Source organism: Tursiops truncatus, chromosome 19 (assembly GCF_011762595.2).
Source record: "Tursiops truncatus isolate mTurTru1 chromosome 19, mTurTru1.mat.Y, whole genome shotgun sequence".
Taxonomy (NCBI): domain Eukaryota; kingdom Metazoa; phylum Chordata; class Mammalia; order Artiodactyla; family Delphinidae; genus Tursiops; species Tursiops truncatus.
The window spans coordinates 46,370,101-46,494,500 of record NC_047052.1 but is presented as its reverse complement, the minus strand read 5'-3'; the positions used below and the strand labels follow the sequence as shown (position 1 = coordinate 46,494,500).

General features: G+C 53.5%; 4 protein-coding genes and 1 long non-coding RNA gene across 22 annotated transcripts; 1 reads left to right on the top strand and 4 right to left on the bottom strand.

Moving 5' to 3' along the window:
* Positions 1–8,657: 8,657 nt before the first annotated feature.
* LTBP4 (latent transforming growth factor beta binding protein 4) lies at positions 8,658–35,089 on the bottom strand. 9 transcript variants are annotated; one of them, XM_073795880.1, is made up of 33 exons: positions 34,926–35,089; positions 33,046–33,104; positions 32,775–32,913; positions 32,173–32,282; positions 27,174–27,365; positions 26,765–27,012; positions 26,586–26,688; positions 26,147–26,221; positions 25,935–26,057; positions 25,211–25,375; positions 24,229–24,378; positions 23,999–24,130; positions 23,262–23,393; positions 23,052–23,177; positions 22,164–22,289; positions 21,424–21,666; positions 20,821–20,946; positions 20,613–20,732; positions 19,747–19,875; positions 19,398–19,523; positions 18,984–19,106; positions 18,639–18,770; positions 17,448–17,579; positions 17,243–17,368; positions 15,718–15,864; positions 14,162–14,458; positions 13,800–13,871; positions 13,404–13,532; positions 13,050–13,196; positions 11,927–12,079; positions 10,681–11,061; positions 10,133–10,285; positions 8,658–9,060 (listed from the first exon to the last, which is right to left on the bottom strand). In XM_073795880.1, the coding sequence occupies exons 1-33, from the start codon at positions 35,072–35,074 to the stop codon at positions 8,906–8,908; spliced, it is 4,920 nt and encodes a 1,639-aa protein (XP_073651981.1). In that variant the 5' UTR covers positions 35,075–35,089; the 3' UTR covers positions 8,658–8,905. The 9 variants fall into 9 exon arrangements, with proteins under 9 accessions (XP_073651981.1, XP_033701038.1, XP_073651982.1 ...); XM_033845147.2 differs by having other exon boundaries at positions 14,162–14,425; XM_073795881.1 differs by lacking the exon at positions 17,243–17,368.
* A 3,546-nt stretch (positions 35,090–38,635) lies between these two features.
* SHKBP1 (SH3KBP1 binding protein 1) lies at positions 38,636–50,046 on the bottom strand. 4 transcript variants are annotated; one of them, XM_033845152.2, is made up of 18 exons: positions 49,893–50,046; positions 49,620–49,673; positions 49,455–49,500; positions 49,275–49,348; positions 48,916–48,974; positions 48,606–48,686; positions 47,476–47,637; positions 47,305–47,395; positions 47,024–47,214; positions 46,323–46,438; positions 45,415–45,502; positions 45,184–45,300; positions 42,551–42,721; positions 41,339–41,494; positions 40,822–40,918; positions 39,576–39,754; positions 39,175–39,289; positions 38,636–39,053 (listed from the first exon to the last, which is right to left on the bottom strand). In XM_033845152.2, the coding sequence occupies exons 1-18, from the start codon at positions 49,976–49,978 to the stop codon at positions 38,822–38,824; spliced, it is 2,115 nt and encodes a 704-aa protein (XP_033701043.1). In that variant the 5' UTR covers positions 49,979–50,046; the 3' UTR covers positions 38,636–38,821. The 4 variants fall into 4 exon arrangements, with proteins under 4 accessions (XP_033701043.1, XP_033701044.1, XP_073651986.1 ...); XM_033845153.2 differs by having other exon boundaries at positions 39,175–39,286; XM_073795885.1 differs by lacking the exon at positions 41,339–41,494.
* A 358-nt stretch (positions 50,047–50,404) lies between these two features.
* LOC101332340 (spectrin beta chain, non-erythrocytic 4) lies at positions 50,405–101,509 on the bottom strand. Of its 5 annotated transcripts, XM_033844025.2 has the most exons (26): positions 101,377–101,506; positions 100,390–100,692; positions 99,025–99,175; positions 94,899–95,829; positions 93,444–93,581; positions 90,098–90,848; positions 88,176–88,378; positions 84,793–84,883; positions 81,197–81,343; positions 79,549–79,812; positions 68,506–68,730; positions 67,577–67,666; positions 64,749–65,027; positions 64,526–64,656; positions 63,442–63,646; positions 62,663–63,043; positions 61,133–61,377; positions 58,255–58,393; positions 58,077–58,161; positions 57,522–57,718; positions 56,309–56,928; positions 55,152–55,221; positions 54,204–54,496; positions 52,858–53,031; positions 52,673–52,715; positions 50,405–51,446 (listed from the first exon to the last, which is right to left on the bottom strand). In XM_033844025.2, exons 1-26 carry the CDS (start codon positions 101,419–101,421, stop codon positions 51,288–51,290), a joined length of 6,360 nt encoding a protein of 2,119 aa, XP_033699916.2. In that variant the 5' UTR covers positions 101,422–101,506; the 3' UTR covers positions 50,405–51,287. The 5 variants fall into 5 exon arrangements, with proteins under 5 accessions (XP_033699916.2, XP_073651978.1, XP_073651979.1 ...); XM_073795876.1 differs by lacking the exons at positions 50,405–51,446; positions 52,673–52,715 and having other exon boundaries at positions 52,889–53,076; positions 101,377–101,509; XM_073795877.1 differs by lacking the exons at positions 90,098–90,848; positions 93,444–93,581; positions 94,899–95,829; ... (1 more) ...; positions 100,390–100,692; positions 101,377–101,506 and adding an exon at positions 88,855–90,017.
* LOC141277150 (uncharacterized) lies at positions 56,294–61,136 on the top strand. 3 transcript variants are annotated; one of them, XR_012327993.1, is made up of 3 exons: positions 56,294–56,419; positions 57,562–57,737; positions 60,720–61,136. It is a non-coding gene; the product is annotated as an uncharacterized lncRNA (long non-coding RNA). The 3 variants fall into 3 exon arrangements; XR_012327994.1 differs by lacking the exon at positions 56,294–56,419 and adding an exon at positions 56,787–56,887; XR_012327995.1 differs by lacking the exon at positions 56,294–56,419 and adding an exon at positions 57,307–57,334.
* Positions 101,475–111,531, bottom strand: LOC141277237 (spectrin beta chain, non-erythrocytic 4-like). The gene is made up of 10 exons (XM_073796824.1): positions 111,488–111,531; positions 109,539–109,719; positions 108,268–108,441; positions 107,031–107,122; positions 105,730–105,810; positions 104,444–104,559; positions 102,277–102,389; positions 101,993–102,180; positions 101,788–101,919; positions 101,475–101,535 (listed from the first exon to the last, which is right to left on the bottom strand). The coding sequence occupies exons 1-10, from the start codon at positions 111,529–111,531 to the stop codon at positions 101,475–101,477; spliced, it is 1,182 nt and encodes a 393-aa protein (XP_073652925.1).
* Positions 111,532–124,400: the final 12,869 nt, after the last annotated feature.

The window sequence follows — 124,400 nt, the reverse complement described above, 5'->3', positions numbered from 1 at the left end:
GTATAACCACCACCACAAGCAGGGTTCATAGCAGTTCTGTCACTCCAAACATTCCCTCAGGCTTTGTAATCAAGTGTGTTTGTGTTTCTGTATTTTTTCTTTTTTTCTACTGGGAGGAAAAAAGCAGTAATCACAGGTGGTTGAAGCCCTGAAGTTATCTAAGATTTCCAAGCAAGGGTTATGCTTTGGGGGTCTTCTGCTCCAGCCCTGCTCTCTGGCTTGGGGGTCTTCCTCTCTTGGAGAGGCAGTTTCCTCATCTGTAAGGTGGGTGCTGTGAGGACCCAGTGAGTAAGGAAGGGTGCCCAGGAAGCTCTCAGTGATAGCAGTGCTTAGTCTGACCTGCCCTTCCTTCTTTATTCACAGCCCCCCAGGCTGAGCCATCTCCTTGTCCGGGCACCAGGCCTGCACAGAGCAGCCATGCCCTCCTTACATCCTCTCCTCCCTCGCCCTCACAGCCAACATGACTCTACATTCTGTGGTGTCTACTTTCCGTGGGACTGGAATTCACCCGCTCCTCCAGCCCAGAGTCCACAGGGCCTGTCCCATCTGGGTGCTTGCCTGGCCTCCAGCCTTCCTTTGGGTCACCTGGGCCCCCTCAGCACCTTCCCCCAACCCCCAGCTTCCTAAATGTCACCACACCCTCTGGTGTGTCCCTGGATATCACAGAGACCTGCCAAGTGCCTCCATTCCCTATACAAGATTATTTCCGGGCTTCCCTGGTGGCGCAGTGGTTAAGAATCCCCCTGCCAATGCAAGGGACATGGGTTCGAGCCCTGGTCCGGGAAGATCCCACATGCCGCGGAGCAACTAAGCCCGTGCGCTACAACTACTGAGCCTGCGCTCTAGAGCCCGCAAACCACAACTACTGAGCCCTCGTGCCGCAACTACTGAAGCCTGTGCGCCTAGAGTCCGTGCTCCACAACGAGAAGCCACGACAATGAGAAGCCCGCGCACCGCAACCAAGAGTAGCCCCGCTCGCCACAACTAAAGAAAGCTTGTGCACAGCAGCAAAGACCCAACACAGCCAAAAATAAATAAATAAATTAATTAATTAATTATTTAAAAAAAAGATTATTTCCCATAATAATGAGGAAATGAAATAAACAACATTAATGGCCAGAAAAGAGATGCAAAGGCTGAACTGTTCTCAAACCTCATATATATATCAAATCATGCCAATAAAAAAGAATTTCAAAATAAATATTACAGTACAAAAAAGAAAAAGTAGCACTGCTATTTATTCAAAGTTTATTGAAAGATTCAAAGTTGGAACTTGGATCCTTTGGTTACAGTCTGATGTAATAAAACTTCATGTAAATAATTGTGAGTATTTTTCTTCTTGAGGAGAGAGAGAGATTGGGAGGGAGGAAGAGAGACAGGGAGGGAGAGAGAAAGAGACACAGAGAGAAACCAAGAGAGAGCGTGCGTGCAAGCAGGTTGCATTTCCAGTGGCTATTTTACAGGGAGTCTCAGCGCTGAGTCCCACCGTCCAGACATTGGGCCCTGAGCACTTGGGGGCCACGCTGCAAAGCGAGCCCCGCCCCACCCCGCCCGTCAGTACTAAGGGCAAGGGTATCACAGGAGCATTACTTCCCGCTGCCTGGATGGGATTCAGAAATCCCATCCCTCCTTCTCCCTTTACAAGACCCCCTCCGCGTTCACCCCCGCCCAGGCCCTGTGCCCTGGCCCCGGCCCGCTCGCTGCCTGAGTTCTGATGGGAAGATGCGCTTAGTAAGCTGAAGAAGGGAACTGAAGCGGCGGGGCAGGGTGTGCGGGTAGAAAAGCACATTGTGTTGGGAGAGAGGGGCCTGAGGGCCGGAAATGTCTTGTTTCTTAAGTTGGGTGGTGGGAACACGGAGGTTCATTCCATTTTGTTTTCGTTTGTTTTGTTTCTTGAAGCTGTTTATTGAAGTCGACGTGCATGCAAAACAGTACATACAGACCGTAAGTGTTCAGCAGGGTGAATTTCTGCCAGTTGAATGCACCTCGGTCACCAGCGCCCAGACCAAGAAACAGTCTGGCTCCTTTCAGCGCATCTGCCCTCCCATCAGGGTCACCCTCATTCTGACTTCTGACGGCATAGACTGTTTTTTCCTGTCCTGAATTTATCGTAAATAGAAGCAGAATATGTATTATCTCGAGTATCTGTTTTTTTCCACTCAGCGGCAGTGTGAGACTCATTCTTGTAATCGCGTGTAGTCATAGGTTGTTCTCATTGCGGATCCCGCTGTGTGGCTGTACCCAGTTTATTTATCCGGTCTCCACTGGTGGCGAGGGAGTGAGCCAAGTGGAAAGAGTCCCCCAGGCAGAGGGAACACCCAGTGCAAAGGTCCTGAGGTGAGAACATGTCTGGTGTTTCAGAGAAACAATAAGGAGATCCATGTGCCTGGAGAGGACTAAGCGGGGAGGAGAGGGCGGGGGACGAAACCAGAAGCAGATGGTGCAGAGTCGTATCGGCTGCAGAGGGGGCTCCAGCTTTTACTCTTGAGTGAGATGGAGCAGGGGAGGGACTGGATCTGACTTGGGTGTTCAGAGTCCCTCTAGCTGCTTGAGAAAGGGACTGGGGGGTGGGGCAGCGGTGGGAGCAGGAAGCCTGGGGAGGAGGGTGGGACACGGGTCGTCGGAAGTGTTTAGGCTCGGAATACAATTTTTCTCTGTGTGATTAGTGATATATTTTATTCGCTCCAACCATCATACTGTGTGATTTTATTGTCCCCATTTTTTTCTATGCTTCCCCCCCACCCTCATTAAGGCTTCTTTTTTTTTTTTTTTTTTTTTTTTTTTTGCGGTACGCGGGCCTCTCACTGTTGTGGCCTCTCCCGTTGCGGAGCACAGGCTCCGGACGCGCAGGCTCATCGGCCGTGGCTCACGGGCCCAGCCGCTCCGCTGCATGTGGGATCTTCCCGGACCGGGGCACGAACCCGTGTCCCCTGCATCGGCAGGCGGACTCTCAACCACTGCGCCACCAGGGAAGCCCCGGCTTCTTTGAAGTGACTGTGTTTTTTGTTTGTTTGTTTTGTCTTGTGTTTTTTCACTCTTCCTTTTCCCTCCACTAACTTGGAATCTAGGCACCATTTCTATTCTTTCAGGAGTAATCCTTGAAATTTTATCATGCACACTGTAAAAAATCAGATCTGAAGTTTAATTAAAAGTTTAATCTTCAGACCAAACACTACCTGGATCATAGAGCACTTTATCTCCCCAGTTCTACTTATATTGATATTGTTGTCCAGAATTTTAGATCTCAAAAAGTTTTTTTAACCTTTTTTTTTTATTTTTGGAGATAAATTCAAATTTACACAAATTTGCAAGACTAAGAATAGCGTAAAGAACATTCATATACTTCTACTCAGGTTCATTTCTTGTCAACATTTTTATCCTCTTTAACATTTGCTCTGGAGACTTCCTGGTGGTCCAGTGTTTAAGACTCCACACTCCCAGTGCAGGGGGCATGGGTTCAATCTCTGGTCAGGGAACTACATGCTGCAACTAAGACCCAGCGCAGCCAAATAAATAAATAAACAAGTATTTAAAAAAAAATTTGCTCTGTTATGTTTGTGGGGGTTGTATAATTTGAAGCTAAGTTACATACACATGGCCTTCTACTCCTAAATAGTTCAGTGTGCATTTTCTAAGAATATAGATATTCTCTTACATAACCACAATACAATGACTAAGTTCATAAATTTAACATTAACATGCAAGTTTCTTACTCTACTATTCCAGTTTTGTCATTCCAGTTTTGTCATCGACCCAATAATGTTCTAATTTATAGCATAACTTTTCCTCCGATACAGGACAAGAGGATATATTGTACAACACAGGGAATACAGCCTATATTTTATAATAACTATAAATGGAGTAGAGCCTTTTAAAATTGTGAATCACTATATTGTACCTCTGTAACATATAATATTGTACATAACTATACTTCGCTTAAAAAATACAGGACAGGACATCTTTTATAGGTAGAGTTGACAGAATTTGCTCATAGATTTGATGTAGGATGTAAAGTAAAATGTCAACTTCCTGAAGCATTTTGGGGATTCACTGGACCCAGAGGCACAGATGATATGTCAGGAACAGTCTCTCTGTTCATCTCGCAGCCCTGTTTTCCCATGTGTTGGCTTCACTTTCAGACTAGCTCTTCCCTCAGGGGAGCCCCCAGTGCTCCAGGCCTAAGCCCTTCCAGCACGGCAAGCCTACGAGGGCCCTCCCCAACAACCCCCGCAATGGTTCCAGGACTGACTCTCATTGGTCCGACTTCAGGGACACGCCCAATCCTGAACCAACTGCAAAGGCCAAGGGGAGGGATTCACTCATTGGCCAGGCCTGGAGTCTTCCGGTGGGATCAGCCGTGTGGACTCCGAGGGAAGAAGGCAGTACTCCCAAAGAGAGTGAATGAATGCTGGGCATACAAAGCAACACCCAGTAAGGACCTGCATTCCTCATTCCTGGGGGCAGTGGTTCTCAAATCCTGGCCCTCAGATTAGCAGCAGCTCTTGGGAATTTATTTGAAATACAAAGTCTAGGTCCCTACTCCAGACTTACTGGGAGTGCGGCCCAGCAATCTGCCGTTTAACAAGCCCTCCAGGTGATTCTGGTGCCCTTGTTTTAGGATAAAAGCTGAATCGCTACCACAAAGACACTTCAAAATGTGATGACTTAAGTAAAAAAGTTTATTCTCACGTAATACTCTCTCACATAATACCCACAGGTGAAATGATCCAGGCTGGCAACGTGGTGATCCAGGGACCCAGTTTCTTTCCACTCTAACACACAGCTGTTTGAAGCAATCCCAAACCGTCATATTACTTCACTTCATGATTATTTTTGAACTATTCAGAAAATGAACTCCGGAGACAAATTGCCTAGGTTCAATCCAGGCTCTGACACTTAGTAGTTGTGTGATCTTGGGTGAGTAGTTTCCTTACCTCTCCGTGCTTCAAATGAGGAAAATGCAAATGTAACAGAACCCATTTCATAGGGCTGATGTGAGACTTAAATGAGGTGATATGTATAAAGCAGCACAGTGCCTGGCACGTAGGATGCACTATTTATGTATTAGCTATGATGATGATGATGATGGTGGTGGTGGTGGTGGTGGTGATGATGATGATGATGATGGTGGTGGTGGTGGTGAAGAAGAAGAAGAAAATGACGTTAACGGTGAGGATGATGACTGCAGTCAGCAGACCAAAGGCTGGAACCGGAGGTCGGTGCTCGCTGATGACTGTATAAGCATCAGCCACTAGGGGGCGCGTGCGGCTTGGGACGCGCTTACTCCGTGACCGTCAGGGGGCGCTGCGGCGCTTGTCTGGCGAGCGTGGAGGCTGTATGGACTATTTCCCTCTGGACATTCCAGAGGAAAACGCGCTGGTCCCGGCACGTGCCAAGGACCCCACAGCGCCAGGGCTAGAGGTTAGTAAGGAGGATGTAGGCAGGAAAAAGCTAGCTCTTTGGCACACCCTCCAGTCCCGGCGCGGGGTGAGAGGGAAGTTTGGGGCTCTCAAAACCCCACCCCACACCCAGGATACTGAAATTTCAACTCAAAGTTTTCCAGCACTGTTGGCTATCCCAGTCCCCATTCCTGGGACATTTATACAGCAAGATGGTTGTGGAGGGTAATGGGATAACTACGGCAGCCCAGGCACAGGCGCTTGAGGGAATGGGAGTATTTGGGAATTGCCTACAATGTTCGTGTGCTTTTCTTCTGTGAATGTCCAGAGCTTTCAACAGATTCTCAAAGCGATCTTTGAACAGAGAGTGTTCAGAACTCTATCTCTTCCTCCAGGAAGCCTTCCCTGATGTTCTCTCAGACTGGCTCAGGTGCCTCCTCTGGAAGCCCACAGCCTCTGATCTTCCCTATCCCAGCCCCGACCCCTCTCCTGTGCCTCTCCCATCCCAGCACAAATGGTCATGTCTGGCAATGCATCTTTTTTTTTTTTTTGCGGTACGCGGGCCTCTCACTGTTGTGGCCTCTCCCGTTGCGGAGCACAGGCTCCGGACGCGCAGGCTCAGCAGCCATGGCTCATGGGCCCAGCCGCTCCGCGGCATGTGGGATCTTCCCGGACGGGGGCACGAACCCTCGTCCCCTGCATCGGCAGGCGGACTCTCAACCACTGCGCCACCAGGGAAGCCCTGGTAATGCATCTTTGTCCCTCACTGGAGCTCCATGAAGGCAGGGACCAGGGATTTCTTGGGCACTAAAAATGTCAGCAGCATCCAATACAAGGGCTGACATACAAAAGAAAGGGGAGGGGCATTTAAAGGATATCTGCCTTCCTTACCTGTAGGCCTTTGCTGATGCTGTTCCCTCCGCCTGGAACACCCTCCTCCACTGCTTCGTCTAGCTCATTTCCCCATATTGTTCAGGTCTCAGCTCAGACATCTTCTCCAAGAGCCCTCCCTAGCTCCTACCTTTTACGGCTGGGCTAAAGTTTGTGTTCTCAACACTCGCTTATTACAAAGCAGATATTATATAGAAAATATTTGTTGAATGAATGAATGACACGTCAGTGTTTGGGCCAGGGTCCCTGTATTAGCTGAAGGGTCACTTCTTGACTCCCTTTGTAGAGTTTCTTTTTAACCACTTCATTGAGCTACAATTCACCTACCATACAACTCACCCATTTATTACTATTTTTTTAAATTGGGGTATAGTTGTTTTACAATGTTGTGTTAGTTTCTACTGTACAGCAAAGTGGAGTTCCCTGTGCTGTACAGCAGGTTCTTATTAGTTATCTATTTTATACATATTAGTGTATACGCGTCAATCCCAGTCTCCCAATTCATCCCACCACCACCCCTCATTTCCCCCCTTGGTGTCCATACATTTGTTCTATACAACTCACCCATTTAAAGTGTACAATTCAGTGGGTTTTAGTACAAAGTTGTGCAACCATCTTCCCTTGGTGAAGCTTTGAGCCTCTCGCAGTCTGACACCCCTCCGTGCCAAGGTCCCTGTGCTAAGTGTTTCTCACTGTCCCATTGAAGGGGAAAAAGTCTGGCCCCCAGGTGAGGAAGATCAGGTGAAGAACAAGATCTAGCCATCTGCCCTCACCATCTGACCAACCACAGAGCTTGGCATTTCCAGGAAGCCCTCGGGTTATGATAACAATCACTGAGCACTTGTCAGATGCCAGGTGAAGTTCGAAGCACTTGACATACAGAATGATTCATGTAATCGCCACCAGCACTCCTGTAGGGTAGACACTATTGGTATGATCCTCCATGTGGCACCAGTGGGAAACTGACCCTTCCTGAAGCTCATGAGGGGTCAGGTCAAGAAGGAGCCCCTGTTCCCCATTTATACAACTTGAGCTGAACCTGGAAGACTAAAATTGATATCTCATGGACCAGACCCACAGGGTGGTTATAAAAAATATTGTTATTTAAAAATGGGGACATTTCCCTCTCTGTTCCATCCACTCCTTAAGGAGAATGTCCCTGGTTGCATATCCTCACCTTTGTACTTTGATTTTCTTATCCTGCACCTGCTTCCCTCTAGCATCACTCACCTGGTCCCTGAAGCATTTGAGTGTGAGAACCTAACACTAACAGGTGGGTGAAGAATGACTCAGGTACAGTCTTTTGTATTGTTTTTTTTTTCCAGTGCCAATGGGCTCCCCCATTCCTGACTGTCCCCTGTCCTCTGAGCCTATGCTCATCCAGGCTTTTTGTTCTTTTTGGGAGGAGGAGACCTTTGGACTCCCTGCATGGTCAGCAAGAGGGCAGCGGCCACTGGGGAGGAGGTCCGTGCTGGGCTCTTTACCGTCACACACACAGCTCATCCCCACCTCCACATGTCCTTCCACAGGCCACCCACCAGGACTGCCACTCCCTGCTCTGCCACAGCGAAATCCCAGCTGGAGGCCCAGGTTTAGATGCGCCCCTCCAGTGACTACTGCTCCCACCTCCTCCCCATGGCCCACTTGTACCAGACAAGCTCTAAACTTCTTTGGGTTTAGCCTACAGGTTAAGACTCTGTGCTCCCAATGCAGGGGGTCCAGGTTCGATCTCTGGTCAGCGAACTAGATCCCACATGCATGCCGCAGCTAAGAGTTTGCATGCCACAACCAAGGAGCCAGCGAGCTGCAATTAAGGAGCCCGCCTGCCTCAACTAAGACCCGATGCAACCAAATAAACAAATTAATTAACACTAATAAATAAATAAACTTCTTTGGGAAACAGAGGAAATCTGGGGTTCCCTGAGCAAAGAGGGAGCGCCCTGAGCAGGGGCTGAGGCTACCCCAACCCACCCCTTCCTGGGGCCTCATACAGGGGGAAGTGGGGGCTACAGACAGGATCTACTGAGAGGGTCAGGAGTATTAAAAATCCAGAGGTAAGACCTCTCTCGAGATCAGAGAGAGAATGAAACAGGGAGATAGCGAAAGAGAAAGACACAGCAACAGAGACCAAAAGACAAAGACACGGAGAATTAGGCAGAGAAAACAAGCAGAAAGGCAAGAGACAGAAGACAGAGACAAAGAAACAGACATAGGAGAAGAGCAAAGACCAAGGGAGGCAGAGATAGACCAAGTGACAGAGGCACGGGAATGAAGAAGTAGGGACGGCGAGAGGATGTAATTTAGTAGCTCAAAGAACAAACTCTAGAGCCAAAGTTTGAGAAACATTAGGAAGACAGAGACAGAAGATACAAAATAGGTGTTTTTTAATTGAACATTTTTATAAAAAGGAGCGGGAATATGAAGGGGACCATGGGCTAAGCCCGGGCCCGCGGCGTCTGTAGGAAGGGTACTCTTCCTCCCCGTCTGTCCCATCTACCATCCTCTCCTCCGGGTCCAGCATCCCTGTGCGCATGCGCGAAAGCAGGAGGGAAGGTGTGTGCAGCAAGGACTCCGCGTGCGCAGGCGCGGAGTGGGCGGTCCAGGGCTGCTGGGACTCAGGCCCGGGGCCTGGCGGGCGTGCAGTGGTGCGGCTCGTGCGAGGGTGCGAATCCTGGGCGGCAGATGCAGCGGAACGAGCCATCCGTGTTGACGCAGCGCGCGTTGACGCAGAGCTGGGCGGCCGCCTCGGCCTCGTCACACTCGTTGATGTCTGAGGGCGGGGGGGGGGGGCATACCAGGAGCGCTGTTCAGAGCTGGGGACCCAGGAGCCCACGTCCCTGGCCCCTGAGGCTCCTGGTGCAGAGGGGTGTGGATACTCCTGTTGGAGTGGAATCCAACCACTACCACCTGTTGGCTGTGTGAGCCTGAGCAGGTAACTTAACCTCTCTGTGCCTCAGCTTTGTGTTCTGTGAGATGAGTGTAGTGGCCCCTAGGACACTATGTTTTTGTTAGAAAAACAATACTAATGATGATATCAACAACAATAAGTGCTTACTCTGCCGGACATTGTTTTAAGTATATTACATGTATTAACTTTATCCTCCCAATAACCCTGTGAGGTAGGTACTGTGCAAACTGAGGCCTAGCGTGAGGAAGCCCCTTACCCCATGTCACACTAAAAGCCCACACTCTTCCCAGGGGGTTCGCAGACCAGCTCACAAAGACCCCGAGTGCCCAGCCCCCTGCCATTTCTTGGCTGTGAGACGTTGAGGAACTCAGTTCTCTTCTCTGAGCTTTACACATAGGCCTCACTGTCATTGTAAATCGATGTTCACGACTCTGTGAAATGGGTTCTACGACTATACTCGTTTTTCAGGTAAGAAAAACTGAGCGAGGGACAGTGACCTGTCCGGGGTCACACAGCAAGCTGCTGGACTGAGCCTGAGGTCTGTCCAGCTCCCCCAGAGTCCCTGATTGTAACCACTCTGCTTCACTACTGTCTGAACTAGGCAGACATAATTCCTATTCGATGGGAAGACTGAAAGCTCTTCAAAGAGGTGAAGCAAACTGCCCGAGGTAGCCCTGGGAGTTCTTAGAAATCACGCCTGCAGGATCCTATCCTTCCATCCTGCTTCACGCTCAGCCCCAGTGCTGTGGTCGAGCTCCACTTTCCTCCCAGCCTGACCTGTCCTTCAGGCAAGCCCCATCCCTGAGCGAAAATTACTTTCTGCTCGCCACCGGGGCTGGCCGGCCTCCTTGACGTCCCTGATTACCCACCCCTAGTAAAGGCTTCCACCCTCTCTTGTACCCCACCTCCATGCAGGCCCCGGCCCACCCCTTACCGACGCAGGCCATGCGGGTCATGTCCAGGCGGTAGCCGTCGAAGCAGTCGCAGGTGAAGCCCTCGGGGACACGCACACATCGGCCGTGGGCGCAGCCGTCCAGGATCCCGCACTCCTCCGCCTCCAGCCCTTCGTAGGGCCCAGCCTGGGCGCCTGCGGAGAGTGCGGGGACTCCGGGGTTCGGGTGGGGCCGCGCCCCAGGTTCGGTGGGTTCCCTTCTAAAACTGCCCATCCCGCTCCAGGACTCTGGGAGGCGCTGTGAGGCCAGGATGTTTACGTCACTCTGCTCCCTCTAGCTTTCCTTCTGTCCTCATCGCTTTCTAGGTAGGTCTACAGGGATGTCGCTGTGCCTCTTCATCCCTGCTCTCTGTCGCTCTCTCCGACAATATCTCCGTTTTCCCATCTCTCTGAGCCTGTCTCTCCCGCGGCGTCTCTTCATTTCTGTCTCTGTCTCTCCTCCTCCCCCTCCTTTCCTCCCTTCCCCATCTCCACCTCTCTGCACACCTGGCTTCTCATCTTTGTCCCATCACTCGGGCCGCAGTACTCACCAGCATAGCTTCCACCTTCAGGCGACTCCTCAGGCTCTGGGACGGAGCCACGGGTGTCGCGGGACCGATAGCGCCAGCGGGAGCCCGGGCCGGCAGCTGCAGGAGCCTCGGATTCACCGTAGGGGCCACCATCGTCCTCGAAGTCGGGCATGTCGAAGGGTGGCGTCCCGTAGGGGGCCTCCCGGCGCGCGAAGGGCCCAGGTGGCGGTGGGTAGGGGTCATAGGGTAGGACGGGTGGCAGGTACAACTCAGGCCCGTACGGAAGGCCCTGGTAAGGTGAACCTAGGTCTGGGCCATACTCGTAGGGGAGTCCAAAGCCACCTGGCCGCGGGGGTCCATAGGAGGGGGGGCGCAGCACGTTGCACAGGGCCTCAAAGTCATCTGCGAACAGGAGCCAAGCCTAACAATCAGCCCTTGCTTCCTCGGCACCCATCATTCACGTCCCCCCTCGGGGAAGAGAAGCCCGAAGGAGAGGGTGGGGAGGGCCGTGGGCTGAGGCATTAGAGGGGCTTCAAAGGAGGAGATGGGATTGCAGGCTTGGGGTCAGGGGTTCTGGAGCCAGGATTGAAAGTCTGAGGACTGAGATGGGGATTCCAAGGCACTGGGATCAGGAGTACTGAGGACTGCAGCTAGAAATCAGGGTCCACGTGCTGGAATTTGGGGGCCCATGAGACCTGGGGCTAGGGGCCTACAAAAATGGGATGGAGGTGTTTTAGGGACCAGGACTGGGAAGTACCAGGGGCCTGACGGGTCAGGATGCATGGGAGGGGATCTGAACCATGGGACCTGGAAGTCAGAGGAGCAAGGGCCTAGGATTGGCACTGGTTTCCCAAGGGCTGAGAATTGGGAGACTCAGGGGTTTTTAGAGCCAAGGCATGGAGATCTCTGGAGCTGTGTGTTGGCTTCTTAGGCACCTGGATGTGGGTATCCAAGCCACTGGGACTTGGAGGTTTGCGAGCTATGACCAGAGTCTGTGAGCCAGGATGGCAGGCTCTGAGCAACTGGTATTGGAGGTCTAAAGGTCCAGGATTTGGGGGAGGGGTCTCATGGGCTGTCTTGGGCTTCTAGAGACCAGGAGGTCTTTGGGTTATGACTTGGGGTCTAAGATTTAGGAAAGCACTGGGACATAGGGGTCTGAGGGACCAAGTTTGGGGAGACCTTGGGGTCTACGACTAGGAGTCTGAGGACCTGGATTTGGAGTCTGAGGGGCAGAGTCTCGGAGTGTGGCCCAGGCAGGTGGCAGTACCTGAGTCCTGTGCTGGGCAGAGGGCACAGTCCATGCCCCAGGCCTCGCCGTAGAGGCAGCAGCACTCTGTGTAGGTGGCCTGGCGATCCAGCCGAGGGCGACTGCACACGAGGTCAGCCCCCACTTCCTGCCAGCACACTCCCAGATTGTCGTCTGAGGGCAGAGACAGCATGCATCACGGCGGGAAGACACTCAAGCCCTCCCAAATGCTCGATCTCCTCCCTACTGGAGCAGCCCAGCCATCCTCTGCCTGTCACCACATCCGTCTCAGCAGCTGTGATCTGACTCCCAGAAGTCCTCTGAGTAGCTCCAGATGAGTACGGGGCTCGGTCTGGCACAAGGCTATCATATAGGAGGGTGATAGGGTCTGAGAGGAGGACTCTATCCAAGACTGGCCACTGCAGGGCTCTGTGACCCCAGGGCAGTTGCTTTCCCTCTCTGAGCATTGTTGAATAAAGTCTCAGGATGTGGGAGGACGTTGTAGGAAAAGGAATTGGGAGGAGAAGAGACTTTGGGTCAGTGGGCAAAAAGAGAGAGAGGACCCAAAGGAATAAACACAAACACATCGAAAGAGTCAGAGACTCAAAGAAACACGGAAAAGCAAAGATGCAGAGAGAAACAGAGCTAAAAGCAAAGACAGAGGCAGAGAGTGTCAGAAATTCAGAGAAAGGCCTAAAGACAGAAACCCACAGAGGGGTGCAAAGAGACAGAGACCCACAGGGAAATAATAGAAAGCACACTTTTAGCACTTAGTAAGACCAGGTCCCATTCTGTTCTTAAAAATAAAATTCCTCAGAGCCCCCTATAAAGTAGGGGCTATTGCCAATCCACCCACCCAATGTGCAGAAAGGAAGTTGGGGTCCAAGAGGCGATAAGGAACGTGCACGTGTACACAGGGCCAGTAAGTGGCAGGGAGGCTCCTCTACAACCTTCGCCTTTAACCAGGCCCGCTGGCCTCTTGTTCCGATAGTCAAACACCGAGACCAGAAGCTAAATGGGGCGTGAAGGGGCGTGGCCCGGGTGCGGGCGGGAGGCTGAGCGGGGGTAATGAGGGGCTGGACTGCTTGGGCGAGACCGGGGCGGGGCTAACCGGCGGGGCGGGGCGGGGCGGGGGAGGGGTTACCGAGGCTCTGGCTCTCGTTGGAGACGCAGCGGCGCCCCGAGCCGTCCAGCACAAGTGGGGGCTCGCACGTGCAATGATAAGAGCCTATGGTATTGACGCAGCGGCCGCCCTCACAGGCTGGCTCCTCGTCCGCGCATTCGTCGTTATCTAGGGAGGCATGGAGGAAGTGATCAAGAAGCAGACCTCTCCCCTTTCCCATTTCCCCGGTGCATTGACGGCGGGATAGATGGAGTCTAGACTCCAGGAGGGACTTCCTGCTGGTGGTGGCCACATTCCAGAGAGGAGCTGGAGTGGCCAAGGATTGGGGAGAGTCCCAGGCGAGGGTGTGAGTGCCGGTGGAGGTGGGGTTCCTACCGATGCACTCCAGGCGCTGGGCATGATAGTAGTAGCCATTGCTGCAATAACATGAGTAGCCTGGGGCCGTGTTCACGCACACGCCGCTCTTGCACACCTGGTCTCGGAAGAGCTGGCACTCGTCCACGTCTGCGGGAAGGATGGTCAGAGGCACACCCCCCATCAAGGGGGGGGGAGAGGGGGAGGAAGGCCAGGATGTGGGGTAGGCTGGATGGCGGGGTGGGGGGGTGGGTAGCTGCGGGGCATGATCAGGGAAGAGAAAGACAGAGATGGCAAGAGAGACCCAGAGGGAGAGATACAGAAGATAAGGGTGGGAGGGGGAGAGACAGAGATAAAGAAAACAGAGATAGGGTGAGACAGAGCTGGGCCTGGGGGCTGAGGGTGGGCGGGCCTTACCTCTCCGAAGGCTCAGGTCTCCGCTGGGCGCCAGGTAGCCCCGGCCGTGGGGGCACAATGACTGGTATTCAGCTGCACACAGAGACAAGGCTGAGCCCAGACACCCGTGCCCCAGCCCCTGCCTTGGGCCTGACTGTGCCCACTTGCCTCAGTGCCCACCCTTCACTGCCCAAGTCTACAGCCCCTGTGCCTGTTTGTATCCACCTCTCAGACTCGCGCCCACCTGGCTGGCAGCTCACTCTTGCCCGTGCAATACCAGCACCTCAGTCCCTTGTCCAAATGTGTCCCTTTGTCCCAGTTCCACGTCCACCTATTACTACCCAAACCCTCCGCCCTGTGTCCACCCAGCGGCCCATGCCCACCTGTCTCGGTGCTTGGGCACTGCTGGATGCGGCAGCCGCTGCCCCAGCCCTCACCCACAGTGCAGCAGCACTCCTGCCACGTCACGTTCCGAGCCAGGATGTTGTCACATGCATCCGGAGCCGCCGTGTCGAAGTAGCACTCCCGGTGCCCGCTGCCCACAGGGCCCTGCCTAGGTGGGCTGGGCCGGCGGGACGGGGGTGGTGGGAGCCTGGCTGGCAGACTGGGGCTGGCGGGTACGTGGGGCTGCGGGCCCGGGAACGTGCCTGAGGAGACAGTGTGGGCTGAGCCTCCAGCCCCTATGTTATGGATGGAGAAACTGAGGCCCCCATGTGGCAGAACCGACTCCGCACCTCTCAGCATCTGTCATCATCTCTCTCCCATTCCCACCTCCTCTAATTTCTGTACCTCTTGCCTCCCCATCTCACTCTCCCAAGCGTCCAGCCCATCATCCAGTTCGGGTAGGGGAAGAGGGGATTTCCCTGGCCTCCCGGAGGCCTCCCTGGGGCCTCACATCCAACGTGTCCCAATCTGGTCTCAGAATCTTCATACCCAAATCTAGACCTAGGCCTGGACACCTCTCCCTGACCCAGGCAGCCCCACAGCCCATCCACTTCGGCCTCTTGAGCCCCTCTCCCACCTGCCCTCTCCTCCCCTCCCATGGCCCTCGCCTTGGTCCAGCCCTGTCCTCTCTGCTCAGGTCCCAGCCCCACTCCAATCCACCTTCACATGGCAGCCAGAGGAAGTTCCAAAATCTGATCATACCCCTCTCCCGCTCAAAACCTTTCCACGGTGCCAGAGTGCCCTCAAGAAGAGTCCAACCTCCTGACCGCGGTAATAAGTCAGTGTGGCCTGGCGCCTGACTCTTTCTGCAGCCTCACTTCTCCCCACCCCTTCCCTTGCTCTGCAGAGCATGTCACCCTGAACTTATTTCAGTCCCTCAAACATGTCAGGTCCTCTCTTGCCTTGCCAGGCCTTTGCCCCTGCTGTATCCTCTGCCCAGAATGCCCTCCCTCATCCACTTCGCTTGGCTTATTTCTACTCATCCTACTACTCTCAGTTCAGACATCCCCTCCTACAGGAAGCCCTCCCTAACTCTCCTTCAAGGCTGGGGAGGCACCTCCTCTGGATTCCCACCACGCCCTAGCCTTTCCCATCATAGGCTTGTTTGCTCTGGCCTGTGCCTCGTCCATCCCAGTCCTGATTCCTCTGGGTTGTTACCATCAGGTTATATTGCTATCTGCCCCCACTGGATTGGGAGGCCCTTGAAGACAGGGTGGTCTCTCCTGGTCACTACTGTGTCCTCAGGGCCCAGAAAAGGGCCTAAGCTCAGTGAACGTCTGTTGAATGAAGGAATCTGGTAAAGTCAGAACCAGGATCTACTTCTCCTGACACTGAGTCCCACACCCAGGTTAACTCATGTGTTCTGAAGGCTTTTGTTGTTTAAAACAACAGCATCTAACTGACGGCAGCTGTCCACATCAGGAATGGTTAGATCCCATTATTCTTCTGCGGGGCCGGCAGCCGTCAGTTAAGTAGACATTGATCTCAGTCTCACCAGCAGACGTCCGAGGGGGAACACAGCGCCCAGTCATGGGGTCAAACTCCTCAGGGCTGTTGGGGCAGACACAGAGGAAGGAGCCTTCCACATTCTCACACAGGGCAGCTCCACACACACCCTGCAGCGTTTCACATTCATTCACATCTGTGAACAGGAGACAACAGGGAAGAGGGAGTCAATGGTTGTAAACTTCTGGAATTCCATAAGTCTAAAAGTCTGGGCTTTGAGTATGAGTATTTAATGGCCCAGATCCCAGCATCTGCTTATCTTTTGGTGACAAACCCTGAATTTCCCTTGGGAGCCCTCTGCTCCTCCAACCTATGTTTTGAGCAGGCCAAGAAGATTGCTGCGTTTCTCTGATTCAGAGACAGGCAGTGACCAAGCTGGGCCAATCAAAGCCAGTCCTGGGACTCGTTCTAGAAATATGGAGAAAGAGCCTCCCTCTGTAGCCAGGGATATCAAGCTAAGGATGTCAACCAGAGGTGCTAGGGCCGCTTTTGTCATTGTGAAAAGAGACTCTGCCTGGAAATAAATGCATTAGAGGATAGCAGAGCTGGGAGAACAGCTAGCCTTGTTACAGTTCCTGGATCCACGTATGCCTCAAGTTCAGATATTTCCCAGGACTTCAGTTTAATGCCCTTTAAACAAATGAAGCCTGTTGTGTTTGCATTTGTCAAAACTAAGTGAACGTATAATTAAGATTCATGCATTGCACTGTATGTAAATTGAACCTCAAATAAAAATATCTGTAAACGCAAATTGAACTCTGGTTAATGACATGCATTATGCACAGAAGAATTTAGGGGGAAGTATATCGAAGCTTGCCATTTAATTTTAAAATTCTATCCAAAAAATTTTGTGGATTCATGAAAAGATGTGTGAGGAAACAAGCATAACCAAGTGATAATAATAGAATATAGATCATGGGTATGCTGATGTTTCATTCTACAGGGCTTTTAGCTTTCTGTATGTTTAGAAAATTTCCTTGGAATTTCCCTGGCGGTCGGTGGGAAGTCCACAGCGCTTTCACTGCCGTGGCCCGGGTTCAGTCCCTGGTCGGGAACTAAGATCCCACAAGTTGCGGGGCACGGCCAAAAAAAAAAAAAAAAAAAAAAGATTCCTCGTAAAATGTTGGGGAAACAATAAAGGATGTTTATGTACACTTAAGATTAGTGCAGTTTTGGAACTTCCCTGGCAGTCCCGCGGTTAAGACTCTGCGCTTCCACCGCAGGGGGCGCGGGTTTGATCCCTGGTCGGGAACTAAGATCCCATACGCCGCGCAGTGTGGCCAAAAAAAAAAAAATGAGTGCACTTTTACTACTTTATGCATGCATTTTTAAAGCATGCCCCAAATAAAATCTGGATAAATAGGGGTTCCTGAGTGACATGAAGATGATCTTATATTCCAAGGTCTAAATTCCATACCCCTAAAGTTTACATGCATTCAGATCTATGGAGAGAAGCAGGGCCTGACAACCTCTTCCCCACCCTCTGGCCCCGCCCACCCCCTGGAGCCCCGTACCCACGCAGTGACGCCCGTCCCGCGCCCCCTCGTAGCCCTGGTCACAGAGGCACTGGAAGGAGCCAGGCAGGTTCTGGCACATGGCATGGTCCCCGCAGAAGGACCGGTTCCGGCATTCGTCCACATCTGCAACCACCAGACAGTCAGGCCATTGCTGGACCTTCTATCCCCTCCACATCTCACCCATTGCCCCAGGGACACCCACCCTGGCATCCGCCCCCTGGCGTGGGCTGGTAGCCAGGGTCACAGGCCGGTGTGCAGCGGTAGGAGCCAGGGGTATTCTCACAGCGCTGGGCTCCACAAATCCCTGGGCCATATTCCTGGCACTCATCCACGTCTGCAAAAGAGTAGGGAGGGGATGGGGGAAGGAGAGGGGAGTCACAGGCCTGGATTCACAGGTTCCTGGTGCTGCTTCCAGTTCCCATGACTGAGAAGTCTCTGAATCTGGTATTCTAGGAGTCTGAGCTTCTAAAAATCAACAAGCCTTGATACCTCTTAAGGCCTCGTTACCATTCTCGTTACTATTCTCCAAATAGCCTAAACATGGTCCCGCCTCAGGGCCTTTGCACTTGCTGTTCCCTCTGTCAGGAACACTCTTCCCTCAGCTATCTGCATGGCTCCCTCCCTTGCTCACTCAAGGGTCTAGGTCAAGCCCTCCTAGCACCCCTACCCCTACTGCCCTGTCATCTCTATCCATTTATCCTGCTTTACTTTCCTTCTTAAACTCCTTATATCCATGTAGTTATTGGTATGCTGACTGTCACCTCCCTAGAATGCAAACTCCACGTCGGCAGGGATTGTGCCTGTCTTGCTCCTCATTGTATCCCCAGGGTGTAGAACAGTGCCTGATACACAGTAGGTGTCCCCAAATTGTGTGCTGAATGAATCGAGTTCACATTTACATATTTCTCGTCTGTCTCTCCCCTAGAACATCAACTCCATGAGGACAGGGATTCTGTTTTACTCATTGCCTGTTCTACTGCTGGTGCTGCACACAGGAGGTGCTTAATGAATTCTTGTGGAATTAATGAATGAGGTCCCATGAAACTAGGTTTCCACGAATCGGGGGTCTGGCAACCCAAGAGCCCAAGGCAGTCCGCAGTTATTTCATCTGTTCCACAAAATGCTGACCCACACACCATCCCACCCCCCGCCCCCAAATCTGGGCTGCTTCTGGAAGCGAGGCTTGGCCTGTTTCCTGACAGGAGTGTCTTCCCCTATCCTCCTGCCTCCCCTCTACAAAAAAATATAAAGACACGCTGGTGGCTTGTTTCCACCACGATTAGGAGAGAGTTAAGTACATTGGTTGGGAGCCCTTTCCCTCCCCACCCCCCAAATCCGTGAGGCTTGGAGCCGGCTTCTGCCACTCTTCGTGGGGGTGGGGCAGTGGTCTCACCGTCACAGGTGCCCTCAGGGCCTGCGTGGTAGCCAGGGTCGCAGTCGCGGACACAGCGGTAGGAGCCGGGGGAGTTCTCACAACGCTGGGACCCGCACAAGGCCGGGCCCCGCTCCCGACATTCGTCCACGTCTGAGGAGGGGAGGCAGGGCAGTCAGATGGGAGAGGCAGGGAGGCAAAGGAAAAAAGGTGGAGGAGTCAAGGAGAGGAGACTCAGAAGAGGGAGGCGGGAGTCGCAGGAAAGGGGAAGGGAGAAAGCAGCAGAGGAGAGGCAGAGGGGGGAGACAAATGGGGGAGACCAGGAGGCAGAGGGGAGAGGGACCAGGCAGAGGCGAGGCCTCTCACCGAGGCAGGAGGCGAGGTCTGGGCCAGCGCGGTGTCCTGGAGGACAGACGCACTCGAAAGAGCCGTCGGTGTTGGTACAGATGCCGCTCTGGCAGAGGTCCTCCTCGCTGCATTCGTCCACGTCTGCGGGACAGTGTCGGAAACCGCAGGCGAATCTCCTTCTTTGCTTAACATTCCAAGCCACGCCCCTCCACCGCCCTTTCCCCGCCCCTCCAGCTCCAAGACCTTAACGCCTTCCCCACCTGCCTTAGGCTCCTCCCTTTCCTGCAAGCCCCATCTCTCCGACGGGTTTGGCTCCATCCTTTCCATTCACTGCCCAACTTATCCAGACTCCGCCCTTTCCCCTTTTGTCTCCCAACTCCGCCCCTCCCTTTCCCCACCCTTTCCCGATCCAGGCCCAGCCTGGGTACGGACCGAGGCAAGAGGCTCCGCGAGGTCCGGGCCGGTAACCGGGAGCACAAGTACAGGCAAAGGAGCCGTCGGTGTTGAGGCACTCGCCGTTGGGGAAGCAAAAGTCGCCCTCCAGGCACTCGTTCACGTCTAGGGTACCCAGAGATAGGGCTGCGGGGTTACCAGACCCGCCCCCGAGACCCAAGCCCCGCCTACAAAGGAGCAACCCTGTCCCCCCAAGCCACACCCCGATGGCCGGTTTCTAAATTCCACCTGCAGTCCCTTAGTCCAGCTCCCACCTCCCCACCAGGCTTTACCCAAGGAAGCCAAGTCCCGCTCCCAGGCTGTCCAACCTTTTCCCCGCCAAGCCCACCTGCGCAGGGCCCGGGCCGACCAGGTGGTGCCCGGTAGCCTGGCGCGCAGGTGCAGCGGAAGGAGCCTTCAGTGTTAGTGCAGTGGCCATGGGGGCCGCAGGAGGCGCCCGAACGGCATTCATCCACATCTGTGGGAATGGGGATTTCAGAAGGGGTTCTGTCTAGGAACACACTGATGGATCCCCTTGGGGGAGAGGGGTCTGAAGAAGGTGATGGGAAGTGTTTGGGGTTGGATATGAGGTGAAGGCTCCATGGCAGAAGTGGGTAGGGGAGACTGGGGTTGGGGGTCCTTGAGTCTGGGTTTCTGGGAACTCCCTGTGCCAGGATCCTGGGGTCAGGTGAAGGGACTCTGGACTGAGGCAGGGGTCAGACATTAATTAGGGTAAGGGGGTCAGGTATTATAAATAGGATAATTAGATGGCATTCTGGTGAATCAGGGGCCAGAGTCTCTAGTCAGGGGTCAGGGTCCAGCATCGTGAACACAGTCAGGCCCCAGGGAAGGTACCCTGAGAAGGGGCGGGGCCGTGAAAGAGGCAGGATCAAGCATCGCACAGAGTCACGGGCTGTAGTCAGGGTTGTGGTCAGTAGTTACGTTTAGGTCAAATGTCACAGTCAAGTTGAGGGTTCACTGGTCACAGAGTCAGAAGTCACACTCAGGGCCAAGGGTCATGGTCCCCAAATCAGGAACTGCAGTCTGATCAGGGGTTCATAGTCTAGGTCAAGAATTGCAGTCAGGCTCTGGGGGTTGTGGTCCAGGTAAGGGGATTGAGATCCAGGTTAGAAGGTTGTAGGCCAGGTCAGGGGTCATGATCTGGGTCAGGAGGCATGATGCAGGTTCAAGGTCACACCCAGGGCCTGATCTCACCAGTACATCGGCCATGGTGCAGGTGGTGACCAGCGGGACAGGCCCTGCACTGGAAGGAGCCAGGTGAGTTCACACACTCCTGCCCAGGACATGCCAGGTGCTTCTCACACTCATTCACATCTGGGGAGCAGAGGAGAGGGTGGCTTTGGAGGAGTGGCCCAACGCCCCCCTCACCCATCCACACTCCTCCCTCCCTCCCCGGCCTCACCCTCGCACTCAGAGCCGGTAGCACTGGGTTGGAAGCCCGTGGGGCAGACGCACTGGAAGCTGCCTTCTGTGTTCTCACACCGGCCATAGGTGCAGGGCGGGGGGCTACGGGCACACTCATCCACATCTGGGGCACAGGAGACCAGTGGGGCTGAGGAAGGGGCCTGGACCCATTGCCATCACCACCCACCCCAACATTCTACTCTGGAGGAAGCATCCTGGACTTTGTTCAGGCTGCTCCCTCCTCCCAGAAGGACAGACCCTTTTGTTGTTTCCCCATTAATGGTCTCTCCAGCTGCCAGGATGCGGCTAAGGCACCACCTCCTGCGTGTTGCCTTCCCTGACTCAGAGTTGTCCCTGCCTCAGGGTTCCCACAAGCACGAGGGTATCATCCAAAAAACAAGGAGGAATGGAGAGCACCCTCATATGTGGAGAAAGGGGAGAAGATGCTGGAGCCAGCCCCTCCCCAGCCCCTCAACACCCCCAGGCCTCTGTCCCTGTCCTCCTTCACTGATCCTCATCACTCTGCCTCTCTGTCTCCCAAACCTGTCTCCAGTCCCTACAGCAGATGGAGGTGAAGTGGCTTTGGGCTCAGCGCCCTCACCTTGGCAGGGGGCCCCCGGCCCATGGGAGCGGAAGCCAGCAGGGCAGGCACAGTGAAAGGAGCCTGCTGTGTTGTCACAACGGCCTGGCCCACAGGGTGGTGGCTCCTGGGCACACTCATCCACATCCTCTTCACACGCTGAGCCCCGGAAGCCAGCCGGGCACACACAGTGGAAAGAGCCGGGCAGGTTCTCACAGAGCCCTCGGCCGCACAGGCCTGGGCTCTGGATGCATTCATCCACATCTGCTCAGAGCAAGGGGCCAGGTCATACCTCCTCTAGGCCCCTTCTGCCCGCCCCCCCCATGCTCTATTCTACCTCCCTGACCTCCATCGCTCTGACCTTCCACCCTCCATCATTCTGCCACCTTATCCGTCATCATGCTAACTCTATCCTCCATCCCTCTACTTCCTCAGTCCCTGTTAAGCTGCTTGTCTGCTTCCTAGAACTCTTGTCTTTCTAGTCCATATCAGTGGGCCTCCTTAAACTCTGTCCTCCATAACTCTACCCCTTCCCCCATTAATGACGTCTCCATCCCCCATCCCTCTGCTTCTCCATCCTCCATGACTCAGCCTTTCTGTTTTCCAACACTTGGCCTCTCCATCCCCAACAGGCTGCATGTCTGGTTCTCAGAGCCTGGCCTCTTTCTCCCATCAATCAGCCTCCCTCTGCCTCATTGCTCGGTATCTCCATCCCTCACCACTGCCGCTCTACCCTTCCCCCTACATGCCCAATCCCTCACCCTGGCAGCTGGCTCCGTGGGGCGCAGCCTGGTACCCAGCGGGGCACACGCACAGGAAGCTGCCTGGCGTGTTCTCGCAGCGCCCACGGTCACAGGGTGGCGGCACGCGGTGGCACTCGTCCACGTCTGCGGGCACAAACCGCGTGGCTGGGACTGAGGCAGACACTCCGCCTCCTCGCCTCCCCCAGAAGGCCTGGGGAGGCGGGGAGGCAGCGAAGGCAGGGGCGGAGTCAAGCTTCGGCCAGGGCCAGGCCGAGGCAGGAGCCAGGGGCGGTAGAGGGGCTCGGAGGGGCTCGGTTTAAGGCTGAGGCGGAGCTTCAGCGGGGAGGACAGGACAAGAGTTGGGGACCCAGCTTGGGCAGAGGCAGAGAGGAGGACCGTGAGGGGGGCAATTTGGGGAGGGCAGGGCCTGGGGAGGGCAAGGGCGGGAAGAACAGCTTTGGGGACCGAACAAAGGGAAGGCAGGAGCGAGGGAAGGGGTGGTTCGGGGACGGGGCACTGGTGTGGCAGGGTGGAAAATCAGGAGTCATGGTGAGTAGATAGGTTGCAGCAGTTGTGGGACAGGGGAGGGGCCTAGGAGAGGGCAGGAGCTAGTCTGGAATATTGAAGGGGCGGGGCCAAGGGAGGGGCGGAGCCGGGACCCAGTCAAGGAGAGGGGCGGGACAGTAGTACGGCAGGGACTGGCCCCGACGGGAAGGGCCGGCTGGGCCGGAAAGAGGCAGTGGTGGGGCCGAAGTGAGAGCGGGAGCTGGTTTGGAGACGGGGCCAGGGGCCAGGCCAAGGCAGTAGTTGGGCTGAAGGGGCGTGGGGAAGAGTGCGAGGGCGGGAACTGCTCCAGAGGGAGAGCTGGAGCGAGACCCCAGCTGGGGTGGGGCCTGGATTTCTCACCCAGACACTCCGCACCCCGCGGGCCAGCTCGGAAGCCCGGCCCGCACACGCAACGGAAGCTGCCTGGCGTGTTTTCGCAGCGCCCGGGAGCACAAGGCGTGGGAATGCGGCGACATTCGTCCACGTCTGAGGGTACGGAGGGGTCTGGTCAGGAGGTGACAGGGTAGAGCCGCCCGCCCCGCCTCCGTCCTCCCCCTCGACCTGGCTCACCAATGCAGCGCATGCCCTGCGGGCTGAGCCGGAAACCGGAGTCGCACGCGCAGGTGTAGCCACTGGGCCGGGGAATGCAGCGTCCCGGGCCGCAGACCTGGGGATTACGTTGACACTCGCCTGCAGAGGGACCTGCGGGGGTCCAGTGAGCCAGGGTTCCCCCATCTATCAATCTTCTGTCCCTTTCATCCCAGTACAATTCCCTCAGATCCTCTGCCTAAAACATCCTCCCGGATGTCCCTCCTCAAGCCCAGTCTTCCCCCTCTGATGTCGCTCTCCTTTATCATGGGACATTCTCATCAGATCCTCTGCCTGAATCCTCCCATAATGCCACTCCAAAGTCTTCATTTTTTAATAACTTGCTCCCCAGTCTTCTGCCTGAGATATGTTCTTAGTGTCCTCCGTGAAAAATAATTATTTGTCTCACGTTAACTGAGCACTTACTATGTGCCAGATACTTCAGAGGCAGCTTGCTGAAGAAACTGAGCCTCAGGGAGGTTAAATTGACCTTCCCAATTGACAGAGAACTTGCACCCAGGCTTGCCTGACTCCAGCTCCTGATGTAACCACCACCCCACCCTTCAAACCTTTATCTTTCCCCACCCATTCCTTAACTCCTCTGGCTGTCACATCCTTAACTGTTCTATTGTAGAATCTTCACTTTGGAGCCCCCCACCCCCACCCCGACCTCCTGCCTGTAATACCGCCATCAATGCCGCTGATTCCCTCTACCGCACCTGATTCAGGGATCTCCGGACCAGTCCAGGCAGGGATGCTGGGCAGGGGAAGCTCAGGGCCCGGACGGGGCTCTGGCCTCGGTTCTAGCCGTGACTCAGGCCGGGGTTCTGGGCGGTGAGTGGGCAGAAAGCCTGGTAAAGAAGGGCTGTCAACAGTGGAGACCTGGGTTTGGGTGTCCCCACTCATCTCCCCTTGGAGACAACACTCCCTCCTCCAGAAACCAGCTCACCTGTGCGTGGCCGGGAGGTGGAGGATGGGGCACGGGGCTGGCTGAGGGACACTCGGGGTGGTTCCTGGCCCAGGGGTCTGGTGTTGTAGCGGAGGTCAGAGGCCGAGTAATGGTAGCCAGGGCCAGCTGGGCAGATCTCCCGAAAACCCTCTGGACACAGGAAAGGGAAGAAGATGGGCAGAGAGAGGGCAAGAGAGTAGGGGGGAATGAGAGGGAAGGGGGGTGAAGGAGAGAGAAAAGGGGGGCGGCTAGGGTCTGGCCTTGACCGTGGGTAGGGCTTAGCCTGGGAGTGTGTTAGGGGTTTGCGTTGTATGCTGAAATGGGGTCTAAGATGACTGGGGGGACCTGGGGTCTGAGAGCATCTGGGGGGCGTGTAGTCTAAGGGAATTAGACCCAGGGATGTTCTGGCATGAGGGTAGGGTGGACATGGGACCAGCTTCAGGCCCCAGTGGCCAAAGAATGGGACATCTCAGAGGCTAAAGGCGGGACCAAGGATGCTTTTCCCTCTTTGGGATGATGGCAGGGACCGGAGTTGAGGGCAGGGTCTGGTTTGGTGTCTACAGGGAGGTTGAAGGCCAGGAAACAGTCAGGTCCATTGTGGGGTCTGGTTTTATGAAGAAGCAAGATTGCCTGGGAGGTGTCTCTGGGAGGGGCGTGTCTGGGGCGGGGCCCAAGGCGGAACCTAGGTTGAAGGCAGTGTCTCAGAAGCTGGGGAGGTGGCCAGAGCCTGGGAACAAGGTTGGGTAGGCAGCCTATCTCAAGGGCTAGGGGAGGTCGAGGCTGGGGGTGACGCTCGGCAGACACAGCGTAACTTCAAGGTCATGTGCAAGCCAGGGTGGCGTCCAGTCTGAAGATAGGCTGTCTCAGATGCCGGGTGCGCGGCCAAGGCTAGGGCCCAACCCGGTTGGAGGCGCTGGGGGCGGAGCCTAGAATGGGGGCTGTTTATGTCAAGTCTAGAGAAAGGCGGGCAGGAGGCGCTCACCTGAGCCAAAGGGTGGGCAGAGCTGGCAACCCCGGCCCCAGGCTTTGCCTACGCGGCTGCAGCAGCAGATCTGTTTGGTGATGTTGCGTAGAATGGGCAGCGAGCAGCCGCCGTCGCGGAGCACGCGGAAGCAGGGCCCCTTGGCCTCTGAGATCACGTGTTGGGCTGGGGGTGGGGGAGGAAATTCTTCAGGGCGGGGTTGGGAGTGTAGTGGGACTAGGGGATCTGGGAGGTAGAGGAATGGTCCCAGGGAGGGTTCGGTGGGTGTGAGGGGCCTTTGGGAAAGCTCTGAGAGAGTCTGAGGAAGAGCTGAGGGGTCTGGGAGGTCTGAAAATGGTTTGGGGCTTGAGGAGAGTCTGAGGGGTGAGTGAGAGAATCCGGGAAGGATCTCAGGACCTGAAGAAGGTCTGGTGGTCGAGAGAGAGAGGAGGAAATTTGGGGGCTTGAGAGGAGCTGATGAAAGTCTGGGGATCCTAATCCAAAAGGTTTGAGGGGTTCTTAGAGGAGCTGAAGAAGGTTCAGGGAGTCTGAGGGTGAATGAGAGTCTGAGATGAGACGTTCTGAGGGGGATCTAGGAGTGACTGGGTGAACCTGGGGTCTGGGAGCATCTGGGGGGAGTGTGGTCTAAGGGAATTAGACCCAGGGATCTGGGATAGACCCAGGGATACCCTCTGGCATGAGGGTAGGCTGGACATGGGACCAGCTTCAGGCCCCAGTGACTCACAGATGCAGCTGCTGCGGGACGAGTCAAGCAGAAAGCCGTCGGGGCACACGCAGGTGTATCCGCCATGCGTGTTCGCACACTCCCCGTGCTGGCAGCGCCCGCCAGTCTCGCACTCATCCACATCTGCGAGGGAAGGGGTGGTTCCAGTGGCGTCAGGGGCAAGCTCCCAGCCAGCCCCGTCCCAAGCTCCTCCCACGCCTGCCCCAGCTCACCTTCGCAGGACCCATTAACCCTTTCAAAGCCAGTTGGACACGGTCCATCTGGGACGCCCACTTGGTCGGAGTTACCTGTAGAGAGAGGAGAGGGTTGGGCCGGGGCGCGCGGAGCGAGATGGGGTGGGCGGGGACGAAAATGGGGTGGGAGGAACTAAAAGGTGTTGAGTGTGGTTTGAGTGCAAGGTCAGCCTTAGGTTGGCGATCTGCGTGAGTAGGCCTGCGGCACAAAGGCCGAGTGAGAACAGGGTAGCCAAAGTCAGAAAGTGGGGTGGGTGGTCCCAGACGGTATGGGTAGGTCTAGACTGGAAATGATCCCCACAACGGGTAGGCATGGCTAAAATTTGTGTAAGGGTATATCTATGGGCAGAGAACAGGAAGCAGCGGGGTTCTCACTCCTCCCCAGCTCCGAGCACCTCGGGGACATCCTGGGGCTTACCCAGGAGCTCCGAGCACGACTGACAGTCGTGAACGCCCCAGGCCAAGCCGGCCCCTCTGCAGCAGACTTCCTGCGTCCGGAGCCCGGGCAGCGGGGACGCACACTGTGGGGAAGTGTAGGGTGAGCGCGCCCCCGCGCGGTGGCACGCTCCGGGCCCCTCCCCACCGGCCTCCTCTCACTTCGTCTCCGCGCAGCTCCCGAAAGCAGTAACCGAAGCCCGAGGCGTCCGAGTAGCCGTCCTCGCGCGGCGCGCTCTGTGCCAGCACCGTGTAGGGCGCTGCCGCCTCCGCCCGAGCCGCCGCCTCCGCCCGCGCCACTGCCTCGGCGTCCGACTCCTCCCAAGGGCCGGACACACGCTCCACCTGGTGCACCACCACCGACGCCTCCTGCGGGTGCTCCACGTGGACACTCACCATAGACGCCACGCCTGGAGAGAGGCACGGGGTGGGAGGCAAAGTGGGAGTAGGAATGGGGGAAAGGGCGCGCTGGAGAAGGGTACTTAAGAGAAGGTAGGAAAGATGGGAGTCAAAGGAACGGCAAGGTGGTGGACAGAGGGGGCGGAGGGGACTCCGGCCGCACTTTCCTCACCATGCTCATCGTCACGGTGGTTGGCCAGTGGCATGGTGTACACAGAGCGGGTGAAGCCTGGCATGGCCGGGGCCGGGGGTCGGGCGCCCGATGAGTGCAACTGGCAGAACTTGCCAGCGAAGTCCGGGGGACAGAGGCAGCGGTCAGGCTTCACGCACACACCTCCGTTGTGACAGATCAAGGGACACAGGACTAGGGGGAGAGCGAGGACACTCAGGGCCGGCAACCCTCCTTGCATCGCCCCTGGGACGAGCGCACTCAAACGAGCTCAGTCTCTAACGTTGTAACTACACGCTCAAAGGTATCACTCAGTTCAAAGTCGTTCCGCCGTGAGCTGTCTTGAGTCATCTGCCCCTTAACCCTGGCCACTTGCATTGGCTGGGTCCAGTCGTACAGCCCTTGAAGGTATAGCTCCGCCCACTGGGTCCACTCGCCACGCCCTCCAGCTCCTTTTTCACTTTCATTTCACCCCGCCCTCCCTCTCGAGTCCCACTTTCTGGCCGAGTCCACGGCGTACCAGCCCCGCCCAGACAGCGTTGTACCCGCCCGTAGGCTCAGCCCCGCCCACTCTAGCTTTTGCCTTCGCATTTAGCACCGCCCATCTTTTACTGTTCAGCCCCTCAGACCCAGCGCTGGTCACTTCCATTGACCAAACCCACATTTTGCCACTCCCTGGCACTACCCCTTGCTCGCAACTCCGTCTCCTTACCATTCTAGGCACGCTCACACCCCGTCCGGCAGAATCCACTACGTTCAAGCTCCGCCCACAGGCTGTGCGGTTCCCCCCCCTCCCCTTCTACGCACCCTGCCCACATCACCTTCTTCTACCCGAGGGATTGTAAACCCCGCCTATCAAGGCGTCTAACCTGCTGCCTTTAGTCCCACCCACCTTCCTTTCCTCAAGTTAATTTGCCCTGGCTCACTCGCTCACGCTCCTCTCACCCCACCTCCCGGCTATCTGGACGTCCTAGCCACCCCCCGCCCCCCGCGCTTTGTCTCCTCCCACCTCCCCTTGGCTCCGGCTCTCCAGTTCTAGCTCTGACTTCCCGCCTCCAGTAGCCCCGGGGCGGGGGCCAGCGGGAACGCGCCTGCTCTCCCCTAGGCGCGCCCTCGCTGGGCCTCAGGCCACCTCTGGGCGGGACACTACCAGCTGTGCGGCGGGGTAAACAAAGAGGGGTGCGGCGGGGGCAGGGCGGCGGCTCCTCATTCCAGACCCTTGGGGAGCCCCGGGCCCGCTGAACCAAAGAAGGCCGGACGTATCTTGCGAGGGCACCCCCTCCCTTTCTCCCCAGGGGCTGCCGAGAACAGCTGGAGACAGCTGTGCGGAGGGCAGGAAGGGGGCAGGCGGCCGGGGCCGTCCAGGAAGGCGTGTCTGGGATTCTGAGCCACACACTGGAGACAGGAAAGCATAGAGGGAGCCCCCTCAATTTATAAGGGTAAAGAGACTGCACTCCTGGGAGGAGATCAGTTAGAAGGCAGCACTCGGGGGTTCAAAGACCACTGGAGGTTTCTGGAACAGAAAGGGAGCCTATCCCAGAGGAAACGGTGGCACCCTTCAACAGAAGGAATCCCTTAAGTCCTTTTGGGGAGAGTTACCTAAAAACAGGACTCTAGTGTCTTCTAGGGAATGGCCAATTTGAGGGTGCTGAGAACAAGGTTTAGATGGAGAAGTGGGATTCTTGGGAGTCCCCAGCCCAAGAGAGTCTCAATTGTCTGGGAAGACTGTAAGATACTGTGGAATGCCCCCTCCCCTCTCAGCTAAGGGATTAGGTACCCAAGTCTTTTTGATTAATGGCTGCTTGGGGGAAACACAGTATCTGTAGTCCTCTTGGGAGGATCACTGATCAAGACCAACTCTGGGTTTCTCTGAAGACAGACGGATCAGAAGTTCCTGGGGAGGGAGTCAGCTGGAAGGGAAGGACTTAGATAGACTGGAATAGGGGATCACTTGGAAATAGAAGAAAATAGGAACCTTTTGTGGGAAGAGAATTCGACTAGGGAGCAGAGTTATCACTGTATAGAATCTGTAATCCGGGGTTTCCCCTGGATGTGGGGAGGAATAGCTGAGGGACAAAACTAGAGTTCTCTGGTGAGGGGCACAGTCTGGGGAGATTACATCAGAAGAATGTGAGGGAATTTCACTGGAGGGGCTGGTCTCCGGAGTCTGTTGATAGCGGTGCAGAGGGGCTTAGGGCGTGAGGGCAGAGACTCTGGGCTCCCCTAGTTAGAGGAGTCAGGCCAGGACTCCAGGGTGCTCTAATATGGGTCCTTAATTAAGTGGCAGGGCTAGGAGAGGCTTAATTAGGAATCAAGATTCCAAAATAGGAAGGGTCTCTGTTGGGGCGTTGCGGGTGGTAATCCAGTTGAGTCTGGGGGCATTGCCTAACCTCCAAAGACACTTGTCTGTCTTCTCTCATCCTGAATGTAGGCCCCCCCCCCCAGCACCCTGAGGGCCTCCACACCCAGGGCGGGCCGCTAGACGGGCACAGGCAACTCCATGTCCCACACCCTTGGAGGGATGAGGGGCTGAGGACATCCAGGTCCTCCCAAGGTCAGCCCCCTTCACAGACCCCTCCTTGTGCCTCCAGGGGCTTGGCACCCGCCTGGGCAAGGCTCCTGGCACAGGCCCGTTGAGGCTGGGCCGGGAGGGAGTGAAGGAAGGAGGGAAGAAGGGGAGGAGAGAGGGAGTGGCAGCGGGCGGGGGCTCAGGCGGGAGATGAGCTCACGCCGGCCAGGGCTGGGTTGGCTGGGAGCCAGGCTGGGCGAGTTCTCCGGCGCCAGGGGCCCCCACTCCCCACTCCAGAGGGCCTCTGGGGCTGGGGGCAGGTAGGCCCAGACCCTGAGAGCCCACCCACCACCATACCCTGGGGCCAACAGGTGCCCCCCCCCCCCACCAAGGGCTCTCCATCTCTAGGGGAGCCTGATGCGCACACTCCTTCTGTCCCCTCTGCCCCCAGGGGGCGCCTTTTCCACTAGGCCTCCTGCCTGGATTGCTCTTCCACGTGCGACCCTTGCAACTCAGGGTCCTGCAGAGACCCTCCTTCTACGAACTCTTTCCCTCTCAGCTCTCAGGATCAACTTTCCACACCCCAATCCCCCTCCTCACAGGCACTCCCATCCTAGACTTTCCTAATCCGTCCCACCCAAAGAAGCAGAAAGTGGAAACCCCCCCATGGCCCTGGATTTCTCCCTTGGACTCTGGGGACCCCTTACTCACAGTCACAGAATTCGGACCCCTTTCCCCCAAGACCCCAAGCCCCTCAATTCTGGTATTCCCCACTTTGACTCAAAGGCACAGCAGTCAGCCCCCAATCCCCTCATATGGGACATCACAGGTCCCTGAGAACCCTCATTGCTTGCGAAATCAAGACCCTCAGGACCCAACCCCAAAAGCCAGGAATTTGAGGCTCTCTTCCTTAAATAAGCCAGGGATTCCCCGGCACTACTGCGTAAGGAATCTGGACTCCCGCGCCCTGGGGACTGTCTCCCCCATCCCCGGGAATCCTCCTCCACCCGGGGAAGCCCTCCCTCGGGACCACCACCCCGCACTCACAGGCGCGGAAGCCGGGGCCCCCCGGGGCCGCCCCGCCGGGCGCGCCGCTGTCCACGCTGGTGGCGTTGCGGGGCGCGCAGGTCGGGGTGCAGCGGGGGCCGGTGGGCCCATGGACGCAGCTCAGGCCGCACACGGCCGGGGTGAAGCGCACGCGGAGGCGCTCTCGGGGCCGACCCAGCCCGGGCTGCGGCCGGAGCAGCGCCAGCAGCACCAATAGCGACACCCAGAGCAGCCGCGCGCCGCCCGCCATGGCTGCAGCGCCGCGCTCCGCCGCGCCGCCGCCCCAGCCCGCCCGAGGGGCCCGGCCGCGCCCGCCCGCCCGCGGGGGAGGGCGGCCGCGCCCCCGCTCAGGCCCCCCCCTCCCCACCACTCCCTCCCCGGCGGCCGCGCGGGGGCGCGTGGGGCCGGGCGCGCAGCCAGAGGCGCGCAGGCTGGGCGCTAGACTCGCAGGGGGGAGGGGGGCGCCCCCTCTGCCCCCGCCTCGCACCAACAAGTGAATGGGGCCCGCAGGGGAGCGACGGGGAAGGGAACAGGTGGGGGCGGGTCCGTTTCCCCCCCCAGACAGGGCTGAATCCATAAAGAGGAAAGAGTAGTGGGGGCCGCATTTGGGGAGGAGGCTAAAGGCTGTCTCTCTTAGTCACAGAGAAAGGAGCTTCATCTGGGTAGGCGGCTGTCATGGCACATCTGGGCAGCCAGGTGGCACAGCTGGGGGAGAGAAGGGTCGGTGCACCTGGGCACATGAAGGAATTGGGGGTTTAGATGGTGGGCAGAACGCTGGAGGGGCACATTCGAGGACGCAGTCACATCTAACCAGGACCCTCACACCTGGTAGAAGTCAGAATGGATTAGGGGAAACGGTGGATTGAAACTGTGGGCGGGGGTCTTCACATCTGGCCGGAGGCCCACATCTGGAAGACTTTAGGGAGGAGGGGACACATCTGGGCTGAAGGCCACAGCAGGAGGGGGACTTCTGAGGGTGGTTGAGACTAGGGGGTGTGCTAGCCCCGGGGCCGAGAGCCGGAGCGGGAAGGCAGGAGGACGGTCGGGAAAGTAGTGGGAGGCCTTTGGCCCCTAGCCGCCCCGCAGTTTTGGGCATTCGGTAACCAGGCAGGCGCCAACCCGCACAATCGCTTTTGTTGTCTGGGCAAGTTCGGCCGCTTTCTCTGCCGGGAGAGCGCCCCCCTCTTCGGCCGGCAGTGGGGAGCCCGGACGCTTGGTTTCCCGGCCCCACCCCCGCGGGTCAGCGCCTCTGGCCAGCGTCTGGTCCTGTCCCGGACTCACCTCTCGCTGCCGGACGCCGGGGTCCCTAGAGGGGGCTGCGTCCTGGGGAGGGGTGCTGAGCTACAATGGGGGGCGGCTAGGCGGCGGCTGGACCGTGGGAACCAGACGGCTTTATCTGGCCCGGAACCCCCCGCCCCCCGGCGGAGGAAGGGCGGATGTTCTTACCCCGGGACTGGCCGGCAGGGGCTCGCTGTGGGGGCCTCCTTCTCAGCAATGCCCGGGCCCCCGGCCCGCGGGGCCGCCGTCGCCTCAGCAGAGCTCGGGCTTCCTGCAGCCTGGGTGGGATGGGGCAGAGAAGGAGCTGTCACCGCGGTTTGGCTGACCCCCCCCCTCCCCGCGACTGGAAGAGACCTCCCACACCAGGAGGTCTCCCAGTGGAGGCTCTGCGACCCTCCCCCCATCTCTTTATGGGGACCAGGCCTTGAGCGTTCGTTGGAGGCTTGGAAGAAACAAAGTCGGTGGGAGAAACAGAGATGAGGAAGGGAGAGAGAGAAGAGAGACACAGAGGCAAAGAGACAGGTAACTATGGGAGAAAGAGACAGACGGAAATAACAAATAGAGAGAGAGGAACATGGAGACAGAGACAGAGAGACAGAAACTGAAAGACCCAGAGACAGCGATTGGCGAAAAAAGGAGAAAGAGAAACAGAGACACAAGTTGATAGAAAGAGAGAGCAAGGGAGAGGAGACCCAGGGAGCAGAGAGAGAGATGTGCCAGAAATGGTGGCAGAGTTGGGAGCACCTAGAAGGGGCGGGTTGCACACTCACGTCAGTGGCTGCCAGTTAAGGGACACCTGTTTCTTCCTCACGCTGAGGCTGGGGCTTGACAGCTCTGGGGGCACTGGAGTCAGGCACCACTGAGGACCTGCACACTTTTTGGGCCGGCAGCTCTGGACCCTGCAGGAGGCTTCAGAGACAGCCAGGGACTAAGTGGAAAAGGAGGCACAACTGAGTTCCTCTTTCATCCAGCTCTGCAGCTGGGATGAGGGGTGAGGACCACCTGTCCCCTCCTACCTATACCTCGCCTACAAGAACCCACCTCTGAAGCAGCGGCTCCTCCTGGGCGATCGGCCTGGGCAGCAGCGACAAGCAGCAACACTATAGATAGAGGGATGGAAGTCACTCAGGCCCCTAGCACTGTAGAACTCCCCAAAGGAAGGCAATGAGGGATAGGGGAGGGAAAGCCAAGATGAGGTTTGAGGGCGCTCGAGATTGATGTGTGACCAATCCGAGGCACTGTGCTCGATGCCTCAGTTTCCCCATCTGTACAATAGGAGGCAAACTGGTTTAGGCTCTCCAGGGATAAAGGTCACAGCAACCTCACGTTTATTTTTCTTCTGAAGTGTTTGAGGTAAGGTATTATTGGAAAAGACATTTAAAAGTCTTTTAAAAATTATTTTAAAAAAAAGAAGAAGACTTAAAGAGGATTTCTAAGCGCACTTCCAAGCCCGATCTGGGAATCTAGAACCCCGCCCTCCCCGCACTTCCCTGTCCTGGACTCAGCCGTCATCCCGCGATTGGCCGGCAGATGGCGCCACTCCACAGGCCTCAACGGCTGGGGAGGGAGGTCCTCCTTTGACTATGGGTCCAGCAGGGTGCAGAGGTGGAGGGGGATACAGGAGCCACAGCCCAGTACTGGGAATCCCGAGGCCTGAGTTCTAGCCCCTTCCTGCCCTTCCACGTTGTGTGTCCTGCAGCCAGAGTCTCCTGGTCTATGGGTCTCAGTTTCCCGCCTGACCAGGAGGAAGGAGTCGTTCTTGGAGGAATCTCCGCGCCGGGAGGGTCTCAGATTCTGGCTGGCGGAGCCCTCAGCTTGGGCGCAAGTGCGTCGCAACCAAGGGGCCCCCCAGACAAATCCATTATCCCCAGGCTAAGGGGGACGAGGGACGAGGCCGCGCGCGCCGGCCTGGAGAGAGGGGCAGCAGGGGGATGCTGCGAAGGGGACGTCGGGCGTATGGACTCTTTTTAGATGTGTGGGGCCCAGTAGAGGAGGAGGCCGCCCGGGTGGGAGCCTTCCGGACCCCCGATCCTGCAGTCATCCCTCCCGCCTTTTCTCCGGGTTAACCCCTTCCCAGCCCCGCCCCCGGCGCGGCTCGGGTTACTAAACGCATTCGCAGAGACGGAGGCGGGAGCTGAGCCCGGGGCCTTTGTAACGGAGCGCTGGGCCGCAGGGCGGGGGTGGGGGTGGGGGGGTACTGGGCAGACTGTTTCCTTCGATCTCGTCACCCGTAGACAGGAAGAGTGGCTATAACCCCCTAAATCTATAGGAAATTCTGGATTTCTTGCCGCGAAATCACTGGTACCCCATTCAAGCCTGGAATCCGCTAATTCTAGGAAACTAAAGCACCCCCCAACCCTCATGAAATCTGAGGGCCCCCCATCTCCGCACAAATTTCCACAAGCCCCTCCACCATCAACCCAAAACTCCACGTCTTCCTCATTCATTAGGAAAAGGTCTCTTAATTAGTTCAGGCCTCCCCGCCCCCCAGAAAACCAGGACATGTCAACTCCCCCTTAAAGTGCCCTGATAACCTCCCATACTCTTCCTCCTTAAGCACCCAGTTAGTTTGGGGGACCCCATCCCAGCTCGGCCCCACCCATCTATCATCTTAGGAGAACTCAAAGCCCCATCCCCGTATAAACTGGGACCCTTCTCCAAATAAACTCTAGAATTCCCTGGAGCCATATCCGTCTCTACCACACGGGAGGGGAATCCCTCCCCTCAAAATCTCAGTACACTTCGGATTCCAACCCCTACAAAGTAGAGGGCCCTAATAAATTCAAGAGCTCTGGTTCTTCATCCTTATCACGAAGCAGTGGGTTCACATTCCCCTAAATCCGAAAGTCCTGGTCTTCCTAGACCTCCAGACTTATTGGGTAGAGGCGGCACAAGGACGAGGGGGCCGCAGCGGGGCTTACCCGGCCGGGCGGCCCGGGATTACCGCAACCTCGACGGCCTGGCTGGGGCTGGGGCCGGCGGCGTGGGCGGCGGAGGCGGCGGCTGCAAGGAGAGACAGCAGCAGCACCAGCAGGAGGGGGCGGCGGCCGCTGGGGCCAGGCAGCCGCATCGTGTCCGGCGTGGAGTCGCGCTCCAGGCGGCCAGTCTGTCCAGCGGGTCAGTCTTGGCGCGGCCCCGCCTCCCGCCCCCGCCCGAGGCCGACTCACTTTCTCCACAGTCCCAGTCTCAGGCTGCGAACTTCCCTCCAATCAGAGCCCGGTTCCGCCAGGGGGCGCTGCCCGCGCGACCAATCAGGAGGCGAGAGGGGAGGGGTTAAATAGACAGGTGCCTGGCATGGGGCTCGGGGATCAGGAATTTTCAGTGCTGTCGTGGGTACTGGCTCAGTGAACCCCGTTATAAAGGAGAGGCCTCAAGTGTGGAGTTGCTGGGACTCCTCCCAGTCGACGCGCAGGCGGTGGGCAGATTCCCCTAAACTAGATTCCCACCGGAAGACCTCATCCCTCGGTTCACAGTCCTGGGAGAAGTCCATCAGAATTTGCTCCTCGACTGGCGTAAATTCTGGAAGACCCCCCAGGTGCCTACTTCTCACGTGAAGAGACTTGGGATTCTGGGGGCAGAACGCCAATCCTAATCCTGCACTGATCTCCAGGTCCGGCCCCTCTGAGAATCTCAGGCCCACTCTAGACCTTCCCAAAGGATTTGCCCCTTCTCAAAGCCCTGTGTTTCAGGGGTTCCAGGCTCAACAAACAATAGCTTGTTCCTCAGAAGGCTGTAGCCTCTGCCCCTCAGAGGACCCAGGCTCCGCCCCTGACCCACAGACTCCACTCCCACAGGGCTCCCGGCTCTGCTCTCCTATTTGCACCCCTCTTCACCGCCACCCCTAGAGGGTACCACAGCCCCCTCCCTGCCTGAATATTTAAAGACTCCCAAGAGCACCCCTCCCACTCCCAGAATTGCAGACTTTCTCCTTAAAGAATTCCAGTCCCCTCTCCTTCTAGGGACCTCTACCATTAGGAGCCCCAAGCCACAAGTGGCCTTAGTCCCCACCCGCACCCGCTTTAGTGGGTTCTAGGCTCCAAGCCCTGCTCACAACCTTCCAACTCAGAGGGTCTCAAGCCCAGCCCCGCCCTTTCATTATAAATTCAAGGCCCCACCCTCTTTCCTCAGAATTACAAGCCCCGCCTCTCTGCTCCCAAAGGCATCAGAGCTTCACAGCCTGCCCCCTAGTTGACCCCTTCTCTTTCAGGTCACAACCCTTTCCCACAAGAATTGGGCCAAGGCCCCACACTTAGGATCCCAAACCCTACCCCTTTCACGTTTGTCCCCCCTCCGGGGACCCCGTCTCTCAAAGCAGTTTGATTCTGAAGGTTCCCAGTTCTGTAGCCTTAGCCCCGCCCCGAGTAGACCCCAGCCTCCGCCCACACAGGGTACTAGGCCTGACCATACCATACGGCTGACCCCAGACTAAGAACTGCAATCAATTCAGGTTCGAATTCATCCCCAACTCCTGCTCCTTCTTCCAAGGGATGTGCAAGGAGGACAGGGGACCCCCTTCACCCTCCCGCCTTACCTTGAGGCACACGGGCTGATTCACACAGCCACACTCACACCCGTTAACGTCACCTACAGCAATCCATGCCTACACCCAAAACTGACACCCAGAAGTCTGGGCCCACCCACCGTCCAGGGACTCACAGCCCCTTGGAGCAATAACGACGGCACTCAGGCCCCACTCAGGGGCATTTGTGAGTTGTCCCAGCTCAGTGATGGAGTGCCTGGCTCTGCCCACTGAATATGCCGTGTCCCTGTCTTCGTGTAGCTCCCGCGATCTCTGCTAACATGACCCTGCAGGACAGTGTGTCCCTGCCCCTGTTGCCCCCCTCCCCGTCTCCTACCCTGTAGCTGGAGCATTTGCTGGGGGCGCCGCCGAAATTTCTCCCTTCTGCTTGGGATCCAGGGCATCTTCAATGCTCGTTGCTAGGCAACAGCCTCTGGCTCACCACTGCAACTTCCGGGGATGGCGTTGGCTTCCCCTCCCCCCCAGAATTTGGAGTTCCCAGCTCCCAATCCCCCCCTACCAGTGCCACTATCTTCCAGGGTTGCTTCTATGTCTCTCCTGTATCTTGATCTGATCTCGACCCTTCAGAATCCCTCAGAGTTCTAGAGCCCTGGCCTTCCAGAAGCTTCCTCCATTGTATGTGCTCACACACGGGGTTTTATCCTGGTATTAAAAAAACAAACAAATCTTTTTAGTGTTCTTGATTTTCTAACATTCTCTTCCTCAGTTCTAGAATCACTAGCATCCCAGAAACACAAGTGTTCTGGATTCCCTGGCATGGAAAAAAAAAACGATCTCAATAATCTAGCTCTGTGAGCATTACAAAATACCCCCATATTCTAGATCACAGACATTCCAGAACACTCATGTTTTAGAATCACTCACCTTTTAGGCCTCCCACTCATGTTCTAGATTCTCTGGCAATCCAGAACCCCTTGACATTATGGATTTCTTAGGATGCAAACAAATCCTCTAGTGATCTAGAAGGGAAGGGCTGGCTTTCCAGAATATGCCTGTGCTCTAGATTTCCTAGCAATCCAGATTCCTTTCTGTTTCCTATAATTATCAGCATTCCAGAATGCCTGGCTTGCAAAATATTCCTACTGGTGTAGATTCCTAGGCATTCTAGAAAGCTCCTCTGTTCTAGAATCATTGACTTTCCAGGTCCTTTTTCAGAAACTTCTACAGTCTGGATTCTTTGATATGCAGGGAGGAAGCCTAATACTGCTCATCCACTAGTACTCTAGAATATTCCTGTGTTCTACGTTTCCTAACATTCTAGACCCCACTCCCCCATGTTATAGAACTTCTGGCATTCCAGAAACTCTGGAATTCCAGGATTAGCATGTTCTAAAATCCCTTGTTCTTAGTTGGTCCGCTTTCTCTTCTATTATTGACCCTAGGAAAAGATGCAGAAAACTTCCCTGAGGAGTTGACATAGGTAGGTATTAACTGGGGAAAAACCTCAAGGATGTCAGGCTGGGGTGAGCTGATCCTGTTCTACATACCCTCCCTGGTGTGGGCAAGAGAGGGGTGAAAGACTGGGCAGCCAGGGATATGGGCAAAGTGTTTGCAGTGGTGAGGTTTGGGGTACAAATGTCACCTAGCCGACATCTGTGTTTCTGCCAACCTGTATCTATTCATCCCTGTTTGTGGTAACAGTACCCTGAATCACCTTTCAGGAACTCTTCCTCCACTCTGTCAACACGGGGCTGACCTCACTGCCTGGCTCGTGAGGGCACGTGATTAGTTCAGGAATGGCCATCTGATTCAGTTTAAGTCAATGAGAATCAGTCCTGTGATTTTGCTGCTGCTAGAGAGAAAAATGTTGCTAAGGAGCTACCTGGAGTTATCCTGGCACAGAGGGGGGAAAACCTGACTGAGAATGACCCCAGAGGAGAGCAAAGCCAAAAGATGGAAAGATATTCTGGATGAGTGTTTGAGCCCTGGATCCAGCCATGCCTGAAGCCAGAGTGTAAACCAATTCCCCTTCTTTACTTAAACCAGGAGAGACAGATGTTCCCGAATCTACAGCCAGGGACCTGGTTGGGCGCCACGGCTCTCTTACCCTTTCCCTAGGGGTGCCCAAACCCTCTCAGAACGTGACCAAGGTGCTGGCAGTGAGAACTTTATTAGGGAAGGGTGACTTGGGCTCCAGAAAAGGGAGATGATGGGGGCCTAGTAACACTAACCACTCCAAGGAGGCCCTGGCCCTGAACCCAGGACTGTGACAGGAAGCGGGGCAGGCACCTGAGTCCCCCAGGGCCTGGGTATCTCAAGGCACCATGGCAGCCATGTTCAGAAGGAAGTTTCAGTGAGCTTCATCTTGGGGGGTGCAAGGGGGGCCCCGAGACCCGCGGAGGGCCGGGGGGCCGGTGTCGGTGGCCGCCGGGGCTCCGGCCCGCTCCGCACCAGTTCCTGGCAGCGTTCCACGAAGCTGCCTCCCCAGCGGCGCCGGGCCTCAGCCTGTGGGGGGCTCGGGCTCCCACGGCGGCTGGACAGGGAGGCGCTGCTGAAGGCTGAGTGGAGACTGAGGGGGTGATGAGGGTCAGTGCAGGTCATCAGGGTGGAGCTGGGTCCCCCCTGCCCCCAGGCCACCGTGTTCTGCCCTCCGCCTCATTGCTCAGAAGGGGAAGTGGAGTCATGCCTACCTGGTGAGAGAGGTCCGGGGCGAGGGGCTGGGGGGAGCACCCCTGAAGGAAGCCAGCGGTGCTAGTTCGCACTGCTCCAGCTGTTCCAGCAGCTCTTCCTCTGTCAGGCCCCCTGCTGGGGGCGGCAAGGAAGCAGGGTCAGGGGCAAGACAAGGGCACAGGCCAAGAGACAAAGGTCATGTGCAAGGACTGAGGTCGATAGGAGGAAAGATGCAGAGGTCGATGGACAGGGGTCAGAAGCTAAGAAAGAGAGGTTAAAAAGCAAGGGCGAGGAGGGGTTGGGGGCCAGGGAAAGGGGCCAGAGGGCAAGGGCTTGGGGAGGGAGCTCATGGCGAAGGAGGTTGTGGAGAGGGTGCAGGGTGAGTCTGTGGGGCTTGGGACGGGACTGGAGCGGGGCATACCAGGTGCCTGGCCGAGGCCGACCATGGCGGTGGTCAGGTCCCACATGGCCAAGCTGCCATTGGCCTGGCCAGTGAGCAGGTAGCGCCGGGGCCGGGAGCCCAGCCTCCGGGAGCCCTCACACTCGAGCACTGTGAAGGCGGTGGTGGGCGAGCCGTCCACGGAGCGCACGGAGCACACCCTGAGGGGGGAGGGGCAGGGGTCACCTTGGCCACACCAGGGCCTGGCCTGGTCCCTCTTCTCATCTTTATACCCCTCCCAGGCCTCAGTCCCCACCGCCCTTGTGGTTTCAGTTCCTGCTTCTCGGATGAGCACCCAACCCTCTCCATCCCTCCCAAATCTACTGTCTTGGGTTCCAGCCCTGTGGGGACCAGGAGCCTCCTGGATGTCCCCAGCCCCACACACTCACCCTGGGGCTCAAATGGGATTCTTCCCCACACATGTTGCCCTCCCTGTTCCTGTCTCAGGGAGGGCCCAAGACTCATCCTGGGTGCCTCCCTCACTTCCCAGCATTCCCCATGGCCAGCCCCCTCCTCCCCTCCCCATCTGGCCCTGATCAAGCCCTGCCCTCTCCGGCCAGGCATCTGTCCCAGCCTGCTCTCCAACCTCCAGTCCATCCCCCTCAGAGCAGCCATGGCTCCCCAGGACACTCAGGACGGTCTCAGCTCTTCCGTACGATTGGCAAGGCTGCGCCCCTCTGCAGCCCCATTTCTCACCTCTTGGTGCTCCAGCCCCCAGAGACCATGCATGTCCCTGGTTATCCTCTCTGGCCGTTCCAGCCTTTGCACATGCTGCCCCTTCAGCCAGGCACAGACTTTCCCCTCCCTCCTTTCTTCTGCTCATTCCTATTTATCCTCAAGGTCTCTGCTCAGAGACTCCCCTCCAACAGGCCCCCTTCCCAGGCTGGAGCAAGCACCGCCTCTGGGCTCCCACAGCTTCCCGTCCCTCCCCCATCCTGGCCCTCACCCCCCAGCCTGTGCACACACCCCCAGCCCCCAGCCCGGCCCTGACTACACTGGGCGATCTCTGCTTGCGGTCCAGCAGGGGCACCTGGGATTGTTCCAGCTTCACTCCCATCCACACATGTCACACCTTTGATACCCCAAACTCCAAATCTAGGACCAGGCTTGTGCTCCTTCCCAGCCTCTGCTCCTGCGGTGTCCCTTGGCTGGGATGCCCTTCTGACCTCCCTGGCATCTTGCCTTCTCCTCTGACCGCCCCCCCTCCGTCTGACGGGATGGTCCTCACCGCTGACCAGTGGAGGAAAGACGCACGAAGAGCTGGCTGGCATTCGGTACCACCTTCTGAATGAACACTTGCTGGTCGTCCCGCTCGCCGTAGGGGCCTGGGCCAGGGAGAGGGGGGCAGTCAGGGCCAGCTGGGGTCCCTGTGACCTCCAGATCCCAAGACTCTGCCTCCTTCCCCACTGCTGAGCCTCCCCCCCAGGACCAGGTCCCCATCCCCAGGTGGCTAAGGTTGGGCGAGGTCAGACAGGGTTGGGTGTCAGCAACAGTCAGTGCAGTTCAGGCACATCAGGGGCAGGGGGCGGATCCTGGGTCAGCAGGAATCAATGGGGGTAACAGAATTCAACTGGGATAGCTGGGAGTAAGTGGCGGTCAATAGGGGTCAGGTGGTGATGGGTGGAGGTCAACCCCAGTAGCTGGGTGGGTCAAGAGAGGTCTACAGGGGTCAGGAAAGGGATCAGTGGAGGCCAATGGAGGTCAGGCAAGGTCCGTGCGGTGGGGGACCCGGGGCCAGGAGGCACCAATGTCATTGCCAGCACTGCAGCCGCCATGCCCGTCGGCCGATTCCAGCGCCAGGATCTTGAATGAAGCGAGCGGGGTGGAGCCAGGCTGGGTGGAAATCATGCCACGGAAGCGAGTCACAGACCACGTCCGCACGTGGTTGTTGTCGGCACAGACTGAGGAGCCAGGGGGCAGCAGCAGGTCAGGCCCGGCCGTGGCATCACCACTGCCCGACCTTCCTGAGCCCCGGGATGACCTCCTTTCAAAGGTGTCAGGATTCAGGCCCCTCTGAATGCTTCCCTTTCAGAGAATTCTCTCTTCCCCAGAACTCCAAAGAGTTAACAATCCCGGTGGCTCTGCCTCCAAATCATTCCAGGGCCTGATCTCACTTTTCCCTGTCCACTGCTCCCACCTCACCCCTGCCCTGGTCCTGTCCATCTCATCTCCTGCCTGGACCACTGCAGCAGCCTCCTCCTTGGCCTTCCTGCTCCCATCCTGTCCCCACATGCAGTCAGAGGGACCCTGTGAACACCTGTGTCAGGTCACAGCCCTCCTCTGCTGTGAGACCTCCCGCAGCGCCATCTCATTCAGGGTTAAGGACAAAGTCTTCTCCATGGGTTACAAGGTCCCACTGACTTACCCCATCACCCTCCACCCTCTTCCTCACCCACTCCACTCTGGGCCCAGTGGGCCCCTGCTCTTCCTTAGACACACCAAACATCCTCCCACCTCAGAGCCTTTGCAATGCCTGTTCCCTCTGCCTGGAATGCTTGTCCCCACTGACCTGCACTGTTCATTTCTGTTCAGAGCTCCTTCCTCAGGAAGAACTTCCCAAACCATGCACTCTCCAGTGATCCTGGCACTCTCTTGGCCTCTCACATAGCTTTGTTTTTATTCATGGCCCCCATCCCCATTGCCAGATAGTGATTTATATTTTTATTGATTTATTGTCTGCTGCCCCCGCTAAAGCGTCAGCTCCACGAGGTTAGGGACTTGGTCTGTCTTATCACTGTTTCCCCTGTGCCTGGCAATTGCTAAATTGATTAATTTTCCCCTCTCCCTGGCAAATCCACTCTCCCCCAGACTGGTCCCCTTCACGGAATTCTCCAGAGGCCACTCCCCACACACTGTCTCTCCCCAGTATAAACCCTCATCCACCTGGCTTCGTGCTCACAGCTAAGCCATCCCTCCTGCAGGGAGATGGGCTTGTGGGGCAGCTGGCCAACGCTCACCTGAGATGAGGTGCTTCTCTGACAGCATGATCTTGGTGACGGGGCTGCGGTGCACGGTGAAGGTCTGAAAGAGCTGAGGCCCCGAGCCCACGGTCTCGGGATGCTGCACGATGACACGCACACCCCCTGAGCTCGTGCCGTAGGCGATCTCAATCCAGTTCCCACTGTCACCTGGGGAGGGGCCGAGGAGGAAGAGAGGGACAGGGTCACAGAGAGACAGAAACCAAGGCAGAGAGAAGAGGCAACAGACAAAGAACAGATGCAGAGTCAGAAAGTAAAGGGAGAGGGAGAGGTGGAGAGAACAAGGTGGCGAGACGTGGGAAACGGAGGAATGGGAGACAGAGGGACGGGGCAGAGAAACCAGAGACAGAAATTAAGACAGAGAGGGAGACAGATTGACATATGTATACTAATATGTGTAAAATAGATAACTAATAAGAACGTGCTATATAAAAAATAAATTAAAATTTTAAAAAAGACAGAGAGAGGGCTTCCCTGGTGGCGCAGTGGTTGAGAGTCCGCCTGCCAATGCAGGGGACATGGGTTTGTGCCCCGGTCCGGGAAGATCCCACATGCTGAGGAGCAGCTGGGCCCATGAGCCATGGCTGTTGAGCCTGTGCTCCGCAACGGGAGAGGCCACAACAGTGAGAGGCCCGTGTACCGCAAAAAAAAAAAAGAAGACAGAGAGAGACAAAGCTGAGAAGAGGGGGAAGAAAGATAGAAAAATAGAGAAACAGGGAACCAAGAAACAAATCACAGGGAGGGATACAGAGACAGAGACTGACAGAGAGAGAGATGGAATTCGAGAGAAAGACGGAGAAACATAGAAAGGGACATATAAACAAACAGGCCCGGGTTCAGTCTCTTCAGGGAACTAAGATCCTGCAAGCCACATGGTGGGGTGGGGTCAAGCAAACAAACAAAACCAGACAGACAGCAAGGCAAGAAAATGAAACTCGACACAGCGTGCCTGAGGAACTCCCCAACCTTGCCAAATTTCCACAGGGGAAAGGTATGTTGTAACGTCACAAACTTAATGGACCATCTTAGGGAATGTGGGTAAAATGTGGTTTTAATATTTTATGCAGGAGTTAGAAGCAGTGGATTCAGGTTATGAATAGCAACATGGATGGATATTTAACCTAGGGCAGGATGCACAAAAGTAAGATATATAAACTGAGTTATATACCCCATACCATTTATGCAAATTCAAAAACATGCCCATATTATCCATTTTGTAAGGACACAAACAAATGAAAATATAAATGCTAAACGTGACAGAACAGTGGCACGTGGTGAGGAGGGGGATGGGGAGGAAAGGAGTAAATCAATGACATAAGAAAGGGGCCTTAGGAATCCCCTGGCAGTCCAGTGGTTGGGGCTCCGCGCTCTCACGGCCAAGGGCCTGGGCTCAATCCCTGGTCAGGGAACTAAGATCCCACAAGCCACACAGTGTGGCCAAATAAATAAATAAATACAGTTTAAAAAAAGAAAGGGGCCTTATGTGATGACATGCTGTGAAGTTAAGTTTATTATTAGTTTACGCCTGCTAGAAAAAAATGCACTGTGACCCCTACCTCACGCCATACCTAAAAGTTAATTTGAAATGGAACAGAAACCTACGTGTAAAAGCTAAAACTGCAAAGCTTCTAGAAGAAAACATAGGGAAAAATCTTCACAACCTGGGGGTAGGGTAAGAGATCTTAAGCTCCAAAAAAGCACTAACCATTAAAAGAAATTAATCGTTAACCAAAGTGAAAAAAGTCAGACACAAAAAGCCACACACTGCATGATTCCATTTACATTAAATGTCTAGAACAGGCAAATCCAGAGAGACAGAAAGTGGATCAGAGGTGTCCAGGCGCTGCCAGGAGGGAGGACTGGGGTGTGACTGCTAACGAGCGTGGGTTGTTTTGGGGGCTGATAAAAACGTTCTGGAATTAGACAGTGGTGATGGTGGTACCACTTTGTGAATCTACTAAAATTACTCAGTTGTGAATTTTCTGGTATGGGAATTATAGCTCAGAAAAAACAAACAAAAAAACTATTTCTCTGCATTTACCATCAAGAAAACAAAACACAAAGACTGTCTCAAGGGAGAGAACTCAGCTTCATCCACTGTAACACATGCATCCTCTTTTTGGTTGACTGTTTATGTTTTTTGGATTTTGTTTGTTTTGGGTTTTTGTTTGTTGTTGTTGTTGTTGCTGTTTTGGGGTGTGTGTGTGTGCGTTTGGCCACGCTACACAGCTTATGGGATTTTAGTTTCCGACTAGGAATCGAACCTGGGCCCTTGGTAGTGAGAACCTGGAGTCCTAACCACTGGGCCGCCTGGGAATTCCCGAGACATGCATCCTCTTTGTTTCAGGAGCGTGCAAGCAGCACGCCCTAATCACGGATATGGGAAAGAAACACCAAGATCAACAACTAGAGGTCAATTTTGCCCCTGGTGAAGAGGCCCGCCATGGTGGAGCGCCTAGAACAGTGCCTATATGTAAGTGGTGCTCAGTAACTGTTGAATGACTGTATGAGTTGAATCTGTCTGCTTCTCCATAAATCTCACTGGGTCATGCTACACAAGTGATGGGGAGACAGCTCCGGGCTGCAGGGCAGGGAGCTGAGCTATAGCTTACTGGTCTTTGGAGTGAGGTAGACACTCAGGGCTGTGACTCCATCCTCCGCCGGGTCCCGGTAGAGCTCGCTGACAAGGAGGTCATTGTCCTTCATGCGCAGGGGGAATTTCTGCACATCTGGGGTGAACAGGGAGGATAGAGTGGGTTTGTTCAAGGTACCCCAGCCTTTCCCCTCCTCTCCCACCTCTCAGGGGAGGTTCTCAGGCAGCTGGGGTGCCAGCTCCTGCTCACCCACGTAGTAGATGGAGCCGTTGTTGCAGCCCAGGAGGAGGAAGGAGCCTGCAGCATCGTAACTGGTGATGGGCTGCACCTCCTGGACCTGGGGGCGGGGCGGGGTGGGCTGTGGCCATGGTGCCGTCCCTTCCTGCCTTTGCCTCTGCAGTACCCCCCCCCCCGCAGGCCCATGCCTCCCTGCTCCAGCACCCTCCCTCCAGTTTCTAGGCCCACTCCTCCCCAGCCTTGCCTGCTCCAGGCCTGCATCATCGGCGTCTGTCTCTGAATGGCTCTTGGTTGGCGCTGCTGTCTCGTGGCCTCTCCTTGACTCTGTATTTCTGACATTTCTTTATTCATCTCCCTCTTTCTCTCTGTGTCCCTTCATCTACTACAGTCATTTAGTCCTGGTTTCTCTCCATCCACCCTCTTTCTGTCTCTCTGGCACCTCTGACCTCCTGTTTCTATTTGTCTGTTTCTCTCCATCTCTGTTTCTTTCTCTGTCCTTTCTCTGTTTGTCTGTCTCTCTCAGCCGAACGCTCACACTTTAGAAAACAACGCTGTGGGTGTATTTTCTGTTTTATATGTTGGACAGAGCTTGGGGCGAGTGCAGAGAGAATGACGGACGTTTGCACGTCTGTCTCTGGGTTTCCGCCTCCTCTACCATCTCCCCTCACCCGGTCTCCCACCCAGTGTCTGGAGAACCCTCTCTTCCTTTCCAAACCCACCATCCTTCACGTCAGCCACGAAGGCCTCCTGGATCCTCCTTTGGCCTTTATCATACCCCATCCTACCCCACCACTGGATCTGGCCCACTGCTGGGTCCCCTGGTTCTCTCCAGGTCGGGTGGGGCAGAAAGGAACCCCTCCCTGGGTCTGACTGGTCTGGGCACCCGAGAAAGAGGCAGCCAGGCTGGCCAGTGCCCTGACCTGCCAGTGCTTGGTGACGGCATTCCACACCCCGATGCGCCCCGTGTGGCTTGTGGCGATGAGCTGGTTCCCGACGAAGAATAAGGCCTCCACAGGCACGCCCAGATGGAAGACTCCTGCACAGGGTGAGGAAGGCTGAGCCAGGACCCCCTTTCACGGGGGAGAAGAGGGGTGGCAGGAAGAACTCCAAGGGCCAGAGGATTCAACTTGGTCAGAGAATCTTTACAGGCTAGAGGATTCCAGCAGGAATTACAGAGGATTACAACGGGCCAGATTCCTGCTGCGGCGTGGGACTCTAACAGGGTGTGGAATTCTAACACAGCTAAGATTTTCAACAAAGGCAAAAAACTCTATGGGCGGCAGAGGATTCTCACGAGGATTAAGATTTGTTAGCGAACTAGTCTAGGGAGTCAGATTTCTAACGGGAACAGATTCTAACAGGTCTGGGATTGCACTGGCATGGAGAATTCTACCCAAGCAAAGAGATCTAACAGGGCAGTGAATTCTGACGGAGGAGAGAATTGTATGTGGGTGGATTTTTCTACCAGACCAACGAATGCTAACAGGATACGGAATTCTAAAGGGCTGGAGCAGCCTAATAACGCAAAGAGAATTGTGGCCCGTGGGCTGTTTTAACAGGCCACAAGTTGGAGTAGAATTCTAAAGGGCAAAAGGGTTCTGGAAAAAGCCTGGTGCCATACCTATCTCAGAGCCGCCGCCTTCTGCCTGCAGAGCCCACAGCAGAATCTCGCTGCCCGTGGCTGCTGCCACCATCTTGTCATGCTCACCCAGGGCCCCACTGAGCACCCGGGCTGTGAGTGCCAGTCGCTCTATGGGCCAGTCCAGGCGGGGACTGGAAAACACCAGCTGCCAGCCAGAGGCTTCCTTCAGCCTGGAAGATTGAGGGACGTCGTGAACCCTCACCCTGAGCCCTCCCCATCAACAGGGCTTAAGGTGTCCTCCCACCACCCTCCCTGAGCACCTATAGCAGACAAGAAACTGGGTATAGGCCACGGCGATCCAGTTGTGGTGTCCACACACCAGGCGCACCATTCCCGGCTCCTCTGGTAGCCCTTGTGGGGAAAGGCAGGGATCAGGGCAGGGTCACAGGGGCCCACTGGCTGCCCCAGTCTCCCAAGAGACAGAAATGTACCTGATGGGGAGGGAGGGGCTTTCTCATCTAGCATTCGGCCCAGCAGCCCTGCATTGCCCAGGTTGGGGGGCATCGTGTTGCTCCGTCGAACAGGGGCTGGGCGTCCCCCTCCTTGCTGGGGCCCCACCAGGCTATGCCTGTTCCGCCGCTTCACCGGGAACACTGTGGCAGGGAGAAGGGGCAGAGTGACAATCATTGTAATAATTGTAATAATTGTCACATAGCAAGCACTTAAAGTGTGCCAGATGCTGATTTTGCCACGTGGGTAGCATCGTCTCCTAGAGAAAAGGTTTTCGGTGGTGCAGGGACATGGCGTTAAATGAGACTGAATCACACAGCGAGCTGCTCCCTTTTCAGTTCCTTTGAGCCCATCACAAAGAAAGAATCAGTTTGGGGCTGCCACGATATTAATACCTCTTCAATATTTGGCAATCTTTCCTTTTAAGAAATGGAAGCCTGTCTCATTGGCAGACAACAGCATCTACCCAGAGTTTAATTACACTGTTATGTTTGGGGTTTATTTCACGTCTACTTATTTATGGCATGAAGGTAGTGACAAAAAGCTTCTGTTTAAAACAATTAAAAAAAAAACAGGGTCAAACTAAGTTAAGAGAACAATACGTCTTCATATTTGACAAACTTCATGAAGGCAGTAGATCTTGACTGAAGTTAGGGAAACAAAGCCATAAACTGAATTTCCCCACTCTGTTCCTTCTACCTATCAGCAAAGCCTAGTAGATTACAGTTCCCAATAACCACGGGTGCATATTTTCCATGGCCAGTGGGCTGGCTGCTCCATGGAGATTATAGTCAATAACTCTCCTTCTGTATTTCTCCCCTCCATGCAAGGGACACCAGTTCTCCCTAAGCCTCCCTACGAGGAAATCAAACCTGGACTACAACTCCCATTGGGCTCTAGGGTAAGCTTCTGAGCCTCAGGGGGACTAGCTTGGCCCATTGCCTCATTGGAAATGCTGTTTCTTACTTCCTTTCCAAGCATCAGTCCAAGCATTTGATATAGAACTACAAATCCCATAGTGTCTCAGGGCCCACAGCTCAGGCACCCAAGAGCTGCAGCCTTATGGGAAATGTAGTCTTTAGCCCCCCCTCCATTCCTTAGTAGTTCCCACCTGGTGGAGGCAGGTAACCATTGAAGAGGACGTTTCCGCAAGAAGATCGATCCAACTCTTCCCGAAGCTGCAGACGACGAACTAAGACGGAAGGACTCAAAGGCTGGGACTTGGAGAACACTGAGGCAGATTCCTTTCCCCCTCCCCCATCTCTTTCTCCACAGAATATCACCACCCTCCTGAGACCCAGGACCAAACCCAGGGCTCTCAGCTCTAACCCAACCTTCTTTCAGGAGAGAGGCGAAAGGGGGAGCATCACTAGTGAGCTGGTTTTCTATGGGATGAGGATGCTAAAGGGGGCCCCACTTACCCAGAGGAGTGAGTCCATAGAACTGGGCTTCGTGGAGGAGGCTGGAACCGTGGATACCCCTGGGTAGTAGAATTGACTAGGGGTCAGGGTCTGGGGAGTGGGAGTGGACAGAGAATGCTGAGGACGAAGTTTTCAAAACTGCACAGAGAATCTCAAGAGGTAGAAAATTTTGATTGGATCAAGATTCTAAGGTGAAAATGTGTGTGTATGTGTGTGTGTGTGTTTTGTGGGGGAGAATTCTAAGGACGCATAATTTAAATATGATCAAGGAGCTTAAGTGAACATTCTGAGGGGAAGAAGAGACTTCGGGGGGGGGCGGTGAAGACGGTGGGGGACTCCCCTTTATCTTCCATGCCAACCTGGGGTCCAACTCTTTGGTGCGCAGGAAGTTGAGGATAGGGGCGAAGACGGTGGGGTCCCTGTCGATGAAGATCTGCGGGGAAGGGAGGCAGAGGATAGATAGGGCAAAGAGCCGGGCTGAGTGCGGATCCTGTCCCTCCTCCTACCGGCCGCCCCATATCAGCTCTTGCTCTACTCACGGCTCCGGTCTCATCTTTCAGTGTTGAGATGCGTCCGCTCAGAAGACTGCAGGGAGGGGACGCAGAGCAGGTGTCACGGGCCGGGGTGTGTGTGTGAGGGGGAGATTAGGTCTCCCCATACCCTCTCCTTCCGCCCCCCCACCCCAAACTCGCTCTCCCAATCACCTGGAGAAGAAGGAGTCTGGGATCCAGGTGAGAGTCTGGCGAGAGGTACTGAATCTGTGCGGGGACCGTGAGCGGACGCGAGATGATGAGGAATGGGGCCCCCAATCTCAACCCGGTGAGTTCCCTTCCTTCCCCCAGCACCCATCCAGGCTCCCCACCTCCAGCAGGGGGCGGAGCAATCCCTGATGGACAGGAATTCCCCCGGTAGAGGCGGGTACTCCCACCCCGTTCCCCGTTCCTGAGAGTAGCGCCTCAGGAAACTCCTACACTCACCTTTTGCCTCCCACGTTCAGATGAATCACCTCCCCGGGAGGTCCCCGACCTGGGACCCCGTCTGCTGCAGGGGCCGCGGCTGCCATGGCCCCCGGGTTAGCCGGCCGGCCTGCACCCGCTTCCGGGTGTGGATCCCGCCCCGCCCCCACCGGGTGCTCATTGGGCAGGAGACTCCCGGAGCCACCGGCGATTGGGTAAAGCGCTCACCCGTCGCAGTTAATTTCTCCGCCTCCTTAAAGGGTCCCGCCTTTCCTGTCCTGGACGGGACGGACCGAACGGCTCCTTTGGGGAAGTTTAGTTACCACGGATAGCAAAACGTTCCTCCATCCCTCTGGGGTTCCCGATTTAGGAATGGCATCTAGGTGATTCGTCGGGGACACGTGTTTAGACCTCGAAATTAGTCCACACCAAGAGGGACATCTAAATGTTCTCCGCAAAACAGTTTCTTCCCCTCGCCCCACCCAGTCCTCCTGGGCGCAGCCCATGAAACGCGAAAAAACCAGCACAGACCGTCAAAGCCAAAGGATTTATTATAGGTACACAGAGTGCGCGCCTGCCACACTCCCCCACACCCCTGGGTCCCAGCGGCTTCTCCAGGTGGCCATGGGGGCTGCCCACAACCCGGTTCCCCCACTCCCCAGGGAAGTGCTCCAGCCAGAAGCATGCAGGGGGAGGGCTTCCCCTCGCCCCTCCCCTCCCGAAGTGGCATTTACAGCTGGAGGGGGGAGGAGAGAGGAAGACAGTTTTGAGCTCTGACGCCCCTCCCATTAAAAGCCTTCGCGGATGCGGGGCGGGGGGAGGAGGAGGTCGACGTTTTGCAAAAATAAACTAAGTCAGGAATTAACCGCATGGCTCTGAGACGGCGGAGTTCGGGGGCTAGGGCCCCTTCACTCCCCCTTCCCAGACAGAGATCAAGGCAGCATTGGAAGTGAGGTAAAGGCGGGGAGGGGGGCGTCCCCTCCCCACCCCCTAGCACCCTGGATGGTCCAGGGGACCTCACCAGCGCCCCCATGCCCATCCCTAGGGCGGGAATTATCGCCCCTACCACCCCAGCTTCTTGGGGCTGGATCTGGGCATTCGGGCAGGGAGCTTGGTTCAACTGGCCCCTTACCCGCCCCCCCAACAAGCTCAGTTATTGCATAAAAATAATGGAGCCCCAGCACCTGGGGTGGAGGTGGCGAGCGGGAAGGGGCCGAGATATGGCTATAGGGGCAGCAATCCCCCCACCACTTCTTGGGGTGCAGGAGAAGTCCCCTCCTTTCCGGTGCCGGTCAGGGCGCGTCCGCAGTGTTGGTGGGACTAGGGCCTCCAGCCCCTGCGGAAGAGAAAGTGTCTTTGTGCCCACAGTACGGGGAGGAGGGGCGGGGAGGTGAGTCAGGCCCTGCGGGTGGGAAGTCACTTCCGGCGCCCGCTGGCCCTGCGCTCCCCCGCCTCCCGCTTGGGATTGCCCTCGTCTGTGGACGACGTGGTGGGTTGTGTCTGGCCCCAGCGGGCGACCTCGGCGTGTTCCCCCACCGAGGCGGCCACAGCCTCCAGCCAGCCGTTCATCTCCTCCTGGAGAGAGAAACAGGACACAGTCTATATTCGGAAGAGAAGAGACTGATGAATCTAGAATCAGACTGCCCACTCTGAACCTAAGTTTCCTCATCTATTAAATGGATAATAATAACAATAACAGTAATGATGATGATGATGTACATAGTTACATAGCACTTATTTTGTGCCTAGCTCTGTCCTAAGCACTTTTGTGGATTAATTCACTTCATCCTATGCATTTGGATTATATCTAACTCCCACTATAGAGATAAACAGCAGGAAGCAATAATATCAGCAGAGACAAAGCACTGTAATTTTACAGGCCCTGTAAGTGCTCTCTACCTGTATCAACTTATTTAATTCTCACAATAATCCTATGATGGAAAACTATTTTTATCTCCATTTTAAAGATAAGTAAAAGAGGCATGGAGGGAAGAAAGGCCTACTTCATAGCCTCTTGTGATGATGAATGAGGTAACAAGTGTTACTATTTTCAGCATCTCTTCAAACCACCTCCATGCCTGCTCCTCCTCCCCTGACCTCTCCCCTTAGCCCCAGTCCCAAGGTCCACTCACATTCTTGTCTCTCACCCACCTCCTCCTCCCCTCCCCACAGGCCTGCCCTAATCCAGCCTTGTGGTCTCCCACTTGGGTTCCTGCCCTGGCCACCTCCTGTGCTCCACACCTCCACTCTCACCCTCTCCAATCTACCCTGCACATGGTAACCAAATGGATCTTTCTTATGCATCACTGTAACCCTCCCTTGCTCAAAACTCTGCCATGGCTCCCTAGTGCCCTTAGAATAAACTCCAGCCTCCGAATGACCCATGGTGTCGTTAGAGATCCAGCCTCTGGGAACCTTTCTGAGAACTTTCCTCCTTGAACTCTCTCCTCCAGCACAGTTAACCCTTTGCGATTCTGTACTTCTGGTTCTTTGCACTTGTAGTTCATCTTTTTTTTTTTTTTTTTAAGCTAACTCCCTCCCAACTTTCCAGTTTCATCTCAGAGGCCAAGGCAAGGAGGTTGGACGTTGTCCTGGGGCCTCCAGGCCAGCCCCTGATCTTCCACCTCCCCCCAGCTAGATTAGAAACTTCTGGTTTCTCATTGCCCATGGGCTTTCCCAGTTCAGCCCTGGTAACTCTGGCTTGTGCTTCTCCTCTTCACAGCCCCATCACTCTGGGCCAGGAGTCAGCCAGCCAGATGGTTCCTGAGGTCGAATAGGGGAGAGAAAGGAACAGATCTCACCTCATCTTTAGCCTGGAGCAAAAACTCACTGCCGTCCTGGGTTCTGTGGGAGAGGACACAGGATCTAGGGGCTCTGAGGCAGAGGCCCAGCCCACCCATCCACCAACCGTCCAGGGAAGCAGGGTATTGCTGGGAGGGGGAAGGTGGGTCTTGGACCCTCCCTCTTGCCCATTGAGGGGGCTCACTGGAGCTTGAAGACGTGCTTCTTTTTCTTGTAGTCACTAGCCACCTCGCTGGTGGCCTTGTGCAGGCTGAGCAGTGGCTCCCCGCCATGCGTGCCCCCCGATGCTGGGCCCTTGGCGTCCTTGTAGAAGCCCAGCTCCCCCTTGCTGAGCACGCAGTACAGGCTCACCCACGACCTGGGGTGACGACATGGGGCTCAAGGCAGAGTCGCAGCACTCTGCCTGAGTACTCTTCATTAATACCCTTCGTGGGCTGAATATGCTTGAGCCTTCCTCGCCGGGACCTTTGCCCTAGTTGGGCCACACACCTGGAGTGCTCTTCCTTATGGCAGCTGCTGAGCTGAGAGGAGGGTCTAAGTCTCTGGGTACCAAGCCTTTGTCCAGGCTGGCCCCTGCTGGGGTTGGCCTTCCTTATCCCCTCCCACACTGAATTTCCTGAAGGCAACACTTAAGCTGTCTCCTCCACAGGCCTCTGCTTGGGCATGTTCCTCGCCACTCCTCCACCACCCCCACCCCGAACCCCGAATTCCCTGAAGGGAGATCTATTAGTCTATTGGTCTACTATCTGGAGTGAGGAATTCTTGTCTCCCCATTCAGCGGAAGCCCCAACCGAGGAGGAAGTCTCCCACGATCAAAATACATCCAGGTGCCTCTGTTTATTCCCACCTTGCTCTCAGCACAAGGAGGAAAGACTACCTCCACAGGCAAAACCTCAATCTGTTCTGCCCAACTCCTTCTGCTTGTTCAACCTTTCCCTTATGGGCTCCACCTCTCCCCAGATTCTGCCTCTCAGTTGGACAAAAAAGGGTTGGACAATCCGGAGCTGGACTCCAAGAGTAGACACATCACTGTTAGGCCCCCATCTGGAAACCTATATGAGGTGCCCCCCACCCCTCAGCCCTCAGTTTGGGATCCGCCCCTTATCAGGCCCTTCCTCAATTTGAAATTGAAATAAATGAACCCACCCCACTCACTGGTTGAAGGACCTCTCCAGGCTCCACCTCGCGAGCCTTGAGAACCCTCTAGACGAGACCCCACACCGTTTGCTATTAGCTCTAGTTAACTCTTGGGTTGGTTGCTATGAGATTGGGTAGTAATAACTTTTTCTTCAGGCCCCGCCCCCATCTAAGCTCCACCCACTCACCCATTGGACGCACTAACCTTAAGCCTCGCTCCTCCGGTTCATTGATTGATTCTTTGACGTTAAGGCCCCCTTTTCAGGCCTCGCCTACCCCGCCACGCGTTGGGCGCCCTAAAGTTTAGCCCCACCGCCCTCTTCAGACCCACTTATTCATTCATTCGACCCTGAGCTTGGGACCCGCCTTCCAAAGCCCCGCCCACACGCTCACCGGTTGGACGACTTGCGGTTAGCGTCGAGCTCGCGCTTGCGCAGCAGGAAGCCCTCGTGCTGCACTGTATGAGTGGGCGGTGGCGGAGGCGCGGGGGCGGAGCTGCCCTGGGCCGGGGCGGACCGCGAGCGCCGGCTTCCCCCGCCCTCACCACCCTCTCGGGGCCGCGGCCGCCGTCGCGGCTTGGGCCGGTCCCGCGCCCGCGGCCGGTCCGGCCGAGGTGTCCGCTCGGGCGGCTCAAGCCCGTTGGGCAGGCGGCCGGGGGGAAGCTCGCGAGGCTGAGGCAGCGACGGCTGTGTGAAGGGAGGGGGAAGAGGGGTGCTGTCCATAGTGGGGTGTGGGAGCCATCTGTCTGGGGGAACTCACAGGTCTGGGGGTCCCATCTGTCTGCAGGGCAATCTGTCTTGAAGGCGAGTATGGGAGGATCTCAGGGTTGGAGGCCCAACTCTTAAGGGCTCCCCCGGTCTTGGGAGTGGGTCTGTCAGGACTCCTACGTTTGGAATCCCTCTCTACCTTAGGGGGAAGGGAGTTAGACCTATGGAGGTAGGGAGTGCAGGCAGGTAGATGTCCCAGCATCTTTGTAGGAGGAATCTGGGGCCTCCTGTGTGCGTACGGCTGTCCGTAAGGAAATTTGAGACCCCCATTGGGCTAGAGAAAAAGTCCAGGACAGATGTGGGAAGAGTCTGGAGTCTACTTGTGTGTGTGTGTGTGTGTGTGTGTGTGTGTGTGTGTGTAGGGCGGTAGGAGTCTCTTAGGTCGGTGGCCTCATCTTTCGAAGGGAGAAAATTTCAGATTGTGGGAGGCATCTGGGAGCCCTCTCCATCCCCTGAGAGCCTCTGCAGGGTTCAGATAGGGGGGCAGGGCTAGGCACTGGTGTTTTTGGGATTCTGACTCCGGTGCTGAGGAGAGGGGCCCCCATACCCCCACCCACACCGAGGCTCAACTTACCCCAACAGGGAGCCCTGGGCCTGCCTCCTTCTCCTGCAGCTGCTCCACAATGTCAGCCAGGGTGGCCTTCCTGGAGGTGGGGGGGGGGGGGGGGCCACAGAAAGACCCAATGGAACTGGGATGGCTTCTCCCAGAGACCAGCCTGGCTGGCCAGAGGAGCCTCAACCTCTTAGCCTGAGATGCCGGGTCCCTGTCCACTTCTGCAGCTGCCTGTCTCAGATGTCTGCCTTACACACCACAGGTGCTCAGCACATGTCTGCCAAACGGAAGATGGAACCTCTCTCCCCTCTTGAGTTTTAAGCAACACAGAGACCAAAATGCAAACTGGTGCCTTCAAGCCTTTGAACATACTGTTGCCTTTTCCCACCCACCCCCTAAGCTTTCAAGCTCCCTGGGCTTCCCCCATCCCAGCCCTGATCATTCTGGGTCACACTCTCTGGTGACAAGTCTGTTTCCCCCACTGGACTGTGAGCCCCATGAAAGCAGGGCTGGAGCTGGTTGGGTCATTGCTCTCCCCAGCACATACTACACACAGAGTGGGCACTCAGCCAATGTTCACGAAATACAAAATTAAAAGGGGTCAGGAAGTCACTGTCACTGAAACGTATTTGACCGAAGGCCTCTTTCTGGGGACACAGCTGGTTGAAGTGATGTGCACAGCACACTCAGGATTCTGAAAGGCCTGGGTTCCAGTCATGCTTCACCCAAGCTGAGTGACTTGCCCTCTGTGAGCCTCAGTTGCTCCATCCATAAAATGGATATGATTACAGCACCCAGTTTATAAGGTTGAGAGAGACTGTGATAAAGGGTCTTAACTCCAATCAGGGAGGTGATGGTTCCACCATTAGCCCAGTGGAGAAACTGAGATGCAGAGAGGATAAAATCCCTGCCCAGGGTCATCCAGGGGATTTGATGCAGGGGTCAGAAACTCAGTAGCAGAGAACCTGCACCTGGAGGAAGCCACTGCCACTGTGGGATAGTGGAAATGACTCCCAACCTCTTCCAGCCTCAGTTTACATCTCTGCAGAACGGGTGCCACAAATGTATCTCCCTCCCTAGGCAGTTCTGAGCCCGGAAGCCCTCTCCGCTGGGCCTGTGCGGCTCCAGGAGCTCTCCGTGTTCCCCTTCCTCCACTCCCTGGGCACATGGGGCCTCACCCCTTGGCCAGGTCTCCTCTGGTGGGCATCTCCTGTTCGCTGGACTCCTGCCGCTCCAACCGCCGCTCCCGCCGCTCGCGCCGCCTCTCCATCTGCTCGTAGCGGCCCAGGGTAAGGCTGTGTGCCACTTCATGTTCCGTTGACTCCGGCCGCTCTGGCCGCCGCCTCCGCGCAGCCTCCTCAGATTGCTCGGCCGATTCCTGCCGCTCCTGCCGCCGCCTCCTGGGCAGCTCCTCCACGCGATCAGCGGACTCCTGGCGCTCTGGCCGCGGCCGGACCTGCTCCGCTGCCGCGGGGGCCCCAGGGGTCTCCGCGGCGTCCTCTGGTGCAGCCGGCAGGGCCGTGGGCTCCACCCTCGCCGGGACCTCCGGCAGCCGGTCGATGCGCGGCTGGAGGCGCTCCGGCTTGAGCTCCTGGCGCACGTACCCCACCCGGGTCCGCACCTCGGCCGAGAGCGTGTCCGAGGCCCGGCGGGCCAGGGGCTCCAAGCCCCTCTCATAGCCCCCTGGTCGCAGCAGGGGCGCAGCCTTGGCCGCCAGTTCCGTAGGGTCTCCAAAGAACTTGCGCCCCAGTAGTGGGGTGGGTGGCTGCTTGCTCTGTTCTGCCTTGAGTTTCTCGATCTGGGGACAGAGGGGCCAGGCTCAGGCGGAAAGGCGGGGTGGGGGCGGGGCCTAGGAAGGTGGCTCTGGGTCGTCTGCCTCACCATCTAGTTTATTAGTTATTAGTGAAAAAGCAAGGTTGTCCAGGGCTGTCTCTGCCAGGAGCTTAATTCCTATCTTCTCCTGCAAACACCTAGGGTTCTTTTAAGAATTGGCTAAATCATCACTTTCTCTAGGTGCCTTTCTGCCCCCCCCCATTGCCTCCTTCCTTCCAGACCTTAAGACTTTTAATTACAATGGTCTCTTCTCCTCATTTTTCAAGTCTCAGATCAGACTCCCCCAGGCCAAGACAAGTGTTTCTGGGCTCTCATGTCCCCCTGTGCTTCCCCCATCCTAGCCCTGGACTGTCATTGGTGACAGGTGACAGGTCTGTCCCCTACCCCCTTCAACCCTCTCCCCCCACCCCCGTCCCCCCCCCCCCCGGGACTGGGAGCCCAATGAGGGTGTGTCCCGGCTCTCATTCAACACAGCGCTGAGCCCCTGTGTTTGTCTCATACAGAGAGATGGGTGTGGAGCCGTGGGAGGGGCGCTGGGGCAGGAAATGGGGTGCTGACCGTGGTCAGGCGCCGTAGAGAGCTGAACCTTTCTTCCCAGGCCGCAGCCGCTTTGCGGAAGGCCTCGTGTCGCCGGATAAGCTGCTCCACCTCGTCCACGCTGCTCCCCAGCTCCCGGCTCTGCAGGAGCGGCTCCTGGGCCGTCAGCCAGGCATCAGCCACCACTGCCTCCTGGGCAAACTGGTGCACTTCCAGCACTGAGGAGAGACATTTGGGGTAAGGGTGCTGGGGGCACCTGTGGGCCCTTCACAGGGGCACTGGCTATTTTTTCTGGCCTTCCACACCCCCTCTGGTTTCCCAGCCCTGACCGCTCTGGGCTCTGCAGGAAGGAGAGAGGCGGGGGCTATTTCTGAGGGCACCAGCTTCTCCCCTAGGTGTCTGCCATCAGGGAGTCAATGATAGGGCAGCCCCCTTGTCCACCCTCCCAGGCCTTCATGTTTGCTGCTGAGGACCCATGGGGTGTGCAAAGTATGACTGTCACCCTCTGGGCTTTTCCTGACACGCCGGGGCATATCCCTGTGCCCTTGAGCCACGTGTGTCTGGGGCCCCACTCACTCTGCTGCAGCCACTCCCAATGGCGGTCCCACTTGTCCGACACCTCCTCCTTCCTGGTTCCCAGCTTGTCCAGCTGTGCCTGGATCTGGGAGTGGCGGGTGGGTAGGGAGAGGCGTCAGGGGTGGCTCCCACCCCGATGGGCATAGATGGCAGAGGGAGACCCCTGCTCCCCTCCCACCTCATCAGCCACGGCACTCTTGTTGAGCAGCAGAGAGCGCCCCAGCTCCTGGCAGGCTGTCAGCTCGGGCACCCGTGCCTCCAGCTCAGTCTTCAGGCCCTGGTGGTAGTTCATGAGCACCTCCACCGATGACACGTCCCTACAGTGGGTGGTGGGTAGGAATCTGAGCCATGGGCCGCCTCCCTCGACCTCCCCCACCCCTCCACGTACGCAGCTCCTGATAAGCCCAAATCCCTGAGCTGGGATTCCACACCACCTCGGGACACCCCCCTCCCATGATCAAGTTCTCAAGGGCCAATCTTCTTCACTGATTCAATGATTCCAACTTTCCCAGAGGGCTAAAATGTCCCACTTTGGTGATTCTAACCTAGAATTTCAAGATCCAATTTTTCTAATTTTCTAAAGCTATACTTCTGAAGCTTCCACTAACCAATGATTCTAACCTAAGGCTGTGCTGTCCCATATGGTAACCACTAGACATGTGTGGCAGGTGAGCACTTGAAGTGTGGCTGGTCTGACTTGAGATGTGTTCAAGTGTAAAGCAGACACCATATTTTGAAGATTTAGTATAAAGAAGAAGGTAAAATTATCTCAATAATTTTAATATTGACTACATGTTGAAGTAACAATATTTGGGGTATAATGGGTTAAATAAAATGAATTACTAAAATTAATTTTCACTTGCTTCTCTTTACTTTTTCTAATGTGGTTACAAGAAAATCTTTTTTTTTTTTTGCGGTACACAGGCCTCCCACTGCTGCGGCCTCTCCCGTTGCGGAGCACAGGCTCTAGACGCGCAGGCCCAGGGGCCATGGCTCACGGGCCCAGCTGCTCCGCAGCACGTGGGATCCTCGCGGACCGGGGCACGAACCCATTGTCACCCGCATCGGCAGGCGGACTCTCAACCACTGCGCCACCAGGGAAGCCCAAGAAAATCTTAAGTTATATATGTGGCTCACATCTGTGGCCTGCATTGTATAACTATTGGACAGTGCCGTTCTAAGCTGTTATACGGTCAAAGCAAATTCCACATTTCTGAAGGTTCTGTCAGTCAACAAGTGTAGCTTTATAAGTCTTAATATGTCCAGGGACTTCTCTGGTGGTCCAGTGGTTAGGACTCCACGCTTTCACTGCTGAGGGCCTGGGTTCGATCCCTGGTTAGGGAACTAGGATCCCACAAGCCACACGGTGCAGGGGGAAAAAAAAAAAAGACTTAATATGTCCAAATTTATTTCTGATGGTCCCACATTGTAATGATTCCTACCTAAGACTTAGTATGCCTAGAACAATCTCCCTGATTCTCCCCTATCTCCCAAATGTACCCTCCCCGAAACTGTCTACCTCAGTAAATTCACCCATCATTCATCCGTGACTCTTCTTTTTCCCTCAGCCCCTTAAGCTAATCCATCAGTCAAGACTGGACATTTATAACTTGAAAACATACTCTGTGAAATGATATGAAATCTGAGATTTGTTTTAAAATAACTCCGTCAAGGGTGGAGGAGACGTGGGGGAGTGTATAGATGAAGATGGGCCAGGTGTTCACTGTACACACGTGGGTTCCCTATGTGTTACTGCTACATCTGTGTAGAGTTGAAATTTTCCATAATGAAAAGATTTTTTTCAATTCCTAAAATCAATCATGCTGCCTCATTTCTTCAACGGCCACACTGGGCCAAGCCAACATCACCTCTCACTTGGGTGATGGCGGCAGCCTCCTGACTGGCCTACCTGCTTCCACCCTGGCTCTCCATCATCTACTTGTCACAGGTACCTGGAGTGATCTTTCTCAAATGTGTATCATATCACATCACTCCCCTGCCCTAAGTTCTCCCATGGCTCCCATCTCACTCCAAGCAAAGGGAAACTCCTCACCATGCCCTATGGCCCCTCTGACGTCATTTCCTACCATTCCCCACTCTCCCCCCTCACTCCATCCAGCCACAAGGACCACCTAGCCTTTGCTGAAACATGTTTAACGACAGCCTACCTCAGGGCCTTTGCACTTGCTGATCCCTCCACCTGGAAGACCCTTCCCCCCAGAACTTTACCCAACTCACGATCACTTCACTCAGGTCCCCTTACCTTGCTCTATTTTTCTTTTATTACTCTCTGAAATAACATCACGTGTTTGTTTATTTACTTATCTGTTGCCTGCTTCCTCCCTCAGAATGTAAGCTGCATCAGGGCAGGGGCTGGACCTTGCTCACCATCTGGCGTACAGTAGGCATCAATAAATATTTGCTGAGTAAACGAACGCAGGCTCAAGGGCCTACAGTTCACAAAAACAATGTTATGTATCCACCACTCTCCAGGCCCTTGTTTTCCTGGACGCACTGCTGGGCTAACATTTCCCAGCCTCCCTGGCAGATAGGTTGGGACCACTGAGCCAACAGAACATGAGTGCAGGTTTAATCCCTAAAAGCTCCCACGGTATCCTCTCACTTTCTTTTTCTCATCTGTAGCTGGATGCAGAAGGTCCAGCAAATCACCCCAGGGCTGATGATGGAAGAACACTGGCTCCCAATCACCGTGGGACAGGCTTCTGCTGGATACTTATATCGAACTGTTATGTGAGCAATAAATCAGTGCCTACTAGGTTAAGCCTCCAGTACACCTCCCTGTCCCTATCTTGAGTCAGCCCATTCCATGCTGCGACCCCTCCACAAAGGCAGGAGGATGCACTGTGCTCTGAGCCCCAATGCCAGGCCTGACAAGGGGTCTTAAAACACAAGAAGCATGTGGAACAGTGCATGGTAGGCAGAGGTGCTACACAGGTATTGGCTATTGTGATTTCTTTTATGGGAAGGGGACTGCTGATGGGCTGGGGGTTGCTGCCCAAAGGCAGGTAAGAAGCCCAAGGTGGGATGAGGGGCACCTGGGCTTGTCAGCTGCCCCAATCTGGCCGGCGATGCCATCCATCCAGGAGAGCAGGTCACGGGCCTGGCTGTGGAATCGCAGGGCGTCAGCCGTGGAGCTCACGTGCAGGCGGGCATCCTCGCAGGCTGCCAGCAGCTCCTTCCAGCCCAGCAGCACCTCCTGCTCCCGGCTGGCGATGGCCTCCGCGTACTCGCCCGCGTACACCGTCCGCAGCTGGGCTGCCCCCTCCTGGAGCTGCCGTACCTGAGGGGCATGCCAGGTCGAGCACCAGCCCTCCACGGGGTCCAGGCTCCACCCTCTCTTTCCCCCATCTGCTGGCTGGATGCAGAGCCTAAAGAAGTAAGGAGCCTGCACCCTTGAGATTCCAACTGGGTTTCATTCCTATCCGCTGCCTGATTTCTTTTTGACTTTCCCACTTTCTGACTTCTTTTAAACCCACTACCGTATTTCTCTCATGTCTGCTGCCTGATGTTTCTTTGACTTACCTGCATTCTGACTTCTTTTACACCTACCATCAGGTTTCTTTCAGTCTACTGTCTGATTTCTTTTAGTCTGAGAGCTCTATTTCTATTGGGTCTGCCACCTCATTTTTTCAGGCCCACCTCTATCTTGTTTCTTTCAGGAAACCCTTCCTCCACCCTGACATCTATTAGACATGCTGTCCAATATTTTCCACTCCATTTTTTTCAGACCCACTCCCTACTACCCAATTTCCTTCAGAATCGCTATCCAATTACTATCAGGTCTCCTGCCCACTTTCCGTTGGTTCTGCTGTGTGTGTTAGACCCACTGCTCACTCTCCACGAGCTCAACCACCTGATTTCTTTTGGCGGGACCACCATACTTGTATCAGACCCACCATGTAATCACTATCAGTCTCTCTGCCTGATTTCTAACAGTCATCTGTACGATGCACATACAATAATTGTCCAATTTCTACCTTCTATCAGACTTGCAACCCAATTTCCTTCGGTTCTACTGCTTGAGTCCTATTAGGCCCACAGCTTCATTTCCATGTGATGTCTCAGATCCACCTCCTAATTCCTATCAGACCCACTGCCTGATTCCTATTAGCTCTGATTTCCATTCATTAAATCCAAACCCACCAATTTCTTCGAGGAAAATCATGTGATTTCTGTCAGAGACCTGCTGCCTAATTTCTATCTGCCCCACAGCCAAATTTCTCTCAATGCCCTCGCAATTCCTTTTAGACTCTCCATCTGGATTTGGGTAACAGTTTCTAGGAGAACCCCTGCCCAATCTCCACTGGAAACACCGTCTAATTTCTATCAGGCACGCTATACCACTTTTCTTCCGTCACTGTCTGAGTCTACGCAGCATGCCATCAGTCCGTTTTCCACCTGCCGCATCGTGTGATTTCTCCCTGTTCCGTGGTCTGTTTTCTATCTATCTCACCACTAATTTCAATGTGGTCCACAGCCCGATTTTTGCCTGCTCTGCTGCCCCCATCCCTTGGTCACACTGTCCAGGCCCTCCCACCTGTCCCTCCTGGCCGCCAGCTCCCCACCTGGGACACGAGGAGCTGCAGGTCATGTTCAAAGGCGCGCAGGGTCCGCTGCATGGAGCCGGCGCTGGGCCTCGGCTCAGGCGGGGTGGTCAGGCGAGGCAGTCGCCTCCGCTTCTCCTCGATCTGTCCTTGAAGCTCTCGGGCATCGCTGAAGAACTTGTGCAGCTCCCGAGAGGCGGCCAGCAGCTGGGCCCGTGTGCCCATTAGCTCCAGAAGCTCGGCCCAGGCCTCGTTCAGCCCGTCCTTCCACTCAGCCATGGTGGCCGCCGCCGTGTGGCCGCCCTCGATCAGCTCGTCCACCATCTGGTTCACCGCCGCCAGCCGCTCCCGCCCTGCCGTGCCGGTCTCACTGGCGAACTCCGAGAATTTCTCCTGCAGCACCTGCCACCGGGAAATGGGGGCCCCAGCGTGGGCAAAGGTGCCGTACACGCCGGCCCCCTCCAGCCCACCATCTTGTGGCAGGTGAGAACAGTAACAACACTCATGAAGACAATCAAAAAATATCCAACACTTACTGAGCGCTCATTCTGTAGCGATAATAGTAACAACAAGAATAAAAATAAGACGACAAGAATAATAACTAACGCTGTGTTAGGCCCTGTGTGTGCTCGGTACTGTCCTAAGGGCTTTACGTTATATTAATCCATCTGTGTCTCAACAGAGCCATGCGGTGGTGCTATTACAATTCTCCTATGATGGATGGGGAAACTGAGGCCCAGAGAACCTTAGTAGCAGACACAGCGGCCACTGGATCATTGCTCCTTCCTAATGCTGCTCACCGTGACGTGCTCAAAGTCCTGGCCGAGCTCAGGTGAGCCAGCTACCACCTCCTTCTCTGCGATCCAGTGCTCGAGCTCGTCCACCTGGCGGCTGAGCTGGTACAGCCAGTACTGCTGCTCCAGGCCCACCCGGCGTTCCTCGCCCAGCTCCTTGAGTGCCACGTACAGGCGGTCCACCTGAGACTGCCGCCGGCTGATCTGCTCGCTGCTGGGGGACAGGGAGGGGCAGGGATGGAGCCCCCTGAGACTTCCAGGACAGAGCTCTGACCCCCTGCCACCCCCCGCCCCAGCTCAGGGCAGAGCTGTGCAACCCTGCAGGCAGGCCACCCTTCAGGCAAGGTTGAGTCCCGTCAGACTCCTTCACGCGGGACTCTGTTCTGCAAGCCTTGGATGCAGCCAACCCAGCACTTGCATCTCAGCGCTCAGGGAAAACTCTGCTTTCCTAAGCTTGATAAGCTCATCACCCCCTCCCTCCACCCCCTCCCAGCCTTCCAGTCCGTGGTCCCACACTTGGCCCCTCCAGCGACCTGAGTGGGACTCCAGACCCCCTACTTGGGTCCCCAGACAACCCACCTCACCTCCAGTCCCAGTCTCCAGGCTCAGGCGGACAGAGGTCTAGCTCTGTGCCTCTGTCTCAGATCTCACCCCTCGGCCCAGCCTCCTAGATGTGGGCCCTGCACTTAAACTCAGGGAGGCCATATGACCCGCTGTCCAAGAGGTCTCAGGCCATGCCCAATCCCAGTGCTCCAGGCTTTTTTGTCCTAGGGAGAGGACCCTTCTCTGTCCTGAGCTCTTACTTCTCCCCTCAGACCTAGACATCACCCCCCTCCCCTACACTCAAATCCTAGTGCTCACGGCCCCACCCCCTCAAACATCCCTGCGCAGCGCTCCTCTCTTCCCGGCCCCCAGCCACTTGCCAAAATCCGAAAGCACCAGCCCGGGGCAGTGAGGGACCCCACCCCCACCCCAATGTCCAATCCTGGCCTTGCCCCAATTTCCAACAGCGAAGCTCCAGATCCTGCTGGATCATTCCCTAAGAAGCGGCCCCGCGCCCCTGCGTGGCCCCGATCCCCCGCCCGCCCACCTGTCCGGGTGCCCCATCTCCAGCAGCGCCCGGCACTGGCGCGACAGCTGCGCGATGCTTTCCTCGTAGTTCTCCACGCCCTGCTCCAGCTGCAGGTGCTTCTTGAGCAGCTGCAGGGTACTCTGTTCGTCCTGGGGGCACACGGCGCCCGCGATGAGGAGGCAGGGGCCGGCCCCGGGCTCCAGCGCCCCCAGGCCCCCCCGCACCCCCAGCCCGGGCGCACCTTGCCCTTGTCCTCACTCATCATGAGCAGCTCCTGCTCGCCCAGCCACGCCTCCACCTCGGCCACGTCGAAGTAATACTGCTCCACTTGGAAGGCGGCGTCCAGCACCTGCTGCCGCCGCTCGGCCGCCTCCCGCAGTCCGGCCCAGGCGCTCTGCAGCTGCTCTTGGCCGCGGCGCACGGCCTCAGCTTCGGGGCTGCGCAGCGACGCCAGGGCGCCCGCGCGCTCCAGCACCTCCTCCAGGCGCGTCCCGTGCGCCTGGATCTCCCGCCGCAGGCCCTGGGGGTGGGAGTGGAGAGGAGCGTTCAGAGGGCACCTCCACGACTGGCGCCGCCCAGGAGAGGAGAACAAACAGCCGCAGATGGCCCACCACGTGCCGGGTACCACTTAAGCATTTTGCGGTTCCTCGCTCACTCATCCCCCCCCCCCCCCGTTGCAGGTGGGAAAACAGGCACGGAGAGGTGACGTATGTTGCCAGAGAACAAGCAGCTAGTAAGGGGGTGACAGGATTTGAACACAGGAGGCTGGGTCCAGAGACTCTGCTCTCAAACAAGATGACCGGTGATTGCAAGATTACCCCCTTAATGGCTGCAACACAGACCTAAACACAGGTATCATTTACATGCGTATCATTTACATACAGTGAAGTGCACCAATCTTAGGGGTGCAGCTCGACACATTTTTACACATTATACACCTGTGTACCCAGATCAGGATACAGAATTCTTCTGTCACCCCCAGAAGGTTCTCTCCACCAGCTCTGTAATTGCTGAGTACTTTAGTTAACCTCTTCTATGCCTCGGTTCCCCAACTGGTAAATGGAGTTAATAATAATAGCCAACACCAAGCGCCTGCCAGACACTTTGCTAAGTAAGGGCTTTGCATAATGTAGCCACTCTTTTTTTTTTTTCCTGCCACACCTCATGGCATGGAGCGAACCTGTGCCTCCGCAGTGGAAGCGCAGAGCCCTAATCACTGCACTGCCAGGGAATTCCCTGCAGCCACTCATTTACTCCTCACTCCAACGCCAGGAGCCAGACATCGTTCTCATTCTCATTTCACAGATGAGGAAACTGAGGCACAGGGAGGTTGAGGAACTTGCTGAAGGCACATGGCTAGTGGTGGCCCCCTAATATCTACCTTGTGGGGTTGCTGTCCTGTGGAGCACTTAGAACCGTGTCCAGCAGGCAGTAGGTGCTCAATCAACACCAGCGGCTAGTATGTGTTTAACAGCCCCTGGGTAGCCAACACTCTCTCACACACACAGCTGAGCTCCCCCAATTATAAGCATTAAGTGCCCTTGATCAGTTTCCTCAACTGTGAAAACGATGGGCCAATTTTGTTTGTTCCCAACACTGTTGACAGCCAGGAGTATTTTCATCAAGATAGAAAAACAAAACTCAAAGCAAAACTTCAGCCTCTTAAAGAATTCCACCAAGTGCAGCATAATCACGAATCTTTCCAAAATAATTTCTGTACTCACCTTCCCACCATCCTTCAATGCCCTATTCTCCCAACTTAGATTTTTTTAAAAATAAAAGGTGGTAATGACAATACCTACCTCACAGGGTTATTGTGGAGATTAAATTAAGTAACTGATATAACCCCCTAGGACAGTATGTGGCACACAGTAAGTCTTTAATCGATGTATTATTATTATTGTTATCATTATTATTATTATTTTTTGGCCATGCCACGTGGTATTCGGGATATTAGTTCCCCTGACCAGGGATCGAACCTGTGCGTGTCCCTACAGTGGAAGCGTAGAGTCTTTTTTTGGGGGGGGATGGGAGTTTCTTTTTTTTTTTAACATCTTTATTGGAGTATAATTGCTTTACAATGGTGTGTTAGTTTCTGCTGTATAACGAAGTGAATCAGCTATATGTATACATATATTCCCATATCCCCTCCCTCTTGAAGCGTAGAGTCTTAACCACTGGACCATCAGGGAGGTCCCATCACTGTATTATTATTACTCCTCTTATATATGTCTTACTTTGGGCTTTGGTGAGAGAGTGGCTTTGATCAAAGTGTTCCTCTGCAATTGGGTTCCTCTGCAAAAGGGTTCCCTAAGCAACTGGAGACCCACGGCTCTAGACCAAGTCTCTACTTATTTAGATGTGGAAATTGAGTCTCAGGGAAGTAAATAAAGGTCCAGAGATTTTTAGCGGCTCAGAAGCCCCCCACTGTGCTCGGTGTAGGTGTCAGCCCTCCGATCATCTCTGTCCTCTCTCCCTATAGGTGTCTGCGGTTCTTGTTGGTTTGTTGTTTTCTTTTTCGTGGCCCAGTAGCCAGTGTCCTTACTTCTAGTCACAGGACCCTAATTTTCATGTGGGGAATCCCCTTGTCTCCATCTCAGCCCAGATAAAGTTAAGGCTGACCCCACCTACAGGTTCCAAGGGCGAGCCCTTAGTCCAGACCAGGCCATTCAGAGCTGTCTAAATCCCTGACCACCATGATTAGTTCAGTGTGGACATGTGATTCAAGTTGAGCCCAAAAGAGTTATTCCTGGGACTACTGCTGAAATTACTGAGAGAGAAAAATTCTCTTCAGTTTTACTGGTGGGATATAAACTTGAATCTGTTGGAGTTCTTTTACCAGCAGGAGAGGAGAGCTGGCCTGAGAACAAAGCTAACAGGAAAAAAAAAAATGGAAATGAGAGATTCATGACGTCTTGGAAGCACCTGATGCATCTATCTGCGGTCCGCGGTCTCCGCAGTTACAAGAGCCTATAAATTCCCCTCTTTGGCTTTAACCACCTTGAGCTGTTTTCTATCATTTGTATCCAAATGTGTCCTAACCCACTCCCTTGACGTGGCTCTGCTCACCTGGTTCTTTTTGATGTACTGCTGGACGGCCTGCAAACCACTGCCTCGCTCTGTCTGCATGGCCAGTGGCAGCCGCTCCTGGACCCATGCCTGGAGAGGAAATCAGGGATAAGGTCAAGGGAAGGACACAGGGAGCAGGGCAAGGACCCCTCCCTCCCAGCTAAACTGTAAGCATCCAGACCTCCCCGGCATCCAAGGCCCTTCCTCGCCTAAAAGTCTGGTCATGTCTTCAGCCTCCTCTCTGGACATGTTCTGTCTTGCTCTCTGCACGCGAGCCAGGCTCACGCTTACCTCTGGCCTTTGCACAGGCAGGTCTTGCTTCCTGGAATTCCCTTCCCACTCCCTCAGCAGGCTCCCTCAAATGGACTCTTCCTTCACGTCTCAGCTCAGACATCCCCTCCTCCAGGAAACTCTCCCTGACTTTTGAACTTGGCCAGATGCCTCCTCCCGGCTTTCACAGCCCCCTGCTTCCCGCATCACATTCCTAACCACACCGGGTTGTCACTGACTTAGAACAAGTCTGAATGAACAAATTAGTGAATGGCTGAATGAGGAAATGAATGGATGAGTGACAAGTGAGTAAGTGAATAATAAATAAATGAGTGAAAGAATGAATAAAGGATGAGTGGATGAATAAATCAATAACTTCATGAATAAATCAATGAGTGATTGAAAGTGTTAATGAAATGTGGAAAAGTGAATGAATGAGTGAATAAGTAAGTGAAAAACTTAAGGACTGAATGACTGAGTCTATCTGCTTATTAGTGGATAGGTCCCTCAGCCATCTCCACCCTTGAACCCTCCTAAGTCCCATGGCCCCGCCCCCATCCCAGTCTCCACCCCCTCTGCCGGCTGGCCCGCCTCTGGCCTCATGCCCCGCCCCACCCTCGCACACCCCTCCCGCCCCAGATCCCCGCGCGGATCCTCACCAGCTCGTCCTCGACGTCGTGCGCCACCTGGTGCAGCTCCTTGGAGGCGAGCAGCAGGCGGCGGCGCTCCTGCAGCGGCTCGAGCAGACGCACCAGGCGCTCGCCCACCGCGTTCTGCCGCTCGCCCACCAGCTCCTTGCTCGCCGGCTCCAGCGGCAGCGCCGCCGTCTGCGCCTGCAACTCTCCCACCTCGCGGTACCACTCCTCCACTTGAGACTCCATCGACTGTAGGGACAAGGGTAGGGTCAGCAGGCCCCACCCTCCCTCCTGATCCCGCTGTGGCTCTCCAGTACCTTTATGGTGACAGCCAAACCCCTGGTCGAGGCCCACTATTCCACTCTCCCCTGGCCCAATTCCTTCCAGAAGCGCTGCCCTCCTCTCTGATCCTGCAACCCACTAAGCTAGTTCCTGTCTCAAGGCCTCTGCCGTAACTATTCCCTCTACCAGGCATGCTCTTCCCAGTCAATCAGATTTCAGCTTAGCTGTTACCTTTTCAAAGAGTCTTTCCTGACCCCCTGGACTAAAGTGGCCCATTAGTTCATTAGTTCTCAGAAAAACCCTTCGAGGTTGGTGGTATCCCTATGTTACAGAGGAGGAAACTGAGGCCCAGAAAAGTTAGGTAATTTGTCCAAAGAGTCAACCTTTCCAAATATCAAAAATAAATACAAAGCTATAATGGTTGATGTGCCACAGGGATAGACAGAAAGTGGAAAAGCAGACCCAAGTACACAGGAGAATTCAGACAGTTTATAGATGCCATTTCCAACCTCCGAGGAAAGGATGGGTTATTCAATGAATGGTCAGGGGCCAAGTCGCTGACCAATTTAGCTGGATCCCTTCCTCACTCTTTATGCTGAAAATAATTCCAGATGGATTAAAGACTTAAGTGGAATAAGTAAATCCATAAGGCATCCTAAGAAAACCGGGGCAAAAGCTTTTATAATCTTGGGATGGAGGAAATCTTTCCAAGCACATAAACCGTAAAGGGAAAGATTTATAAATTTGGCCACAAAAAATACTTTTGTTTTTAAAAAAATACTTTTGCAACAACCTAAATTTCTAGATTCAGTTAAAGGCAAATAACAAGCTGGAAAAATAGTATGTGTTAGAGCAAGGCGCTAGTTTCTTTAACAGTAAAAGAATTCCCTTTTATCCTGCTTCCTTTGTCTCTGCAGCACTTAACCACCATCCGATAACTGTCTTTACTTGTGAAGCCTTTTTTAATTGGTCTCCTGCTTCTGGAATGTTAGCTTCATGAGGGCAGAGGCTGTGTCAATTCACCTCTGTATTCCCAAGTGCCTAGAACAGTGTCCAGCATGTAATGGGCCTTCAGTTGCGGTTTGTTCAATGCACAGATGAATGACATCAGCAAAGAGAGATGGCCCAAAAGAGAAATGGGCATTAGATGTGAACAGGCAACACAAAGAAGAAAAAATAAGTGCACGAAAAGAGTCCCAGTCTCACTAATCGGCAGGATAATACAGATTAAAACAAGGTATCTTCTTCTATTCATCAGATTGGCAAAAATTTAAAAGATCAATAATATCTAGTGTTGGCAAAGATCCAGGGAGATGGGCACACTCAGCCACTGTCAGTGGTGGTGTAAATTAGTAGAGCCTTTTTGGAAGGCAGTTTGGCAGGTCCTATCCAAATGCAATACGTGTCAAAATGCTTTGATCCAGCACTGGTACTTGCACTTCTAGGAATGTATTTAAAGAAACACTGGCACAGGGACTTTCCGGGTGGCGCAGTGGTTAAGAATCTGCCTGCCAATGCAGGGGACATGGGCTCGAGCCCTGGTCCGGGAAGATCCCACATGCAGCGGAGCAGCTAAGCCTGTGCGCCACAACTACTGTGCCCGCGCTCTGGAGCCCGCGAGCCACAACGACTGAGCCCGCGTGCCACAACTACTGAAGCCTGCGCACCTAGAGCCTGTGCTCCACAACAAGAGAAGCCACCGCAATGAGAAGCCCGCACACCGCAATGAAGAGTAGTCCCCACTCGCTGCAACTAGAGAAAGCCCACGCACAGCAACGAAGATCCTACGCAGCCAAAAATATAATAAATGATAATAATAAAACTAAATTAATAAAAAAAAGAAACACTGGCACATACGCACAAAGATGTTTGTCTGAGGATGGTCATCATAGCAGAGATGTTTGTCCAAAGACCTCATCATAGCAGAGCTTATAATGGGGGAAAAAAAAATGGAAACAACCTCGATGCTCATGAAGATTGAAACGGTTAAACAAATCCACATCAGTATTGAATAATACCCAAGATTTACTGTTAAGAGGAAAACAATTTTAGAACCTACTTATGAATAGATATTTGCAGTGGATTACACATGCATAAAAATTCCCTGGAATAAACAAGAAATTAATAACAGATGGTACCTATTGGGGGGATGAGAATTTAGTGAATGGGGACAGGGACGAAGGAGAAACTTTTCACATAGGATTTTTTAGATAGTTTTTGATGTCTGGACCATGATATTTATTTATTCAAGAATTTAAATTAAGCATGAAATACAAAGAAAATGAAACCACTGGTAATCCATATAGGCACATCTGTGAACACATAGAAAGACATCTAGAAGGATGCACACCAAATAATAGTTGAAGTCCCCTTTGGAGTGTGGGATCCGGAGGCACGTTGAAGTGAGACTTTGTTTTACCAAAGATATCTAGGTTAGTAGGATCTTCCCCCCACCCCAAATTTTATGTATTGTGTGATTCTAAACAGATGGGGGAAGTCTAGAAAAGAAAACAAAATAATGAAATTAAGTGGTAACAGATTACAGCAAAAGACTGAAACCCAAAGCTGGAAACTTAAGAACCAAATTAAGACTTTTGTTGGGAGGTTCTGTAGTGCAGAGGGGTTGGTTTTGCCTGCCTAACATCCGTCCCTTCCTTTGCAGCACCTGAAAATCCACTCTCAGATCCTGAACTTCTTGAGGAACTGATAAAACCTAGAGGGCCAAGGTGGCCACATGTTCTAAACCTGGCCAATCAGAACACTGGGTCAGGGATGGTCCTATTACCTAAGCTGGGCCAATGAAAACTATTACAGTTTCCTAAGGGGCTGATGAAACCAAGCGGTCCAAGAATGGCCATGTGAGTCAGGCCTGGTCAATGAGAAACACTGAATCACCCTGGCCACAAGGATTGGGTAAGAGATGGCATGTAACCTAAGATCAGCCAATGAAAACTCTTCCCACTTTTGCTGGAAAGGTGTGTGAGCTCAAAAGGGGTGGTCTCCTTCTCATCGTATTCCTAAAGGTAGAAGAACACAGACCTGGGATACTGGAGACAATTTTGCCACCAGGAGGGAACAGGCTCCCCAGTGACGAGGCCAACACAGAGAAAAGCAGGGTGCAGAAACAAAGACAGAGAGATTCCTGAGGATGTAATTTGAGGAACTGATCCAGCCATGCCCCAAGCTCATACCCCCTGGATCTTCCAGCTATGTGAGCCAACACTGTCCCCTTCTAGCCTAAGTCCTATGAACTGCACCCCAAAGAATCCCAGCTGATACAGTTCACAATCTGTAGGAGTCATAAAAATGGGTAAAAAATCAAACCTTATAACAAGTCAAAACCATGTACAATGGAAAAAATTTTAAAGGCACAATTATAAGTGGCAGAAATCAAAGAAAAATGAAATAGTCATCCCCCAAACTTTTTCGCTAAGAAGAACATTGTCGTGATGTGTAGAAAACTAAAAATGCATTAGAATTCAGGAAACTTTCAAATATAGTCTGAAATATGAAGGTTATAAGTTCCACTTCCCCATGAAATGAAAACTCCTCTACCACCTCTCCAGCAAGTGGCCGTGTGACCCGAGATGGAATAATTCCAGGCGCTGCCACTTTTCTACTTCTACAAAAATGCCACGTATTTTGAACAGCCATTTAATGTGTATCCTTTCCTGCAAACATGGGCTAAGGATACAGAAGTACAATGGTCCTTAAACACATGAAAAGATGTTCAGCCTCCTTCAATATTTAGGAAAATGCAAATTCAAGTAACTACGAAACAGTACCTTTCACTTCTCAGATTAGCAGAGATGCAAAAGCTTGCTAATACCTAATGACGTCAGCCATGTGGGGAGATGGATGGCTCTCACACTGCAAGTGTGTCCACTGCCGTTTCAGGAGAACACTTGGCAATATTTGTGAAAAAGTTTAATGCATACACCTTTTGGTCCCAGAATTTTACTTTGAGGATTATTATCTACAGAAATATTTGCACATAGGCTCAAATACATAGGGACAGGGATGTCTGTTGTGGCATTATTTATACTAGCGGAAGATTGAAAACAGCCCGAAGGTTTCTCAAAGGCTGGTTAATGACATTGGCAAACTACCCCTGGAATACCAGGCAACAGTTTAAAAGGACAGACTGTATCCTCGATTTTGTGACAAGGAAGGATGCCTAGGGTGTTTTGTCAAGTGAAAAGGCAAGCTTCACTATAGGCTGTATGTCATGTGTATGTGTGTGGGTCTGCAGAGAATATTTCTAGAAGGATGGAGCAGAAACAGTTGAGAGCAGTTACACCCCTGTGGAGTGGGACTTGCCTGTGGAGGAGGAAGGAAGACTTCACTTTACACATCATACCCTTCTGTTTGAACTCCTTGCCACAGCAGCGATAATGGGTAACACACCCTGATTGCTCTAAGCGCTTGACAAGAATGAATTCGTTTAATCCTCACAACAGCATATGAGGTCAGGGAAGATGGGGATGCTTGTATGGTTCACAACTGGAGCCCAGCTCCTGGCTCCATGCCTGGCACAGAGTAAGTCTCCATAAATGCGTGTTGATTTTGTTTGTTGGATTGGTCACCATGCTCTTCTGCTTCTCTTGGTATGAAAGGTTAACATTAAAAAGAAAAAAAAGTAAACTAGCTTTAAACGTTAAAACCAAAGAAACAACATGGATGATTCTTGAAAACATTAAGTGAAAGAAGCCAGACGCAAAGGACAATATATTGTACGATTCCATTTATGTCAAATGTCCAAAATAGGCAAGTCTGTAGAGACAGAAAGTAGACTAGTAGAGGGAACTAATGGGTGCGGGGTTTCTCTTTGGGGTGATGCAAATGTTCTGGAATTAGATAGTGGTGAGACTCCCTTGACTTTGTAAATACACTAAAAATCACTGAATTGTACTCTTTAAGAGTGTGTATTTTGGGAATTCCCTGGTGGTCCAGTGTTAGAACTCCGTGCTGTCACTGCTGAGGCCCTGGGTTCAATCCCCGGTCGGGGAACTAACATCCCACAAGCCGCGCAGCACACGCAAAAAAAAAAAAAAAAAAGGGAGATTAAAGGTAAAAAACAAAACAAACAAACAAAAGACAGAAGAGCCTACTTCCAAAAGAGCTTCAGGCGCTCTGCCCCATGGTGACACACAAGCCCCGACCCCCACATCAACCTGATTCCTTCTCGGATCCACCTGCTGTCTTCCCATATTCCAGCTGGGGAGACTGAGGCTCAGAGACGATCAATGCCTGGTCCAGAGTAAAAACTGCCAGAACCAGAATTTGAACCCAGGACCAAGTGACCACGAAACCCTAGTGGCCCTCAGTCACTCTGCTTCTCTGTAATTGGGGATGATGCGGCTCAGAAAGGTGGGGTCACTTGTCCTCAGTCACACAGTAGGAGAACGAGGGTTCAAACCCTGGACTATGTAGCTCCTGACTCTGGGCCATGATGAGCTCGATGAAGAAATGTGGGGCAAAGAGTTCAAACCCTGGACTGTGTAGCCCCTGACTCTGGGCCATGATGCGCTAGATGAAGAAATGTGGGGCAAAGAATGAAAAGGGGCAAAGAGAGTGTTTTCTCGGCCAGAGAAAAGAGCCTGGCTTAGGGTGGGAGGTAGTCTTTACGGACTCAGCTCAGCAGCTGCAAAGACTCCACGTGCATCTTCCCCTGACTGGTCCCCCTTAGATGGCAGGAGACCAGCTCCCCGCTTCCCTCCCCAAGCAAGAGCCCATGGCTGAGCCAGGCCAGCTGGTCAGACCCCTGGGATTGGGAAAGCAGGGGTTTGGGACTCTACCATCTGGCCCCTCAGCCGGCAAGGACAGTTGGAGGAGGCCCTGAAGGAGGACTCTGGGTCACATGGCCTAGACCTGGGAGGCGGGGTTCCAGGAAGGCTGCTGCAGCAGCTGGGGTGGGGGACAAGGGGAAGGACACGAGGAGGACACAGGGATGAGGCGAGATCAAGGGAGAGGGGCAGAGATGGAGAACTGAAATGAAGAGACGGAGAGAAGAGAGTGAGAGAGTAAGACAGAGAGAGATAAAGAGACAGAGAGACAGACAGACAGGTGAGAAAGAGAGAGAAAAAAACTAAGAGAAAGAGAGACACAGAGGAACTGGGGGAGACTGGGAGACAGGCCCAGAGTGAGGCAGAGGGGGAAGAGATCACTCTCACAGCCACACCCCCTCAGACCCGGAGCCAGCACCTCCCCCAGCCCAGCCTGGCCCTGGTGCCCTGAGGGGTAGAGCAGCCAGGAGATGTGCCCGGCTGGACCGACCCCCTCCCTCCTGCATATGCACAGGGTCTGGGATCTCAGGCAGGCCCCAGGGGGACAGCAGGGCCTTGGGAGGCCGCTCCCCTCCCCAGTGGCAGCTCCTGAGGCCCAGCTGGACTCCATATGGGGCCTTGGCCCACTGAGTCACTCCCCACCTCGGGCTCCCTCTGCTGGGGAAAGGGGCCAGGAGTCCTGTGCTGGGCCTACCCATCGCTGTGTGACCCCCCACCCCCAGGCTCTCATCCGCCCTGGGCCTCAGTCTCTCCCTTAAACAATGGGGACCTCACCTCCTGGTCCCCAGGGCTTGGTGGGCCTAACCCCCTCCATGTGGAGGGAAGAGCCGGCTCTGCACTTGTGTAGGGCAGGAGGCCCCAAACCTTCCCTCTGAAACCTAAATGGCCAAAAAGGGAGACGAGGATGCTCAAGGTCACCAGTTCCACCCAAAATGCAAACGCAAAGACCGCAGTGAGATATGCTGCCTATTCACCAGACTGGGAAAAAAAATCTAAAAAGTCTGCCAACACCAAGTGTTGGCAAGCATGGGCAGAAACAGGAGCTCTCATTTGCTGCTGGGGACGAGAGCATTAAATGGCATCAGGACTCAGGCGAGCAATCTGTCACAGGTGAACTGTAAACTGGCAGTTGTAACTTTCGGCGCTATATTAACGTCTCATGTAGCACCTCCCCCCGCCCCGCCAAATACATTTTTTAAAAGCTCCATGGATGGGGGGACGTGCCAAACTGGAATATAATCAGAAACAAATGAAACAACTATTTCACATAAATAACAGAATCTACGGAAGGCAGAGAAATAACCCAACTTTTGAACACAGTATAGTGACGATGTGCCCTCTGGTGGAAGACAATTAAAAATTTAAAACCTGTAAGCGAGAACTGTCTCTTAGTCAGATTTGCTGGGTCAGCAATTCTGAAACTACATCCTGCAGTATGTAGACTTTACAATGTTTGTATGAAATCACTACTGTTATTATGTCCATTTGACTGAAGAAGAAACTGACGCACAAAAAGAAAAATAATTCCAAGTTAGCCAGTTGGTAAGTCACAGAGCTGGGCTTGACCCCAGGCAGCCAGGCTCCAGCATCCATGGCCTTGACCTTGGCATGTACTGCCACCCAGAGTCCCGCTGTCACCAAATGGCTTAGCATTAGGGTCCTTCCCTTTGCACGGAGGAGGCGCCTGAGGCTCAGACCTGAGGCAAAGCCACGTGCCCAACATCGCACACCTAGTAAGTGGCAGAGCTCTGATTCAAACCCACACCTGCTGAGTCCTGAGTCTGTGCTTTTATTCACTGAAATAAACTACTGAGGAAGAGTTAGTCAACATCGTAAGACGATGAATAGTCGTAGTAATAGTTGCTGCTGTGCTGGAGGTCTCCATTTGCCCCTCCTGACCCACAGTCTAAGCTTCTCCATCCTGCTCTGTGCCCTGGGGTCACTGGGGGCGGAGTCGGGTGGGCTGACCTGTATGGACCATAGCAACTGGCTCCCCTGTCTTCTGGCTTCCAGGTTGGCTGGGCTCAGGATTGGCTACATAATTTGCAGGGCCCAGTGCAAAATGCAAATGCAGGTCCCTTGATTCAAATGTTCAGAATTTCAGAACAGGACAGGGATTTCCCTGGCAGTCCAGTGGTTAAGAAACCACGCTTCCACTGCAGGGGGCACGGGTTCTATCCCTGGTCGGGGAACTAAGATCCTGCATGCTCCGCGGCACGGCCAAAAGAATTTCAAAACAGGAGAGCAGAGCATAAAACCGAGTGTGGGGTCCTGTGGGGCTGCACCCATGAAGTAAGTCCTGTGAACGTAGCGGAGGGGACCTATCATTTCCCGGCTCCTCCCTGCAGCAGCGGCCATTCTTGCCCAAGGGTCCCCGCTCCTTCCAGGTGACTCTGCACCCCCTGTCCTCCCCCACCCCCCTCACCCCTGCCCGGAAGTAAAGCTCCCTCCTATCGGCCCCAAGGCTTCCCCATTCCCTGCTCACACCTTTGTCAAGACTCTCGATAGGCCCTCTTCAAATCGTCCTCAGTGGAGCATGCCTTCTGTTCCTGTTGGGATCCTGACAGTCACAGATCCCCATTTGCTGGGAACTCACCACATCCCAGTGCACACCTTCACCTGGCCCTGGGATGCCCGCGCTGAGGCAGTCCTACTTAAGATGGGACGACAGAGGTTCAGAGAGGGACTACACTTGCACCCTGGCTGGGATTTGAACCCAGGTCTGTCTGCCACCCCTTAGGGCTTTCATCACTTGGCCCCTAGCTGCTACTACTCCTTGCTCCCTCCTCTGTCTGACCATCCAGGCCACCACTTGTTTCTGCCGATATTCCAGGTGATCCCTCAGAGCAGACGTGGGGCCGAGTCATCCCTGCGTGACCACTGCCTGCGCAGCTATGGACCTCAGGCAGTGATGGATTTTTCAGAGGCCAGTGAGAGGGTCATGTTCCCCACCATGGTCTGGGAGTATCGAGGGAGGAGGGTGGATGGGAACTAAATGTGGTCCTGAATGGCCACTTGGTGGCTGTGTGACTTTGGGAGAGCCAGGACTCTTTCTGTGCTGTGGTTTCCTCACATGTCCAGTGAGGATAACCACAGCACTTCCCTCGTAGGGCTGCTGGGGAGGAGGGACAGGTTATCAGTGGCTGGCACAGAACACAGATCAGCGGTTCTCAAAGTGTGGTCCGGGTACTCCTGCGGATTCCCAAGATCTTTTCAAGGGGTCTGCAAGGTTACAACATTGTTTAAAAAAATACTAAGCTGTTAATTTGCCTTTATCCCTCTCATTCTCTTCCAGGTGCACAGCAGGGTTTTGCAGGGACCGCATGACCAGTGCTATTGCAAGAGACACTGAATGCAGAAGCAGAGGTGAGAAGCCAGTGCTCTTTTTTTTTTGGCCACACCGGGTGGCATGCAGGATCTTAGTTCCCCGACCAGGGATCAAACCTGTGCTAACCACTGGACTGTCACGGAATTCCCTCCAGTGCTCCTTTAAGCCGGGCATGAAAGGGAGCTGCAACGTTGAAAACGATGCCAATCTTCTGCCTACATTTTTTTGTTGTTGTTTTGGAAAATATAGTTATTCTTCATAAAAGAATGCTTTGGGGTTCATAGGTGATTGATTTATTGTTGTTGTTTTTAAACAAAATCAATCGTTTAAATATGTCCAGTTTTCATTTTTAATATAGTAAATATTAAACACGCAAACAAGCTCTTTGGGATCTCAGTGATTTGTAAGAGGTAAAGGGATCCTGGAGACAAGGCAGTTGAGAACCGCTGGGGTACAGAAAGCAATGACGTCCCTGACATCCTATTCAGATCTGTTGCTCTTTGCTTCTTTGCCCGTCTTCCTCGCCAGAATGTGAGCCCCATGGGGGCCATGAGTTTTTGTCAGTTTTGCTTACTGCTGTATTCCAGAAAAGCGCCTAGCGTGTTGACATAGGTGCTCAATAAAGATTTGCTGCATAGATAACTGAATAAATACTAATTAGTGTCATGTGCTTTTATTATCAGTCGACTTTTTTTTTTTTTTTTTGCCAGACACTTTAGAAGCATAACTATGCGGGAGTGGTGAAGAGTTGAGGGACTTGGATTTGAATCCAAGCTCTGCCACTGGCTACCCTGGGCCATTAGTTCACCTCCCAGAGCCTCAGACATTGTTCCTGGGATGTAAAGGCAGGAGTTGTCACACCTTGGGAGGTGAGACGCAGCTCCTACATTCGCACCTCCAGTCAGCGCATCAAACAGTAAGATACCAAGCACCACAGGCTGCCAGGCTAGGAGCAGAGATAAAGCAGACACTGTGTCTGTTCTCTAAGAGCCGCTGTTTTGTAATGGAGACACTGGCTAGCTGTGCGTCCTTGGGCCAGGCTCTCTACCTTCCATGCCTCAGTTTCCCCGTTGGTCAAATGGGGGATAATAACAGTACCAATCTCTTAGCGTTGCTGGGAGGGGTCAGTGAGAGCTCGGCACAGAGGCTGGTGGGGGAAGCACTCCATGAATGCCGTTATTTTATTCATTTATTTATTTTGGCTGCCCGAGTGGCATGGGCATCTTAGTTCCTCCACCAGGGATCAAACCTGTGCCCCCTGCACTGGGAGCGCGGAGTCTTAACCATCGGACCGCCAGGGAAGTCCCATGAATGCTGTTATTATTCTGTGCAAAGCCAGCCCCCTACCTCTGGGCCTTGGTTTCTCCATCCAGGAAACAGGTGTCAGGGTCCTGGAAAACGCTCAGTGTGCTTGTGATCTACCTACTGCTTTTTGGCTCTAAATCTTTCCTCCCCCTTTGTACCCCCTTCCCTAGGGGTGGTGGGTGCTTCCAATAGTGGCTACTAGCTGGACTGCCTCAGTATTCCCTTTCTGTTTCCAGCTCTTCTAACACATTTGAAATAAATCCCTATCTTAAATCCCCTCTGTCTGAAATACCTCAAGTGGGATCTGACCCTGACTCTGGCCCCACTGTGTTTAGAAAGCCCCCGTCTGTGTCAGCCAGGCCGTACCTGCAGCTTCTTGAGCTGGCTGTTGACAGTGGCCAGGTCCCCACCAGGGTCCACATCTTGCAGCTGGCTTTCCATGTGAAGCAGCTTCTTGTCCAGCTCAGCGAAGCTCTGCACCAGCTGGTCAGCCTTGCTGGCCTCAAAGAGCTGCCTCGCCTTGGCCTGGGTGGTGCTCTCCAGCTCCGCCCAGCACTGCCGGATCTCACCCAGCTTCTTCCGCACCGAGGCTGCCAGCTCTGGTTTCTCCTGCATCAGTTGCTGGCCCTCCTGCCCCAGACGATGGGAGGCAGGAAATGAGGGGGAGGGAGTGGATGGTGGGGAGGGACAGAGAAATATGGGGGCAGCAGAACATAGGGAGAGACGTGGAGAGAGAGACAGAATCAAGGAGTTGGAGACACACAGAGAGACAGAGACATGATGGGTGATTGGAGAGAAAGCACCAAGCATGGGAAGAGAGATGAGGAGAGACAGACAGATAGACAGAGGTGTGGGGAGGGAGACAGACAACACAGAGGCATGAAAAGGAGACAGCGAGAGACAGATAGCCATAGAGTGGTGGATACAGAGATGTGCACAAAGTTAGAAACATCGGAAGAGGACCATAAGACAGAGAAGGGGAGCGAGAGACAGAGGTGGAAGAAAGAGACAGAGAGAACAAACCTCCATTAAACTCCAAGTCAAGGAGAGTGGCTTTGCCACGTGCCACCATTATGGGGCACCGGTGGCCATTTAAGGGTTTAAGACCCACCTGGGTCCCTCTGTTTTGAGTGAAAAGAGTGGGGGGATCCAGGGCAGCAGGTCTAGGGGCAGTTTTGGGGGTTGATGCTTAGAGCAAAAATCTGCCTGGGTCCCTCCAAGCTGAAGTCAAGCTCCAATATATGCTGGCCTAGAGCCACATATATCGTATGACGTATTAAAAAGAACAATACCATAGCAATTACAGCTCCTAGGTGCCTGGCCTTGTGTTAAGCACTTTATGTACTCAAGAGCCTACATTTCTTATTTCCTAATTTTAAAGCAGAGCATAAACAACAAGGTCCAATTGTATAGCACAGCGAACTATATTCAAAATCTTGTAATAAACCATATGAAAAATAATATGTATATGTACGTGTATATGTATACACATATATATGACTGAATCACTTTGCTGTACACCAGAAACTAACACCATGTTGTAAATCAACTATACTTCAATAAAACTGGGGCTCAAAGAAGTTAACACAATTCCCCCAAGGCCCCAGAGCTGGTAACAGCATAGACAGAATGAGAACCCACGGTTGTAGGAACCCAATGTTCACTTTAACCCCAGCTTCCCAGGGCTGCCCCAACCTGACTACCTGACTTTCTATTTTAAATGCTCCAAATGGTGTGGAGGGAAGCCTGGTAGGGGAGATTATAAGAAGGGGTGAAATATTTAACAACCATTCAGAAGAGATGTTGGCCATTTCACAGACAGGCAAACTGAGGCTCAGAGAGGTTACGTGAATTACTCAAGGCCACAAAACTAGGAGCAGATGTGGAAGTTATCTGAACCAGTTCAGGGGTATGAGAAGAGCGGGCTGGCAGCGGAGGGTGAAGGAGGTGAGACATGGGTTCCCTGGAGGCCCCTGGCACCTGGCATGGGCAGTGGGTCCTTCTGCATACTCACCCTCTCAATCTTCTCCAGCCACTCCTTATTCTGAGCCAGCTCTGCCATGAACGCCTGATGCCGGAGCCATCTCTTATGCAGCTTGTGGCCGTCTTCCCGCGTGCTGTCTCGCGCCATCAGCATCTTCTCATGGATCCAGCCATCCAGCTGTGCAGGATGGGGGAGGGGCTCAGCCAATTCCCCACAACCTGCCATAGCCCCGCCCCCCCATCCCCTCCACAATGTCCCAGGTTCAGGGCCTAGGCTTCTAGGACTGGGGAAGGAGAGAAGGGTGGGATGGAAAAAGCTGTGCAAGTGAGGCCTTTATGGCAGGGGTGTGCAGCTTAAGCCCTTTCCTGGGGAGTAGGGGATGGATGAAAGGGTCCCCAGAATGCAACGTCTCTTAGCCCTCTGTCCTCAGGGCAGCCCTTCTCAACTCCTCATAAGCCCTAAGCCCCAAGGTAGGGTTCCTAGGCCAGTCTTCCCACCCATAGCCAAATCAGCCCTCCAAAACAAGCCCTCCAACCTAATTCAACTCACTTCCGATTCAGTCTTGCACCCCTCACCCCCAGCAATACTGAGACCCTTCAATTCAGTCTCAGCCACCCCCAATAAGGACCAATTCAAGATCTCCAACCCATTCCCAAAGGTATCAGGTGAAGCCCCATATCTAGTCCCAGACCCCCAATATGGCCAGATGAACCCCTAAAAACCCTCCCAACTAGTGCCAAGTCTAGTTCCCTCCAAACCATCCCTCCAATGTGGGGTAGACCCATCCCCTGCAACCCAGATCCAGCCTCCTGAATGAGCCCACAGAACTCCCCAAATCCAGCCCTGAGGATCCAGCCCAAGACCACAGTTCACCAAAACCATGATGCATTGTGGCCCCCAACCAAAGCCAACCCCCCAAATGCAAGCATCAGGGCTACCTTCTGGCTCCCCACATGAGTCTACCCCAAATGAGATGCTACAAATCTAGCATCAGACTCTCCAGCATGGACCAGATAGAACCTCCGCAGCCAACCCCCCCTCCCAAACTAAAGCTATTTCTAGCGCCCCCACTCACCAACAAAACCGGTCATCCCAAATGCAAGCAACAGGAGTGGGCCCCTCTCGCCACCCTCAGCAGACCCGTCACAGGGCTGCTTTCTGAGCCCCCCCTCCCTCCCAATGAGACTCGTCCCTCAAGCAGGAACCTCCCCACTCATGACCAAACCTGGCACCTGGGCAGTTTGCTCCTCCCCTTTCTCCTCCCCCCTCAGTCACAAGATCCTCCTCCTCCCTCTTGGGGAAAAAAACAACAGAAAATCACGGACTCTGGCTTACAGTCATAGCCAAGGACAAATTCCCAGTCGGCCAAACCCCACTCCATGTCCCCTGAGCATGTGCTCCCCAGGGGTCCAGGACAGCGTCATACTCCCTCATACATACACAGACACACACACGAGCCAAGTCAAATGCTGAATCCTCCAATGCTATCAGATTCCCGACAAGCAGGGAAGAGTTTGCCAATGGCAGCCACAGCGCATAGGGAAGGCAAAGCCCCTGAAGGAGAGGTACTCTGTCATCAAGGTAAAGCCCCCCCAAAGTGATTGACCCCCATCACTGAGGGCAAAGCCAGAGTCCCCAACAACCCAGGAAAAAAGCTCCCAAGTGTCAGAGCCCTCCAAACCCAGAGCAAGTCCAAGACCCTCATCGCCCACGGCAGACCCACGCAAAAGTGATTCGCCCCCATCATCTAAGGCTAACGCAGATTCTGCAAGAACCAGGGAAGAATCTCTCCAAAGGCTGAGGGTCCCCCAACCCCAGGGCAAATCTCAGAGGCCCCATTACCCAGAGGAGAGGCCCCTAGAGAGGTTGGGACCCCCTTAGCCCCCAGGGCAAATCCACACTACCCCAGGAGTAGCCTTAGAAGTCCTCCCTTTCCGCTACTCTCCCTTGGGACCTGGCCCCTCAGTCTGGCCCGCAGCAGCACCGCGGACAGCTCCCGGCATCTGGGCCCCTCCCCAGGACTGGGGTCCCTGCGCCTTACCGACCCGCCCCCGCGCCGCCGGCGCCCCTCCCTCCCGCGGCGGGCGGGCGAGCACGCGCCCAAGCCCCCTCCCCCGCCCGCCTCGGCGGGGGTGCGCGTCAGCCCCCTCCCCTGGGCGCCCCCGAGACCTGAAGTGGCGGAGGCGTTGGCGGGCGGTCCCTGCAGCGGGCGGGCGGGCCTCTCGCCCCTCTACCGCGACGGCGGCGGCAGCGGCGGTGACGGCTGAGTCTCCGGCGGACGCGCGCCCCCTCCCCCGCCACCGCGCAGCGGCAGCGCGCCCGCCCGCGCGCGCCCCCTACCTGCCTACGTGCCCGCCTCTCTGCCGGGCCCCAGATGCGCGTAGAGGAGAAATCATCACCCTCCCTAAAGCATGGGAAGGGGGGTGTTCCTGCGCCATCTCAGATGATTGCTGCTTGGTCCAGAACAGTCTAACGAGAGGGGGAAGGGGCTCCTGGGACAAATCAAACGGCGGGGGGGAGAGGGGGTAGGCTGGGGCCTGGGCTACGTCAGCTATGTGAGGGGGTGAGGTGGGGTGGGAAAGGGCTCAGATTCCTGGCTACCTCAGCTATACAGGGGTAAAAAATATGGGAGTGAGCCGGAAATATCTCTTATAAGACTTCAGTCCAGAATAATCTCCAGTGGGAAGAAGGGGGACAGGGGGTTCTTGAACTCATCTCTAGTGGGCTCGAGTCCCAGACCCATCTCTAATGGACTTGAGTTGGGAGGGGGTATATGGAAGCCCTTATCCATTTCATGTGTGGGGAGAACATGGGGGTTCACCATGGGGGGAATCAAATCATCTTTAATTGGGGAGATTCGGACCTGGTTCCTGAACCATCTTTGGTTGGGGGAAACTTAAGTACTGTATCATCGCGGAGGGGGTACGAATTATCCTGAGTCAGGTAGATAGATGAGACCAGGACCATCTCTGTTTGGGTTTAGGAAAATGTTTACTGGGCCATCTCTCATGGGGCCATCTCTTATGTGGTCAGGGTGCAGAATAGTTTCTATGGAATGCAGGGTAAGGAGAGAAAGGCAGCATATCTCCTGGGCTGTCTCTAATGGAGAAGGGGACCTGGACCACCTCTGATTTGGGTTGGTCCTAATGGTTGTGTAGTTCATCTCTAAAGGGGCAGAGCTTGATTCCTGGACACTGTTAAAGGGGCGAAGGCTTGGTCGGGGACTGTCTCTGACCGAAGCTGCGCTCTGGGCTTCTGGTCCACCCACGGCTCCCCCCACCCCTCTCCTGTCTCCCGTCCCTCTCTCCCCATCAGAGAGCTGCTCACGAACCTCCGGCGGGGAAAGGTGAGATCAGCGCGCGTCCCCGCGGGACCTGTGGGCGCGGACGCGCGCCGTTGCCAGGGGCACCCAAGGCCCCTCCCTCCTTCCCCAGCGCGTGGGTGGAGGAGCCTTGAGGAGCATGCGCACTGAGGCCAGGATCCGCACGCCTCCTGGCGGCGCGAAGTGAACTTCGCTCCGCGACCCACTTAGACGGGGCGCCCCCTCCCCCACTGCGCCTCGGTGCTGGAGCACTTCCCTGTCTAGGAAGGAAGTCCCTGTGCCCCAGCACAGCTGGAGTTCCTACCTCGTGGCAGTCTCGGAGGAAGTGCTGCAGCCCAAGTTGGTCGTGTAGCTTCTGCATCCATTGGTGGGCCCGTAGTTGGTTTTCTTGGCTCCTGGGGGTGGAGAGATAGGAATTGGGGGAAGCCTGTGTCTGGGGGCGCTGGCAGTAGGGCTGTGAGGGCGTCAGGCTTGTCAGGGCTAGGAACCTGGGGCATATGTACAAGTGAGGAAGAGGAGAGAGCAAGGTAGGGATGGGAGTAAAGGCAAAGAAACATCAGTGGGGGCAAAGCCAGGGACAGAGCTGGGGGAGGAAGAGAGAGGAGGGAGGGAGAGGAAGGCGGGGTGGGGGGAGAGAGAGAATGGGAGAGAGAGGGACAGAGACAGACAGATACCTGAAAAGAAAGAAATACCCTTAGAGAGACACAATCCCATAGAGAGAGATAACAGACCTACAGAGTAAGAGATACCGAGAGAGATAAAAACTTAGAGAATGAGAGACACCTAGGGAGAAAGAGAGATTAGGAGGGAGAGATAGATTGACGGGGGGTGGGGGGGTATGCAAAGGCTTAGAGAGATAAACAGGAACACATACAGGCACAAGACCAGAGATAAAGAGAAACAAAGACTTCAAGAGGGAATGATTGACAGAGACTTGGATGAAAGACAGACAAAGAAAGAGACCCAGAGATAGAGAAAATAGGAAAACACGAGGGAAGAAATGAAGCAAGGGTAGTGCCAGAGACAGAGAAAGAGACAGAGAAGAGAGCAGTAGACAGAAAGCAGAGGGAAGGAAAGTGACAGAGAGGGTCAGGGGAGGGACAGCCCAAAAAGGGACAGGAAGAGAAGTGGCCGGATGCCCCCAGTAAAAGACACAGCCAGACAGACAGAAGGCTGCAACAGAGTTGGAGAGAGGGATGAGAGCAGGGCATGGATGGATGCAGCCGGAGCCACACGGAGGCAAGGAGGGGCGGACCCTTGGCCTAAGTGAACTGGCTGGGCTGGACCCAGGCCCGACCACCCCGGAGCCAGCAAGCACCACAGCCCCAGGCAGTCTGGCCTCCTGCCCACAGTGCAGGGCAAAGTGCCCAAGAGGCCTGGTGGAGACGGCTGAGGGGGTCCCTCTTTGCTGTGCCTTGAACAAGCAACTCCCAGCTCAGGGCCTTGGCACTGGCTGTTTCCTCTGCCTGGAACGGTCTTCCCCCCAAAGTGTACTCAAATGTCACGTTCTCAGCAAGACCCCTGCTGATCACTCCCCAACACTTTCTGGCTTTCTTTCCTTCTTTAACTTTCTCCTTTGCACTTAACACTATCTAACACACTGCATATGTTACGTATTTCTCTTGTCTGTCTCTCCCCCCAGGACGTCATTCCATGAGGGCAGGAATTTTTTGTCTGTTTTGCTCACACCTGTATCCCCAATGCCTAGGAAAAGGAGCTGGCACACAGTAGGTACTCAATACATATTTTATGAATGAAAGAAAGCAAGAGAGACAGAGAGGCAGAAAAAAAGAGAGATGAAGGTATAGGTAGAAAAAACAAGGAGAGACAGACAAGGAAACAGAGATACATAGTTGTACAGGGAGATGGAGGCAAAGAGATGGAGTGTGTGGGAGAGAGTTACGGAGAGAACCAAGGGCAGAGCTGGATGGAAGGGCCAGAGACAAGCAAAATATGTACTCCGTCCTGCCAAGACTCAGCTCAGGAACCAGGAAATAGGAAATGCCTCTGAAATTGAACCAGACTCAATCCCTCCAGGCCTTCAGCAGCCAACTTGTCAAGCATCAGTCCTAGGGATGAGGAAAATCCCTTGTTTCCGGGAGGGTGAGAAAAGAGCTGTGACCTCTGGCAAGTCTGTTGCCCTCTCTGAGCCTCATGTGCCAAGATGCAAGAGTGCCCTGCACGCAGGGCTGGGCCAGGTTCCAGGCGAGGTGAGGCTCGTGGAGAGGGAAGTGACTTGCTCTGAATCTACAGGTTGAGAGGCAGAGCTGGGACTAGGACCTGGCCCTGTTTGACCCCAGGGCTCCCACGGCCCCCTGCATCTCTCCCATCCTGGCCCTGACCATCCTGGGCCATCCTTGTCAGACAGCATGTGAGCTCTATGAGGGCAGGAATCGTGTTCTGTCCTGGTCACCCAGGATGCGCGCCCAGCATTGCCCCACACAGGGCCTGGAACACAGCGTGGACTCAGTACTTGTTTAATTGGCTGAAGAATAAATGAATAGGGACTTCCCTGGTGGTCCAGTGGCTAAGACTCTGTGCTCCCAATGCAGGGGGGCTCGGGTTCGATCCCTGGTCAGGGAACTAGACCCCGCATGCCGCAGCTAAAGATCCCACACACGGCAACGAAGCTCCCACGTGCTGCAACTACGACCACAGCCAAATAAATTTTTTAAAAGAATAAATGAATAAACAATAGAATGAAAGGAGCCATTAATGACTGCAAAGGAATGAAGGCGTGACTCAGAAGAACAGCTCTCCAGGCTCCTCCTCCCCATTCTGCAGAGCCCGGCAGACAGCAGACACTCAAGAAATGCTGGGTAAAAGAAGGAAGGGGCCAGGCCTGGAGCGGAGGATGCTAGATCATGAATTTCCATCCTCAGGATGAGAATCTCCATAAAAGTTTTCCTTTAGGAAACTCCAACCTTGTCCCAAATGAATTTAGGGAAAAAAGTCGCCGGAGACTGAAAAGCCAAGGGGCTGGGGCCTCGGGGCTGTGGACGGTGGTGGAGGGACCGGGTATGATTTCCATCAGGAGACAGAAGATGCAGCAGCATTGGGCTCTCTTCCTGCCTCGCTCATGCCAGAGAGGAGAAAGCTGGGGTCACCAGGACGGGCAGAAACAGCAACAATGATGGACAGAAAGAAGTGGGGCTGAAGGGAATCCTCTAAAGGACTCTGCTTGTGGGCTGGGGTTTGTTTTGTGTTTTTTTGCGGCGGGGTGGGGTTGCTGTTTTGTTCAGGGCTTAGAACAGTGCCTGGCACACAGTAGATGTTAACATTTTAACAACCAGTCCGGCTATCCCAGGCTGAGGGCAGGCTTGGGAGAGAAACTTTTCATTTTTGCAGCTTTTGGGTTATCGACCACAAGTTACCTTTTCACAGATCATCAATTTAAATCGAATCTAAAGCAATATGGAATTAAATAGAAATCAAAGACACAGAGAGGGAATTCCCTGGAGGTCCAGTGGTTCGGACGCCATGCTTCCATTGCAGGGGGCATGGGTTCGATCTCTGGTCGGGGAACTAAGATCCCGCAAGCCGCACGGCACGGCCAAGGAAAAAAAAAAAAAAGAGAGAGAGACAGAAGAGCAGAAATGTGATGGAAAGAAAGGGAATCCTGGCCTCCTTGCCCCTCCCCTGTGCCGAGATCCCACCCCCTGTGCCCCTGGGGTCTGAGGGACCTACTTCTCCAGCAGCCGAGTCACGGCCTCCTGGGCCTGCTCCCCGTAGGCGTTGCCCTGTCTCAGCAGGCTCTCAGCAGCCTGCACGGCCACCTGCATCTTCTGCTGGTTCAGCTCCATCGTGGTGAGAAAATCCCGGTGCCGTTTCAGTGCCTCCTCCACCGACTCCACGGTGCCCGGCAGGTCCAGACCCGACAGTGCCATCTCCTGGAATGGGGGAGGGGTAATGCTCCCTTTAGCCCTGCTTCATTCCAGGACCAGGGAGAGGCTGCCAGCCTGCCTTGCCACCACTTTCCTCTCCCCTGCTCACTGTTCTAGCATTGAACACGCCAGGCATGGTCCCACTTCAGATCCTTTTCCCATGCTGGTCCCTCCAGATAGCCCCCACGGCTGGCTCTTTCACTTTCTTCAGGTCTCTGACCATCTGTTTAAAATAGCATCCTCCTCCCCCAGCCATATCCCTTTATCCTGCTTTATTATTTTTCATAGCATATACCTGACACGATATTATATATGCTATTACTTGTTTATCATCTCCTCCCCCACATATATACACACACACTAGAATGCCAGCCACACGAGGGTGGGATTTTGTGTTTTGTTTCCTCTGGCCTCCGCCGCAGAACAGTGCCTGGCACAGAGGAGGCACTCAGTAAATATTTGGTTAATTGATGAAGACTGACCTGGGTCCTGTGTGACTTCAAGGAAGTTCTTTCCCTCTCTGGGGTTAGTTTTCTAACTGGTAAAATGGGTGGATCAGAAAGGGTCTCTCAAGGCCACCTCAGCTCCAATGTTTAGTAACCTCATGATTCCAGGGGCCCCCTGTCTGTTTCTCCAGGTAATGCTCTAACTGGGTCAGCTTTCTCTAGATGACCAGCACAGGTAGTCATGCTTTCTAAAATGACCCCTAGGGACTTCCCTGGTGGCCCAGTGGTAAAGAATCCACCTTACAATGCAGGGGACACAGGTTCGATCCCTGCTCAAGGAACTGGGATCCCACATGCCATGGGGCAACTAAGCCCGCGTGCCACAACTGCTGAGCTCGCACGCCTCAACTAGAGAGACCGTGTGCCACGAACTACAGAGCCCACGCGCTCTGGAACCCGCGCGCCACAACTAGAGAGAAGCCCACGCCACAGCGAAAAGTCCCACATCCCACGGGCCGCAACTAAGACCCGATGCAGCCAAATAAATAAATAAAATGATCGCTAAAGGCTGGTACCTACTCTTGGACAATCTGAAAACTGGGTGTTCCATCCTGTCCAAATCCTCACATTTGGTTCCCATCCCAGAAAGTTCCCCCAAATGGATCAGCTGTTCCCAGATAACCACAGCACTTGATTCCTCAAGCCATAAAGGCAGTTACCCTCTCCAGAGACTCTGCAAATTGCCATTCGCAATAAGAAGATAATCTGCTAATTTAGGCCCCCAGAACCACTTAATCCACCACCATTTACTGACCCCAATAATCTCTCAGCCTGAATTCCCTCTACCATAATCTTCATCCTCTGTTATCCACCCCAAGGTCTTCTTTAAACCCCATTGACCATCACCAATCAACCTCATACTCTTTTATTTCCTTCCAGACAATCCACGAACCCAAGAAGCCACTCCAATGAACACCCAAATGCATTACTTACTCAGAATAGTCCACAAACTGTTAATCACCTAAAATAAGACGCCACCCCACACATCAGAATCCTCAAATTCTGTTACACACCCGCCCACACATGTTCACACCGGATGCTTCACAAACCCAGCCATCCGTACCAGATACCTGCCACACACACACACACACACCGCCGCTGACAGCAGATAAGCCACGAAGCCAGTGGTCCCCGCAAACACACTCCTCCATACATTTCCTTGTCCCCGAAATCCCCCGCGGCCTCAGACCCCCGCCCTCGTCAACCCGGAAGCGGGCACCTGGTTGCGCAGCACCGCCCGCGCCTGGCGTAGGTCGCGCAGAAAGAGCTGGTAGACGTGCGCCTGGACCAGCGCCTCCCTGCGCGCCTCCCACAAGCCAAGCAGCTTGTGCCAACCAAGTTCGAGGTGCGGCAGCCACTCGTCGAGTGCCAGGCCCGGACCCAGCTCGGTGCCGTCGCCCGCCAGCAGTGCCTCGCTGGCCGCCACGATGCGCGCGTAGTCCTCCTCGCGCTGGTCCACTTCTTCCTTGAGGGCGGCGTGGCGCGCCAGCAGCGCGTCCGCCTCTTCCAGGCTGCCGGGCAGGGGCCCCTCGCCGCCGCCCGCCGTCTCCTGGGCGCGCACCAGCCAGTCCAGAAAAGCGTCCAGATCATGCAGGAAGCGCTGTAGGCGCCCGGCCGCCGCCACCGCCTCGCCACAGGCCTGAGCTGCGCTAGCCAACGCGCCCCACTCGGCGCCCAGTTCCTCGGCACCCTGATGCAGCCGCGCAGCCTGAGCCGGGAAGCGCACAGCCAGCAGGGCCGCCTCCTCCTGGAGGGCCGCCTGGCGCGGCTCTAGCGCTTGCAGAGCAGCCTCCAGGCCGCTGAGGCGCCACTGCAAGGCGCCGCCCGCGCGGGGCGCGCTCTCCACAGCCCTCCGCTTCTCGCGCACCTGGGCGCGCACCTCCGCCACCTCCAGCAGGTGGTTCTCCACCAGCAGCACCGCGTTCACCTCCTCTTTGCGTTGTTCCGCCAGCTCCACGATGCGGTTCCACCTGCCCAGGGGAAGCAGGGCGGCTTAAGGAGGACGGAGACCCCTCTTGGGTGTGGAGGGCCCATCGACCCTAGGTAGAACCCAGCCACTGTGTGACCTTAGAATGTCATCTTATCTCACCGAGCCCCGGTTTCTGTCTGTGTAAAATGGACTCTGCCAGGTACATTTGCTTAGAACAGCGGTTCTCAAAACGTAATCTAAGCAAGGGCAAAACTATCTTCATCAAAATTCTAAGATGCTATTTGCCTTTTCACTTTCATTCTGTCCCGAGTGTACAGTGGAGTTTTCCAGAGGCTGCAGGACAGAGACTGAGTGCAGAAGCAGACCTGAGAACTCAGCTGCCTTCTCTTAAGCCAGACATTGAACAGATGTGCAAAAACGCAAAACAATGCCATCCTTCTCGCTACATTTTTTTTTGTTTTGAAAGGTTTTTTTTTCATTAAAACATGTTAGCTATGTTAACAGACTAAGTTTATTATTGTTATTTTTAACGACGTAATATTTTTAAATTACTCAGTATTAATTTCTAATGTAGTAAATATTGATAGCTATAACCCACTAAAACAAGCTCTTTGGGGTCCTTAATAGTTTTTAAGAGTGCAAAGTGTTCTGAAACCAAAGAGTGTGGGAACTGCTGGCTTATGACATCAGATAATACGTTGGATGCAATGAATAGTTACTGAGCATGTACTATAAGCCAGGTGCTAAGGCAAACCTGTTTTATTCCAAAATAAATAAATGGGGAAAATTACGCATTGCCCTGTGCCTTCAGGCAAGAGATGATATTTCTCTGGGCCTCAGTTTCCTTTCATAGGCAGTGTATGGTCCAGTTTATAAGCACAGAATCCGAGCCAGACTGCCTGGCTGTGTCAGGCTCAAAGTCAAATCTGAGCTATGTACCCTTCGGTTAGTAACCTTCTCTGTGCCTCAGTTTCCCCACCAGTAAAATGGACATAGCACAGTACCTACCTCATAGGGGTGTTGTGAGAGTCCAAGGAGTTATGGTTTGTGAAGTGCTTAAAACAGTACCTGTTAGCTACTATTATTGAGTGGGGGTAATAGTCCCCACTCTTGATATGGGGACTTGATATGGTCCCGAAGACCATATCAGGGCCTTTGCCTTGGCTGTGCTCCCTGCCTGGAATGCTCTGTACCCTCCCTCCCCTCCCCCATATGTACTCTTCCTGTGGATGGATCCTTCTCGTTCCCCCCACCCCTTTTTTTTAAGCTCTGCCCTCACCATCCTGAAATCCTTTTCTCAGCCAGCCCCCAGGGAGGTGGCCCCAAAGCAGGCTGCCCTCCCTTCTCAGGGAAGCTGAAGAAAAAGGGCTTCCCGCAGGTCCACCCGAGCCCCCCGGGTCCCTCACCTGGAGGACCCACCTGATGGGGGGACCTTCCTTGGCTGCCTTCTCATCCCCTTTGAGGGCCCAGCTCAAAATGTTATGGCTGACCACAAGATCTAAAATCACCCCCAAGCTCCAGTTATGCCCTACCAGGTCACCTATTTCCTGCATAAATCCTTCAAACTCTCTAAATATCTTGTTCATGTATTAGTCTATTTGTGAACTCTCTGTCACCTCTAGCATGGACACACCATAAGGGCAGAAATTAGGACTCTGAAATCAGAAGGACTCAAGTTCAAGTTCTGCTCTGGCCAGATTTGCCATGTGAACTTGGGCAAATCATTTCCATCTCTGATCCCGTTTCCTTATTTGGAGAATGGGGATAATTATGTCCACTTCATTGGGTGTTTTTAATGAGTTCATGTGGCTGAACCACTTAGCACATCCTCTCACTAAACGCCGTAAATCACTATTGCTGTCATTGTCTTTTTAGGCCCTGGTGCCCTGGGATTGTTGAGTCTACAGAGACTAGGAAATCACTGGATATTGGGATCTTCCAGCACAGCAGTGAAGGGCACAGTCTTTGGAGTCAGACAAATCCAGGCTTGATCCCCATAACTTGCCATGTGACCTCAGGCCACCTTCACCTCTCTGAGCCCCCATTTCCTCCTCTCTCACATGGGTAATTTACACCCCACAGAATTGCTGGAAGACTGAATATATAAATATGATCAAGAGCCCCAGTTCTGGATTCAGGCAGAACTGGGTTTGACTCCTACTTACTAGACCGAGTAAGCTTGAATAAGGATTTCACCTCTCTGGGTCTGTGTCTTTATCCATAAACCCTACCTTGCAAGAACTACTGGCAGTGTTCTAGCGGGAAAGATTTAAGTTGTTGCTATTCTTAAAGAGCTCTGAATTCTGGAAACTTTACTATGGAAATTGGGATATGGGGAGATAAAACAAAAGTACTTGGAAAATTTCCTAGCAGATAGTGGATACTCAATAAATCATTTCTGAACAAGTAAGTTAATATCCCATTAAAATGTATTGTGTCCTCATTTTACTACATCACCACTAACACTGGGTATTTTAATTTTTTTCAAGATTTTGCTAATTTACTAGATGGCCCTTATCATCTCAGGGATTTGAAAGTGCACGTTCTTGATTTCTACAGTTGGTGAATGAGGAAAAGAATGATGGGAAGAACTGGTGTGGGATACCTAGAACTTCCAGCCCCAGGCCTCACCTACCTGCTGTTGAGGTGGTCCTGGCAGGAGCGCACCTCCTCTGAGCTGGGGTGGCCTCCTTCCACCAGTTCCTGAACTGTGCGGTTCACATCCAGGACACGGCCCATCAGACTGCTCATCTCCTGGTCCAGACTCTCAAATCTGTGGAAGAAGGATGGACGTGCTCAGAGAGGCCTGGACCCTGGGGCCCTGTTCACTGGGTTTTGGGAAGATGCCTTCCCCTGGTTCTTCTCTTAACTCTCCAACCTCACCTCCTTAGGCTCCTTTGCTGGCTTCTCTTCTTCTACCTGCCACTTAAATGTTAGATTCCTCAGGGCTCTGTCCTGGGCCCTCTGAGCTTTCCCTCACATCCTGCCTGGCCCATCTCACCCACTCCCACAGTCCTTGCCCCTGAACCCATCACTCACACATCTATCTCCAGCTTCAACCTCATTCCTTTTGAACCTGTCTCCAACATTAAAGCCTGCTGTGCATCTCCTCCAGGGTCCTCACTGTACTCAAACTAGCTTCAACATCTCCCCCAATTTGTTCTTCTTCTGGGTCTCCATCTCAGGGACAGCCCCCGACCCCATTCCCTGGGCTCTGTTTTTGACAAACACTCCCCCCAAGCCTGTCTGCCCCCATGGCCTGTCTACTTGGGCTCCAGCCCTGGTCCAGTCCTGTCCTCTCCTACCTGAATCCTCACCCCAGCTGCCTCTCTGGGCTCCCAGCCACCACTCTCACCCCCTCCAACCTACCCTCCACATGGCAGCCAGGGAAATCTGTTTTAAGCTGGCCATGGTCCTCCCTTGTTTAAAACAATGCCCAAGGCTGTGGCTTGGGTAACTGGGGGCACAGTAACAGCAGGGACCAGGCCTGGGTTTCCAGGAATGCTCAGCCCAAGACCTGGAACAGGGCAGGAGCTCAATAAGTACCCACTGAATGAGTGGATGGGTGAACATGCTCAGAGAGAGAGGTGCAGAGGGTTCATCCACTATTTTAACAACCCGTTTCTAAATCTGCCAACAGACAAATCAGTATCTAATGTGTCACATGGTGGTAACTGCTGTGAAGAAATGTGAAGTGGGGTGAGGGAAGAGAAAGTGACAAGGGTCAGAACAATTTTATAGCTAGGGAGGTAACATCTATGCAAGGGCAGTAGGAGTCACAGGGAGAGGGGTCAGGCTGGGACACCCCTGGAGGAGCTCAGGTTAATTTCGTGCCAGGTGACTGTAAGCCTCATAGTAATAATAGCAGCCGCTCATGGAACGCTCCCTGGACCCAGGCATTTGCTAAGTAGTTTGCACATACTAAGTCATTTATTGTTCTCCAGTAGCCTGTGAGGTTGGGACTAAAATCATTCCCATTTTACTGGAACCACCGGTTCCTGGTGAGTGGACACGGGAACTGTTGAATCAAGGAAGGCGAGACTGTGTGCGTGAGGAAGGGGACCGGGGAATCCCACCAGTGCGCGCTCACCGGTGCTGCACCACCTCGACGTCGTCGAGTGAATCGGGCACACGCATGGCGAGCAGCCACTGTTCCTTCTCACCGATCCACAGCTCGCACGCGTGCACCTCGCCGAACATGCGGTAGACAGCGAGGGCATCCCGCAGCCACTGGCGCCGCAGAGCAGCCACCTCGGTCACCTCGGAGAACAGCTGCTCGGCCTCCACCACGCGCACCTGCAGTGCCACCACCAGTGGCCCGGCGCCGCTGGCGCCCCCCAGTGTCGCCAGCTGACGCCGCAGGCCGCCCACGGGCCCGCGATGCGCCTCCACCTCGCCGGTGAGCGCGCGGTGCTGGCGGGCCAGGCGGCGGCTGGATGCTTCGTCGTGGCCGAAGTCGCCCGCGGCTGCTAGGCGGTAGGCGTCGCGGAGCCAGTCCAGGAGCCCGTCGAGGTCAGCACCGAACTGGTGCAGCGCCCGCGCCTCCAGCAGCCGCCGCTCGCGCCGCGCCGCCGCCTCTTCCAGCCGCTGCCAGCGCCGCCGCGCGCTCGCCGCGCGCTCCGCCAGGCCCGCCAGGTGCACCGTCTCGGCGCCCGGGCCCACGGTGCCACCGGCCGCGGCCAGCTCCTCGCCGCGCCGCAGGGCCTGCTGCAGCAGCACCCGCCGCCCGCCCACCTCGCCCTGCAGGATCTTGTGCTGAGCCAGGAGGCGCGCGGTGCTGTACAGGTCGTGGGCGCCGTCCGCCGCTCCCGCCGCGCCGCCGCCGCCAGCCGCCTCTAGGAGGCGCTCCTTGTCGCGGGCCCAGCTCTCGGCCTCCTCCAGCTCCTGCAGCAGCGCCCACAGGCTGCGCGAGGCCTCCAGTTCCGCGCGCCGCCCAGCCGCCTGCTCCTGCAGCTCCGCCAGACAGCCGTGTACGTGGTTCACGCGGTTGCAGATGACCTGCGGATCGCAGGGCTGGTAACCTGGACCAGGAAAAGGGGCAGATCCCGGGTTGGGCACGGGCCAGGGGGCGTCCAAGAGAGGGTGGTACAAGGCTACCTGCCTAGTCCTTGGCCCGACTTCATCAGATGCCAGGTTACACCTCCCCTCCTCCAGGCAGCTTTCCCTGACACCCCAAATCTGGAGCAGGCGCCTTCTCTGGCTCTCCCAGGCTTCTCTGCTTCCCATCCCAGCCCGGACCACTCTGCCTGTGACTCCTTCACCTAGCTCTGAACCCTCTGGGCCGTCACTGACAGTCTGTCTCCCCTACTGGATTGGGAGCCCCGTAAGGACAGGGCCAGGGACTGTCTCCAGCACACCATGTCCCCACCACTGCCCAGCACAGGGTGGAGCCCAGAGCAGTCACCTAGTGAAAACGGTGACTTATTGATTGAATGATGAATGGAAACAGAGATTCAGAGAATCCTAGAATGTGTATATTTTAGTGTAAATATACAGTGTTTTCCCTTCAGAAATGGACCCGATGAAACTTCTCTACTCTTAAGCTATGCTTCTGGGTTCCCTCTCTCATCCTCTGTTACCTTATCTATTAACCCAGTGATGACCTAAACTCCTTTTTTGTCTTCAAATATTTCACCTTCTTCCTGGACCTCTGGTTTGTGACTGAGAACTGTGAGATTAACTTAATGGGTTGAGGCCAGCATTTCTTTAATGAAATGGAATAGAATGAATAGAAAATATCGGAGGTAAGGGGAGAAGCATTGTTTTATAAAGGCTTGGTGTCTCTGTGTGTCTGTGTGTGTGTGTGTCTGCACGTGTGCCTGTGAACTCTGGGTCATGCGGTAAATGTATTTCTTACTGGGTCAAAAAAGTATGAGAGGGGCTTCCCTGGTGGTGCAGTGGTTGAGAGTCTGCCTGCCGATGCAGGGGACACGGGTTCGTGCCCCGGTCCGGGAGGATCCCACATGCCGCGGAGCGGCTGGGCCCGCGAGCCATGGCCGCTGAGCCTGTGTGTCCGGAGCCTGTGCTCTGCAATGGGAGAGGCCACGTCAGTAAGAGCCCCGCGTACCACAAAAAAAAAACCAAAAAAAACCAGTATGAGAGACACTGCCCTAGATGGCCTGTGGGATTTCTGCATTTGTGGACATTCACTGAAATTGACCCAAATACGGAGGCATCCAACTGAATAATAAACATCAGCAGTATCCATGTATCTGGCCCTTACTCTGACACACTGTCATTTAATTCTCACAACCATTCTATGAGGCCAGCATCCTCCTTAGCTCCATCTTGCAGGTGAAGAAACTCACACCCAGGGAGGGAAGCTACTTGCCCAGGATCAGCTAAGAACTGGTCAAGCAGGACGCCACACTCTGGACCACTTATCAGACAGCGCTGCCTCCCGTCACCATGACAACACACACCCCACACTAGCCTCTCTGCTGTTTCCACGGTGCTGCTGGTGCATTGTCACCAGGCACCGAGACCTCACAAGGAAAAGACCGAGGGAGCTTCCTTGACAAACATCCGTAAGAATGAGGATGAAGAGTGAAGGTGAAGGAGAGGGTCCCGACAGTGTCTCGTGGGGTCATGAGGTTGGTGATGGGCTGAGTTAGGATGGGGATGTCCGCACTGGGGCTTGGAAGGAGATCTCAACATCTGCTCTTAGGACATGACCCAGTCCATGAGGGTGAGAAACCCCTGACCATCCTGCAAGCTGGGCAGTGTCTTCCTTTCCTAACAATGCTCTGGGATTCCCAAGGGCCATGGCTCCAGATAAAGGAGTGAGACAGACCAGCCTCCATGCCCTCTCTCTGATCAGCTCTGCGGCTCTGGGCCTCAGTTTCCTCATCAGTGAGAAAGAAAAAAGCAGCCCTGATGCTGTCAGCATTCATACACAGTTGCACAGGACACAACGTCAGACAAGACCACTTTGCAATAGGGATGGAGCAGGACGAAGAAAAGACCGTTCCACAATCACATCTGAGAGCACCCAAAACAAAGTCACTGTGCAAACCACAAAAACGGCCACCCCCCTGCCCGCCCCCTCACCTGGCCAAGGTGAACCGCTCCTGCCAATCCTGTTCCTCCCACTACCCGGATAAAAATGATTAAGATGCGCAATCATCTGATTACCCCCACTTCCTGACAGCATCCAATCTGCAGCAAAACACACTATGTTAAGTCATCCCAGATCACCTAACACAAGCCCACATCCTATAACAAGCCCGTCTTAACATCCTCTTACTAAGATGCCCCATGGTTCCCCTGGTGTGTGCAAAGAACCAAAAAACCCAGCTTGGTTTGACTACAGCAGGGTTCCTGGTGGTCTTTGGCTGGAGGGCGTTGACATCAGTAAAATGAGAACGTTTTTAGAGCCAGTCTGGGTTTCGCCTATCAGCATCCAGTCCCTGCTTCTGCTAACGGCGCCCCACCCCTCTCCTTCTCAGTTCATGTCTTTGGAGGGAGCTGACCCCACTCTTGGCTCTGGGAGGGCATGTCACATAGATGTGGCCAATTAGATCACTGGATAGCCTGGGGCCATAATGCTTGACTGAGTGATGGGAACGGGACCCACAGTGGGCTAATGAAAACTTTCCTTGGACCTTTTGCCATAATATTGAGAGAAAGGGGCCTGTCTCTTGCTGGGTCTGTGAAGCTGCTGGATGATTCCAGATTTACACCACCAGGGGAGGGACAGCCCAATAGTGACACAAACATAAAGACTGGAGTCAGAAACAGATGGAGTCTTAAAAGCATCACTGAACTATCCCTGGATCCAGCCATACCTGAAGCAACACTCATCCTTTCCTGCACATTTAGTTACATCAGCCAGTACATTCCCCTTTCCTCCTTAAGTGAATTAAATTGAGTTTCTATCACTTGATGCTAAACAGGCCTTGACAATAATTACCTTACCCAGTCTTTTTATGGTATTCACTGAGATCGGCTGTGAAAGGCTTAGCACATAACAAGTGCTCAAGAAACGTGAACTATTACTGCAGAATCTCAAAGCAGGAAGAAGTCATGTGGTCCAACCTCTCACTCGAGGCACTAATTTCCCATGTGATATCCCTGATGGAGTGTGATCCTAGTTGGTGCTTGGATGCCTCCAAAGATGGGGAGCTCACTCCTTCATTCTGTCTCTCAGGAGACATTCTGCTTCTATTAGCACCAGCCCTGAAAGTCTCCACCTCAATCCCCAACCTCAGACTCACCCTGAAGCTGGGAGAAACGCAGGGCAGCAGCATTGAGCGCCTCCACCCGCTCACTCTGGGCCGAGATGTCCCCCTCCAGCAGTCCATGCTTCTGCAACAGGTCCTCTGCCTCCACCAGGTGCTGCCCACACTCCCGGGACAGCAGCTGAGCCTACAAGTAGGGGCAGCCCTGAGTATATTTTTGGCATTGGCCCTTAGGCCACTCGCGCCCCCCGCCCCGCCTTCACCCATGCCAGCCCTCTGCTTCTCTACTCCATCACTTGAACTCTGATCTGTCTCAGTCTCCATGTATCTGTCATCATCTCTCTCCATCTCTGTCTCTCTGGATGTTCCATCTCTCATCGTCTCCACAATTCTGGGCTCTGTCTATGTCACTGTGTCTCCCTCTCTACGCCTCCATCTCCCCCTTCTTCTGTCTCTCTTTGCCGTCCCCCCTTTCTCATTTACACTTCTGTCTCTATCTCTTTCTTTCCATGTCTCTCCCTCTTTTTAAAAAAAATACTGGGACTTCCCTGGTGGTCCAGTGATAAAGAATCCACCTTCCAATGCAGGGGACGCAGGTTTGATCCCTGGTCAGGGAACTAAGATCCTACATGCCGCGGGGCAACTAAGCCCATGCACCACAACTACTGAGCTCGCACATCTCAACTAAGACCCGACGCAGCCAAAAATAATTAATTAATCTTTAAAAAAATTTTATTTATTTATTTGGCTGTGCTGGGTCTTAGGTGTGGCATGCGGGATCTTCCGTTGCAGCATGTGGAATCTAGTTCCCTGACCAGGGATCGAACCTGGGCCCCCTGCATTGGGAGCGTGGAGTCTTACCCACTGGACCGCCAGGGAAGTCCCTCCATGTCTCTCTTCGTGTCTGTACTTCTCTCTGTCTCTTTGCTTCCATCCTTCTTATCTCCATCTTGCTCTGTATCTGTCTTTCTATCTCCAGTAGGTCTCCCTCTTTCTCACATGGATTCCATCTTCCTATGTGTCTTTCTCTGTAGCCATTTAGATTTCTGTTGCTACCTTTGGGTCTTCTTCTCCAGCTCTCTCTCTTTCTTTCTCTGATTTCTCTTTCTCTCAAATTGTCGTGATCTTCCTCCGACTTAATCTCTCTGCCTCTGTCTGTCCCTGACTCGCTCTGTCTCCATATTACTGTGTATTTTTATCTATTTCTCCAGATATTTTTCTCTCTTTCTCACATTTTCTTTTTCTGCCTCTCTGTCTCTCTCTGTATCTTTCACTCTTTCTTTACATCTTTCTGTCTCTCTCCCCTTCCCTCTCCATCTTTGACAACCCTTTCAGTGTATATACCCTTTCCTCCCCTCCTGGCATGCCACTCCCATCACTGGCCCCCGATCTGGCCCCTACCTGCATCTCCTCCATCCAGTCCACCATGTACACCATCTCCTGGAAGACTTTCTGCAGGGCCAGGTTCTGCTCGAGCCGTGTCCGCCGGGCACCTACCAGCCCAGTCAGCAGGGCCCACTGCCGCAGGACACTGTCACGCCGGGCTGCCACTCGGCGGGCGTCATAGTAGCCTTCAATCGCCAATGCCTGGGCCAGCTCGGCCACGCCCTGCACCCGCTCCTCATAGGCTGCAATGTCTGCCTCAATCGCTTCGTGCTTCTTCATGGCTGCCTCCACTGCTGGCAGCTCATACCCAAAGTTGTCCTGGGGCAGGGCAGGCCACACACACTCATCCACGTTGCCTCAGCAGTCAACCTGTTACCTTGAGCCTGTGTGACCCTGGAAACTCCCCCACCGGCTCCTGTTACCCTGGAGACCAGCCCCACCACCCCAAGTTGCCCTGGAGACCAGCTCCACCCTTCCCTGTTACCCTAGAGACAAGCCCCACCATCCCCAGTTACCCTGGAGACCAGCTCCACCACCCGCAGTTACCCTGGAGATCAGCTCCACCCTTCCCTGTTACATCTCTAACCCTAAACTTGTTACCCAGGAAATAGGCCCCACCCTTCCATTTCCTTAGAGACTAGGGACCAGGCCTACCATATCCTGTTACTTAGGAGACTAATTCTATCCTCCTGAGTTACGCTGGACACCAGATAACAGCCTCCTTTGTCACTTAAGAGATAATTAAATACTCTCCCTATTCTGTCCTCTCTAGTTACCCTGGAGACGAGTCTCACCCTCCTATTACCCTGGAGAGCAGGCCCACACCCCTCCCCCGCCAAACACTTAGGAAACCAATTCTCCCTTCCCACCTTCATTTATCACCTAGGAGACTAATCCAACACTTCTCTGTTGCTTAGGAGATCAAGTCTCTCTCTCTGGTCCCAGGGCCATCAGCGCCATCCTCCCTCCCTTTCCCCCGGAGCCAAGCCCTACGCCCTGTACCTGGGAGACCAGGCGCTGGTTCTCATTCAGCCAGCTCTCCCGCATAGCCACCTTGTGGTCAAACCTCTGGGCTAGTAGTTCCAGCTTCTCCTGCCGGATCAGCTCAGCCCGTAGGGCAGCCTCCCGCTCATGTTCTGCCTTCTCCAGCTGTCCCCATGCCTAAGGAGGCAGGAGGAGGCAGTCAGATTCCAACAGCTGCCCACAGTTTAATGGCCCTGGCTTCTCTATTTGAGGTCACTCCTAGCACTTATGGCACCTTGGCGCAGATTGGGAAAAAAAACGTTGCTTCCTCAGGACCCTTTACTGCTGGAAAAACCATCGGAATGAATACCCAGTCCATGATGTGAACGGCTCTCCTTGAGCAGTGCACGACCTACACAACTTCACAGAGCAACCCTTCCTCTCCCCTACATCCTCAGCCTCACCTTGTCAATATCCCAGATGCCACAGCCCTCCCGGGGCACGTAGAGGCGACGGTTGCTGGCACGCAGTTTGCTCTGGATGCTGAAGAGAAGCACCTCCAGGTTCCCCTTCTCCTGAAACCTAAAGGGGCCTGAGCTCAGGAACCCTGCCTCCACACCCCCACCTGCCACCCTCCCCCCGGGCTGGGCCTCACTTGACGGGCTTCTCCAGTGTGCAGTAGGCTGTGAAAGCCTGAAGCTGCTGCTGCACCCCACTCAACGAGTTGGCAAATTTCTGGTTGCTGATGAGGCCCACGGTGCGGTGGATCCAGGCCAGCAGCTCGGCTGCCAGCTCCTCGTAGCGCTCAATGATCTTCCCCACCTCCAACACCTGGTCCAGGACCTGACCCGGCAAAGGAAGGTGGGGTCAGCCTCATCCCGGATATGCCCCCATATGGTTCCCAGGCTCTCACCCTCCCCATTCCTTGGCTCCTCTTACCTTCCCAATTCGCTTCCCCTCCACAGCCAGAGCCTTCATCTTAGAGAAATAATGGTAGAAAGAGACCACATAGGTGATGATGGACTTCTCATCCGGAGCCTCCATGTTCACATCTGATGATTAAAGGAGAGTGAGGGAGCAGGAAGATGAGCGCTCTGACAGAGAGACCGAAGGTATTAAGTGGTGGGAGGGAGAACTCATTCTTACTTGCTGTGTGACCTTGGGCAAGATAACTAACCTCTCTGTTCCTCAGTTTTTGTATCTGCCCAGTGGGCATCTACCTCATGGGATTAAATAGTGCCTGACACATATAAACCACCATAGAGAGATTATCTCTAATGATTTCTTATTTTTTTATTTTTGGCTGCTTTGGGTCTTTGTTGCTGTACACGGGCTTTTCTCTATTTGCAGTGAGCAGGTTTTTATCTCATTGCGGTGGTTTCTCTTGTTGCGGAGCATGGGCTCTAGGTGCGTGGGCTTCAGTAGTTGCAGCTCATGGGCTCAGTAGTTGTGGTGCACGGGCTTAGTTGCTCCACAGCATGTGGGATCTTCCCAGACCAGGCTCGAACCCGTGTCCCCTGCACTGGCAAGTGGATTCTTAACCACCGTGCCACCAGGGACGTCCCTCTATAATGATTTCTGGAACACACTATTCTACCTTCTACCTCAGGGCCTTTGCACATGCTGTTCTGTCTGAAACACTGTCCCTTTTCTTCATGCCAAACTCCCACTCATCCTTCAGGGCTCCACTCAACTTAAGTGTCCTCAAATAAGCCTTTCTGTTCATCCTATCTAGAGCTGGTCTCCTCCTGTTATTCTTCCTCATAACATCTTATCATTTCTTCCTAGAACGAATCACAATTTGTAATTACATATTCCCTTATGTGATTATGTTCTTACCTAGAGTTTGAGCTCCATGAGGACAAGGGCTATGCCTGTCTTTTGCCACTGTTCCTTCCATGCCCAGCACACAGTAGGAGCTCAGTAAATACATACACTAAGTGTATGAATGGTATGTGAAGTTTGAGGTCAAGGACACAGGCTCTGGAGGCAGCCTTGAATCCCAGCTCGACCACTTACTCACTGAATATCTATAAAACAGACCTAACTTCTTTGAGCTCAGTTTCCCCATTGTTACAGTAAGGATAGTCACAATGCCAGCCACCTAGAAACACTATCAGTATTAGAAAGAATAACCTGGCACAGAGGAGAAACTCAGTAAATCCTGATTATCATTTTAATTTACTCATTGAAGGCACAGCATTATACTTTGCCCTTATCCTTCCTCAGCTCATGAAACTGACATCCAATAAACACCTGCTATGTGTCAGGCACTGTAAGAGGCAAGGTAGAGAAATGATTCAGACCATGAATTCTGGAATCAGAAAGTCCTGTTTACTGGGTTTTCAGTGTGACGCCGGGCTACTGACTTCACGTCTCTGAGCCTTCGTTTCCATCACTTTATGACAGGATTGATGACTTCTATCCAACCAGGTCAGTGTGAGGATGAAAGGGAACAGTGCTGATATAATTCCCAGCCATGTGCTTGGCACATGGGAGATGCTCAGAAAAAGGGAGCAACCCTTATTCCAGATATGGGGGATTGGTGGGGTATGATTATGTCCATTATTCCAGAGATGGGGGGTTGGTATTGGGTGAGATCATGGACTGGGAATGAGGTTGAAGTCGGGGGTGGGGTTGGGAATAAACTGAAAATGGGAAAGGGGTTGGGGATGAGGACAGAGTTGTGGATGGGGACAGACAAAGGGATGAGCTGGGGATGGGGAGGGGGGTGGGCATGGGAATAGGACAGTGCTGCAGATTGGGTTGGGGATGGTGTTGGCTTCAGGGATGGGGCCGGGGTTAGGAAGAGATGGGGGTTGTGTTTGGTGGGGAGGTGATTAAGGATGGGGAAGGGGGGTTAAGCTGAACATAGGAATGGAGATGGGGTTGGGTCTGAGGTAGAGATAGAGAAAGTAGAAGATGTGGGGGTGGGAAGGAGGTGGGACTGGAGATGAGGAAGGGGAGGGAGATGGGAGGGAGCTGGAATTTGAAATGGCCTTGGGGTTTAGGATGATACTGCAGCCAGATGGGGTTGAGTTTGGGATGGCACTGGGGCTGGGAGTCCCCCAAGAGGAAATCTGGGCTGGGGCCATGCAGAGCTCACCCTCAGGGTCCAGCAGACGTGCCAGCCCCAGGTGCTGCTCAGCTGTGCGGAAAGCTCTCTGCAGGTTGTAGTTGGCGTTGGACTTGGTGAGTTTGCTGAAGTCCACGAGATCGGGCCTGGGCAGGGGCACAGAGAGGGCAGGCAGCAGGCAGGCTCCAAAGCCAGTGGGCAAATGGATGAAAAGACATCCTTGTCTGAGTCCCACCCAGGGCGAGGGCAGGAGGAGCACGACCCGGCCAGTGGGAAAGCTGTGTGTGCTGGCGCGTGTCTGCACAGCACTTAGCTGTGGGTGTGAGCGCTGCGTGAGGGCACCTGTACGTCTGACTTCAGGACGCACACGTGTCTACGTGGGTGCGTTTCTGTACAGTATTATGTAGTGCTTGGAAGTCTGAGGTCTGGAGCCAGCACTCCTGACCCAAGACCCAGCTTGGCCATTTCCTGGCTGTCACTCTGGGTGAGATACTGCATCGCTTTTGTGCCTCAGTTTCCTCATTTGTAAAATGGGTAGAATAATAGCATCTGCCTCATAGGGTCATTGAATATTAATGACTTATTGGAAAGCACTTAGACCAATGCCAGTACACCCAGTAAATTGTCCCTTGTTAGCAGGACCTTGGTTACAGCTTGCGGGTTTCTGGGTATGTCGGTGGGGCTGGGTCTCCCCATACGTGCATGAGTGTGTACATATGGGTCCTGGCTTCCCTCACACTAGAGCAAGTCCCTCCCAGTCTCTAGGCCTCAGTTTCCCCAAACTGTCACATGGTCAATCATGACGTGGGCGTAATTTGTCTGGGTACCCTTCCTCAGCCAGCTCAGCCCTGGGCCCTGAAGTATGAATAGGTGGGTTCACGGGGAGCCAGATGGGGGGCCTGGGAGCTCACCATGAGGAAGGACTTTTTGATGGGAGGAGATGCTGTGCACACTCCAGAGTGGACCATCCACGGGGAGTGAGCTGCCCACCCTGTGGGCATCCAAGCAGCAGGCAGACGTAGAAGCCATATATGTGCACGAGTATATTCCTGTGTGCACACATCTGTGCAAGGGCACACGTGTTTCCATGTGTGCACAGGGTATGTGGCCCGGACAGGGGTCTGTGTGTGCATCTGTGTGTAAGTGTGTGTGTTAGAGCATGTGTGCGAACGGAAATGTGTATGTGTGCAGAGAGGTGAAGGGGGTGGGTGCTGTGTCTGTGTGTGTCATCTGTATACATCCGTGTACAGGTGTGTACCTGAGGGATGGGGGTGGGGGTAGCGTGCAGGGCAGGGCTGCCCCAGGCCAGGTGGTACCTGTGCCGGTGAATTAGGGCATTGAAGGCCAAGCCGTCCCGCCAGCTGGTGGTAAAATTCTGGATGTTTACCTCAGGGTAACTGGCAGCATGGAAGGGAGAGACAGAGGCAGAGATGGAGAGAGTCAGGAGGAGAGAGGCAGGAAGGGAGAGACAGACAAACAGAGATGGATTGATGGATGGTTGGTTAGATAGATAGACAGATAGATAGGAGATAGATGATAAAAGATAGATGATAGATAGGTAGGTAGATAGAAGGGTAGATAGATACAGGTGATATATAAGTAGATAAGGAAGAAAGAAAAAGAGAGAGAGAAAGAGAAAGAAAGGAAGGAAGGAAGGAACGAAGGAAGGAAGGAAGGGGAAAGAAAGAAAGAAAGAAGGAAGGAAAGAAAGAAAGAGCCAGGAAGATGGAAAGAGAAAGAGAGAGAGAGGGAGAGGGAAGGGGACAGGAGAGGAGCAAGAAAGACAGAGAGGCAGAGGGAATAAGCAAGAGAAGGAAAGGAGAAAAGAGGAACGGACAGAGATAGAGCAAGATACAGACAGAGATGGGGAAAGAAAGGAGTGGGGAGAGAGATATAGGAGGGGAGAGAGGAGGGAGGGAGAGATCGGAACAAGGAAAAGCAGACATAGAGGTAAACACAGACACACGGAAGAACAGATAACATTGCAAGACAGACAGAGAGCCCCAGGAGGACAAGAGTCAGAGAGAGCCCCGTCTGCATCCGTACCTGCCCCTCCCGCCTTCCTCCCAGGGCTGCTCTCCAGAGGGCAGTTCAGTTTTAGGTCAGGCCCCGCCCAGCAGGGGGACCAGGGACATGCCCGGTGGTGTCTGTGAGCCCCTCTTCCCAACCCCACTGCAGGTACCAGGACCCTGAGCTGCCTGAGCCCTGGTGTGTGCCCCCCTAGACTGCGGGGTGGCTGCTTTCAGGGGTGGGGGGCCAGGGGAAAGCTTGGGATAGGGTCGGGGGTCCACCTAGGTGCACATGAGGCCTTTTGAGGCCTTTTGAGGTGGAGGACGAGATGAGGGGAGAGAAGGGAGCAGGATGGGGACAGCCCGCCACCTTCCGACATTGTTCCCTGAGGAGTCCGAGTTCTAAATTTGAACCTGGCCTTCCGGATTGTTATACAGGTTTATTCATCAAGGTCGGAAGAGTTTGCTACCAGTTTGTTAATTTCAGATATAACTTTTGATGCTGAGGATTTGGGCTGCCCCTTGCGCTCCTGTCCCAGAGGGAAGCCCAGAGGTTAGGGCCTGGCCCTCCTGGGGGTGAGGGAGCTTATGGGGGTAGGGGAGCTTACCCAGCTGTCTTCATCTGACACCACAAGAGCAGCGCGTCCTTGGCCGAGCGAGTCTCTCTGTTGTCCTCAGTCTCAATTTTGATGACTTGAATCTGTGAGGATACAAAACATGGCTGTTGGGGTGTGGAGGGCTTGAGTCTGGGAGTGGCAGAGGAGATGGGGGAGGCAGCTTCAGGCAGAGGGTGGGAGCACCCCTTCTCTCCCCTTCCCCTTCCCTTATGGCATGTCCACTCCTCCCTCCTCCCAGAGTCTTTCCTACCTGGCGCCCTCTTCGCCTCCCTATGGCCACACGGTGGTCCGGCTCCAGTCTCTTCCTTGGGCTCCCAGCTTCCAATTTTGGCCACGACCCCCAACCCAGAGGGATCCTTCTAAATCTGATTATGCCCCTCCTCTTGATAAAACTCTCTAATTTCTCCCCATCTCAGACAGAGTAAGATCAAATTGCTAATCACAGATCACCAAGGCCCTACTGACCCTTCTGAGCTCAACTCCTCCCTGTCTCCCCCCTGCCTCCCAGTCTCTAGCCATACTGGTCTTTCTGTACCTGCAACATGCCAAGCTCATTCCCACCCCAGGGCCTTTGCATCTGCTGTGCCCCCTGCCTGGAATGCTTTCTCCTTTCATCTTCATTCAGCCATCAGCTTCTCAGAGAGCCCTTCTCTGGACACCGAGGCTAAAATCTCAACACAATCAATGGGATATTTTAGATCGCTTTTACTGCTTTATCATAATCTATTCCTTGCTCATAGCTCTTTACTTCTCTGCCTAGATTCATCCTCTTCCCATATATGTCTTGTTTGCACGTTGACGTGTTTATTTATTATCTGTCTAACCCCCCCGCCCACGTCTTGCTCCATAAAACAGAAAATTTGTCTATTTTGTTTCTGAACTGGAGCAAGGTTGCCTGGATTCCAGTTCCAACCCTACTACCTAGCTGTGTGATCTTGAGCATTTACTTCACGTCCCTCGGCTTCAGTTACCTCACTGCTAAAATGGAATAATGAATAGTAGTACCTCATTTATGCGGTTGCTGTGCATATTAAATGCCAAGTGCTTAGAAGAGAGTAAAAACTATGTAAACGAGGATCATGATGATGGTGGTGATCATGATTTTTTATAACAGAGTTCCTGGAACATATTAGGAATATTTTTGGAATGACTGATTGAGTGGGTGAGGGACACCCTCCTAAGGCCCCACCCCGGGGGGTGGGCTGGGCTGGGGTCACTTGGAGATCACCTGGAAGCGCAGGATGATGGTCCAGACCAGCCCGAGGGTCAGTCGGTGGTTCCCGTCCACGATGTCATGTGAGCCCACATTCTCCAGGTGCACACGCTGCTCCTTCAGGAACTGCAGTGCCTTGTCTACATTCTCCAGTGAGTGGATCCTCATGCGACCACGCGTGGGCCTTGGCTAGGGCGGCAGGGGCATTAGGAAATCCGGCACCTGGCCAAGAGCACTGTGCCCTCGACCCCACCCCTTCCAAAGAAGGCCACCCCCATAACTACAATCCCCAACCCCATGTCCAAGTCCAGGCCACGCCCCTTCAGTCTTATCAAAGACCCAGGACCTAATCCTTCTAAAGAAGGCCTGCCCCGTTCATAGCCAGAACCTTTCAAGTCTTGTCCTTTCAGGGCTTTTTCAGGTTCCTGGCCTCGCCCCTTCAACTTAAGCTCCACCTCCAAGCTGATAGCCACACCTTTTATTATGAAGCTCCGCCTTCCGCCTGTAGCCATACTCCCGCCCCTTCCATTGGATCTCTGCCCCAGGCCACCAATGTTTTGCCACTAGTTCCACCCCTCACTTCCTCCTTTTCAGGTCCCTGTCTAGAGCCACGCCCATTCCTATCAAGCCCCGCCCCACCCCAGGGCTCTCCTCTTTTTTTATAGCTCTATTCCTTCCAAGGGTGTTTGTTCCTATTCTATAGCCATGCCCCTCACGACTTCCTGCGCTTCAGGCTTCAATCTCTAGCTCCATCAGAACACCACCCTTTGCGATGAAGTCCCATCCAAGCCCAGAAATACAACTGCAACCCATACAACAAGCCACACCCATACAAGAGTTCCGTCTCGTCCCCCAGACTCCCGCGACCTAGGCCTCACGCTTTCGATGACAACCACGCCCTCAACCATAGACCCCCTACAACAGAGCTCTGCCCGTGTTTTATAGCCATGCCTCCTACTACCGCATACCCAGGCCAGTCCCTTTTAATAAAGCTCCTCCCTTTTCCAATAGCCCCACCCCTTCCAGCGGAGCCCCACTCAAGCCCAGAGTCCCGCCCCGAAGGGCAGCCCTCTCTGACGGAAACCCGTCTCTGTTCCAAGCCACACCCTCAGGCTCCTCACAACCAGGCTCCATCCCTGGGTCATGAACCCCGCCCACCCAAATGAGGTGCCTTTTACCCACCCAGCCTTTCTAGGTCGCTCCATCCACCCATTAGCCAGGCCTGCAGTAGTCCAGCCCGAGACGCTAGGGCCGCCCCCTTTACCCAGCCCTTCTGGCCCCCTCACCAGCTGCTCCCCGGACAGCACTTCCAGGAGCCGCGTGAGCACGAAGCCATCCCTGAGGTCCGCATAGAGGTCCCCGATGTGGCAGCCAACGCGAGCGAGGTGCGAGTTCACCCACTTGGTGAAGGTTTTCTTCTGCACGGCCTCCCGCTCATCTGAAGGACAGGCCCTGATGAGCCCTCGTCTCCTCCAGGAACTCCCCCTTCCAGCTTCACCCCAGCCCTCCACCGCCCAGCCAAATCGTGCTCAGGCCCAGCTCCCTGCAACTATCAGGTCTTTGGGCAGGCGGCTCCTCCTACCTGGGACGCCCTCCCCCTCTGGCCCCCCATGCCCACCTGAAGACCGCTTCTCTGTCCTTTAAAGTTTTCCTGAGATGTCACTTCCACAGGAAAGCTGCCCTGTTTCTTACCCTAGTCAGCGCTGTTCATTTGTTCAGGAAATATCTGAGCACCCACTATGTGCCCCACACTGTTCTAGGCTCTGAATACGAGGCAGAGCTCAGTTTAGTGGGGACACATAATACGCTAGGGAGCCACAGAGGGTTAAGGAGGGAGAAGGACAGGATGAGAGTTGGGTCTCAGGAATATCTCTGGCTTCTGTGGGAAGGGTGGATCAGAGAGGGCAAGAATAGCAGCCCAGAGCCCAGGGAGGAAGGGATTGGAGAAAGGACCCAGGAGAGAGAGGAAGAGGCTGGACCAGGGCAGAAGCTGAGGGGATGGGAGAAAGAGGCATACTGGAGAGTTATTTAGAGATGAAAAAGTAAGAGTCAGCCACTGACAGGCTGTGAGGAATGAAGAGGAAGGAATATGCTAGACTGAATGTTCCTTGAGAGCAGGAACCACATCTCCCCCTCTGTAGTAGCTGGACTGCCAGGTTTCCCACATCCCTGGGGCAAGAAGTAGGCGCGGGATTACTTAAGCGGGTGGGGAGGCGGAATGTGTACAACTTCCGCCTTGCTTGCTTACAAAGAAATTGTTTGGGACCTCTCTTCCCTCTTCACGTTTTTGTTGTTGTTTTTTTGGCGGCGTGGCATTCGGGATCTTAGTTCCCCAACCAGGGATGGAACCCGTGCCCCTGCAGTGGAAGCGCAGAGTCCTAACCACTGGACCGCCAGGCAGGGAATTCTCGCCCCATTTTCTTTTTTTTAATAGCAGTTTTAGGGACTTCCCTGGTGGAAGATCCCACATGCCGCGGAGCTACTAAGCCCGTGTGCCACAACTACTGAGCCCGCGTGCCTAGAGCCCGTGCTCTGCAACAAGAGAAGCCACCGCGATGAGAAGCCTGTGCACCACAACGAAGAGTAGCCCCCGCTCGCTGTAACTAAAAAAAAGCCCACGTGCAGCCACGAAGATCCAAAGCAGCCAAAAATAAATAAAATAAAATAAAATAAAATAAATAACAGTTTTAGTATGAGCTACATTCCCATACTATAAAATTCACCCTTTTAAGGTGTAAATTCAGTGGCTTTTAGGATAGTCACAGAGTTGTGCAACCATCACCTCTATCTAGTAACATTTTTATCACCCCCAAAAGAAACCCTGTACCCATTAGAAGTCACTCCCCATTCTCCCGTCTCCTAACCCTAGGCAACCATTCATCTATTTTCTGTCTCTAAGGATTTACCTATTCTGTATACTTCACATAAATGGAATCATGCAGGCCTCTCGTGTCTGGCTTCTTTCGCTCAGCATAATGTTTTCAAGGTCCGTCCACGTTGTGGCATGTATCAGTACTTTATTCCTTTTACAGTCAAGTAATATTCCATTGTATGGATTTTACTTATCTATCCATCAGCTGATGGACATTTGGGTTGTTTCCACTTTTTGGTGATTATGAACAATACTGCTACAAACAATAAGGTACAAGGTTTTGTGTAGACACGTGTTTTCAGTTATCTTGAGTATCACCCTGGGAGTGGAATGGCTGGGTCATCTGGTAACTCTATGTTTAACCTTTTGAGGAAATGCCAGACTGTCTCCCAAAGCAGCTGAACCATTTTACATTCCCACCAGCAATGTACAAGGGTTCCAATTTCCCCACATCCTCGCCACCACTTGTTATTTTCCTTTTTTATTTTCCTTTTTAAAATTACGGTCAACCCAGTGGGTGTGAAGTAGTTTCTCAATGTGATTTTTTTCCCCCAGGTTCATAATTTATTGTACAAATTTAGTATCACATGATGAGCTGACATTAGTTTCTCCAGGCATGAGCACTTAGGAGATGAGGTACAGTTTAGAATCCATTTATGTGGCTTTCACAGCTGGAGTTTTTTTGGACCTTAACTTGAAGTATAAGACTATCCAAGCAATGCCTTTATACGTGGCCAGTACACAGTTCATTCTCCCTGTGAGAGTATAAGAGTTGAAATATTTTTTGATACCAGTGAAATGGAATTGGGTGTCAGTTTCTGGACCTGCTATGATTTCAGCCTTCTAAAAGGCACAAACCGAAAGCCTGTCTCAAGGTGGTTTCGATTTGCACGTCCCTAATCATGAAAGATTTTGAGCGTCTTTCACATGCTTATTGGCCATTTGTATTGCTTCTTTGGTGAAATGATCTATGCAAATCATTTGCCCACTTTTATTTTATTTTATTTTATTTATTTATTTTTGGCTGTGTTTGGGTCTTCATTGCTGCACGCGGGCTTCCTCTAGTTGCGGTGAGCGGGGACTACTCTTCGTTGGGGTGCGGGGGGGCTTCTCATTGCGGTGGCTCCTCTTGTTGCGGAGCACAGGCTCTAGGCACGTGGGCTTCAGTAGTTGTGGCACGTGGGCTCAGTAGTTGTGGCTCGCGGACTCTAGAGCGCAGGCTCAGTAGTTGTGGCGCACAGGCTTAGTTGCTCCACGCCACGTGGGATCTTCCTGGACCAGGGCTCGAACCCATGCCCCCTGCATTGGCAGGCTGATTCTTAACCACTGCACCACCAGGGAAGCCCTGCCTGGCCTTCCTCACTCTTCCCCTGACTCCCACAGCTTGAACACCAAGGTCCACAGAGCACGGGATGGAAGAAGGAACTGGGAACCCACACTAACTGCTTGGAGAAGAGCCTCCTTGCCAATGAGGCTGCTCATGTAGGGACTATCCAGGGGAGAGAGATACGTTTCTATCTCCTTTAAGCCACTGTATTGTTGGGTCTCTTGTTACAGCAGCTTAGCCTGTACAGACACTGTTTGCATTTTATCACTAAATAATTTAGCAGTCGCACTTTTAAGTTTCCCATGAGTGCAGAAATCATGATTTATATTGCCAGTTTATTTCCATTTTTAGCCACTTGAAATCTCCCAATAACTTTTATTTCCTCACATTAACCATTTGTAACATTATCAGCTACTGCATTTGACTCTGGCAGTAGAAAATACACATTGCTAGAAAACACACACTGACTGACCTGTATTTTTTTTGTGCTTCAAGTTGGATCTTGAATGTTTGCCTCTAATTTGAAAGTGAATATGCAGAAACGAACAGTAAATCCAAATGGCAATCTTGTTTGCCTAAGTGTGGGTTTTGTGCTGTTTGGATAGGATGGGGGACCTGTGTGAACACATCGATCACACACGAGGAAGTGATGACAGAACAGATGCTGAACTGGGTATTTGTTGATTCTGCCTTCCAAAGGCAATGCCCAGAGCAGATTGTGGTCCATGCTGAGGCCCAAGCGGAACTTGAGTGCATCCCCAGCGTGGTGCAGAATGAGGGCAACTGGATTCAGTCCTGCTTTTACTGATGACCAGCTATGTGACTTCAAAATCACATCCCTCCTCTTTGGGCCTCCATTTTCCCATTTCCAAAATGAGGGTTTAGGACTAGATCAGGATTTCTTCAGTGGGCTCTGGGGGACCCTGGGTGTTTGGGAGCTCATGCTTGGAAGACAAGGACCCAGGAGAATATTTTTAATTTTGTAACTTCATTTCAATGATCCTCAGAGAAAATTAATAGAAACACATCCTGGACTATCTGGATGGTGACTTTATAGAGGACTATGCTGTGAGACTTGGGGGTTTGTGATTACAATCTCGTTAGCATGAAGCTGAGGTCCAGAACTGAAATGCCCACCAGGGCCAGGCAGGCTCCACATGAGAGAACGAGGCCCCCCTAAAAGGGGGCAACGGCCACGTGGCCCTGGCGTCTGGAGTCTCACAGGAATGAAGGCCCAGTGTTGCCATATCACATGATAGCCCATGAGGTGCCCAAAATCTGGAGATAAAAATCTCCCTGTTTTTAAATGTTGGCAAGTGATTTACGTTTTTATAAAACACAGTGGGGCTGAAAACCAAATGTGTCCCAGGGCGCCACTTCTGACCTAAGTCGACATTGAATGTTCACTGTGTTGGTGAGTGTGTGTGGCTACCTCGCTGGGTGTCTTCCGTCTGCCCCTCAGGTGCCTTCTCCCCTCTTCTGCACCTACTCTGAGCCCAGGGAGGCTGGCTGGCCTGAACTATATGAATGGGCTCCCTGGCCCTTAAAGGCCTCAGACTTCTGGCTGGGTTTCGCTAGCAGGAGATGAGAGGAGAGAAAAAGGGCTGAGGGACTTGTTCCCTCCCTGCCTGACCAGCTTCCCCAGGACCTGGTGCCTCTCCCTACATCCCCCACTCCTCCTGGGGATGCCTCTCTCCCCTCTCACTACTCCCTGCCCTGCCCCAGTCCCTGGGGGTGGGGAGGAATCTCCACACCTCTCTAAATAGTCCCTTCATTAAACTCTCCTCAATTTTCCCCTTTGAGGGGGCCGTCTGCTTCCTCCTGGCCCTCTAGCTGGCACACATACCTTTGGGTTGTCAAGACTCCAAGGCAAATGACAATCGTCCTACCTCTGCCATTGTGCTCATATTATTTTGCCATTTATATATTCTTCCCCACTGTGGTACTCACCAATCACAAGTGAAATGCATTTCCTTAGAATAACACTTTAATTTTTCACATCTTTAATACATTGAGGTTTTCATAGAGTAGGAACTAACTACTCCCTTATCTACTACTGGTTACAGAGAAAGGATAGAGAGAGACAATATGTAAATGATACATTGGCTATTAGTCTGGGAAAAGTTAGGAAGCCGGAGACACTAAGCATTGGTGGAAATGTGAGGACATCATAACCCTCATGCCTGCTGGTGGGGCAGCCATTCGGAAGGCAATTTGAGTCCAATTAAATTAGTGCATAGCCGCCATGAGCCAGCAATTCTTTCCCTATGTATATGTCCCGTAAACTTTTCCACGCTGGTTTATAAAGAGCATGTATGACGATGTTCAGTGTAGTGCTATTAGCGGGGACGGGGCAGGGACTTGGGGGTTGGGGAGAGCCTAGTTGTCTATTATTGGTAAAGTGGAACATGGCAAGTGCACACCATCAACTCCATGCAGCAGTTAGAAGCCAGAGCAGAGGCGCACAGAGCCACATGGATGAGTCTTGAGGCTATAAGGCAGAGCGCTGAATGAGAACATAATGCAAAAAATGCAATCGAGACTATGATCGATTAGCAATACCTGCATGTACAAACCCACATGTATAGGGCTCCCAGATTTATGACAAAGTGAAATTGCAGTTCAGTAGGGAAAGTCTTTTCAATAAATGGAGCTGAGTCCACTGGACATCCATGTGGGGGACAAAGAGAACCTTGACCCACACTGTACACAATAATAAGTATACTAAGTACCATTTGGCTTATAAATCTAAATGTGAAAGGAATACACTAAGGCTTTCAGAAGAAAACATCAAAGAATATCTCCGGGCTTCCCTGCTGGCGCAGTGGTTGAGAGTCCGCCTGCCGATGCAGGGGACACGGGTTCGTGCCCAGGACCGGGAAGACCCCACATGCCGCGGAGCGGCTGGGTCCGTGAGCCATGGCCGCTGAGCCTGCGCGTCCGGAGCCTGTGCTCCGCAACAGGAGAGGCCACAACAGGGAGAGGCCCGCGTGCCGCAAAAAAAAAAAAAAAAAAAAAAAAAAAGAATATCTCCACGACCTTGGAGTAGGCAAAGATTTCTTACACAAGACACAGAATTTTAGCCATACAGGAAATAATGATTAAATAATTATCAAATTAGACTACCTTTAAATTAAGAAATACTGTTCATCAAAAGGCAACGTTAAGAGAATGAAAAGGCAAGCCACACAGTGGGAGAAAATATTCACAACACGTATATCAGACAAAGGACTTGTACCCAGAATATATAAGAACACCTGCAAAACAATTAGAAAAAGACAGGAAAATTAATAGGAAAATACGCAAAAGACTTGAATGGGCACTTCACAGGAGGATATCCAAATAGTCAGTAAATATATGAAGAGGAGCTCCACTTCATTAGTTGTTTTTAGTCATCAGGAAAATGCAAATTAAAACCACAGTAGAATGCACACCCATTAGAATGGCTAAAATTACAAGACTGACCACACCAAGGGTTGGATGTACAACAACTGAACCATTCATACACTGCTGGTGGGAATGTAAAATGATAGAAACTGGAAGTTTCTACTAAAGTTAGATATACACATACCTTACGAGCCAACAATTTCACTCCTGGGTGGGTATAAGCCTCAAAAACGAGTGCTTATATCTCTCAAAACAGGTATATTTAGAGCAGCAATAATCTGTAATAGTTTGTGATACTACAAATCACTAGTTTGCAATAGTCTAGTTTGTGACACCTCCAAATTAGAAGCAAACCAAATGCTCATCAACAGGTGAATGGATAAACCATGGCATTTTCACACTGTGGAATACTATACAGCAATGAAAAGGGACAACCTACACATACAGGTAGACATGGGTGAATCTCATGAGAAGCATGTTGAGTGAATGAACTCAAACACAGAAGGGTACCCACTGCATGATTCCATTTATATAAAATTCAAATGCTAGCAAAATGAATGTACACTGGCTAGGACAGTGTTTACTCTCGGGATGATACAAAGGCAGCCTGAGAGGGACTTCTCTGGGGCTGTCAGATTCTGTTTCCTGATCTGGTTACAAGGGGGTGCTCATTGTGGAAATGCTGGACACACAATATATCTGCCTTTCTGTGTCATGTAATACCTTTTAGAGTTAAAAAAACATGGATACATGCACACTAATGAGCAACGCACGTGTTTCGAAGAAAAAGATTTGCGTTAAAACAATCAGAATGATTGCCTATAGGAGAGAAGGCATTGGTGTGAGACATGGGAGAATAAAGAGAATAAGGGAGTAGATCAAGAGGAAAGGGGCTTCCAACATTGTGAAGCAACTATAGTCCAATTAAAAAAAAAAAAGAGGAAAGGGCCCTCCACACAAACTGTGGAGCATGGGACTTCCCTGGTGGTCCAGCGGTTAAGACTCCGTGCTCCCACTGCAGGGGGCTGGGTTCAATTCCTGGTCAGGAACTAGATCCCGCATGACGCAACTAAAAAGATCCTGCATGCTACAACTAAGACGCAGTGCAGCCAAATACATAAATAAATATTTAAAAGAAAAAAAAAACCGTGGAGCATGATTATGGGAACTCTCTGTAATGGATGGGACCAGACAATTTTTTAAAATATCTTCATGCAGGGACTTCCTGGCGGCCCAGTGGTTAAGACTCCACGATTCCACTGCAGGGGGCATGGGTTCGATCCCTACTGGGGGAACTAAGATCCCGCATGCCGCACAGTGCGGCCAAAAAAAAAACCACCTTCATGCAAAAACGTATTACGGAGGACTCTGCTCAAGGGTTTGGCCTTAGTGTGAATAGAGGAAAACCATGAGAGAAGTGGGCAAAGGGATGCAAAAGAAAATGCACCCTAGCTGTCTACGTCATGTTGGTATCTTGAACAGCAGGATAGCAGCATCTCGAAGTCACTGTTAAGCTGAAGTTACTGGTTTTGTGGTTTGGGTCTGGAATCCAATATAATGTGTTTTAGTTGTAGAGAACCATAGGCATAAGAGATATAAACAGAGTTGTGTGTTTTTGTGCATTTAAGAAAACGATATTTCAGTGATAACACTTATATGTGGAATCTAAAATACGACACAAATGAATTTATCTATGAAACAGAAACAGACTCACCGATATAGAGAACAGACTTGTGGTTGCCAAGGGGGAGGGGGGTGGGGGAGGGAAGGATTGGGAGTTTGGGATTAGCAGATGCAAACTATTTTATCTAGAATGGATAAACAACAAGGTCCTACTGCATAGCACAGGGAACTACAATATATTCAATATCCGGTAACAAACCATAACGGAACAGAAAACCATAGTTCTAATAATTAAGTAGACACAGGGAGTAGATGAGAATTTTTTTTTTCTTAGCTGGGGCCCTACATTTCTCTGGACTCTATGCTGTCTGAGGTGTCCAGGGCTGGTGCTGTCTGAATCAGCGGTTCTAACGGTTGAGGAGTCCTTGATCCTCACGTTACCACATCCCACCTCTGCTTAAAATCTCACCGTAGCTCCAGGTGCCCTCACACTCTATGGAATGGCCTACAAGGTCCCTCAAGATCTGGTGGCCACTGGCTCCTTACCTGCCATCATTTACTCACCACCTCGCTCCAGTCACTCTCAAGTTCTAGAGGTCTTGCCTATTCTGTTCCCTCTCTCTGGAATATTCTTCCACTCTCTTCCCCAGGGTTCACTCTTGTTTGTCCATTAGGGCTCAGCTCAGCCATCTCTTCCTCCAGAAAGCACTCTGATTCTCTAGACAGGATCAGGCCCCTTATCTGGTCTCCTACAGCCCTGAACTTCCACATCTGGCCTCTGCCTGTGCCTCCCCCATCTCGGTCCTGATCCCTGTGGGTCATCATTTTGGGCTGGATCTAAATTTCCCACTGGATTGGGAGCCCTGGAGGAGCAGGACCAGGGCTGCCTTAGTCACTACTATGTCTCTCATATTGTCTAGGACAGGCCAGGCGCAGAGCAGTCACTGATTAAATATTTTGTGGATGAAATAATAAATTCTAGAATTCTAAGTAGATACGTTCCCGAGTTTTTTAATTTATGAGTCTAAAAATACAATTTTGGGACTTCCCTGGTGGTCCAGTGGTTAAGACTCCACACTTCCAACACGTGGGCGAGGGGGTGCGCAGGTTTGATTGTTGGTTGGGGAACTAAGATCCCACGTGCCGTGCATCACAGACAAGAAAGGAATAAAAAATAAAATTTTTTTTAAAATACAATTTTGGGCTTCCCTGGTGGCACAGTGGTTAAGAATCTGCCTGCCAATGCAGGGGACACGGGTTTGAGCCCTGGTCCGGGAAGATCCCATATGCCGCAGAGCAACTAAGCCTGTGCACCACAACTACTGAGCCTGAGCTCTAGAGCCCACACGCCACAACTACTGAGCCCACATGCTGCAACTACTGAAGCCCACGTGCCTAGAGCATGTGCTCCGCAACAAGAGAAGACACCACAATGAGAAGCTCGCACACCGCAACGAAGAATAGCCCCTGCTCGCCGCAGCTAGAGAAAGCCCGTGCGCAGCAACGAAGACCCAGTGCAGCCAAAAATAAATAAATTTATAGAAAAAAATATTTAAAGTTTCCACGAGTATATGTTTATATTCTTCTAGGTGTCTAAACCAGAGGAAGCTAGCAATCCATGGGCTGAATCTGGTTCAGACTTTATGCACTTAAAGTTGTTTTTTGTTTTTTTTGATTGGGAAATTGCAGATAAACATCAGAGCTAGCAGCTCTGGGCCTGCATTTCCCCATGGCTAGAGCAGGTGACTAGGGCGACCACAGTCCCCAGGCCACTCACTCGTGTATGTCACCTGCTTTCCCAGAGGCCCTTGAGTTTAACAACCTGCTCGACATCTTATAAGTTTCCAAGAATCCTAATATTGAAGATCCCATGATTGTCAAATGCTGAGTTACTAAAATTCTGAGCTTCTAAGGGAACTCATTCTGACTTTTGGATTTTAAGATTTCATGACTCTTGACAATATATATTTTATGTGTATAACACTCCATGTTTCTGAGATATTAACATTCCAAGGGTCATCGTGCTAAGGGTCTAATGTTTCAAAGGCTTATGATTTGGAGTTACATGTCTCTGAAGGGTCGTTGTTCATAAAACTTTAATATTGATGATTAAACACTTCTGAGGTTCGAAGGCCCCGTGAATACAAAGTCCCAAAGTTCAAGGGCCTACAGTTCCAAAGATCTAAGATCGTAAGACTCTATAACTATACAGTTCTCCGGTCTTTGCTTATATTGTCCTAAAACATCCAAGTATGGTGACCAACCGTTCCAGTTGTCCCAGGACTGAGGGTTTCAGTGCAAAAAACATGAATGTGTGGTTATTCTTTCTTAAAGTGCTCAGGATAAACGTTTCTAATCTGAAATCCTATAGGTTTAGGATTATAAAGCCCTAAGGATCTATGTGCATTAGAGTTTTTAAGTTTCTGATGTTCTAAGACCCTAGGAGCCAACGATTAAAATGTCTTAAGATCTGTGATTATAAAGTTCTGTTTACACGAGTCTCCACTTCTAAAGGTCTTGGGTTCAAAGAATCTCTGGGTATGACATTCCAAGGTCCTAAGATGCGAGGTTTCAGCATTTCGGGATTCTAAAGAAGTACGCTTAGAAAGTCCCCCGTTTCTGGGATTGTATTGATACATTTCTAAGGTTCTATGGCTGCACTGCTCCATACAGCAGCCACAAGCCACATGTGACTATTGAAATTTAAATTAATTAAAACTAAATCAAATTAAAAATTCAGTCCCTCAAATAGCACTGGCCACATTTCAAGTGCTCACAGCCACAAGTATCAGTGGTTAGTATATTGGACATCACAGATACAGAACATTATCCCATCATCATGGAAAGTTCTATTGGACAGTGCTGGTCTAAAAATTCAAGGTCCGGGCTTCCCTGGTGGTGCAGTGGTTGAGTCTGCCTGCCGATACAGGGAACACGGGTTCGTGCCCCGGTCCGGGAAGATCCCACATGCTGCGGAGCGGCTGGGCCCGTGAGCCATGGCCGCTGAGCCTGCGCGTCCGGAGCCTGTGCTCCGCAACGGGAGAGGCCACAACAGTGAGAGGCCCGCGTACCGCAAAGAAAAAAAAAAAAAAGATTCAAGGAAGGTCCAAATGTCTGTAACTCTCTTCCCATCCTCCAGGCCATCAAGGTACAAAGACACCACCCCAGCAGCTTCCTCCCTTCCTTCCCTCCCACCCTCGCACCCAGCCCTCCTCCAGGTACCTGCCAAGGCCTTGATCCGGGAGCACTCAAAGAGTGAGGCGGCTGCAGTGGAGGCGGCTGGCTGCTCCCGCTCCCAGCCCCGATCTGGACTCTCCCAGCGGGCTGCAGGGTTGTTATTGTTAGGGGCTGGCGGCCCCTCCATGTTATCCACTTCCCCTGGTACCTGCGCCATCAGGGAAGGTGAGGCCTGGGGATGAGGAGAGGAAGGTTAGGGCTAGAAACAGGGCCTGAGTTCAGAGGTGCCACTTCTAAGAGCAACTGGCTGTGAGCCCTGTTCCCTCTCACCTTCAATTTCTCTGTCTTTAGAAGGGACATGATAATAATGACAATAATGTTCACCCTGACCACATCATAGAGCTGTGGTCAAGCACCAAGTTTAGTGCAGGGTAGGGGCTCGGCAAATTGTCACTGTTGGGACTTCCCTGGCCGTCCAGTGGTTAAGACTCAGCACTTCCACTGCAGGGGTCACAGGTTCGATCTCTGGTTGAGGACCTAAGATCCTACATGACACAGAGATCCCGCATGCCATGCGGCAAAAAAAAAAAAATTGTCACTCTTATTATTGTTAGAAAGATAACATTGTTATCAATAGAACTCTGTAAGGCAGTAATAACAATAATTCACATTTATTGAGCAGTTGCACTGTGCTCAGTACATTATATGCATTATCTTACTTAATTCCCACAAATTTAATTCTGTAAAGAAAGGTACCATTAAGCCTATTTTACAGAGGAGGAAGCTGAGGCACAGAGGGGGTAATTCACTTGCCCAAGGTCACACAGCTAGTGAGTAACCAGGATTCAAATGTAGTCACTGTGATCAAATAACTGCATTAATGCCCTCAGTTTTTCATCCTTATAGCCACACCCTTTGCCATATAACTCTTCAGTGTTCTCCCACTCTGGGGATGGGAGGAATGGAAGAGGGGGGCGGGGGGACATGCCCTACCCCTTGACTCTGGGTTTGGCCACATGACTTGCTTTGACCAACAGTATTAGGTAGAAGTGCTGGTGAGTTCTGAGCCCAGGACTCAGGAGACATTGCATGTTTTTGCTTGTGTTTGACTGTGGCCATGAGACTACTAGGCTAGTCCAGGTCCAAGGCCTTCATCACAGCCAAGGCCAGCTAGAGCTACCAACAGTCAACATCCCCCTACCCATCCCAACTGGTGAATAAGCTCGTATAAGCCCAGCCTAAGTCGCTGACCTCAGACTGACTCGAGGCTAAATAAATGCTTAGTGTTTTAAGACACTGAGTTTGGGGGTGGTTTCTTATGCAGCATTATTGTGGCAACAGCTAACTGACATACTGTCTGACGCCAGAGCTATGTTCTAGAACACTGCCAGATTGTAAATATGAAATTTAAGGGTGTGGGAGACATTAGATACATCTCCTCCACCCTCTGGAACCCCAGGCCTGATTCTAAGACTAAGAAAGGAGGGAGTTGGGAGGAGATCAGTGTCCGCATTCTCAATATATTCCAACAGTTGCCAACTCACCAGATTTTAGGAAGGCAGGGTCTAGGTCTTGGTCAGTGTAGTGGAGACTGTCCCTTTCAACAGACACTCAAAAATCCATTATTATTTTTCCCTTCTTCCACGGAAAGCTGTAAGTGGGCACCTGTGTGACCTTGGCTGAGTCACTTACCCTCTCTGGGGCTCAGTTTGTTCATCTGTAAAGTGGTAATGATAATGGTACCCATTTCCTAGGGGTGTTTGAAGATGACAGGATTAATAATGCAGGGAACACGGTATCTAGTACACAGCAAGCCCTCAATACATGGGCTTTGCTATTATTATTCATCCTCCAGTCACATATCTTAGCAAATAAAAGTGCCTGTGCTGGAGTCTGACAGAAATGAGTTCAAGTCCTGCTTTATTCTTGCTGTATCTTTAAACCCCATTACCTTTAACTTGGCTTCTCTGTGCCTCAGTTTCCCTCCTTGTGAAACGGTGAGCACAACTGTTTCCTCAATGGAGGATACTTGGAGATGGAGAGGCACTTAGCACTTCGTGGTCTCTCAGGCAGTCTGGAGGTGGAACAGCCCTGGCCATTACGTGATTCAACGGGAGAAGGAAGGGAGAAGGCGGTGGCGGAGGTGGAAGGGGGTGTCCTGCAGACTCCAGGAAAGGTTGGCTGGGCGAGGCTGGGGATGGGACCTGAGATAGGATGCTTTAACCCTTCCAAGCCCGTGCCTCTCTCTCCCTGCAGTCTAGTCACCGTTCCCAAGGAGAGGGGCCTGGGAAGGACAAGGCTTGGATGAAAGACCCACGCATGGTGCGGAGGCTGGACTGGGTTGACGGATGGGAGCTGATTCTGCCCTCAACCCTCCGCCTCCCCCAGCCGGGGAGACCCTCGGGGCTCAGTCCATGTCCAAGGCGCGCGGGGGAGGGATGCTAGGGCAGGTGGGAAGATGCTGGAGGGAGGGGCTATCCATCCCCAAGCCGCTCACCTGGGCCCGCGGCCGCCGGTGCCGCTGTCCCCGCTGCTGACCGTGCCCGACCGCCCTCCCTGTCGGCGTCCACTGCCCGGCCTGGCCGTCTCTGCTCGGCCCCACCGGCCCAGCCGCTCGGTCAGATCCGCATGCGCCGCGGCCGCCGGCGCGCCTCCTCCCGCTCGCGCGGCCGCCGCGCTCGGCGCGCCCCCGGGACCCCCTCCCGCCCGCGGTGCCCCGCCAACCCCGGCCGCCTGCAGCGCCGGCCCACGCGCGGTCACACACCCGGCCACGGCGTGTGATACACAGCTGCAGGGGCCCGAGATAGCGTCACACACAGTCCACACTCTCACGGGGTCACACAGTCCCACACTGCCACACACACACGGGGTCACCTACAGCGTCACAGACATTATCCACATCCACACACACACTGCCACCCCCTCACATGGGGTCACACAGTGTCAAATATTCAAACCGTCTCACGCAGTCATAAGCTCACATGAGGTCCCGCCCTGGAACAGGGCCCGACAGCGTCACACACTGTAAAGCACTCAAATGCTGTCACCACCATTCACGCGGTCTCGTGCACAAGTACACATATGCCGCACACTGCTGCACACCTCCACGGGGTCACAAGGAGTGTCACACGGCTTCACTATCACACAGCGTCACACACTTTTACACACTCGAACTTGTTACACCCCTTACACACTCACATGGGGGTCATACACCCGGCACTGTCGCCCACTTACACATCACACAGTAACAGGTCACAAATAGCACCACAACAACAGTCAACACCCACAGCCACACTCAAATGATGGCACGTTGTCACACAACTTACATGACACACGCAGTGTCACACACTAACAGAGTCACACACTCCCACATAACACAACTCACACATGTCCCACACTCACACCATATCCCCCAGCGGCATGGATGCATACAGCATCACAGACTGACCCACTGTCACCCAGTGTCACTACGAGGTCTCAGAAGAACAGCATCAATGTCTTCCACACGTGGTGTCACACACAGTCTCATACTGTAATACGGTGTTTTACGCAGAGGACGGCACATGGTACCACCCACAATCATGCTCTCCTTTGGCGTTATTCACAGTCACACAGGGCCACACGGGCACATAGACACGCAGTTACAGTGTCACACCCACACACCCACACTGTCCTCCCTCACTTTTTCCCATTGTAGCCTAGAGGAGGCCTCGGGGCGTAGTGTGAGTCCCAGATCAGCCTAGTGGCCCTGAGAGAGGGGGT

Bases quoted from the DNA above. Each gene is read 5' to 3' on its own strand.
- LTBP4 (XM_073795880.1), bottom strand. From the start codon at position 35,074: ATGCGGCTGCCTGGCCCCAGCGGCCGCCGCCCCCTCCTGCTGGTGCTG. The intron at 26,222-26,585 runs GTAAGCCCCAGG...CTCTCTCTACAG, and splicing joins GTCGTGCTCGGAGCTCCTGG to GTAACTCCGACCAAGTGGGC. The intron at 17,369-17,447 runs GTGGGTGTCCCT...TGGTGGTTGCAG, and splicing joins GCCAGGGGGCGGATGCCAGG to ATGTGGACGAATGCCGGAAC.
- SHKBP1 (XM_033845152.2), bottom strand. From the start codon at position 49,978: ATGGCAGCCGCGGCCCCTGCAGCAGACGGGGTCCCAGGTCGGGGACCT. The intron at 45,301-45,414 runs GTGAGCAGGAGC...TGTTCACCCCAG, and splicing joins CGGCTCCATCTACTACGTGG to ATGTGCAGAAATTCCCCCTG. The intron at 41,495-42,550 runs GTGAGCGTTGGC...CTGGCTCCTCAG, and splicing joins AGAGAAGCACCTCATCTCAG to TCTGTGCCGACAACAACCAC.
- LOC101332340 (XM_033844025.2), bottom strand. From the start codon at position 101,421: ATGCGGGAGAGCTGGCTGAATGAGAACCAGCGCCTGGTCTCCCAG. The intron at 63,044-63,441 runs GTGAGCAGCATT...TCCCGGTGGCAG, and splicing joins AGGACTTTGAGCACGTCACG to GTGCTGCAGGAGAAATTCTC. The intron at 58,394-61,132 runs GTGCCCCTCATC...CACCCACTGTAG, and splicing joins GGGGCAGCTGACAAGCCCAG to GGACGTGTCATCGGTGGAGG.
- LOC141277237 (XM_073796824.1), bottom strand. From the start codon at position 111,531: ATGGTTCAGCTGCTTTGGGAGACAGTCTGGCATTTCCTCAAAAG. The intron at 107,123-108,267 runs GTGATCTCCAAG...GTATCCTCACAG, and splicing joins CCATCATCCTGCGCTTCCAG to ATTCAAGTCATCAAAATTGA. The intron at 104,560-105,729 runs GTACCACCTGGC...GCCCCTGCCCAG, and splicing joins GCCCTAATTCACCGGCACAG to GCCCGATCTCGTGGACTTCA.